This window comes from Mustelus asterias, chromosome 22 (genome assembly GCF_964213995.1).
Source record: "Mustelus asterias chromosome 22, sMusAst1.hap1.1, whole genome shotgun sequence".
In the NCBI taxonomy this organism is placed as follows: domain Eukaryota; kingdom Metazoa; phylum Chordata; class Chondrichthyes; order Carcharhiniformes; family Triakidae; genus Mustelus; species Mustelus asterias.
In genome coordinates this window covers 72,618,334-72,762,512 of record NC_135822.1, presented here as the reverse complement: position 1 = coordinate 72,762,512, position 144,179 = coordinate 72,618,334, and the positions used below count along the sequence as shown (strand labels likewise).

Here is a 144,179-nt window from a genome sequence, read left to right as displayed (position 1 = left end):
ATAAGGAGAGGCTGGATAGACTGGGACTTTTTTCCCTGGAGCGTAGGAGGCTGAGGGGTGATTTTATAGAGGTCTATTAAATAATGAGGGGCACAGATCAGCTAGATAGTCAACATCTTTTCCCAAAGGTAGGAGAGCCTAAAACTAGAGGGCATAGGTTTAAGGTGAGAGGGGAGAGATACAAAAGGGTCCAGAGGGGCAATGTTCTCACACAGAGGGTGGTGAGTATCTGGAACAAGCTGCCAGATGAGGTAGTAGAGGCGGGTACAATTTTGTCTTTTAACAAGCAGTTAGACAGTTACATGGGTACAATGGGTATAGAGGAATATGGGCCAAATGCGGGCAATTGGGACTAGCTTAGTGGTTTAAAAAAAGGGTGGCATGGACAAGTTGGGCCGAAGGGCCTGTTTCCATGCTGTAAACCTCTATGACTCTAATAAGGAAACGAGAGAGTGCAGAATGTAGTGTTACAATCATAGTTAGGGTGTAGAGAAAGATCAACTTAATACAAGGTAAGTCCATTCAAAAGTCTGACAGCAGCAGGGAAGAAGCTGTTCTTGAGTCGATTGGTACGTGACCTCAGACTTTTGTATCTTTTTCCCAAAGGAAGAAGGTGGAAGAGAGAATGTCCGTGGTGCGTGGGGTCCTTAATTATGCTGGCTGCTTTGCCGAGGCAGCGGGAAGTGTAGACAGAGTCAATGGATGGGAGGCTGGTTTGCGTGATGGATTGGGCTACATTCACGACCTTTTGTAGTTCCTTGTGGTCTTGGGCAGAGCAGGAGCCATACCAAGCTGTGATACAACCAGAAAGAATGCTTTCTATGGTGCATCTGTAAAAGTTGGTGAGAGTCGTAGCTGACATGCCAAATTTCCTTCATCTTCTGAGAAAGTAGAGGCGTTGGTGGGCTTTCTTAACTATAGTGTCAGCATGGGGGGACCAGGACAGGTTGTTGGTGATCTGGACACCTAAAAACTTGAAGCTCTTGACCTTTTCTACTTCGTCCCCATTGATGTAGACAGGGGCATGTTCTCCTTTACGCTTCCTGAAGTTTTAGGGGTGATCTTATAGAGGTCTATAAAATAATGAGGGGCACAGATCAGCTAGATAGTCAATATCTTTTTCCCAAAAGTAGGGGAGTCTAATACTAGAGGGCATAGGTTTAAGGTGAGAGGGGAGAGATACAAAAGGGTCCAGAGGGGCAATTTTTTCACACAGAGGGTGGTGAGTGTCTGGAACAAGCTGCCAGAGGTAGTAGTAGAGGTGGGTACAATTTTGTCTTTTAAAAAGCATTTAGATAGTTACATGTGTACGATGGGTATTGAGGGATATGGGCCAAACGTGGGCAATTGGGACTCGCCTTCATTTTGTTGACATTGAGGGAGAGATTATTGTTACTGCACGAGTGATGTGGAGATGCCGGCGTTGGACTGGGGTAGGCACAGTAAGAAGTCTCACAACACCAGCTTAAAGTCCAACAGGTTTATTTGGTAGCAAATACCATAAGCTTTCGGAGCACTGCTCCTTCGTCAGATGGAGTGGATATCTGTTCTCCAACAGTGCACAGACACAGAAATCAAGTTACAGAATACTAATTAGAATGCAAATCTCTACAGCCCGTGCTCCGAAAGCTTATGGTATTTGCTACCAAATAAACCTGTTGGACTTTAACCTGGTGTTGTGAGACTTCTTACTGTGTTCACCCCAGTCCAACGCCGGCATCTCCACATCATGACTACCATCGACGCCGCAAACTGCCGGCTCCAAGTGGAGAGGATCTCCAAGAAGATCGCGCATATCGACACAGACATCAAGTTTCTACAAACATGCAAGAAAGCAGACAAGATACCGAAAGGACTACGGATCACGAACCCACTCAGGTCAACCTATAACACAGACTACGCTGAGAGACTTTGCCGTCGCACCTCTCTCACCCTACACATCTCTTTAACCTGTGTTGAATGCTCCCTCCACCCACATTGTCTGTACCTTTAAGACCTGGCTGGCTGTAGAGATTTGCATTCTAATTAGTATTCTGTAACTTGATTTCTGTGTCTGTGCACTGTTGGAGAACAGAGACCACTCCATCTGACGAAGGGGCAGCGCTCCGAAAGCTTATGGTATTTGCTACCAAATAAACCTGTTGGACTTTAACCTGGTGTTGTGAGACTTCTTACTGTGCACGAGTTCACCAGATTTGATTTGATTTTGATTTGATTTATTATTGTCACATGTATTAACATACAGTGAAAAATATTGTTTCTTGCGCGCTGTACAGACGAAACATACTGTTCATAGAGAAGGAAACCTATACCTACCTTGGTGTCTCAATCGTCAATGCCGTTCACCAGCTAAAATCCATTGGCCAGAATTTAACCGGCACGCCTGCCCCAGAATCGGGGCGGAGGAAGGCTCGCAGAACGGAATGCTCCACTGGCCTCAGGTGGGGTCTTACGAGCCTCGGGCGGTCAAGGCGGTAAAACTCCAGCTTGCAATTCAATTTTTTCAATATCTCTGTCAGGGTCCGTGCGGGGTTGGAGAAGAGAGTTCCAGATTTCCACCACCACTTGTGTGACCCGAGTTCACAGATTGGAGCACTGATCTTGGCTGCATTACCTCCAGACTCGCCAAGAACGAGATAGGCTGGAAGAGAAGCCGCACGCTGGTGTATCTGGAAATCGCGAACCTTAAAAAAAAAAAGAGGGTCACGAGAAATTTGGAGATTTAACTTCAGCGGCAGTTGAGACATATTTCCCAAAGCAATAAGTTATAATTCATCATATTTATACAGAGAGCTTGGAATACCTGCTGGGTTAAAATGATATTGACATTTGTTGGTTTTGATGTCTGCCAAGCTTTTTAGAATTTACAGATTACCATTTATCAAGCTGTGCAGATACTGAGACATAAAAGCCATGTCGTAGGTTAGTGCCAAGATTCTGTGGGAATCAGGGATTCATTACAACAACAGCTGGCATTTGTACAGCAGTCATCTACAGTGAGACATCCCAAGGTGCTACACCGGAGCGTTATCAAACAAAGTTTCATATCAAGCAAAAAAGCAGGATTTTTAAAACAGGCTCCAAAGACCCACATTTTCCTCAAGTCTTCCCCTCCCTCCACACGAGATCCCACAGCATTTTATTTCTCAAAGATTAGTAACTGGGGGTGAGGTCATGATGTGGAGTTGCCGGCGTTGGACTGGGGTGGGCACTGTAAGAAGTCTCGCAACGCCAGGTTAAAGTCCAACAGGTTTATTTGATAGCACAAGCTTTCACTCACCTGATGAAGAAGGGGCAGCGCTCCGAAAGCTCGTGCTACCAAATAAACCTGTTGGACTTTAACCTGGTGTCGTGAGACTACTTGGGGTGAGGTTGGCAATGGAATAGCGAGTTGTCGGCACACCAGGATCCCACAATCGGCAATGAAGCAATGGCCTGATAATCTGTATTCACTGATATTGACTGAGGGATAAATATTGCGCAGGAGATTGGAAGCAACACCATCGTTCTTCCCGTGACAGCCCTGTTGCACCATCGCAAGCAGAGCGTGGAAGATCTGTCACCTAACTCCCAACTTACCCTTGTGACAATGGCAGCATGCTAATGTCACTACCGCAGTAATCCAGAGGCCCCAGGCTCTGGAGACGCAAGTTCAAATACCACCACGGCAGCTGGTGGAATTCAAATTCAATTCATAAAATCTGGAATGACAAGCTAGTCGTAGTAATGGTGACCATAAAAACTCATCGATTGTCGTAAAAATCCCATCTGGTTCACTAATGTCTTTGAGGGAAGGAAATCTGCCGTCCTTACCCGGTCTGGCCTACATGTGACTCCAGAGCCACAGCAATGTGGTTGACTCACAACTGCCCTCTGAGGAAGACACAGTTCAAGGACAGTTAGGGATGGGCAATAAATTTGTGGCTTTGTTGGTGATGCCCACATCCTATGAAAGAATGAAGAAATGGCCTGGAAGAAATGGGCGGCATGGTGGCACAGTGGTGAGCACTGCTGTCTCACAGCTTCAGGGACCTGGGTTCAATTCCAGCCTTGGGTCACTGTGTGTGTGGAGTTTGCACGTTCTCCCCGTGTCTACGTGGGTTTCCTCCGGGTGCTCCGGTTTCCTCCCACAGTCCAAAGATGTGCGGGTTAGGTTGATTGGCCATGCTAAATTGCCCCTTAGTGTCCCGGGATGCATAGGTTAGAGGGATTAGCGGGGTAAATATGTGAGGTTAAGGGGATAGGGCCTGGGTGGGATTGTGGTCGGTGCAGGCTCGATGGGCCAAATGGCCTCCTTCTGTACTGCAGAGATTCTATGATTCTCAATAACAAATACCTTTGGTTGACAAGAATCCACCAAAGTCAGATACAGAATGATCAGTTGCATCAATTTCTGTTTGCGAAAGAAAGTTCCTACCCTTTGTCTATCGAAGCGTCTGCTCTGCAATGTCTGGCTCCAATTTTTGGACAATGGGCCTGATTTTCGCTCTTGAGCTTGGAGTGCAGACTCCCAGAAATTCCCATCCTTGAAATCCCTCGTTCCCCGATGTTCCAATTTTAGTTCCGGGATAACAGGTGCAAACTGGTATCGGGCCCACCCAACCCCCCAGGAAAGAGTTCAGAGGCAGCCACAGGGGCTGTCAGGTTCAGAAGCAAGCTGTGTGAAAGGCGGACCACAGCACTCCTGGAAAAGAAACAGCCCTCTAGCCCTCCCTTATCTCCTCACCCACTTCCCACATGGCCCATCCATCCCAGCTCATGACATGTCAAGCTCCCACACCCACCCATCTCCCATGACCTCTCAAAACCTCCATGCCAGCCTATGTTCCTCCACCCACCCCCCTTGCTCTTCACATCCTATGCCAATTTAGTGCCAGCTCATATCAGTCCATGCCCCTCCACCCATCACCCTTTGCTATGAAACACCCCATACCAACTCACTGAGTATCCACCATGGGCAGACCTCAGGACCCATGCTGGGATTAAATAGTATAAAGTTCAAAGCATCTTTGCAGACTTCACTATTTAAAAATAACTTTAAAATAGTATCCCCACAGTACAGAAGGAATCCAATCACTGCATTTAAACTCCTACAACTACTTAATCCCTAGCCAACCATTTCATCCAAGTAAGTAATCCCCAATTAAAACACATGTTCATATTCATCACATCAAAGACTTTATAACTACTTGGAGCTACTAATTAAGCTGTAAGCTGTCAGACACCCCACTCTGATAATGATAGGTTGTGGAATCAGTTGTGTAGCACCACTCATCTAATGATAGCCTTCAAGCTTATGTCAAAGAGAGGTTGAAAACCAGGACATTTTTTGTAAATTAAAGGAAAGCAGATTTAAATGCCTCAAAAACTTGACAGTTTATCCACTGCTTATACATGTTCGTGTCTGCTCTTTCCAACCCCACAGAACACCTCACCTTCCTCAAAGGACACCTTATCAATCCCATATGCAGCTGCCTCTGTGAATGATAGATGTGAAAACAATCACCTAAAGGACAAAGAACAAAGAGGATTACAGCACAGGAACAGGCCCTTCGGCCCTCCAAGCCTGCACCGACCATGCTGCCCGACTGAACTAAAACCCCCTGCCCTTCCGGGGACCATATCTCTCTATTGCCATCCTATTCACGTATTTGTCCAGACGCCCCTTAAAACCTGTTACCATTATTACCACCCTCCCCCCAATTCTTTACCGACTGAAAATGGTGGGTGCCAGATTCAGGGCAGGGTTTCCGAAATCATGGCTGCAGTGCCATTTTGGCTAAACCGGAGACTTTTTCCGTCTCTGCAGAAACTCAGGCCGGCATGTCCTCATCTTTGACTCAGCAATCAGTCGAAACTGCTTTCCTCCAGCCACTTGGTTGTGACTAATCCCTGAAAAAACTTTGATCAAATCGCCCATTAATCTTGGAAATTCCTGAGAATGCAACCCTACTTTGCCTAAACTCTGCTTGCGAATAAACGCTTGGCGACATCCTGGTGAATCAATGCTCTCTTCCTCCAAAGGCAAATAAAAACATAAGAACTAGGAGCAGGAGTAGGCCATCTGGCCCCTCGAGCCTGCTCCGCCATTCAATAAGATCATGGCTGATCTTTTTGTGGACTCAGCTCCACTTACCCGCCCACTCACCATAACCCTTAATTCCTTTACTGTTCAAAAATTTAACTATCTTTGCCTTAAAAACATTCAATGAGGTAGCCTCAACTGCTTCACTGGGCAGGGAATTCCACACATTCACAACCCTTTGTGTGAAGAAGTTCCTCCTCAACTCAGTCCTAAATCTGCTTCCCCTTATTTTGAGGCTATGCCCCCTAGTTCTAGCTTCACCCGCCAGTGGAAACAACTTCCCTGCTTCTATCTTATCTATCCCCTTCATAATCTTATATGTTTCTATAAGATCTCCCCTCATTCTTCGGAATTCCAATGAGTATAGCCCCAGTCTACTCAGCCTCTCCTCATAAGTCAACCCCCTCAACTCCGGAATCAACCTAGTGAATCTCCTCTGCACCCCCTCCAGTGCCAGTATATCCTTTCTCAAGTAAGGAGACCAAAACTGTACACAGTACTCCAGGTGTGGCCTCACCAGCACCTTATACAGCTGCAACATAACCTCACTGTTTTTAAACTCCATCCCTCTAGCAATGAAGGACAAAATTCCATTTGCCTTCTTAACTACCTGCTGCACCTGCAAACTAACTCCTTGAGATTCCTGCACAAGGACACCCAGGTCCCTCTGCACAGCAGCTTGCTGCAATCTTTTACCATTTAAATAATAGTCCATTTTGCTGTTATTCCGAACAAAATGGATGACCTCACATTTACCAACATTGTACTCCATCTGCCAGACCCTCGCCCACTCACTTAGACTATCTATATCCCTTTGCAGACTTTCAGCATCCTCTGCACGCTTTGCTCTGCCACTCATCTTAGTGTCATCTGCGAATTTTGACACACTACACTTGGTCCCCAAATCCAAATCATCTATGTAAATCGTAAACAATTGCGATCCCAACACTAATCCCTGAGGCACACCACTAGTCACTGATCGCCAACCAAAACAAAACCCCACTCTTTGCTTTCTGTTAGTTAACCAATCCTCTATCCATGCTAATACATTACCCATAGCATCGTGCACCCTTATCCTATGTAGCAGTCTTTGGTGCGGCACCTTGTCAAATGCCTTCTGGAAATCCAGATACACCACATCCACAGGTTCCCCATTGTCCACTGCACATGTAATGTTCTCAAAGAATTCCACCAAATTAGTCAAACATGACCTTCCCTTCATGAACCCATGCTGCGTCTTCCCAATGGGACAATTTATATCCAGATGTCTTGCTATTTCTTCCTTGATGATAGATCCATCCTTCCCAAAGTGTCTGGTGCCCAGGACTGCTGGTTGTAACTCCAGATGTGGTCAAAGCATTCGACTCGCAACATTAACCCTGCGTCACACTCCACAGATGCCCAACCTGCTGAGTATTTCCAGCATTTCCTGATTTATTTCAGACTTCTGGCGTCCTACAGTATTTTGCTTTGATTTTTGGTGGGCTTTGTATCGGGGACTTCCTCCCACCTTTCCCATGAATTCCAGAGGCCAGCATTCCACTCACCTTGCTGAGCATTCCATAACCCTTCGCGTTATCCTAACACTCTGTGCACCGAGACCACCACATCTCTCTGGTCCTCCACTGTCTCTCGCTTAGAGAGGACTATGACCTATCCTTTTAGGTTGCAATTCCGGGTGCCTTTATCAATAATGATAAAGAAATAACAGCACAACAACGATGATGATCGTTCAATGCACTTCAAGCAGTTGATGAGCCACTTAGCAAGAATTAATGTCCTGACATTGCCGTTTGAGAACACTTGGAGTGAAGTTTAATGTGAAATTAGTAAAGAGTTTCCACACAGCAGCTGGATTTAGCAGGTTTTCAGAAGCATTCATTTCACAGAATGGCGTGATTTATTTTGTAGCAGGTTTGCATTCAGAATGAAACCTCTGTGTGCTTGTCCAGCTAGCAGTCTGGACGATGAACTGTACGCAAGCTTTCACCATACATTCTAACCTGCTCCTTCATCCCTCAATTTTTATAATTCTACAGCCTTGCTGTCCATCCACTACCCTGTTCCCAAAATATTCACTGTTGACAGCCAAATGTGGGCGGCACGGTAGCACAGTGGTTAGCACTGCTGCTTCACAGCTCCAGGGACCTGGGTTCGATTCCCGGCTTGGGTCACTGTCTGTGTGGAGTTTGCACATTCTCCTCGTGTCTGCGTGGGTTTCCTCCGGGTGCTCCGGTTTCCTCCCACAGTCCAAAAATGTGCGGGTTAGGTTGATTGGCCAGGTTAAAAATTGCCCCTTAGTGTCCTGGGATGTGTAGATTAGAGGGATTAGCGGGTAGAATATGTAGGGATATGGGGGTAGGGCCTGGGTGGGATAGTGGTCGGTGCAGACTCGATGGGCCGAATGGCCTCTTTCTGTACTGTAGGGTTTCTATGATTCTATGAAATGTCAACAAGAGGCAACATGGGACTGGACTTCACCAGACTCAAGTTGGGACCAAGCCAGTTGAGTCTGAGGAAAATCTTCGCCGTAAAGGATTGCGAGAATATGCAATATACAGATGGAAATTGATACGGAATCAGACAAGGTGATTAGCTTCTGGAAATTACATGGAATCGCTGGCACTGAAGCAGTCCATTCGGCCCATCTGCTCAATGCCGGTGATTCTACTCTACACGAGACTCCCCCACCCCCATCTACATACATGATCCTTGTACTCCTTTCTCCATCATGTTGTTTATCCAGCTTCCCCATAGATACATCTAAACCATTCACTTCAGCCACTCCTTGTCAGGTATAACTCTGTACAGTTCTGGTCACCCTATTATACAAAGGATATTATTAAACTAGAAAGAATGCAGAAGAGATTTACTAGGATGCTACCGGGACTTGATGGTTTGAGTTATAAGGAGAGGCTGGATAGACTGGGACTTTTTTCTCTGGAACGTAGGAGGCTGAGGGGTGATCTTATAGAGGTTTATAAAATAATGAGGGGCGTTGATCAGCTAGATAGTCAATATCTTTTCCCAAAGATAGGGGAGTCTTAAACTAGAGGGCATAGGTTTAAGGTGAGAGGGGAGAGATACAAAAGGGGTAATTTTTTCACACAGAGGGTGGTGAGTGTCTGGAACAAGCTGACAGAGGTAGAATCATAGAATCATAGAAACCCTACAGTGCAGAAGGAGGCCATTCGGCCCATCGAGTCTGCACCGACCACAATCCCACCCAGGCCCTACCCCCACATATTTTATCCGCTAATCCCGCTAACCTACGCATCTCAGGACTCTAAGGGGCAATTTTTTTTTAAGCTGGCCAATCAACCTAACCCACACATCTTTGGACTGTGGGAGGAAACCGGAGCACCCGGAGGAAACCCACGCAGACACGAGGAGAATGTGCAAACTCCACACAGACAGTGACCCGAGCTGAGAATCGAACCCAGGACCCTGGAGCTGTGAAGCAGCAGTGCTAACCACTGTGCTACCGTGCCACCCCACGGCAGAAGTGGAGGCGGATACAATTTTGCCTTTTAAAAAGCGTTTAGACAGTTACATGGGTAAGATGGGTATAGAGGGATATGGGCCAAATGCGGGCAATTGGGATTAGCTTAGGGGTTTAAAAAAAAGGGCGGCATGGACAAGTTGGGCCGAAGGGCCTGTTTCCATGCTGTAAACCTCTATGACTCTATGACTCTATAAGGGTCAGGCATTGGAAGGGCTAACGTGGTTAACAGGGTTAACAGTATTGCCCTCAGTGTGATGTTGAAAAACATGACTTGATTCCAGCCTGTGTGATACAGAACACCAGTGAGCTGTGAAGCTACCTCCCCGCAAGTGTGCGGTGAGAAAAGATTCAAAATTATTCCAAATTCATGTCATTAAACTTTAACTAAAACTAAGCTTTGTCTTCAGCTCTGTGGCTGACATCTCCAAGACCCGATGAATCTTGGGCCTACCACACATGCGCCAGCTGGGAAGGAGCCGCACATGCGTGGTTTCGATGTTTGACATTTCTCAGACCAATGTGCACGACCAAAGGGACTTGGAGCTGGAGACAAAGGTCCCACATGCGCGCGCAGAAGAAGGGAAAACTCAGACAGGTAGCAAAGGGCAGCTGCATGGCAGATGCAGCATAATGTGGATATATGTGAGGTTATCCACTTTGGTAGCAATAATAGGAAAACAGATTATTACTTGAATGGGTTTAAATTGAGAGAGGTGGATACTCAACGAGACCTTGGAGTCCTCGTGCATCAGTCACTGAAAGTAAGCGTGCAGGTACAGCAGGCAGTAAAGAAGGCAAATGGTATGTTGGTCTTCATAGCGAGAGGATTTGAGTATAGGGATAGGGATGTTTTGCTGTAATTGTATTGGGCGTTGGTGAGGCCACAGCTGGAGTATTGTGTGCAGTTTTGGTGCCCTTATCCGAGGAAGAATGTCCTTGCTATAGAGGGAGTACAGCGAAGGTTTACCAGGCTGATTCCTTGGATGGCAGGTCTGTCATATGAGGAGAGACTAAGTTGGTTAGGATTATTTTCACTGGAGTTTAGAAGAGTGAGAGGGGATCTCATAGAAACTTATAAAATTCTAACAGGGTGAGACAGGGTAGATTCAGAAAGAATGTTCTCCATGGTGCGGGGGTCCAGAACTAGGGGGTCAGAGTTTGAGGATAAGGGGTAAACTTTTTAGGACTGAGGTGAGGAGAAATTTCTTGACCCAGAGAGTGGTGAGTGTGTGGATTTCACTCCCACAGAAAGTAGTTGAGGCTAAAATGTTGTGTGATTTCAAGAAGAAATTAGATATAGCTCTTGGGGCTAAAGGGATCAAGGGATATGGGGGGGGAGGGGGGAATCAGGATATTGAATTCGATAATCAGCCATGATCAACCTGCACTCACCTGATGAAAGGGCGGCGCTCCGAAAGCTCGTGCTACCAAATAAACCTGTTGGGCTTTAACCTGGTGTTGTGAGACTACTTACTGTGCCCACCCCAATCCAACGCCGGCAACTCCACATCATGATCAAAATGAAAGGTGGGGCAGGATCGAAGGGCCGAAAGGCCGATTCCTGCTTCTGGTTTTTCTGGTTCTAAAACCCTGGGAGGAGCGAGTTAGAGACAGAGAGAAATTGAAAATAGGCGAGAGGACAGGGAGAAGTTAAAAACAAAGTTCCCCAGTGAAGAAAGAAGACAAAGTAGGAGGTGTGTCGCAACATTTTTTATAGTGTAGAGGTACGATGTGACATAGGCGGCACGGTAGCACAGTGGTTAGCACTGCTGCTTCACAGCTCCAGGGTCCCGGGTTCGATTCCCGGCTTGGGTCACTGTCTGTGTGGAGTTTGCACATTCTCCTCGTGTCTGCGTGGGTTTCCTCCGGGTGCTCCGGTTTCCTCCCACAGTCCAAAGATGTGCGGGTTAGGTTGATTGGCCAGGTTAAAAAATTGCCCCTTAGAGTCCTGAGATGTGTAGGTTAGAGGGATTAGCGGGTAAAATATGTGGGGATAGGGCCTGGGTGGGATTGTGGTCGGTGCAGACTCGATGGGCTGAATGGCCTCCTTCTGCACTATAGGGTTTCTATGATTTCTATGATATAAAAGGTTGGGAACCACTGTTCTAGAGGGCTGGATACAGGAATGTGTAACAGGGAGATAGTTCCTAGCTTAGACCTGAATATGTATTTGTTGGGGGTACCAGTAATGAACAAACCTTTACAGTGGGGATGTCTGCTCGCCGCTACATTGCTGCCCCCTCACTCCCACCCACACCCCGCGGTGTACTTTGTAACAGCAGAGAAGAATCATCAATAGCATTTGCTTTGTGGACTCTGACGAGTGCTGAATGTCATTACACTCAGCTAGAAAAAGAAGCATTCAGTATAATGTTTTGGCGAATGAAGGTTTCATTATTATTTGTATGGTCGTCATTTCGCATTATGGACTGATCACCGACCCGTAACTATTTTTTTTTGGTCAGGATAAAGGCATCCTGTGGCGAGCTGCCTGTCAGTGGCAAAGATAGTCACTCACCTTTTCTCTAACAGTGCAAAGGTTCATCACAATATCTGGGTGGCTGGCCTGGGATCACAAAACAGGGTAAAGATCCCCATCCTGTTAACTTTTCCTGGCTGGTATACCCTCTCAGCGCTGGAAAATCCCAGACCGCTGATATTCAGGAACACGGAGAAATTAATGGGCAAAGCAAGCCTGTTAAAGGCAAATATCTCTTCCTGTCGCTGAGCTGACTGGAGCTGGAAGTTAGACTGAAGCTGATGCACCCGGCATCTTCATCGTCAAGGTCTTGCTTTCAAATGCTGGGGAGACAGATGATCACTATCATTTATGTTTTACACCTAAAACAGGGTGCCATTAGCAGCACTCTGGTGGGATGACGTTATAAGTCCTAATGAAAAGTCTCACAACACCAGGTTAAAGTCCAACAGGTTTATTTGGTAGCACGAGCTTTTGGAGCGCTGCCCCTTCATCAGGTGAGTGCAGGATTTGTTTCACAAACAGGGCAAATATAGACACAAACTCAATTACAAGATAATGGTTGGAATGCGAGTCTTTACAGGCAATCAAGTCTTTACAGGTGCAGACAATGTGAGTGGAGAGAGGGTTAAGCACAGGTTAAAGAGATGTGAATTGTCTCCAGACAGGACAGTTAGTGAGATTTTGCAAGCCCAGGCAAGTCGTGGGGGTTACTGATAGTGTGACATGAACCCAAGATCCCGGTTGAGGCCGTCCTCATATGGGCGGAACTTGACTATCAGTTTCTGCTCAGTGATTCTGCATTGTCGTGTGTCGTGAAGGCCGCCTTGGAGAACGCTTACCTGAAGATCAGAGGTCGAATGCCCGTGACTGCTGAAGTGTTCCCCGACTGGAAGGGAACACTCCTACCTGGTGATTGTCGAGCAGTGTCCATTCATCTGTTGTCGTAGCGTCTGCATGGTCTCCCCAATGTACCATGCCTCGGGACATCCTTTCCTGCAGCGTATCAGGTGGACAATGTTGGCCGAGTCGCAAGAGTATGTACCATGTACCTGGTGGATGGTGTTCTCACGTGAGATGATGGCATCCGTGTCGATGATCTGGCACGTCTTGCAGAGGTTGCTGTGGCAGGGTTGTGTGGTGTCGTGGTCACTGTTCTCCTGAAGGCTGGGTAGTTAACTGCGAATAATGGTCCGTTTGAGGTTGTGCGTTGATGAAGGCAAGAAGTGGGGGTGTGGGGATGGCCTTGGCAAGATGTTCGTCTTCATCGATGACATGTTGAAGGCTCTGGAGAAGATGTTGTAGCTTCTCCATTCCGGGGAAGTACTGGATGACAAAGGGTACTCTGTCCACCGTGTCCTGTTTTTGTCTTGTGAGGAGGTCGGTGCGGGTTTTCGCTGTGGCAGGAGTTGGGTAATGGCAGGAGTTGGGTGAATGGCAGGAGTTGGGTGAATGGCAAGAGTTGGGTGAATGGCAGGAGTTGGGTGTAGGGCAAGAGTTGGGTGAATGGCAGGAGTTGGGTGTAGGGCAGCAGTTGGATGTAGGGCAGGAGTTGGGTGAATGGCAGGAGTTGGGTGTAGGGCAGGAGTTGGGTGAATGGCAGGAGTTGGGTGTAGGGCAGGAGTTGGGTGAATGGCAGGAGTTGGGTGTAGAGCAGGAGTTGGGTGTCGGGCAGGAGTTGGGTGTAGGGCAGGAGTTGGCTAATGGCAGGAGTTGGGTGTAGGGCAGGAGTTGGGTGAATGGCAGGAGTTGGGTGTAGGGCAGGAGTTGGATGTAGGGCAGGAGCTGGGTGAATGGCAGGAGTTGGGTAATGGCAGGAGTTGGGTGTAGGGCAGGAGTTGGATGTAGGGTGGGAGTTGGTTGTAAGGCAGGAGTTGGGTGAATGGCAGGAGTTGCGTGAGTGGCAAGGGTTGGGTGTAGGGCAGGAGTTGGGTGAATGGCAGGTGTTGGGTGTAGGGCAGGAGCTGGGTTTATGGCAGGAGCTGGGTTTATGGCAGGATTTGACCAGGTTTTCATGTCAAATACTTTCTCCTGGAAGGCAAATAAACAATTGTTCCAAATGGAAATTTAAAGCAGTTGGGGGCGGAAGTGGCAACTTGTCCACTCTGTAACAATGGTCACCGCATTTAAAAAGAAGCTGCCAGTATATGAAGTGCTTCGCAGCCTGCCCTGAGAGATGTGATAAGGTGCTGTGTAAATGCAAGTCAGATATTCCTTCCCACAATTTATTCAGCACAACCTCCTTCGGGATCACTGACATGATCTGGAAATTAATTTCCTTTTCCACTTGCTTTTGAAGTGAGGTCAGTTTCGAAACTCTGGCTCTGTCATCAGAGATTCTGATCACAGAGGGAGGGAGGCTGGCCGCAGAGGGACAGAGGCTGGCCACAGAGGGAGAGGGGCTGGCCGCAGAGGGAGTGAGACTGGCCGCAGAGAGACGGAGGCTTGCCGCAGAGGGACAGAGACTGGCTGCAGAGAGAGCTCACTGTCACTTTCCTGCGGCTGAATTCTGGGTTACTTACCAAGTCACTAAACAGAGCAAATGGTGGTGATGTGGGAGCAGTCTCCAGGACGCACTGTGACCTCTGAGGGGCAGAGCTGGCACACCGCACACTGGCCGGACCCCATCATCTCGACGCAGCCCTCTTGACCCCCCAACAACCACCCAACTCACACCATCCCACCACCCCCTCCCCACCATGCAAGCCCCACCCAGCCTCAGTTAAATTCCCCTCGGCGCCTCTCAAGGCCACCTACTAGATTGGAACCAGTCAGTTGGTGCACAGCAAGATCCCACATACAGCAATCTGTCTCAGTGACGTTGGTCGAGGAACAAGTAGGATGTGGGGGGGGAGGGCGAGTCTCGAAATGTGGGTGTCCGTGGCCCAGATAGTTTTTGCAAACGCTTTTCTGCCTCTGGGTCCGTCAAAAATAATTGAGACCCTAATTTATGGTGTGCCTTGTCCCCTCCGAGGCCCGTGGGACTACACAGCCCAAACGCCACCCAGTTCCGGTCTACAATGGCAGTCGGGATCCGATTGTTGTCCATATTTCAGGCAGCTTATCTGCTGAATGAGACACATGGTCTGGACATCTTCCAGGAACCCAGCGCTGGAAATTGGATCCAAATAGTTGGATGGTTTGCCTTTGACTGGCAGAGACACGATGGGCTGAAGGACCTTTTTCTGTGCTGTAGACTTCTATGACTCTATTATCTGAAGAGGAGGGAGTTGCAGTGCTGAAGGAAGACGGTAGCAAAGCAAGCTTTGATCGTCTGCAGAGGGCCAGCAGATACAATGGGCTGAATGGCCCTTTTCAGTGCTGTAACCATTCAATGGTTTATCAGGCTGTTCTGAGTCTCCTCGTAGATAAGCCAGGGTTTCCTCCCCGGAATACCGATGAGGGAATGCTTGGGTGAAGGCGTGGCTCGGAAGGAAGGTGGTTCCTCGGGGAAGGGTGGAATATGGAGCTTGTTACACCAGGAAAGCTGCCTGCACCTCTGTTAAAAAACAAGTAGCTCTTTTATACCCACCTGATTTACACCTCAACCAAAAACACAGCACTTGTGACACTGTAGCACTCCCTCAGTGCTGCTCGGAATCATCAAAGTTCAAAGAACAAAGAAAATTACAGCACAGGAACAGGTCCTTCGGCCCTCCCAAGCCTGCACCGACCATGCTGCCCTAAACTGAACTAAAACCCCCTGCCCTTCCGGGAACCATATCCCTCTATTCCCATCCTATTCATGTATTTGTCAAGACGCCCCTTAAAAGTCACTATCGTATCCGCTTCCACTACCTTCCCCGGCAGCAAGTTCCAGGCACCCACCACCCTCTGTGTAAAAAACCTGCCTCGTACATCTCCTTTAAACCTTGCCCCTCACACCTTAAACCTGTGCCCCCTCGTAATGGACTCTTCCACCCTGGGAAAAAGCTTCTGACTATCCACTCTGTCCATGCCTCTCATAATCTTGTAGACTTCTATCAGGTCGCCCCTCAACCTCCGTCGTTCCAGTGAGAACAAACCAAGTTTTTCCAACCTCCCCTCATAGCTAATGCCCTCCATACCAGGCAACATCCTGGTAAATCTTTTCTGTAACCTCTCCAAAACCTCCACATCCTTCTGGTAGTGTGGCGACCAAAATTGAACACTATATTCCAAGTTCCAATCACTCAAGTCTTGCCTTGCATCTTGAAGGCAGAGGTTTCTGATTCTAAGAGAGGGTTAATGCTGATTCTCAATGTGGGTGAAAAGGTCTCTGCCAGCAAGGGATGGTGGATATATAAAATCCCCAGACCGGAGAGAGTTCCAGTTCTCGGAGACTCAGAGGAGAGAGTTCCAGTTCCCGGAGAGTCAGGCACCTAGCTTCACTCCACATCCATATCCCCTCAGTTCCAGCTCCTGACTAATTCCCTGCCATTCCGATCATCGTACAATCGGCCCAATGGGTTCTGACCGAGTGTCACAACTCATTTCCATCCATGATTCTGTTTGTTCATTCCTCACGCTATCTCTCCAGCCAATTCAAACCGAACATCCTCAGAGATCCGAGCTGGGAATCTCTCCACAGCCTTCAGTAACTCACCAGGGAGCTATTCCATTTTCACCACATCTGTCGATGCAGCACGTCGAAATCGCCACCCACACAACTGCTGTTACTTTTAATATTCTTTCCAAATCCCAACATGGCCCTGCGGCCCACCCCAGCCCCTCTCTCTCTGTAAACCCCTTCAGCCCTCTGACAGATCCACCCTCTTCCCATTCTGGCCTGTTCCCCGATTTCCATCGCCGTGGCTTCAGCTGCCTGGAAGCTAACTTGCGGAATTCCCATCCTCTAATCCCACTGCTTCTCCAACTCGCGCTCCGCTTTTTAAGATGCTCATTTGAACCTTCCTCCTGGACCAAGGCCGGAAGTCTCCGACCTTGCCCATGGGCTGGGATTCTCCAGTCCCGCTGCAGTGAATGGAGATTGGGCTGAGTGCCGAGTTCCCCGTTCTTACTGGCAGGAGGGCGGGGGGGGGGGGGTGACCAAGATCGGAGAATCCCAGCCTAAATCTTTGTGGCCTCCTGAACATACACCCCTTTGTGTTTGATAATGTCTCCTTACATTACAGCTGTTACATGTAAATATAAGTTGAGTTTTATATAAGTGTAAGTCTGAGTTTTTTCTCATCCAAGTAATATTTGCTTCCAGATATTTTCCCACCCCCGGGCTGTCAGGTCAACATAATGACAGGATGTGGGCTCCAACATTCGCTGGAATTTCTGAAGAAATGGATGATAAAGAACGAAAATTTAATTTTAAAAAGAAGAAGCAAAGAGGTTGGACTGCAAGCAAGGCAGATAAAGAAGAGGGAACATCATGCAGCGACAATCAACCAGGTGTGAAGGGATTAAAGGATTAGATTCTAGAGCAGTTGACGTGTGTGGGGTCTAAATCTTACTTAATTGTACCAACCTAGGCACAGCCTGTTTCAACATAGAGACATCTTAAAGCTGTTGGCAGCGCAGCTGACTTACTTACTGAGTCCCAGCAAGATCTCACGCTGTTCCCCAGTCTGTTGCTGATCTGAACTCAAGCTTCTGTTCAAAGAAAGAAGACTTGAATTTAAATTTTGCCCCTCTCGCCCTCCCAGGACGCCTCCATGTGCCTCTCAGAATGTGGAGAAACGGGCAACTCAGCTGGCCACCAGAGAAAGCCCAACATCCCGGTTGAGGCCCTCCTCGTGTGTGCGGAACTTGGCTATCAGTTTCTGCTCAGCGACTCTGCGCTGTCGTGTGTCGTGAAGGCCGCCTTGGAGAACGCTTACCCGAAGATCAGAGGCTGAATGCCCGTGACCGCTGAAGTGCTCCCCCACAGGAAGAGAACAGTCTTGCCCTGTCTTAGTCTCTGTGCCCTGTTTGAGAGCAGATTTCCACTCCATCTGACGAAGGAGCAGCGCTCTGAAAGCTTGTGGTGTTTGCTACCAAATAAACCTGTTGGACTTTAACCTGGTGTTGTTAAACTCCTTACTGTGTCCACCAGAGAAAGGCCAGGGGATGGTGTTAACCCACTCTCTTCCTCTGCAGATAATGAAGCAGGAACTGTCACGTCAGAGTGGGTTTCCTGAACCACTCAGACCACAATCAGTAAGGATAGGCAACAACACCTCCTCCACGATCATCCTCAACACCAGTGCCCCACAAGTCTGTGTTCTCAGCCCCCTACTATACTCCTTATACACCTGTGACTGTGTGGCCAAATTCCCCTCCAATTCGATTTTCAAGTTTGTTGACGACACCACCGTAGTGGGTCGGATCTCAAACAATGACGAGACAGAGTCAGGAATGAGATGGAGAATCTGGTGAACTGGTGTGGCAACAATAATCTCTCCCTCAATGTCAACAAAATAAAGGAGATTGTCATCGACTTCAGGAAGTGTAAAGGAGAACATGCCCCTGTCTACATCACCGGGGACGAAGTAGAAAGGGTCGAGAACTTCAGGTTTTTAGGTGTCCAGGTCACCAATAACCTTTCCTGGTCCCCCCATGCCAACACTATAGTTAAGAAAGCCCACCAACGCCTTTATTTTCTCAGAAGACTAAGGAAATTTGGCATGTCAGCTATGACTCTCACCAACTTTTACAGATGCACCATAGAAAGCATTCTTTCTGGTTGTATCACAGCTTGGTATGGCTCCTGCTCTGCCCAAGACCGCAAGGAACTACAAAAGATCGTGAATGTAGCCCAATCCATCACGCAAACCAGCCTCCCATCCACTGACTCTGTCTACACTTCCCGCTGCCTTGGCAAAGCAGCCAGCATAATTAAGGACCCCACGCACCCCGGACATTCTCTCTTCCACCTTCTTCCTTCGGGAAAAAGCTACAAAAGTCTGAGGTCACGTACCAACCGACTCAAGAACAGCTTCTTCCCTGCTGCTGTCAGGCTTTTGAATGGAGTTACCTTGCATTCAGTTGATCTTTCTCCACACCCTAGCTATGACTGTAACACTACATTCAGCACTCTCTCCTTTCCTTCTCTATGAACAGTATGCTTTGCCTGTATAGTGCGCAAGAAACAATACTTTTCACTGTATGTTAATTCATGTGACAGTAATAAATCAAATCAAATCAATCTCTGGGTATCTGTTCACAATAGTATTGACCTCCACAATGCCAACCAACATCTTAAGAACCTGAACAAGGCTTGGCGGCTAAACTTGCTGAAGACACACGATAGACAGAAAATTATGTTGACAAGATTACTTACAAAGGTTAAGTGAGCAGGGAAAAAATTAGCAGCTGGAATATAACATGGGAAAATGTGAACATGTTCACTTTGGCAGGCAGAATGGAAAAGCAGGATATTATTTAGGCTGCTACTTAAATGGAGAGGGGTTGCAGAACTGTGTGGTCCAGAGGGATCTTGGTGTCCTTGTCCTTTGCTGGTATGCAGATACAGCGAGTGATCAGGAAGACAGATGGAAAATTGGTGTTTATTGCAGGGGCGAATGGAATATAGAAGCGCGGAAGTCTTGTTACAGTTGTACAGGTGATCACATCGTCATTACTGTGGACAGTTTTCATCCCCTGATTTAAAGGGATGTTTTTTACACAGAGGGTGGTGGGGGCCTGGAATGCGCTGCCAAGTAGGGTGGTGGAGGCGGGCACGCTGACATCGTTTAAAACTTACCTGGATAGTCACATGAGCAGCCTGGGAATGGAGGGATACAAACGAATGGTCTAGTTGGACCAATGAGCGACACAGGCTTGGAGGGCCGAAGGGCCTGTTTCCTGTGCTGTACTGTTCTTTGTTCTTTGTTCTATAACGACATTCCAGGAAGGTTCACTCGACTGATTCCTGGGATGAAGGGACTGGTCTTCTGAAGAAAGCTTGGCGTTTAGGACAGTGACAGGTGATCTGACTTATGGTTCTGAGGGGACTTGACAGGGTGGATGCAAGAAGAATGTTTCCCTTGTGACAGAGACTGGGACCAAGGGCTATCATTCAAAAATAAGGGGTCCCCATTTGAGAGAAAGATGAGGAGAATTTATTTCTCACAGAGGGTCATTAGTCTGTGAAATTCTTTCCCCCAGAGAGCAGTGGAGGCTGGGTCACTGAATATATTCAAGGCAGAGTTAGATACATTTCTGATCAACAAGGGCATTCAAGGCAGTGGGGGGCAGACAGGAAGGTGAGTTAAGGGCACAGCCATGATTTTATTGAATGGTAGAGCAGGCTTGAAGGGCCAAAGGGCCTATTCCTGCTCCTATTTGTGTGATCTGGTGTTCTGGGTGGAAGGTTGTCACAGGAGGGGTTTAGCCTGGCCACAATGGAGGGATAGAGTCACAGAGTCATAGAGGTTTACAGCATAGAAACAGGCCCTTTGGCCCAACTTGTCCATGCTGTCCTTTTTTTTAAACACATAAGTGAGTCCCAATTGCCCGCATTTGGCCCACATCCCTCTATACCCATCTTACCCATGTAACTGTCTAAAATCTTATTAAAAGACAAAATTGTACCCGCCTCTACTACTACCTCTGGCAGCTCGTTCCAGACACTCACCACCCTCTGTGTGAAAAAATTGCCCCTCTGGACCCTTTTGTATCTCTCCCCTCTCACCTTAAACCTACGCCCTCTAGTTTTAGACTCCCCTACCTTTGGGAAAAGATATTGACTATCTAGCTGATCTATGCCCCTCATTATTTTATAGACCTCGATAAGATCACCCCTCAGCCTCCTGCGCTCCAGAGAAAAAAGTCTCAGTCTATCCAGCCTCTCCTTATAACTCAAACCATCAAGTCCCGGTAGCATCCTAGTAAATCTCTTCTGCAGTCTTTCTAGTTTAATAATATCCTTTCTATAATAGGGTGACCAGAACTGTGCACAGATGGAGATCAAGGATTCTGAAGAAGGCAGAATGAAAGGAGTGCAGGGATCTGGGAATGGAGGTGATTCCGGAGGTGGAGATGGGCCCTGGCCTTGGGGAAATTTGAAAGCATGGGTGGGAATTGCTTGACTGTCATTCACTCTCGCTCAACAAGGACAGGGGTGATGGGTGAACAGGATTGGGTGTGAGCTGGGGCAGCAGAGTTATGGATAAGTTTACGGGGAGCAGAATGTGGGAGAGCGACTCGGAAACCAGAAGAGCAGTCAAGTGGAGAGGTAGCACAGGCGGACCGAACAAAGGAGGGCTGAGGCAAAGCGGGTTGAGGCAATGTTACCCGGGCAGAAGTGGGCAGGCTGGGTGGTGGGCAATAAACTTGTGGCTACGTTATTCTAAACTCAGCGCAGGGTCAAACACGGGCAATGGTTCAGTCTTCCCAGTGTGCAACTGGAGGAAATCTCTGCTGAATCAGCACTGGGACGTCCAATCACCCCTTGGATCATTTAGGAGGGAGGCGGTACCCCCATTATACATGTGGAGACAAACATTGTTCTCTGGGATAATGTAGATGAGAAGTAGCAGGGGGTGTGGGTCCAAGGGTAAATCCCTGGGGGCACGAGGTGGGAGGGGAGAGAGTGGGGCAGGAAGAAAAGCCATTGCGAATGATTCGATAGACCAGCATGGAATTCGCAGCGAGCGAAAGCCAATGAGGTACCTTCGGAAGTGTAAATGTGTTGTGGTGTGGAGAAGGTGGCCGGCAATTTGTGCACAGCAAGATCCCATAATCAGCACTGCCGTCGTGAGCAGATCACCTGCATTTTTAGGTGAAGTGGTGCACGAGGCTTCAGCTGGCAAGTTCTGCCTGTGTTAGTGTTAACGTCCCAGTTAGATCATCGCACATTAACACCCTTTGATAATTGGATCCCAATCCAGATGGTGCAGTATGAAACTAGATGCTCATCCTTTTCCTGCTAAAATACTCATTTACAGAATGCGGCTTTACATCTCTACTTCCTTCCTGCTGACCAGCACGAGCTGCCGGGAGCCTCCATTGAAACTCTCCTGAAAACAAGGGACAAAGTGTTAAAAACTAATGATTAACTCCCTGGAAAGAGGTGCTCTAACTGTGACTAAAACCCACCACGCAATTGTTACAGCCCATCAGCCAGAACGTTACCGCCCCGCCCGCCAGGGGAATCGGAGCAGGCGAGGAGCGGACAACGGGAAGCTCTGTTGACCTCAGGTGGGATTTTACGGTTTCGGGATGAGTGAGAACAAAGAACAAAGAACAGTACAGCACAGGAAACAGGCCCTTCGGCCCTCCAAGCCTGTGCCGCTCCTTGGTCCAACTAGACCAATCGTTTGTATCCCTCCATTCCCAGGCTGCTCATGTGACTATCCAGGTAAGTCTTAAACGATGTCAGCGTGCCTGCCTCCACCACCCTACTTGGCAGTGCATTCCAGGCCCCCACCACCCTCTGTGTAAAAAACATCCCTCTGATATCCGAGTTATACTTCGCCCCTCTCAGCTTGAGCCCGTGACCCCTCGTGATCGTCACCTCCGTCCTGGGAAAAAGCTTCCCACTGTTCACCCTATCTATACCCTTCATAATCTTGTACACCTCTATTAGATCTCCCCTCATTCTCTGTCTTTCCAAGGAGAACAACCCCAGTCTACCCAATCTCTCCTCATAGCTAAGACCCTCCATACCAGGCAACATCCTGGTAAACCTTCTCTGCACTCTCTCTAACGCCTCCACGTCCTTCTGGTAGTACGGCGACCAGAACTGGACGCAGTACTCCAAATGTGGCCTAACCAGCGTTCTATACATCTGCATCATCAGACTCCAGCTTTTATACTCTATACCCCGTCCTATAAAGGCAAACATACCATATGCCTTCTTCACCACCTTCTCCACCTGCGTTGCCACCTTCAAGGATTTGTGGACTTGCACACCTAGGTCCCTCTGTGTTTCTATACTCCTGATGACTCTGCCATTTATTGTATAACTCCTCCCTACATTATTTCTTCCAAAATGCATAACTTCGCATTTATCCGGATTAAACTCCATCTGCCACCTCTCCGCCCAATTTTCCAGCCTATCTATATCCTGCTGTATTGCCCGACAATGCTCTTCGCTATCCGCAAGTCCAGCCATCTTCGTGTCATCCGCAAACTTGCTGAGGCCGTAAAACCCCGCCCATCATTACTGAGTGCCATTTCCCTGCCTTTTCCCCCCTACCCCTGCACACTCTTTCTATTCAAATAATCACCGGATGTCCGCTGGAATGCCTCAATTGAACCTGCTTCCACCGCACTTCCAGGCAGAACTTTCCAGACTCCAACCGCTCTGCATAATTAAGGACCCCACGCACCCCGGACATTCTCTCTTCCACCTTCTTCCTTCGGGAAAAAGATACAAAAGTCTGAGGTCACGTACCAACCGACTCAAGAACAACTTCTTCCCTGCTGCTGTTGAATGCAGGGAAGACCTACCTCACAATAAGTTGATCTTTCTCTGCACCCTAGCTATGACTGTAACGCTACATTCTGCACCCTCTCCTTACCTTCTCTATGAACGGTATGCTTTGTCTGTATGGCGCGCAAGAAACAATACTTTTCACTGTATGTTAATACATGTGACAATAATAAGTCAAATCAAATCAAATCAAATCAAATCTCCTCCGAGACCTCTTCTCCCCAAGGGCTTAGGTGGGATTGTGGTCGGTGCAAACTCAATGGACCGAATGGCCTCCTTCTGCACTGTAGGGATTCTATGATTCTATGAATTCATTGTATATCTTCAGAATATAATGAACGCACCATTTACACCCTTGCTCAGGTGGTCCGTGCATCGGGTAGGCTTGCGAATCGGCGATTCCTTCTTCAGCTCTTATTAACTGATGGAGATTCCCCAATGTGAAGAACCCCAAGGTGAGAAGGAGAGGGGGAGGGGAGGGTGGTTGGTGATGGGGGGTGGGGAGTGGCGGGGGGGTGGGGGGGTGGTAGATGGTGTGGGAAGTGAGGACTAAGCCGTGACAACCTCCATGGTCAAATAGCCAGCTAAGGAAAACCACCAAGGAGCAGAATATCCGTGGCAGCAGCGCCCAGGTTGGGGTTCTGGAAGAGGAGTGATAATGAGGAGGGAGCAGAGGGGGCAGGAGGCTGTCACCCTCAGTGAGCTGGTTTAACAAGCGGAGGAGGATAGTGTGCTCATTCACATCTCCTGTGACTGACCGGTGTCTCCACTGTGTCTGCTCTGTGTGGCTGTGTCCCTTCTTAACCGCTGATATATAATCTTCGGGAGCTGCCAGAGTTCAGGGTTCAATGCCTTCTGTTGAATAAAATGTGGAGGCGATTTTGCAGAAGTGAAATGATTGTGACGTGCTTTCCTCCATTCATGTTTCAATCACGTCAGAAACAGAATAACAGGCATCAGGGGAAGATGGAAGACTGCAGGACGGCATTGCCCTCTGCTGGTAGTTACACTCAGCACTTTGTTCCCCTGGTGAAGAGACAAGTCCAGTCCCATTCACAATCCCCCTGTCGCCCCAGGGAAGCAAATCTGAGGCTGGCTTCATTTAAGTCACAGGGCACAGAGGCTCCTTCGCCCATAAAACAACAGCCACTTCCTGTTCCCAAAGAGGTGGACACCGTGTTCTCACGGTCCCTTCCTTTGGCCATGATGTGGAGATGCCGGCGTTGGACTGGGGTAAACACAGTAAGAAGTCTAACAACACCAGGTTAAAGTCCAACAGGTTTATTTGGTAGCAAACGCCACTAGCTTTCGGAGCGCTGCTCCTTCGTCAGGTGAGTGGCAAGGCGCCAGTCTTGGCTCAATCGGTAACACCCCCGCTCTGAGTCGGAAAGTTCGCCTTCAAGTCCCACTCCAGGGCTTGAAAATCAAAGCTGGCACTCCCAGTGCGGGACTGAGGGAGTGCTGCACAGTCAGAAGTTGCTCTCTTTCAAGTGACACATCAAACCCCACCTGCCTGCCTCAGTGTATGATAAAGATCCCATGGTTCTATCTCAAAGAACAACACACAAGTTCTCACTGCTGTCCTGGACAATAGTTCTCCCTCAATTAACATCACAAGAACAGATTATTCAGTCATTATCTCATTGCTGTTTGTGGGATCTTGCTGTGCACAGATTGACTGCCACACTTCAAACAAGTACATCATTGGCTGTGAAGCGCTTTGGGGAGTCCAGTGGTCATGAAGGGTGCTATGTAAATGCAAGTCTTTCTTTCTGCGTGTCACATTTGAGTGTTAGTTAAATTAATTTACAGGAGGTGGGTGCTTTTTTTTACTCATTCATGTGTCGCTGGCTAGGCCAGCATTTATTGCCCATCCCTAGTTGCCCCGTGAGAAGGTGGCGGTGAGCTGCCTTCCTGAATCGCTGCATTCCATGTTCTGTGGGTTGAGCCACAATGCCGTTAGGGAGGGAATTCCAGGATTTTGACACAGCGACTGCGAAGGAACGCCGATATATTTGCATGTCAGGGGGTGAGTGGCTTGGAGGGGAACTTGCAGGTTGCGGTGTACCCCAGGTATCTGCTTGTCCTTCTAGATGGAACTGGTTGTGGGTTTGTCACTGACCAGACCAACATTTATTGCCCATCCCTAGTTGCCCCTTGAGAAGGTGATGGTGAGCTGCCTTCCTGAACCGCAGCAGTCCATGTGCTGTAGGTACGCCCACAGTGCTGTAAGGGAGGGAATTTCAGGATTTTATCCCAGGGATGAAGTGCCTTCAGCCATCTCTCCTTCTCGCTGAAACCCTCTCCGCATTTAAAACCTTCTGAGAAACTCTCCTCTTCAGCCACATTTCTTGTTGCGCTTCCCTGGCTATTTTTACTTCCTGTATCTTGCCTTGATATTAGAAGTGTTGGGAGATAAACAGTCTTTTAATATACTCCGTCCGTGACACATTTCTGATTGTGTTTTATTAATGGCCAGTTCAGGAGCTTAAAGTCAATATAACAGCAACAAATTGCATTGATGTGGCACCTTTCAAGGGGAAAGCAATCCCAAGGTGCTGCTTGGGAACGGTTATTGATTGAGGGAATTGTCAGAGCTGGTATCTTGTGAAGAGGGATTGGAGCCAGACTCGGGAAGTCACTGGAAACGAGTTTATCTACACCATGTCCAATATGTACACGGTGAGTTACTGCGTGGCTACTTCTCCTCTGAATGCCGCCTGTCTGATATACAGAGTCTCCAGTACATGACAACTAGCATCCTTCGTGTTCCAACTGCGCAGAGTTTGTAAGTGAAGGGAATCTGGTGAAGGGACACTGGCCTCTGAGGAGTTATTTCAGTGTCACATGTACATCACAATCTTCGGCACTCATTAACATGCCTATTCTATTCACTCTTCACAGTACAATTCTCAGACCAAATGCTATCACTGAAGGGAATGGGGCAGAGAGATCATCTACAAGAGAAGGGAAATCACTGTTGCTTCAGTCATTTGATGATCGCGCAAAGTCTCTGTAAGACTCTTAAACACAGGGTTTCTCACTTCGGCACAGTGGTTAGCACTGCTGCCTCACAGCGCCAGGGACCCGGGTTCGATTCCCGGCTTGGGTCACTGTCTCTGCGGAGTTTGCACGTTCTCCCCGTGTCTGCGTGGGTTTCCTCCGGGTGCTCCGGTTTCCTCACGCACTCCAAAGATGTGCGGGTTAGGTGGATTGGCCGTGGTAAATGTGTGGGGTTACGGGCAGAGGGGAGGGTCTTGGGTGGGACGCTCTTTGAGAGAGTCGGTGCAAACTCAATGGGCTGAAGAGTTTCATTCTATGATTCTCTGATTCTATGGTCCTCTCTCAGGTCAAAAGCCTGCAATAGGTATCACTGACAACAAACAACTTTGGATCTAATTTCCACTGGGTGTGGGAAATATTTCAGCATCCACTGAGTCTATACTTACCCCAGTTGATGAGTGAGAGCTGTGTGCTGGAGTTCATTCCCGTGCGGTCAGTGTGCTGAGTGAATTATTCTGCACTGTGTCTGAGCAGGCCACATTTCCCTGTCTGCAGCAACAATGTCCGATGTACTGTGGCTTCACACCGCCTTCTAACCCTGCTTCCAGTCATTGACTGGTCATCCCCTTGGATTTCAGCGCCTTATCTACCTCGCCATCGCGATGTGGTCATTTCCTGCTGTCAGCGAGGGATATATCCAGGTGCAGGGCAGCAACAGGCACCTGATAGAACAAAGAACAAAGAAAATTACAGCACAGGAACAGGCCCTTCGGCCCTCCAAGCCTGCACCGACCATGCTGCCCGACTGAACTAAAACCCCCTACCCTCCCGGGGATCATATCCCTCTATTCCCGATCTATTCATGTACTTGTCCAGAGGCCCCTTAAAAGTCACTATCGTATCCACTTCCACTACCTCCCCCAACAATGAGTTCCAGGCACCCACTGCTCTCTGTGTACAAAATCTGCCTCGTACATCTCCTTTAAACCTTGCCCCTCGCACCTTAAACCTGTGCCCCCAGTAATTGACTCTTCCACCCTATGGCATGAAGAAAGCCAACTGCACAGAGCCATGGTACCTGAGTACCATTTGTCTGGGCCACCACCTTAATGGCGTGTGTGTGTGTGTCCGACTGTGTGTGTCTGAGTGCGTGTCTGAGTGTGTGAGAGTGTGTGTCGGAGTGTGTGTGTGAGAGCATGTGTGTGTGTATCTGAGTGTGTGTGAGAGTGTGTGTGAGTGTGTGTCTGAGTGTGTGTCTGTGTGAGTCTGTTTGTGAGTGTGTGTCTGAGTGTGTGTGTGAGTGTGTCTGTCTGCTTGTGTGTCTGTGTGAGTATGTGTGTGTGAGTGTGTGATGGATGTATGTGTGTCTGAGTGTATGTCTGTGTGAGTGTGTGTGAGTGTGTGCCTGAGTGTGTGTGAGTATAATAAAAACATAAGAACATAAGAACTAGGAGCAGGAGTTGGCCATCTGGCCCCTCAAGCCTGCTCCACCATTCAATAAGATCATGGCTGATCTTTTTGTGGACTCAGCTCCACTTACCCGCCCGCTCACCATAACCCTTAATTCCTTCACTGTTCAAAAATTTATCTATCCTTGCCTTAAAAACATTCAATGAGGTAGCCTCAACTGCTTCACTGGGCAGGGAATTCCACAGATTCACAACCCTTTGTGTGAAGAAGTTCCTCCTCAACTCAGTCCTAAATTTGCTTCCCCTTATTTTGAGGCTATGCCCCCTAGTTCTAGTTTCACCCGCCAGTGGAAACAACTTCCCTCTATTCCCTTCATAATCTTAAATGTTTCTATAAGATCTCCCCTCATTCTTCTGAATTCCAATGAGTATAGCCTCAGTCTACTCAGTCTCTCCTCATAAGCCAACCCCCTCAACTCCGGAATCAACCTAGTGAATCTCCTCTGCACCCCCTCCAGTGCCAGTATATCCTTTCTCAAGTAAGGAGACGAAAACTGTACACAGCACTCCAGGTGTGGCCTCACCAGCACCTTATACAGCTGCAACATAACCTCACTGTTTTTAAACTCCATCCCCCTAGCAATGAAGGACAAAATTCCATTTGCCTTCTTAATTACCTGCTGCATCTGCAAACCAACTCCTTGAGATTCCTGCACAAGGACACCCAGGTCCCTCTGCACAGCAGCTTGCTGCAATTTTTTACCATTTAAATAATAGTCCATTTTGCTGTTATTCCTACCAAAATGGATGACCTCACATTTACCAACATTATACTCCATCTGCCAGACCCTCGCCCACTCACTTAGACTATCTGTATTCCTTTGCAGACTTTCAGCATCCACTTTGCTCTGCCACTCATCTTAGTGTCATCTGCGAATTTTGACACACTGCACTTGGTCCCCAACTCCAAATCATCTATGTAAATCGTATGTGAGAGTGTGGATGAGTCTGTGTGTGTGTGCATATGTGTGTGTGTAAGTATGTGTGCGTGCGTGAGTGTGTGTGTGTGAGTGTGTGTGAATGTCTGTGTGTGAGTATGTGCGTGTGTGCGCGTGTGAGTGTGTGTGTGAAGGCCGCACCGGTCTCCTCAAAAGACAAACACAGGACACGGCGGAGTACCCTTCGTCGTCCAGTGCTTCCCTGGAGCAGAGAAGTTACAACATCTTCTCTGGAGCCTTCAACATGTCATCGATAAAGATGAACATCTCATCAAGGACATCCCCACACCCCCACTACTTGCCTTCAAACAACCGCCCAACCTCAAACAGACCATTGTCTGCAGCAAACTACCCAGCCTTCAGGAGAACAGTGACCATGACACCACACAACCCTGCCACAGCAACCTCTGCAAGACGTACCGGATCATCGACATGGATGCCATCATCGCACGTGAGAACACCATCCACCAGGTACACGGTACATACTCTTGCAACTCAGCCAACGTTGTCTACCTGTTACGCTGCAGGAAAGGATGTCCCGAGGCATGGCACATTGGGAAAACCATGCAGACGCTACGACAACAGATGAATGAACACCGCTCGACAATCACGAGGCAAGAGTGTTCCCTTCCTGTTAGGGAACACTTCAGCAGTCACGGGCATTCGGCCTCTGATTTTCGAGTAAGCGTTCTCCAAGGCGGCCTTCACAACACACGACAGCGTAGAGTCGCTGAGCAGAAACTGATAGCCAAGTTCCGCACACATGAGGACGGCCTCAACCGGGATCTTGGGTTCATGTCACACTATCTGTAACCCCCACAACTTGCCTGGACTTGCAAAATCTCACTAACTGTCCTGTCCACACATCTCTTTAACCTGTGCTTAACCCTCGCTCCACTCACATTGTCTGTACCTTTAAGACTTGGTTACCTGTAAAGATTCGCATTCCAACCATTATTTTGTAAATTGAGTTTGTGTCTTTATATGCCCTGTTTGTGAACAGAACTCCCACTCACCTGACGAAGGAGCAGCGCTCCGAAAGCGAGTGGATTTTGCTACCAAATAAACCTGTTGAACTTTAACCTGGTGTTGTGAGACTTCTTACTAAGGAGCATCTAACCAATGTCTACCCCACCCTATCCCTGTAGCCCCACACATTTACCCCATTAATCCACTAACCCCGCACATCTTTAGACCGTGGGAGGAAACCAGAGCACCCAAAGGAAACCCACACAGAAGATGCAAACTCCACACAGTCCCCCGAGGCCAGAATCGAACCCTGGTCTCTGGTGCTGTGAGGCAGGTTAAATGGTCAAAAGCACACAGCAGTTTGTCTGAGCATCGGAAAAAGCAGGTTAACATTCTGAGTGCAGCACAATTATAATGCAGGGACCATTAACTCCTTCTTTCATTTTCCAGCTGTGAATTTTTCCAGAATGCAGGCAAGCCTCCTCAATCATCCTGACAGTGGGAAGAGCATGGCTCTCGGAACTTGTCCCGACCTACTGTGAGGCCATTCGACATTGTTACGGGCTCATTAACAGCTCGTTTGCTGAATCCTTTCCACAATTCCCACAGGAGGCCAGCTGTTTAGCTCCCGGGACACTGGGTCAATTCACAGGGAGGCTGGATGAGTTTAAAAAGGTCAGGTGGCCAGGCTTAGTGGTGCTGTCACTGGGCTAGCAATCCAGAGACCCAGGGTAATACTCTGGGGACCCAGGTTCGATTCTCACCACGGCAGGTAGTGAAATTTCAATTCGCTAAAAATCTGGAATTCAATGGTCTAATGGTGACCATGAAACCAATCTGGTGAACTGGTGCGGCAACAATAATCTCTCCCTCAATGTCAACAAAACAAAGGAGATTGTCATCGACTTCAGGAAGTGTAAAGGAGAACATGCCCCTGTCTACATCAACGGGGACAAAGTAGAAAGGGTCGAGAGCTTCACATTTTTAGATGTCCAGATCACCAACAACTAGTCCTGGTACCTCCATGCCGACACTATAGTTAAGAAATCCCACCAATGCCTCTACTTTCTCAGAAGGCTAAGGAAATTTGGCATGTCAGCTACGACTCTCACCACATTTTACAGATGCAACATAGAAAGCATTCTTTCTGTTTGTATCACAGCTTGGTATGGCTCCTGCTCTGCCCAAGACTGCAAGTAACTACAAAAGGTCGTGAATGTAGCCCAATCCATCACGCAAACCAGCCTCCCATTCATTGACTCTGTCTATACTTCCTGCTGCCTCGGCAAAGCAGCCAGCACAATTAAGGACTCCACGTGTCCCGGACATTCTCTCTTCCACCTTCTTCCTTTGGGAAAAAGATACAAAAGTCTGAGGCCATGTACCAACCAACTCAAGAACAACTTCTTCCCTGCTACTGTCAGACTTTTGAATGGGCTTACCTTGCACTAAGTTAATCTTTCTCTCCACCCTAGCTATGACTGTAACACTACATTCTTCACTCTCTCCTTTCCTTCTCTATGAACGGTATGTTTTGTCTGTATAGCGCACAAGAAACAATACTTTTCACTGTATGTTAATACACGTGACAATGATAAACCAAATCAAATCATTGCCGATTGTCGGAAAAACCCATCTGGGTCACTAATATCCTTTAGGGAAGGAAATCTGCCTTCCTTACCTGGTCTGGCCTACATGTGACTCCAGAGTCCCAGCAATGTGTTTGTCTCTGAACTGCCCTCTGAAATGGTTGAGTGAGACACTCAGTTCAAGGGCAATTAGGGACAGGCAATGAATGATGGCCCAGCCAGAGTTGTAAAGAAGTAAAAATGCTTCTTAAAGTTTTCGATGTTCGAATTGCAGCAACCTAGCGCAGGCTAGAGGAATAGCTCGGGTTAAGAGGTTCACCAGATCAGGGACTCACTTTAACGGGCATCAGAGCAATGGGCAAGAGTGACTGGACTCTGCCTGAGCTGCAGAAGTCTGGCAGGGAGTGCCACACCCTCTGAAACTCAAACCGCTGGAAATGGGGAGAGGGAGCCAGCACAGGGAAGGGGCGCGGAGGAGGATCCAGTACCCTGAGCACAGGATCCATGGACAGAGGCGGAGCAGGGAGGCTTGCCAGCACTTCAGGATTGAACTGGAGTCTCCAGGACCCTGCCGTGTTCCCCCCTGGAGAAATAACATCGGGATGTTAAAAAAGATCCGCCTCTTTGTCATCTGCTTGGAATATTTCTCTTTACCGGATAGAAAGACATGGAAAAAGTGGGAAAGAGGCTGTTTATCAATCAGACAAGCATCATGCAATAGGGTAATGGGTCTTTCTGTTTTCCAATCAGCATAGGAAGAAGTACGTTATGAGAATGGATGTGTTAGCCGAATAATGGCTGGAGGGGGAGGGGGGGAGGCTTGGCAAGGGGGCAAGTCATGTGATGAAACCTCCAGGAACATATAGAATAACAGTTGTCAACCGAAGAAGAGATGTGTAGATGGCAGAGTGCAGTAAGACTGTGACTCTCTCGGCAGATGTCCACAACTATCTGTGCCCTGGTCAGTGTGGAACTCAGTGATATCCACAGGCCGTTACACACAGGTGTGTCACCCAGATGCCAGGTATTCCCTTTACCAATGCTGGACAACACATCAAAATCACCTCTGATGGGGCACCATGGGCTCAGAGGGCACTTGGTCCAGTGTCTGGATCAGGCTGGTGGTGCCCTGCAAGGACCTCAGTCATTGTGCTGGTCCAGTCATCACATGGCCCAGCCGAGAGCAGGGTGAGGGCTTGGGAGGGGGCTGGCGAGGTGCAGGAGGTCAGAGAGAAGGAGGAACTGGATGATGTTCCTCGCCTCGGAACGGAAAATCCAGCACCCTTCCCCCTCACTTCCCGGACACCCACATTCGATCAGTCTGCAAGTGTTCTGGGACATCCCAGTGGTGTCAGTCATGTCTCTGTGTCTAACGCCCACAGCTCAGTCAGACAATTGTGAAGCTTGAACTCCACACTCCTGAACACAAACTCCGAGCTGCCACTTGGAATGCAGCACTACAGGAGAGCTACTCTGCCGGAGGTCTCACCAACCCAGGGTGCTTCTTACTCTGGAAGTGTTTAATGGACGATTGATACAAAGAACAAAGAACAAAGAAAATTACAGCACAGGAACAGGCCCTTCGGCCCTCCAAGCCTGCACCGACCATGCTGCCCAACTGAACTAAAACCCCCTACCCTTCCGGGGACCATATCCCTCTATTCCCATCCTGTTCATGTACTTGTCAAGATGCCCTTAAAAGCCACTATCGTATCCGCTTCCACTACCTCCCCGGCAGCGAGTTCCAGGCACCCACCACCCTCTGTGTAAAAATCTTGCCTCATACATCTCCTTTAAACCGTGCCCGTTGCATCTTAAACCTGTGCCCCCTAGTAATTGATTCTTCCACCCTGGGAAAAAGCTTCTGACTATCCACTCTGTCCATGCCCCTCATAATCTTGTAGACTTCTATCAGGTCGCCCCTCAACGTCCGTCGTTCCAGTGAGAACAAACCAAGTTTCTCCAACCTCTCCTCATAGCCAATGCCCTCCTTACCAGGCAACATCCTGGTAAATCTTTTCTGTACCCTCTCTAAAGCCTCCACATCTTTCTGGTTGTGTGGTGACCAGAATTGAACACTATATTCCAAGTGCGGCCTAAGTAACTACAAACTAAACTAACTACCTCCCTTAATCTCTGGGCCCTGGAAGGAGAAGGAGTTCAGACTGACTCTGACTCTGAGCTTTGACAAAAGGACTGCTGTCACAATCCTGAGATTACTACATCCGGATTTTACCATCATTCTAACCAGGGGATATCTGGGATTGGACACAAAGAAGGAATTTGACAGAATTCCTCAGCACCCCTCTCTGAAGGGAAACCAACGTATGGTTATAAATCAATCAATTCACTGAACTGTTCCAGCAATTTGTAAACAGCTTAGTGAGGTGAGGTGGTTTCTCAGTGTTATGTTGTGGTGTTATGATGTCCTCTCTAGATTTCAGTGTCTGTAAAGAACAAAGGGTATTTATTGAGAGGAGTACAGGAGGTTTATGCAGCATGAAGCCTGTCCTTGGGCACAGTTCAGTTCTACAAGTTTACAACGTGCTCCCAGAAGCAAAATGGCTGAGAGAGGACTCGCTCTCTCTCTCTGGTGTGAACACTCACTTTCGGTTCTCATTGGTCACTCAAGCCGGGTAACTCATTTCTGCCGTACACACACCGCATACGCAACACTCAGTATTCGACCTGATGTCACCTCTCCAGGGACTTGAGCCCATAATCCTGGTCAGCACTCTCAATAAGAAGTTTAACAACACCAGGTTAAAGTCCAACAGGTTTATTTGGTAGCAAAAGCCACACAAGCTTTCGAGGCTCTGAGCCCCTTCTTCAGGTGAGTGGGAATTCTGTTCACAAACAGAACTTAAAATGCAGGGCTATGGGAGTGCTGCACTGTCAGAGGAACTGGCTTTCAGGGTGAGATGGTGAAGATTCCATGGTGCCATTCAAAGCAGAGCAGCGGGGTGTTGATTGAGTTTTCTGCGTGACATTCCTGGTTCCCAGTGTCATTGGCACGCATGCTTGTGGGACGCTAACAGTGACTGAACTCTGTAAGGACTGTCAGCTAGTCCCTACGAGGCTTCTGTCATTATGAGCTTGAATCAGGATTCTTACCAAAGAGGAGATCTCACTGGAGGCAATGCTGTTTGATTCAAAATACCTTTATTTACATCACCAATTGCAAAGGGAGAGAATACCAGGACATAGTGAGTGACAACACAACACCACAGCCTTTACGCACATGCTCAGTAACGATCACTGCAGTTACCATCCTCCGAAAAGATTTGATTTGATTTGATTTGATTTATTGTCACATGTATTAACATATAGTGAAAAGTATTGTTTCTTGCGCACTATAGAAAGCATACCGTTCATTGAGAAGGAATGGAGAAAGTACAGAATGTAGTGTTACAGTCGTAGCTAGGGTGTAGAGAAAGATCAACTTAATCATAGAATCATAGAAACCCTACAGTGCAGAAGGAGGCCATTCGGCCCATCGAGTCTGCACCGACCACAATCCCACCCAGGCCCTACCCCCACATATTTTTACCCGCTAATCCCTCTAACCTACACATCCCAGGACTCTAAGGGCAATTTTTAACCTGGCCAATCAACCTAACCCACACATCTTTGGACTGTGGGAGGAAACCGGAGCACCCGGAGGAAACCCACGCAGACACGAGGAGAATGTGCAAACTCCACACAGACAGTGACCCGAGCCGGGAATCGAACCCAGGACCCTGGAGCTGTGAAGCAGCAGTGCTAACCACTGTGCTACCGTGCCGCCAGGTAATGCAAGGTAGGTCCATTCAAAAGTCTGACAGCAGCAGGGAAGAAGCTGTTCTTGAGTCGGTTGGTACGTGACCTCAGACTTTTGTATCTTTTTCCCGAAGGAAGAAGGTGGAAGAGAGAATGTCCGGGGTGCATGGGGTCCTTGATTATGCTGGCTGCTTTTCCAAGGCAGCGGGAAGTGTAGACAGAGTCAGTGGATGGGAGGCTGGTTTGCATGATGGACCATCAGATGCAGGAACAGGATTGGGCCATTCAGCCCATTGAGTCTGCTCCACCATTCAATGAGATCCATGACTGGTCTGATATGATAATCCTCAACTCCAATTTCCTGCCTTACCCCCATAACCCTTGATTCTCTTACTGATTAACAATCTGTTTACCTCAGCTTTGAACACACTTCTGGTTGTATCACAGCTTGGTATGGCTCCTGCTCTGCCCAAGACCGCAAGGAACCACAAAAGGTCGTGAATGTAGCCCAATCCATCACGCAAAAGGCATTTGACAAAGTCCCACATGGCAGATTGGTTAAGAAGGTTAAGGCTCATGGGATACAAGGAGAAGTGGCTAGATGGGTGGAGAACTGGCTTGGCCATAGGAGACAGAGGGTAGTGGTCGAAGGGTCTTTTTCCGGCTGGAGGTCTGTGACCAGTGGTGTTCCGCAGGGCTCTGTACTGGGACCTCTGCTATTTGTGATATATATAAATGATTTGGAAGAAGGTGTAACTGGTGTAATCAGCAAGTTTGCGGATGACACGAAGATGGCTGGACTTGCGGATAGCGAAGAGCATTGTCGGGCAATACAGCAGGATATAGATAGGCTGGAAAATTGGGCGGAGAGGTGGCAGATGGAGTTTAATCCGAATAAATGCGAAGTGATGTATTTTGGAAGAAATAATGTAGGGAGGAGTTATACAATAAATGGCAGAGTCATCAGGAGTGTAGAAACACAGAGGGACCTCGGTGTGCAAGTCCACAAATCCTTGAAGGTGGCAACACAGGTGGAGAAGGTGGTGAAGAAGGCATATGGTATGCTTGCCTTTATAGGACGGGGTATAGAGTATAAAAGCTGGAGTCTGATGATGCAGCTGTATAGAACGCTGGTTAGGCCACATTTGGAGTACTGCGTCCAGTTCTGGTCGCCGCACTACCAGAGGGACGTGGAGGTGTTAGAGAGAGTGCAGAGAAGGTTTCCCAGGATGTTGCCTGGTATGGAGGGTCTTAGCTATGAGGAGAGATTGGGTAAACTGGGGTTGTTCTCCCTGGAAAGACAGAGAATGAGGGGAGATCTAATAGAGGTGTACAAGATTATGAAGGGGATAGATAGGGTGAACGGTGGGAAGCTTTTTTCCAGATCAGAAGTGACGTTCACGAGGGGTCACGGGCTCAAGGTGAGAGGGGCGAAGTATAACTCAGATATTAGAGGGATGTTTTTTACACAGAGGGTGGTGGGGGCCTGGAATGCGCTGCCAAGTAGGGTGGTGGAGACAGGCACGCTGACATCGTTTAAGACTTACCTGGATAGTCACATGAGCAGCCTGGGAATGGAGGGATACAACGATTGGTCTAGTTGGACCAAGGAGCGGCGCAGGCTTGGAGGGCCGAAGGGCCTGTTTCCTGTGCTGTACTGTTCTTTGTTCTATTAAGTTGATCTTTCTCTACACCCTAGCTATGACTGTAACACTACATTCTGCACTCTCTCATTTCCTTCTCTATGAACAGTATGTTTTGTCTGTATTGCGTGCAAGAAACAATACTTTTCACTGTATGTTAATACATGTGACAATAATAAATCAAATCAAATCAAATCAAATTAATGACCCGGCCTCTACAGCCCTCTGTGATAAAGAATTCCATAGATTCACTCCTCTCTGAGAAAAGAAATTCCTTCACGTCTCTGTCTTAAATGCGCAACTCCGAACTCTAAGATGCTGCCCTCTGGTCCTAGACTCTCCCACAAGGAGAAACAACCTCTCAGTATCTACCCTGTCAGACCCCATCAGAATCCTATATGTCTCACTCCTCAAAATTCCAGTGAGTTCAGATCCAACCTACTCAATCTCTCCTCATAAGAAAATCCCTCCATACCCGGGATCAACCTAATGAACTATCTCTGGACTGCCTCCAATGCCAATGTATCCTTCCTTGGATAAAGGGACCCAAACTGTTGACAGTATTCCAGGGTGTCTGCATCTCCCCACACTCCCTGGCCTTGTGTGTATCCTCCTCCAAGGAGACGTTTGGAGTGCTCTGAGGTCATGACATTTACAGACGCAAATATTGCTTTCGTTCTTTACCGGAAAATGACAACTGGATAGATTAAGGCCAGGCATAGCGTTGCATGAGAAACAGAGTTTAATTATTTTTAATATTTAATTAAAATATTTCTAATTAGTCTTCTGGCGCTCTTAGTGTTCCGCACTATGGCCTTTTGAGCTTCTACGAATGGATTGGGGCGCTTCCTGCAGTGTCTAATTATTGCTGCCTGTTTGCTTGCCTTGGAGGCTTCAATTCTCTGGATGGTTCGTACCCAGGGACAGGTTGTGTCAGCAGACTGGAGCATAATTACTTTCGGGCCGCTGAGGGTGAACTTCAATGTACCGTGGCGGCAGCTGAATTAACTGGCTTTATCTGGGGAGACTGCTGTGGAATGATCAGCCCTGCCACGGGGGGTCAGTATGTGCTCCTTCAGCCACGTGGTAACTGGGGCTGCAACGCGTGTGTTCGGTCTAGTTATGGAGAGAGGCAGAGTTGTTTGCCTCAGAGCAGAACAGGCTGAGGGATGACCTGATTGAGGTGTATAAGATTAAGAGCAATATGGATCGGGTAGATAGGAAGAAACATTTCCCCTTCGTAGAGGGATCACTAACAACAGAATTAAGGTAAGGGGCTTTGATCTAATTTGATTTGATTTGATTTATTAACATACAGTGAAAAGTATTGTTTCTTGCGTGCTATACAGACAAAGCATACCGTTCATAGAGAAAGAAAGGAGAGAGTGCGGAATGTAGTGTTACAGTCATAGCTGGGGTGCAGAGAAAAATCAACTTCATGCGAGGTAAGTCCATTCAAAAGTCTGACAGCAGCAGGGAAGAAGCTGTTCTTGACAGGAGATTTAAAGGGGATTTGAGGAAAAACTCTTTCACCCAGGGCGTGGTGGGAATCTGGAACTCACTGCCTGAAAGGGTGGGAAAGGCTGGAACCCTCATAACAATTAAGAAGCATTTAGATGAGCACTTGAAAGACCGTGGCACACAGTGCCACGGACCAAGTGCTGGAAAATGCGATTAGAATAGATAGGCGCTTGATGGGTGGCGCAGGCACGATGGGCTGAAGGGTCTCTTGCTGTGCTGTAGAACTGGATGGCTGGAATTTTCCGGCTATTCTCGCTGGCAGCGAACTCCTGCCCTGCGTTTCCTGGACGTTGGGTCGGGGATCCTGTTGTCTGTGGTAGGACCAATGGCGGGCTGCTGCAAAAAAATTCTCCCTCCCTATCAAGTTTCAAGCTGTGTCAACCGTGTCTCATTCAGTGGCGCACTGACTTCTGAACCATTGGGTTCTGGGTTCATTGGCCAAATTCCCCTCCAAAACGATTTTCAAGTTTGTTGACGACACCACCGTAGTGGGTCGGATCTCAAACAATGATGAGACAGAATACAGGAATGAGATAGAGAATCTGGTGAACTGTTGCGGCAACAATAATCTCTCCCTCAATGTCAACAAAATGAAGGAGATTGTCATCGACTTCAGGAAGCGTAAAGGAGAACATGCCCCTGTCTAAATCGGGTAAGAAGTCTCACAACACCAGGTTATAGTCCAACAGGTTTATTTGGTAGCAAACGCTACTAGCTTTCGGAGCGCTGCTCCTTCGTCAGATGGAGTGGATATCTGTTCGCAAACAGTGCAAACAGACAGAATCCAGTTGCAGAATACTGATTAGAATGCGAATCCTACAGCCAGCCAGGTCTTAAAGGTACAGACAATGTGGGTGGAGGGAACATTAAACACAGGTTAAAGAGATGTGTATTGTCTCCAGACAGGACAGCTAGTGAGATTCTGCAAGCCCAGGGGGCAAGCCGTGGGGGTTACTGATAATGTGACATAAATCCAACATCCCGGTTTAGGCCGTCCTCGTGTGTGCGGAACTTGGCTATCAGTTTCTGAACTATCAGTTCCGCACACACGAGGACGGCCTAAACCGGGATGTTGGATTTATGTCACATTATCAGTAACTCCCACAGCTTGCCTCCTGGACTTGCAGAATCTCACTAGCTGTTCTGTCTGGAGACAATACACATCTCTTTAACCTGTGTTTAATGTTCCCTCCACCCACATTGTCTGTACCTTTAAGACCTGGCTGGCTGTAGGATTCGCATTCTAATCAGTATTCTGCAACTTGATTTTGTCTGTTTGCACTGTTTGAGAGCACATTTCCACTCCATCTGACGAAGGAGCAGTGCTCCAAAAGCTTATGGTATTTGCTACCAAATAAACCTGTTGGACTTTAACCTGGTGTTGTGAGACTTCTTACTGTGTTCACCCCAGTCCAACGCCGGCATCTCCACATCCTGTCTAAATCAACAGGGATGAGGTGGAAATGGTCAAGAGCTTCAAGTTTTTAGGTGTCCAGATCATCAACAACCTATCTTGGTCCCTCCTTGCCGACACTATAGTTAAGAAAGCCCACCAATGCCTCTACTTTCTCAGAAGACTAAGGAAATTTGGCATTTCCACTATGACTCTCACCAACCTATACAGCTGCACCATAGAAAGCATTCTTTCTGGTTGTATCACAGCTTGGTATGGCTCCTGCTCTGCCCAAGACTGCAAGGAACTACAAAAGGTCGTGAATGTAGCCCAATCCATCGCGCAAACCAGCCTCCCATCCATTGACTCTGTCTACACTTGCTGCTGCCTCGGCAAAGCAGCCAGCATAATTAAGAACCCCACGCACCCCGGACATTCTCTCTTCCACCTTCTTCCTTTGGGAAAAAAGATATAAAAGTCTGAGGTCACGTACCAATCGACTCAAGAACAGCTTCTTTCCTGCTGCTGTCAGACTTTTGAATGGACTTACCTTGCACAAAGTTGCACAAAGTTGATCTTTCTCTACACCCTCGCTATGACTGTAACACTACATTCTGCACCCTCTCCTTTCCTTCTCTATGAATGGTATGCTTTGTCTGTATAGCAAGAAACAATATTTTTCACAGTATACTAATACATTTGGGCCGGCATGGTAGCACAGTGGTCAGCACTGCTGCTTCACAGCTCCAGGGACCCGGGTTCGATTCCCGGCTTGGGTCACTGTCTGCATGGAGTTTGCACATTCTCCCCATGTCTGCGTGGGTTTCCTCCGGGTGCTCCGGTTTCCTCCCACAGTCTGAAAGACCTTCTGGTTAGGTGCATTAGCCATGCTAAAATCTCCCTCCGGAGTTGAGGGGGTTGGCTTATGAGGAGAGATTGAGTAGACTGGGGCTATACTCATTGGAATTCAGAAGAATGAGGGGAGATCTTATAGAAACATCTAAGATTATGAAGGAAATAGATAAGATAGAAGCAGGGAAGTTGTTTCCACTGGCAGGTGAAACTAGAACTAGGGGGCATGGCCTCAAAATAAGGGGAAGCAGATTTAGGACTGAGTTGAGGAGGAACTTCTTCACACAAAGGTTTGTGAATCTATGGAATTCCCTGCCCAGTGAAGCAGTTGAGGCTACCTCATTGAATGTTTTTAAGGCAAGTATAGTCCATGAAAAGATCAGCCATGATCTTATTGAATGGCGGAGCAGGCTCGAGGGGCCAGATGGCCTACTCCTGCTCCTAGTTCTTATGTTCTTATGTTCTAAATTTCACCCCCAGTCTTTCAGTCCTTTCCCGCTCTGTTAACAACATGTTTCTGGTATAATCCTTGCATATTTTCCCTGCACCATCTACAGTGCCTCAATATCCTTTTAATAATATGGTGAACAGAACTGGTAAATGTAGTCTACTCAAGGTTCATCACATGTTCAGCATATGACACAGACAGAAGGTATTTGATTCCTTACTGGCTGTAATCAATATGTTTTAACTGGAAAGAGTTTTCTCTTTTCTTATGCTTGGAATGTGTATTCCACTTACATAATTCAGCAGCAAGCTTTTGTGCGTTTAAAATCAAGAAGGTTATTTATTTTCACACACTTCCTTAAATTAACATAGCATTTCACACACACACAAAGATTGTCCAAGTCATAGAGTCATAGAGGCTTACAGCATGGAAATGGGCCCTTCAGCCCAACTTGTCCATGCCACCCTTTTTTCTTAAACTCCTAAGCTAGTCCCAGTTGCCCGCATTTGGCCCACATCCCCCTATACCCATCTTACCCAAATTGTGCTTCTTAAAAGTCAAAATTGTACCCTCTTCTACTACTACCTCTGGCAGCTTGTTCCAGACACCCACCACCCTCTGTGTGAAAAAATTGCCCCTCTGGACAATTGTATCTCTTCTGTATCTCTCCCCTCTCACCTTAAACCTATGCCCTCTAGTTTTAGACTCCCCTATCTTTGGGAAAAGATATTGACTATCTAGCTGATCTATGCCTCTCATTATTTTATAGACCTCTATAAGATCACCCCTCAGCCTTCTACGCTCCAGAGGAAAAAGTCCCAGTCTATCCAGCCTCTCCTTATAACTCAATCCATCAAGTCCTGGTAGCATCCTAGTAAATCTTTTCTACACTCTTTCTAGTTTAATAATATCCTTTGTATAATAGGGTGACCAGAACTGTACAAAGTATTCCAAATGTGGCCTTACCAATGTCTTGTACAACTTCAACAAGACGTCCCAAATCCTGTATTCAATGTTCTGACCAATGAAACCAAGCATGCTTAATGTCTTCTTCACCACTCTGTCCACCTGTGACTCCACTTTCAAGGAGCTATGAACATGTACCCCTAGACTCCACTTTCAAGGTGTTATGAACCTTTACCCGAAATCTCTTTGTTTTATAACTCTCCCCAACGCCCTACCATTAACTGAGTAAGTTCTGCCCTGGTTCGATCTACCAAAATGCATCACCTCGCATTTATCTAAATTAAACCCCGTCTGCCATTCGTCAGCCCACTGGCCCAATTGATCAAGATCCCGTTGCAATCCGAGCTAACCTTCTTCACTATTTACTGGATATAGATAAAGACAGCACCCTTTGACAGATTACTATGAATTCAATCTCTGTGGTTTCTTGAATGGGTTTGGTGATTTTATCGGTGAAGTGAGAGCTTTGCAAAATGAAGGGTTCACAGTAGGTTGGTTCTCATGCGAACTTTGAAACTGGAACAGGTTCAGTACTTTGGCTGCTTGATGATTTGTAGCTAGTTTCAGAGTGTCGTTCTCAGACTGACTGATGATGGATGGTCCTAATGGATCTTTTGGGTCTTGGATCAATAAAGGTCCCAGCATCAATCTCATGACCACTGGAGTAGCACCTCTGAGGCTCACACTGCCTGGTTTGCATTGGGCAGGCCATTGTGATACAATGGGACATTGCGAGTGACCATTGAGTTTCAATCTTCCATTTCATCCAGTATGAAAGCTGGAGACCCTCAGTCTGGAAGCTCCAAGGTCTGGCAGTATTGACCCATCCTTAATTGCCGGTGTTGGACTGGGTAGGCACAGTAAGTAGGCTCACAACACCAGGTTCAAGTCCAACAGATTTATTTGGTAGCACGAGCTTTCGGAGCACTGCCCCTTCATCAGGTGAGTGCGAGTTGTGTTCACAAACAGGCCATATATTGACACAAACTCAATTACAAGATAATGGTTGGAGTGCGAATCTTAACAGATAATCAAGTCTTTACAGGTGCAGACAATGTGAGTGGAGAGAGGGTTAAGCACAGGTTAAAGAGATGTGTATTGTCTCCAGACAGAACAGTTCGTGAGATTTTGCAAGCCCAGGCAAGTCGTGGGGGTTACAGATAGTGTGACATGAACCCAAGATACCGGTTGAGGCCGTCCTCATATGTGCGGAACGTGGCTATTAGCTTCTGCTCAGCGATTCTGTGTTGTTGTGTGTCTTGAAGGCCGCCTTGGAGAACGCTTACCCGAAGATCAGAGGCTGAATGCCCCTGACTGCTGAAGTGTTCTCCAACAGGAAGGGAACACTCCTGCCTGGTGATTGTCGAGCGGTGTTCACTCATCCATTGTTGTAGCGTCTGCATGGTCTCCCCAATGGATCATGCCTCGGGACATCCTTTCCTGCAGCGTATCAGGGAGACAACGTTGGCCGAGTTGCAAGAGTATGTACCGTGTACCTGGTGGATGGTGTTCTCACGTGAGATGATGGCATCTGTGTCAATGATCTGGCACGTCTTGCAGAGGTCTTCCCAACTCTATTGCTCTGGGAATAAGCCCAGTGCTCGCTTTGCCCCATTCCTATGCTGCAATTGTTAGTGTTTGACGGCTCAGATCTCTTTGTTCCTCTGTTTAATGTTTATCATCCATCCATCCCTCACCGGCCCCACCCTGAAGTCCGCACGCGTGGAGCCTGGGGGATTCCCAATGTTTCAGACTGACTCCTGCGGGGCGGAGAGAGAAAATCAAAGCGGGAGAGGAGAGAAACAGGGAAAAGGGGCATTTGTCAAATCAACTCCATGAGAAAGGTTCAAATTGCGAACCCAACCCCCTGAGCTGAACAGTCCGAGCCACAAACATGCGCACACACTCTGGGTGGTTACATAACTTGGCCAATGGTGAAAAGGATGCAACAAACTGGAAGGGAAAGACAAGGAGAGTGGGAGTCCTAGTTGACAAGATTCGTGCTTCTGCACAGCTCTACAAGCTGGAAAGACAAGCTAATATGTGTAATCCATCCCTGCCTTGACGAAGCAGCTCAGTCTGAATCCACTCAAATCCCAGACACATCTGCCGAGCGCACAGAGGGCGAGCTGGGCGGATCTGGAGCTAAGATGTTGCATGGGTACAATGAGATTTTCACAATGGATTGGACTGAGGAAGGCCGCATGTTTCCCCTCCCGTTCCTTAAATTATTGACAGATTTTTTTACAACGTAAAAGCACATCGCAGGTATCTGTGAGGGTCAGAGCAGGCTCCCAGAGCAGCAGTCTGCATTCTCTCCCAGACACAGGCTCTGTGTGGAACCCGCTGACTGCACACTTTGTCCCTGACACCCTCCCTCACGTTGTGCAAATGGAGAGTTGATGTCCACAGGGCAGGGCGTAGACACAGAGACACCATTTCCATGACTCAGTCAGCAAGCGTTAGATCCTGTTCAAATACTTCCATGTGTTTGATTTTTCTCTTTTTTCTCAAATTCTGTGTTCGATTGGAAAAGCACCACCCCTGTTCCAACCCCATCAAGACTTTGATAAGGCCACACTTGGAATACTGTGCACAGTTCTGGTCACCCTATTATACAAAGGATATTATTAAACTAGAAAGACTGCAGAAGAGATTTACTAGGATGCTATGGGGACTTGATGGTTTGAGTTATAAGGAGAGGCTGGATAGACTGGGACTTTTTTCTCTGGAGCGTAGGAGGCTGAGGGGTGATCTTATAGAGGTCTATAAAATAATGAGGGGCACAGATCAGCTAGATAGTCAATATCTTTTCCCAAAGGTAGGGGAGTCTAAAACTAAAGGGCATAGGTTTAAGGTGAGAGGGGAGAGATACAAAAGTGTCCAGAGGGGCAATTTTTACGCACAGAGGGTGGTGAGTGTCTGGAACAAGCTGCCAGAGGTAGTAGTAGAGGCGGGTACAATTTTCTCTTTTAAAAAGCATTTAGACAATTACATGGGTAAGATGGGTATAAGTGGGATATGGGCCAAATGCAGGCAATTGGGACAAGCTTAGGGGTTTAAAAGAAAAGGGTGGCATGGACAAATTGGGCCGAAGGGCTTGTTTCCATGCTGTAAACCCCTATGACTCTATGACTCCAGTGGATTTCCAGTATTACTGGTCTGATAACCAGGACTACTGGTACCTTCTCCTGGAAAACCAGGCCACAACTGCTTTTCGTATTTCTGCTCTGAACTGGATCTAGCTGCTACGGGTCGGGCTGGAACTTCTTTCTGGGAATATGGAAGTGATCTGAAAATCTGTTTTTCAAAGTGTTGATTGAGGGGTAAGTATTGTCCTGCACACGGGGGAAGAACTCCTGTATCTCTCTTTCAAATGGTGTCATGTGGCCTATTGCATTCACTTGAGCAGGCAGACGGAGCCTTGGGTTAATGTCTGCAAGACACAGCACCTCCAACAATGCAGCACTCCGCAGTGTCAACTCTGATCTTTCTGTGCTCAAATTCTTTCATTTGATTTATTATTGTCACATAAAGTTTATTTATTAGTATCACAAGTAAGGCTTACATTCACTTACACGCAATTAACTTTCTGTGAAAATCCCCCAGTCGCCACACTCCGGCGCCTGTTCGGGTACATAAGAACATGAGAACTAAGAGCGGGAGTAGGCCATCTGGCCCCTCGAGCCTGCTCCGCCATTCAATAAGATCATCGCTGATCTTTTTGTGGACTCAGCTCCACTTACCCGCCTGCTCACCATAACCCTTAATTCCTTTACTGTTCAAAAATCTATCTATCCTTGCCTTAAAAACATTCAATGAGGTAGCCTCAACTGCTTCACTGGGCAGGGAATTCCACAGATTCACAACCCTTTGTGAAGAAGTTCCTCCTCAACTCAGTCCTAAATCTGTTTCCCCTTATTTTGAGGCCATGCCCCCTAGTTCTAGTTTCACCCACCAGTGGAAACAACTTCCCTGTTTCTATCTTATCTGTTCCCTTTATAATTTTATATGTTTCTATAAGATCTCCAATACTATAAAAGTTCGTGAATGCAGCCCAATCCATCACGCAAACCAGCCTCCCATCCATTGACTCTGTCTACACTTCCCGCTGCCTCAGAAAAGCAGCCAGCATAATTAAGGACCCCACGCACCCCGGACATTCTCTCTTCCACCTTCTCCCTTCGGGAAAAAGATACAAAAGTCTGAGGTCACGTACCAACCGGCTCAAGAACAGCTTCTTCCCTGCTGCTGTCAGACTTTTGAATGGACTTACCTTGCATTAAGTTGATCTTTCTCTACACCCTAGCTATGACTGTAACACTACATTCTGCACTCTCTCATTTCCTTCTCTATGAACGGTATGCTTTGTCTGTATAGCGCGCAAGAAACAATACTTTTCACTGTATGTTAATACACGTGACAATAATAAATCAAATCAAATCAATAACAAATAACAAAACCAATGTCACAAAGTAAATCCAAAGTAAAGGTTTGAAGATCCTTCATTACACAAACACTTAGGCCATGCCCGGGGCCACAAATGTTTCCCCCAATCCCCATCTGCTTCCCGTGTCTTACTGGGTCAGCTGACCACCACAGCATGTAGCCATTGGTTAACAAATTCTATCATGAGGGTACAGGGAGGGCATATTTTATTTAAGTACTGAGAGGATTATTATAAAGAGATTCCACTGGGACCCAGTGGTCAGCAGGTAGAGAGCAGACTCTGTGAGTAAATCCACCATGAAGATTAGGGTTTCGTGTCATCCCTCACCAATAGGCTTGGAATCAGAGTAACCCCCAAAGGGATTAATGGAGGGAATCATAATGGGCAGATGGAGACGAGATACAAATTAGCCTTGCTCTAAAAGGTAAAGTCATCATTGTCCCAGAATTACCCTTTCGAAAGGGAGGGCTGACTGGTGGTGATTTAACCTGAGGATCGCCACACCTCAGGCGAGGGGCAAGGTTGAGAAGGCGGGGACTTCATGAATGACCTTGATCTGATTGAATGGAGGAATGGGACTGAGGTGCAGAATGGCCTCCCTACATCCCTCTAAGTTCCCTCACCTTGAGATGGCGAAGTAACAAGGTTCCATGTGAGCCTATTGGTAGACGGATGAGGTTAAAGGCTAGAATTCCGATTCCTCTCACTGAGTATTGTGCAACTTCCCGGAATGCGGGCGAGGTCAGGTTACTGTCCAGGTAAAAACGGAACAGGGTCAACACAGAGGTAGATACGTTCACTGATCTCGATGCACCAGCAGATAGTCCCTTTGGAAATGTCACAGCAGCCTTCGGGAAAGCTGGAGAAGAATTCAGTAAAAAGGAGGAAATGAAAGGCAGGAAAATGGTGTCCTCATTGGGAAGGAAAGGGTGTCAGAATCTGGATTTGCCTGCATGCTTCTGCCACCTTGCATTGATGTCTTTGGTTGTTGTGGCAAAGTGTCAGTAAGGTTGTATCAATACCATGCTATCTTACCTAACCCTGAGGAGGCTCTGCTTCTCTTTACAATGGCCTGAAACAGTCAGAAAGGTTTAACCTCAAACCTTCTGGAACAACCTATTTACAGAAGACCTCAGGGTAAGCGCATGGCTTCCTCCCCAGCTCTCTCTGGGCCTCTCGGACACCTGATTACAGATGTCACACTTATATCACTGATATCATCATAGACTCATGAACCCATGAGTGTACAGAATCTACACTGCCGCTCACATACTGTGGAACAAGCACGCAATCATTCCACATCTCACTGTCATATTGTCCTTTTCTGATTCCGCAACACGTCCTGCGCTGAGACTCTCAGCTGCTATCTCTATGTTGGCAGCAACACTGAGGAAAGGTTCTTTGTAAGCTTGGGAACTGGGCATTTGAGTGCACCTAACGAGAAACTCTTACACCCTGCAGGCCTTTATATTCCAGGCACTGGGATTCGGGAGTGACTGGGTTAGGACTGAGTATGATCATTGCACTCTCTACATTCGACGCTCAGGTATGGGGACAGGCGGCGGTGGGGAGGTGGGAGGTGGATGTGAGGGCATGGATGTCCCAAAGGGCTGGAGATGACCGGTTTCAGTCATGCCAACAAAAATGACTCCCCTGATCCTTTCGAGACGGAGTCACAGCGTTAGCGAAGGGACAAACCTTGGAAGGGCTAAGGGGAAGAGAAGAATGTGAAATTGGATGTGTTAGCCAATGAGAGTGCAGATGGTTCAGAGGACAGGAGTGATGAGGGTGTGCTGGGACTTGGGGCAGGTTGGACTACAGCTAGCTGTGTCTTGACTGAGCTATTGCTTACAGAGTGTGGAAGAACAAAGAACAAAGAAAATTACAGCACAGGAACAGGCCCTTTGGCCCTCCAAGCCTGCACTGACCATGCTGCCCGACTTAACTAAAACCCCCTACCCTTCCGGGGACCATATCCCTCTATTCCCATCCTATTCATGTATTTGTCCAGACGCCCCTTAAAACTCACAATCGTATCCGCTTCCACTGCCTTCCCCAGCAGCGAGTTCCAGGCACCCACCACCCTCTCTGTAAAAAACTTGCCTCGTACATCTCCTTTAGACCTATGCCCCCTAGTAATTGACTCTTCCACCCTGGGAAAAAGCTTCTAACTATCCACTCTGTCCATGCCCCTCATAATCTTGTAGACAAGATTATGAGGGGCGTGATGGCGAGTGACCAGGTAAGCACTGGTGGTGAGTGTCTGGAACGAGCTGCCAGAGGTAGTAGTAGAGGAGGGTACAATTTTGTCTTTTAAAAAGCGTTTGGACAGTTACATGGGTAAGATGGGTATAGAGGGATATGGGCCAAATGCGGGCAATTAGGACTATCTTAGTGTTGAACAAAAAAAGGGCGGCATGGACAAGTTGGGCCAAAGGGCCTGTTTCCATGCTGTAAATCTCTAAGACTCTATGGCTCCATGACTATGACACTGCTGTGGTTGAGTTTGATCCACACAATGGATCTGGACGCCCCTGGTTTCACTCGATATTTCAGTTGCAGATTTAATATAAATAGAGAGAATTTGAGGGATGATGTTGGAGCCAGAGGTGGTGTGAGCGAAGAGGGAAGTGATGATACCAACAACACAATTATGGAGCAGAATAATGAGCTCATACCATAGAGTGATAATGATGAATTATACCTCAATGTTTTAAAGCTGTTTCATATTACCTTGTCACCATCCAATATCTTTAGTCGGAAGCCACTGATATTCGTTAATTGGTATTTTTCTCTGCTAATGATTCATTTCTACAAGTTGGGTACAAGGTACCCTAAGCAGAGATGGACAATGGATTCAAAACATTAACTCAGCTTTCCCTCTCTCTCTCCTTCCAGATGCTGCCAGATGTGCTGAGTTTTTCCAGCATCCTCTATTCTTGTTGTGGACAATGAGAGGGCGTGACCATGCTAACGTGGTGAGGCTTGCTGTAGGATGCACAGTGTGTCGTACAGTCTGATGGGTGTGACCATCAAGTCGATTTTGAGCAGTTGTTATTTCATAGGATCATAGAATCCCTGCAGTGCAGGAGGAGGCCATTCGGCCCATCGAGCCTGCACCGACCACCATCCCACCCAAGCCCGATTCCCATAACCCCACACATTTACCCTGCTCATCCCCCTGACACTAGGGTCAATTTAGCCTGGCCAATCAACCCAACCAGCACATCTTTGGACTTTGTTGCAGCAAACTTTTGTCTTGAGGTGTGATGGATGAAATTGCCACGTGAAAATGTAACAACACCTTCTGGAATTACTGCAGTAGCCACAGCTTGCATTTCTGTACTGCCTTTGAAACCATCCCAGTGTTCCACTGCAGTGATCCATTGGCAACATGTGACTCCAAATGTAACTGGCTTTCTGCATCTTTACACCGAGGATCAAACTGTCTCAGAAGGGCCACGAGTGGATTGCTGCCATCAATATGGGGTGGAAGCAACCCAACACAAACTGGAGGAACAACACCTCATCTTTCCATCGGGCTCTTTACAGCCTTCCAGCCTGAACATTGAGTTCAACAACTTCAGAGCGCGAACTCTCCCCTCCACCTTCACCCCATTTCCATTTATTTGATTTCATTTTGTTTCTTCTTTTCATCTCATTCATCCATTTTCATCATCTTCTTTCTCACTTTCAGTTTTCCACGTCTCCATTCCTGCTCTCTATCTTGCCCTCCTTCCGCACTTCCCCCACCCCACTTCAGAACAGCTACCATATTCCTCAGGCAGTCTCTTTACCCGCCGTTCTGCCATTCACACATTCTGATCACTTACTGGACATTTTTAGCACCTTTCTCAACTTCCTTCATCATCATTTACATTCCCTTTGTCCAATTTTTTTTATTCATTCGTGGGACATGGGCGTCGCTGGTTGGCCAGCATTTATTGTCCATCCCTAGTTGCCCGAGGGCAGTTGAGAGTCAGCCACATTGCTGTGGCTCTGGAGTCACATGTAGGCCAGACCAGGTAAGGACGGCAGATTTCCTTCTCTAAAGAACATTAGTGAACCAGATGGGTTTTTCCGACAATCGACAATGGTTTCATGGTCATCAGTAGATTCTTAATTCCAGATATTTTTTATTGAATTCAAATTCCACCATCTGCCGTGGCGGGAATCGAACCCAGGTCCCCAGAACATTAGCTGAGTTTCTGGATTAATAGTGATAATACCACGAGGCCACCACCTCCCCTCCCCCCTCATAGTACAAATCTTTTCTGATTTTTTTTGCTCTTAGCTCTGACGAAGGATCACCGAGACTCGAAACGTTGGCTCTATTGTCTCCCCACAGATGCTGTCAGACCTGCTGAGATTTTCCAGCATTTTCTGTTTTTGTTTACTGGCGATAATGTCAGTTCTCAAATATTCCAGCTGGTGCTCCATCCATAAGACCATGAGATCATTAGACATAAGAGCAGGAGTAGGCCATTTGGCCCATCGAGCCTACTCTGCCTTTCAATGAGATCTGACGCGATAATTTTCAACTCCACTTTCCCACCTTATCCTCATAACCCTTGATTCCCTTACTGATTAACAATCTGTCTACCTCAGCCTTGAACATAGCTAACGCCCCAGCCTCTACAGCCCTCTGCAGGAAAAAATTCCAAGAATCACTACCCTCTGCAAGAATTCCTCCCATTCTGTCTTAAATGAGTGCAGTAAGAAGTCTCACAGCACCAGGTTAAAGTACTATAGGTTTATTTGATAACATGAGCTTTCGGAGCGCTGCCCCTTCATCTGGTGAGTCACTCACCTGATGAAGGGGCAGCGCTCCGAAAGCTCGTGCTACCAAATAAACCTGTTGGACTTTAACCTGGTGTTGTGAGACTTCTTACTGTGCCCACCCCAGTCCAACGCCGGCATCTCCACATCTTAAATGAGTGCCACCTTACTCTGAGACTCTGCCCTCTGGTCCTAGACTCTCACATAAGGGGAAACAATCTCTCAGCATCTACCCTATCAAGTTCCCTGAGAATTCTATATGTCTCAATAAGGTCACCTCTCATTCTTCTGAATTCCAACTTGCTCGATCTCTCCTCATAAGAAAGTCCCTTCATTACATCCAAAATTAAATGATGTGTGTATTTTGTTCTTAATAAATGCCCTGCGATGTTTTAGGGTGCTGAGATTCGAAGGAAAGGCAGAATCTTTGCTAGGATCTGATTCAGAAATTCAGATTTATTCAGGGTTTGAAGGACATCCCAGCAATGGCTGAGATGATGGAACTGGAAAGAGTCACAAGTAGCCATGGAAAATGAAAAGGTGGAGAAGGAGGTCAGCGGTGTGGATCTGATATTTGTCTCAGAGGGATTGGAAATGCAACGCTGGACACCAATTCCAGAGAGTAAAGTCTGGCTTTGGGGCAACTCGGAATTGGCTGATCTTTATTCAGGGGCTGGACATTGTCAGGAAAGACAGGTACAAGAATTGTAGAGTAGTTATATTGGGGACTTTAATTATCTTAATAAGGCTGGTTCTGAGGCAGTGAGAGATGGCGGGGGGGGGGGGGGGGGGGGGGGCGGGGGGGCGGATGGGGGGAGCGCGAGAAATTGAATGGATGGGATTCCCACCCATCCAAACTCAGATGCAATTTCATGCTTGGGCAGGCAGGGCCTCAGAGGGGAAGACCACCCTTTCACCTATATTTAGGCTGGTGGGAGTGGGTGCAGGTAGGGTGGGAAACCTTTTCTCCATCTGGGGCTGGAAGGAGCAGCGGGTGCCCCAGTCTGAAGGCACCTTCAATTTAATTTGATTTGGTTTATTATTGTCACATGCATTAACATACAGTGAAAAATATTGTTTCTTGCGCACTATACAGACAAAGCATACCGTTCATAGAGAAAGAAAGGAAAGAGTGCAGAATGTAGTGTTACAGTGATAGCTAGGGTGTAGAGAAAGATCAACTTAATGCAAGGTAGGTCCATTCAAAAGTCTGACAGCAGCAGGGAAGAAGCTGTTCTTGAGTCGGTTGGTACGTGACCTCAGACTTCTGTATCTTTTTCCCAATGGAAGAAGGTGGACGAGAGAATGTTCGGGGTGCTTGGGGTCCTTAATTGTGCTGGCTGCTTTGCCGAGGCAGCGAGAAGTGTAGACAGAGTCTACAGTGTTGGTGCCCACCCCTCCTGGATTTTGGAGCTCGGGGCCTCCCTCCCCCCAATAGCCGAACCTCGACATTATCCACTCCCCCACGACTCTGCGATCGTCCTCCCTGCCAATCTTCCCCACCCCAGGGGGTCCCTCCCGTCCCCAGTTAGTTAAGGAAAGGCAGAATGGATTTGTTTAGGGCAAATGATGTTTAACTCACGGCACGGTAGCACAGTGGTTAGCACTGCTGCTTCACAGCTCCAGGGTCCCGGGTTCGATTCCCGGCTCGGGTCACTGTCTGTGTGGAGTTTGCACATTCTCCTCGTGTCTGCGTGGGTTTCCTCCGGGTGCTCCGGTTTCCTCCCACAGTCCAAAGATGTGCGGGTTAGGTTGATTGGCCAGGTTAAAAATTGTCCCTTAGAGTCCTGGGATGCGTAGGTTAGAGGGATTAGCGGGTAAAATATGTGGGGGTAGGGCCTGGGTGGGATTGTGGTCGGTGCAGACTCGATGGGCCGAATGGCCTCCTTCTGCACTGTAGGGTTTCTATGTTTCTATGTAACTCACTTTCTGGCATTTTTTGAGGAGGGAACAGAGAGGGTTGATACAGGCGATGCTGTTGATGTGGTGTACCAAAAGGCTTTTGATAAAGTTCAGAGCAAAGCGAAAGCTCATGGGATGAAAGGACTAGCAACAACTTGGATACAAAATTGGCTGAGTGACAGGAAAGAGAGAGTTGACAGGTTTTATTCTGGGCTGGAGCAAGGTTTGTATTGGAGTTCCCCAGGCTTTTCCTGATATATACTAATGATCCAGACTGGGCACAATTCCAAAATTTGTGGACAAAACAAAACTTGGAAGTATTGTGAACTGTGAAGAGGATTGTCGAATTTCAGAAGGATTTAGACATTGGTGGAGTGGGAGGATAAGTGACAGGTGAAGTTAAATGTGAAGAAGGGTGAAGGGATTGATTTTGGTCGGAAGAACATGGAGAGACAGTTTAAGATAAGGGGTAGAATACTAAAGGAGGTGCAGGAGCAGATGGAACTGTGTGTATCTGTGCACACACACACTGAAGGTGGCAGTACAGGTTGAGAAAGTGGTTAATCAAGTTGACCGTATCCTTAGCTTTATTTATAGGGACACAGAGTGCAAAGGCAAGGAGGATGTTCTGTTAAATTTTCCAGAACCCGGGTTTGGCCTCAGCTGGAGTATTGTGTCCAATTTTGGGCTCTACACTTTGGGAAGGATGTGAAGGCACTGGAGGGAGAGGGCAGAAAAGATCCACAAGGATGGTTCCAGGGATGAGGAACTTGAGTTTCTTGGAGAGTTTGGAGAGGCTGGGATGGTTCTCTTTGGAGAAAAGAACCAATTGGCAAGAGGTTTCTCTTTCTGCTTCTTATCTAAAGGGGGGAGGAGGGGAAAATGGGGGAATGGAAGCCCAGAAATAATGGCATGAGTGCGTAGGAGTGTAATGGCATCTTCTCGTCCTTGGTGTCTAACATGGCGGATTGTCTGACCTCTGCGCGCTGTTTCTTGCACCGGGAGGTTGCGCGATGTTGGCCAGCGACAGGATCTTCTGGTCCCGCCACTGTCAATGCAATTTCCCACGTTGCTGGGAAACCCATGGTGGGGGTACACCGTGGGCGGGACCAGAAGACCTCGCTGATGTGAACAGCTGGAATGATCTGGCCAATATTACAGAACATAATGTCAATATTCAAGTGCAGCAAGACCTGGACAATACCCTGGCTCGGGCTGACAAGTGGCAACTAACATTCATGCCACACAAATACCAGGCAATGACCAACAAGAGAGGATCTAACCTTCACCCCTTCAGCTTCAATGGCATTATCGTCATTGAATGTCCCAGTATTAACATCCTGGGGGTTACCATTGACCAGAAACTGAACTGGACCCAACCATATAAATACTGTGGCTCCAAGAGGAGGTCAGAGGCTGGGAATCCTGCGGTGAGCAACTCACCTCCTGACTCCCCAAAGCCTGTCCACCATCTACAAGGCACAAGTCAGGAGTGTGATGGAATCCTCCCCACTTGCCTGGATGGGTGCAGCTCCAACAACACTCAAGAAGCTCGACACCATCCAGGACAAAGCAACCCGCTTGATTGGTACTCCATCCACAAACATTCAATCCCTCGACCACTGACTCAAAATGGCAGCCATGTGTAGCATGTACAAGATGCACTGCAGGAACTCACCAAGGTTTCTTAGGCAGCACCTTCCAAATCCATGACCACTGCCATCCAGAAGGACGAGGGCAGCCGATTCATGGGAACAAGTTCCCCTCCAAGGCACTCACCATCCTGACTTGGAAATGTATCACCAATCAGCATGGCTTTGTGAAGGGGAGGTCATGCCTCACTAACTTGATCAAGTTTTTCGAGGAAGTGGCGAAGATGATAGATGAGGGAAAGGCAGTGGATGTTGTATACATGGACTTCAGTAAAGCATTTGACAAGGTACCTCATGGTAGACTGGTACGAAAGGTGAAGTCACACGGGATCAGAGGAGATGGACACAGAACTGGCTTGGCCACAGAAGACAGAGGGTAGCAGTAGAGGGGTGATTTTCTGAATGGAAGGTTGTGACCAGCGGTGTTCCACACGGATCAGTTCTGGGACGTTTGTTGTTCATAGTATATATAAATTATTTGGAGGAAAATGTAGCTGGTCTGATTAATAAGTTTGCAGATGACACAAAATAGTGAAAAGGATTGTCAGAGGATACAGCAAGATATAGACCGGATGTGGGCAGATGGAGTTTAATCCAGGCAAGTGTGAGATAATGCATTTTGGAAGGTACAATGCATGTAAGAATCATACAGTAAATGGTAGAACCCTTAGGAGTATTGACAGGCAGAGAGATCTGGGCCTACAAATCCACCGATCACTGAACATGGCAACGCAGGTGGATAAGATAGTCCAGAAGGCATACGGCATGCTTGCCTTCATTGTTCGGGGCATTGAGTGTAAAAATTGGCAGCTCATGTTGCAGCTTTATAGAACCCTAGTTAGACTTCATCTCAAATATTGTGAACAATTCTGGTCGGCACACTACCAGAAGGATGTGGATGCTTTGGAGCGGGTACAGAAGAGGGTAACCAGGATGTTGCCTGGTCTGGAGGGTAGTAGCTATGAGGAGAGGTTGGATGAACTCGGTTTGTTCTCACTGGAACGACAGAGGGTGAGGGGTGATCTGATAGAGGTTTACAAGATTATGAGTGGCATGGACAGAGTGGATAGTCAGATGCTCTTTCCGAGGGTAGAGAAGTCAAGTACTAGGGGACGTAGGTTTAAGGTGCGTGGGGAAAAGTTTAGAGAAGATGTACGAGGTAAGTTTTTTTACACAGAGGGTGGTGAATGTCTGGAACGCGCTGCCCGGGGAGGGGGTGGGAGTAGGTACGATAGCGGCATTTAAGGGGCAACTCAACGAATACCTGAATAGGATGGGAATGGAAGGATACGGACTCTGTAAGTGCATACGGTTTTAGTTTAGACAGGCATCATGATCGGCACAGGCTTGGAGGGCCGAAGGGCCTGTTCCTGTGCTGTACTGTTCTTTGTTCTTTGTTGTATGATCCTTCACTGTTGCTGGGTCAAAATCCTGGAACTTCCTCCCGAACAGCACTGTGGGTGTACCTACACCACACAGAGTGCAGCGATTCAAGAAGGTAGCTCACCACCACCTTCTCAAGGGGCAGTTAGGGCTGGGCTAGCCAACAGAGTCCACATCCCTTGAATGAATAAAAAGATGATGATTCTGGTCACCTGTGTTAGGTATTCACCGGATGTAATATTTTTGTCCAGAGTAACTCTCATCTGAGCTGAAAGCAAGTTAAAGTTAACAAGTAACTTGTCCCAGTGGTGTAACCAGGCACAGGTAAAGAGAGGTAGCTGATGGAGCAGGAGATGGTCACTGAACTGAGGTCAGGTATTTACATTTAACACGTTTACCAGTCTCAGAGCAGAAATCTCATACTGGCTTGAGGGGCCTGGGGCAAGGCAGAGACTGTGGTGTCCAAGTTCACCGCAATACAAACCAGGGAGTGTAAATGGGGATAGCATGGGGCATGCACGGTGAGTGGGGATCCTCACTCAGTCAGAGTATATCACACTGTGCAGACTCAGAGGGTTTTGACTGAAGTGTACAAAATTATCAGAGGAAATGACAGGGTGGACAGGATAAAATTGTTTCCCTCGGCAGAGAGTTCTAGAACCAGGGGACATAGATTCAAGATAAGTGGCCGAAGGTGTGGAAGGGACATGAAGAAGAATCTATTACGCAGAGGGTAGTTGGGTGTCTGGAATTCGCTGCTTGAGTTGGTGGTGGAGGCAGAGACCCTAAACTCTTTAAAAAGTTCCTGGATCCGCACCTTAAGTGCTGTAAGCTACAGGGCCATGGGTCAGGTAAAGGAAGGTGGGATTAGAAAGAGCAACTAGGTGTCCTTGGACTGGCATGGACAACATAGGCCGAATGGCCTCCTTCTGTGCTGTAACTTTTCTATGGCTCTATAGTTGTTGTTGTTCTTAGCCTGGTGATTAAATTCACTTTGCAAGCTGTAGTGTAAGTTCTCAAAGTCTGTTCCATGCTATCCCTATTTATAGTGGGAAGTAGACATCAGGTTCAATTCAGCTGCCTGATATTCTATCTCTGCCTATCTCATACCCTTCTTCATTTGGAGAACTCCTCTGCTACTTTGCCTGACAGAGCATTCGGAAAGATTTATCTCTCTCAGGAAATAAATTCTTCCTAATTAGTTGCTTTCAAATCTCATTGACACAATTTTTCCATCAATGTGTAATATATTACATTTTTCAAAGTTACATTTAACATTTAGTAAGTTTGCAGAAGACACCAAGATTGGTGGCATAGTCACAGAGTCATAGAGGTTTACAGCATGGAAACAGGCTCTTCGGCCCAACTTGTCCATACCGCCCTTTTTTTAAACCTCTAAGCCAGTCCCAATTGCCCGCATTTGGCCCATATCCCTCCATATCCATCTTACCCATGTAACTGTCAAAATGCTTTTTAAAAGACAAAATTGCATCCGCCTCTACTACTATCTCTGGCAGCTTGTTCCAGACACTCACCACCCTCTGTGTGAAAAAATTGCCCCTCTGGACCCTTTTGTATCTCTTCCCTCTCACCTTAAATTTATGCCCTCTAGTTTTAGACTCCCCTAACTTTAGGAAAAGATATTGACTACATAACTGGTCTATGCCCCTCATTATTTTATAGACCTCTACAAGATCACCCCTCAGCCCTATACGCTCCAGAGAAAAAAGTCCCAGTCTATCCAGCCTCTCCTGATAACTCAAACCATCAAGTCCCGGTAGCATCCTAGTAAATCTCTTCTGCACTCTTTCTAGTTTAATAATATCCTTTCTATAATAGGGTGACCACAGCTGCAGACAGTATTCCAAGTGTGGCCTGACCAATGTCTTGTACAACTTCAACAAGACGTCCCAACTCCTGTATTCAATGTTCTGACCAATGAAACCAAGCATGCTGAATGCCTTCTACAGGGACAGTGAAGTAGGTTATCTCGGATTGCAATGGATCTTGATTAATTTCACAGTAACTTCATTGCAGTGTTAATGTAAGCCCACTTGTGACTAATAAATAAACTTTAACTTTAACTTTAATTGGGCCAATGAGCTGACAGATGGAGCTTAATTTAGATAAATGCAAGGTGATGCATTTTGGTCGAGGGCAGGACTTACTCAGTTAATGATAGGGCGTTGGGGAGAGTTACAGAACAAAGAGATCTAGGGGTACAGGTTCATAGCTCATTGAAAGTGGAGTCACAGGTGGACAGTGTGATAAAGAAGGCATTCGGCATGCTTCGTTTCATTGGTCAGAATATTGAAATGAGGAGTTGGGACGTCTTGTTGGAGTTGTACAAGACATTGGTAAGACCACACTTGGAATACTGCGTACAGTTCAGGTCACCCTATTATAGAAAGGATATTGTTAAACTAGAAAAGTGCAGAGGAGATTTACTAGGATGCTACTGGGACTTGATGGTTTGAGTTATAAGGAGAGGCTGGATAGACTGGGACTTTTTTCTCTGGAGAATAGGAGGCTGAGGGGTGACCTTATAGAGGTCTATAAAATAATGAGGGGCACAGATCAGCTAGATAGTCAATATCTTTTCCAAAGATAAGGGAGTCTAAAACTAGAGGGCATAGGTTTAAGGTGAGAGGGGAGAGATACAAAAGTATCCAGAGGGGCAATTTTTTCACACAGAGGATGGTGAGTGTCTGGAACAAGCTACCAGATGCAAAGTTTAAAGTTTATTTATTAGTGTCACAAGTACGGCTTACACTAACACTGCAATGAAGTTACTGTGAAAATCCTCCAGTCACCACACTCCGGCGCCTGTTCGGGTACACTGAGGGAGAATTTAGCATGGCCAATGCACCCTAACCAGCATGTCTTTCGAAATGTGGGAGGAAACCGAAGCACCCGGAGGAAATCCACGCAGACACAGGGAGAACGTGCAAACTCCGCACAGACAGTGGTCCAAGCCGAGAATCGAACCCGGGTCCCTGGTGCTGTGAGGCAGCTGTGCTAACCACTGTGCCACCGTGCCGTCAATGCAGTGGTAGAGGTGGGTACAATTTTGTCTTTTAAAAAGGATTTAGACAATTACATGGGTAAGATGGGTATAGAGGGATATGGGCCAAACACGGGCAATTGGGACTAGCTCAGTGGTTAAAAAAAACAGGGTGGCATGGACAAGTTGGGCCAAACCACTATGACTCTACATTTAGCTCGCAGTCTACCTGGCTGGTGTTTGTCTTCAAATCATTCACTGTCTCCTCTCCCTCCAGTCACCTTTTCATTACTATTGTTCGGTAATCTGATGATTTCCCAGTTACTTCTGGTGTTATTCACCACTGTACATGTGAAACAACACAAGTCAACTCCAACCTCTCTTGCCAGTGCTCCCTCAAACTATCCCCCAATATTTACATCTTTTTCCTGTATGGCTTGGGTCACTGTCTGTGCGGAGTCTGCACGTTCTCCCCGTGTCTGCGTGGGTTTCCTCCGAGTGCTCCGGTTTCCTCCCACAGTCCAAAAGACGTGCTGGTTAGGTGAATTGGCCATGCTAAATTCTCCCTCTGTGTACCCGAACAGGCGCCAGAGTGTGGCGACACAGGGATTTTCACAGTAACTTCATTGCAGTTTTAATGTAAGCCTACTTGTGACTAATAAAGGAATTTTATTCTCAAACCCCATTTTATTTCCTTCTTCTGGTCACCTCTGTCCACCTACTGAATGAAATGTTGACCCACTCCTCTGACAACGCGAGTTATTGCTCTGTGATGAGGTTCTGGGATTATCCCCGTAAGGCAGAAGAAGTATTTGAAGATGTAACAGTAGATGGAGCTCACAGCCGTTATACACTGTTCCCCACCCACTCGATTTCCATCATGACCATTCTGTCTGAGATAGTTTTCCCTCTGTCATGCCATTGGAAGTCTATTGGTGGATTGGGGAATACCGTGGGAGGGTGATATTCTGTAGACACTGGGTGTGACCAGGTAGAATGATCCAGTCCTCTCCATCTGATGTGAGGTTAGAGAGCTGACGTAGTGTCAGAGCAGCTCGAGGCTGACACAATCTATCCTGTTTCACTCCAATAACTGAATCTTTAATTCCTGCTGGCTATGCAACCATTTGCAGGGTTGGAAACTCTTTCAAGACTTGTACAAATCCACCAATCCAGTGTTTATTCATCCAGCTAGCCACATAAACAGCCAACTGATCCCAAAACTGTTGCCAAATGTGGAAGAATACCTCAGTGAGAATTCCAACTTTGTTTGGACTTATTCCAAGACATTTTCATGATACAAAATTTCCCCCAGTTAAATATTGGGAATACTGAAGTCATTGTTTTTGGTCCCTGCTCCAAATACTGTCCCCCAACCACTGACTCTATCCTGTGTTTACCCCAGTCCAACGCCGGCATCTTCACATCCTGGAACTCTCTACAGCTGAACCGGATACTTTGCAATCCCGGTGTCACATCTGACCCAGGGTGAGCTTCCCAACTTGAATCACTGCAATTACTGAGATCTGATTTCTACCTCCAAAACATAGCCCTGTTTCATCCCGATCTCAGCTCAGCTGCTGCTGAAACACTCATTCTTTCTTCTTGTTCTTCCCTGAGATGTGGGCGTCGCTGGCTGGGTCAGCATTTATTGGCCATCAGTAACTGCCCTCGAGAAGGTCGTGGTGAGCCAACTTCTTGAACTGCTGCAGTCCCTGTGGGAGTTTAACGAGGGAGTTCCAGATTGTTGACCCAGCGATACTGAAGGAATGGCGATATATTTCCAAGTCAGGATGGTGTGTGACTTTTCGGGGAATTTCCAGGTGAACTGTTAATGCTTTCACTACCTCAAGACTGAACGATTACCGTGCAACCCTCCATAAACAAGATTCATCTATGTCTTAATTTGCAGCAAGACCTATTCTCCAATCACCCTCGTGCTCACTTGTCTACACTGGCACCCAGTCTAACAACAGCTTGATTTTAAAATTCTCATCCTGGTTTTCAAAGCCCCCCATTACCTTTCCCTTCCCAAGCCTGCAATCTCCTCCAACTGCACAACCATTTGAGATAGAATTCTGGCCTCTTGAGTATTTCTAACTTCTAAATATTAACATGGTAGCTACCAGAGCAGGTCAGAGGTTAGAAATCCTGCAGTGAGTAACTCACCACCTGACCCCCCCCCCCCCCGCCCCCCCCCCCCCCCAAAGCCTGTCCACCATCTGCAAGGCACAAGTCAGGAGTGTGATGGAATACTCCCCACTTGCCTGGATGGGTGCAGCTCCAACAACACTCAAGAAGCTCGACACCATCCAGGACAAAGCAGCCCCGCTTGATTGACAACCCATCCACCACCTTCAACATTCACTTCCTCTGCCACTGACACACAGTGGCAGCCATGTGTACCATGGGCAGCACGGTGGCACAGTGGTAAGCGCTGCTGCCTCACAGCACCAGGGTCCCAGGTTCAATTCCGGCCTTGGGTCACTGTCTGTGTGGGAGCCTGCACGTTCTCCCTGTTTCTGCGTGGGTTTCCTCCGGGTGCTCCAGTTTCCTCCCACAGTCCAAAGACGTTTTGGTTAGGTTGAAGGGCCTTTACTGCACTCTCGACCTCTCTGAAAGGTACTACTAGGTAGATACAAGAATTATAAAGTGACTCTTTCCAATGGGAGGGAAAGCTTTTTTTCTCTGTGGAGGCAGCCTCTGGGTTTACAGTTAATCCTGTCTGATTCCCCCTCCCACAGCACCCCCCCCCCCATTGAGTGCTCAGGGATTAAGAGTAATCTCCTGACACTGTCCAGGGATCTTGGCTCTGCTCCAAACTCTACCTCCTGACACACAGAGAAAAAAGCTTCCCCTCCCATTGGAAAGAGTCACTTTATAATTCTTTTAGAGAGGTCGAGAGTGCAGTAAAGGCCCTTTGGCCCATCACTTCTGTGTCAGTTCATGTGGATAATGATTTGATTTATTATTGTCACAAGTATTAACATAGAGTGAAAAGTATTGTTTCTTGCGCGCTATGCAGACAAAGCATACCGTTCACAGAGAAGGAAAGAAGAGTGCAGAATGTAGTGTTACAGTCAGAGCCAAGCTCCCTGGATAGTGCATCCCTTTTCTCAGCTCCCGTGCTTTGATGTGTGAGGAATGCAAGCGTTGGGAAAACTGTGTTTTTAAGAGCCTGCTATTTGCTTGGGTGACCTTGTAATATTTCCTCCCAAGGCTTCTGTGGCGTCAGATTACTCTTAATCCCTGAGCATTCAATGGGGGGGCGTGTGGGAGGGGGAATCAAACAGGATCGCCTGGAAACCCAGAGGTTGCCTCCTGACACACAGAGAGAAAAGCTTCCCCTCCCATCGGAAAGAGTCACTTTATAATTCACACCCTCTTTGATTTGATTTATTATTGTCACATGATTTATTATTGTCCTAAATGAATATTTCTCATCAGTATTTACTGTTGAGAAAAGCATGGATGTTAGGGAACTTGGGGAATTAAATATTGATGTCTTGAGGAGTGTACATATCACAGAGAAGGAGATGCGCATCAAGGTAGATAAATCCCCGGGACCTGATGAAGTATATCCCAGGACATTGTGGGAGGCTAGGGAGGAAATTGCGGGTCCCCTAGCCGAGATATTTGAATCATCGATAGTCAGGGGTGAGGTGCCTGAAGATTGGAGAGTGGCAAATGTTGTGCCTTTGTTTAAAAAGGGCTGCAGGGAAAAGCCTGGGAACTACAGGCCAGTGAGCCTCACATCTGTGGTGGGTAAGTTGTTGGAAGGTATTTTGAGAGAAAGGATATACAGGCATTTAGAGACACAAGGACTGATTAGGGACAGTCAGCATGGCTTTGTGAGTGGAAAATCATGTCTCACAAATTTGATTGAGTTTTTTGAAGGGGTAACCAAGAAGGTAGATGAGGGCAGTGCAGTTGATGTTGTCTACATGGACTTTAGCAAGGCCTTTGACAAGGTACCGCATGGTAGGTTGTTGCATAAAGTTAAATCTCACGGGATCCAGGGTGAGGTATCTAAATGGATACAAAATTGGCTTCTTGACAGAAGCCAGAGGGTAGTTGTAGAGAGTTGTTTTTCAAACTGGGGGTCAGTGACCAGCGGTGTGCCTCAGGGATCAGTGCTGGGTCCACTGTTATTTGTCATTTATATTAATGATTTGGGTGAGAATATAGGAGGCATGGTTAGTAAGTTTGCAGATGACACCAAGATTGGTGGCATAGTGGACAGTGGGGAAGGTTATCTCCAATTGCAGCGGGACCTTGATCAATTGGGCCAGTGGGCTGACGAATGGCAGATGGAGTTTAATTTAGATAAATGCGAGGTGATGCATTTTGGTAGATTGAACCAGGGCAGGACTTACTCAGTTAATGGTAGGGCGTTGGGGAGAGTTACAGAACAAAGAAATCTAGAGGTACATGTTCATAGCTCCTTGAAAGTGGAGTCACAGGTGGACAGAGTGGTGAAGAAGGCATTTGGCATGCTTGGTTTCATCGGTCAGAACATTGAATACAGGAGTTGGGACGTCTTGTTGAAGTTGTACAAGACATTGGTAAGGCCACACTTGGAATACTGCGTGCAATTCTGGTCACCCTATTATAGAAAGAATATTATTAAACTAGAAAGAGTGCAGAAAAGATTTACTAGGATGCTACCGGGACTTGATGGATTGAGTTATGAGGAGAGGCTGAATAGACTGGGACTTTTTCTCTGGAGCGTAGGAGGCTGAGGGGTGACCTTATAGAGGTCTATAAAATAATGAGGGGCATAGACAAGGTAGATAGTCAATATCTTTTCTCAAAGGTAGGGGAGTCTAAAACTAGAGGGCATAGGTTTAAGGTGAGAGGGGAGAGATGCAGAAGTGTCCAGAGGGGCAATTTTTTCACACAGAGGGTGGTGAGTGTCTGGAACAAGCTGCCAGAGGTAGTAGTAGAGGCGGGTACAATTTTATCTTTTTAAAAGCATTTAGATAGTTACATGGGTATGATGGGTATAGAGGGATATGGGCCAAATGCGGGCAATTGAGATTAGCTTAGCGGTTTAAAAAAAAATAAGGGCGGCATGGACAAGTTGGGCCGAAGGGCCTGTTTCCATGCTGTAGACCTCTATCACTCTATGTATTAGCATACAGTGAAAAGTATTGTTTTTTGCGTGCTATACAGACAAAGCATACTGTTCATAGAGAAGGCACTGCTACCTCACAGCGCCAGCGACCCCAGTTCGATTCCCGGCTTGGGTCACTGTTTGCATGGAGTCTGCACGTTCTCCCCGTGTCTGCGTGAGTTTCCTCCGGGTGTTCCAGTTTCCTCCCACAGTCCAAAGATGTGCGGGTTAGGTGGATTGGCCATGCTAAATTGCCCTTTAGTGCCAAGGGACTAGCTAGGGTGAATGTATGGGGTTATGGGGATAGGGTCTGGGTGGGATTGTGGTCAGTGCAGACTCGATGGACTGAATGGCCTCCTTCTGCACTGTAGGATTCTACGATTCTCAGTAGAGAGTGCAGAATGTAGTGTTACAGTCAAGATCAACTTAATATAGTGCTACCAAATAAACCTGTTCGACTTTAACCTGGTGTTGTGAGAATACTCACTGAGCTTAATGCAAGGTAAGTCCATTCAAAAGTCCGACAGCAGCAGAGAAGAAGCTGTCCTTGAGTTGGTTAGTGTGTGACCTCAGACTTTAGTATCTTTTTCCCAATATTATTTCTGCAGTTTATAAGTGTGGCTGCAGCTTATTCAGTGTGGGATAATGTGTGTGGATTGACACTGAGAGGTCTGAAGCTCCCAAAATTGTCAAGTGCCCTGCTTTAAACTGCAGCTGATGTTTCCTTTCCGCCAGCAGCAGTGAATGAGTGAACCCAGTGCAACATGTGAGAAAGCAGCCGAGCCAAGCCAAGCCCAGCCCTGTGACTCTTCAAGCAGGGGAGGTCCCGCCCTCTCATTTAAGAGAGCAGCCATCTTCACTGGAGCAGCAATTACTAGGAATATCCCACACCGGCTGGAAGACTTCACTCTCTCGCCACCATCCAAAGTTTCAGGTAAGTTTGCGGGACAAGCCTCAGAGAGGGAACGAGACACGCACACAAACAGCAGGGCTCTCTGCCCCTGACAGTGGCTGCAAGTTTCTCAGTCACTTGCCTCTGTCCCAATGTCTGTATTAGTGTGTGTTTGTTCCCAGTCAGAGAGTGGAAATGACACTCACTTTTCCCTCTGCCTCTCACCTTTCCTTTGGCTTTGGAGTTATTTTTGAACAGACGAGGGGAAAGGTCTCTTTTTGTGAAGTTCCTTCCTCTCTGTCCCCGAGTTTGTTGGAGTTGAAGTTGAAGTGTAAACTGAAGCCGGATACAACAGGTCCGTCCTGCCCATTCGGGACAAAAACAAGTGTACCCCGCCCAAGCTTTGTAGAGCATTTATCAGCACCCCCTCCCATGGAGAACACCGTGTTTCATGTAAGATTATCTCTTTCCCCCCCCCCACTCCAGTTCTTGTCATTAGTGTTGTAAGTTGCCTGGGGTACACCTGCCGGGCCAGGTAAAGAGCTGTGACTCCTCTATCTGCCCTACTTTCATTTTCCAAGGGCAGCTTTGACATTCAGAGCATTTCCACTTTAGGTTGAAATGAAATGAAATGCTGAACTCCCTCCCCCTGTCATTGTGAATTCTAATAGATCGTGGATCTGAAATGTTCACCTCTTTGCATCCCCTCCACCTTCAGACACTCAGTATTATCATTTATTTTATTTATTAGTCACAATTACATTAACACTGCAATGAAGTTGCAGTGAAATTCCCCTAGTCGCCACACTCCGGTGCTTGTTTGGGTCAATGTGGCGGCACGGTAGCACAGTGGTTAGCACTGCTGCTTCACAGCTCCAGGGTCCCGGGTTCGATTCCCGGCTCGGGTCACTGTCTGTGTGGAGTTTGCACATTCTCCTCGTGTCTGCGTGGGTTTCCTCCGGGTGCTCCGGTTTCCTCCCACAGTCCAAAGATGTGCGGGTTAGGTTGATTGGCCAGGTTAAAAATTGCCCCTGAGAGTCCTGGGATGCGTAGGTTAGAGGGATTAGCGGGTAAAATATGTGGGGGTAGGTCCTGGGTGGGATTGTGGTCGGTGCAGACTCGATGGGCCGAATGGCCTCCTTCTGCACTGTAGGGTTTCTATGATTTCTAATGCACCCTAACCTGCACATCTTTCGGACTGTGGGAGGAAACCGGAGTGCCCGGAGGAAACCCACGCAGACACGGGGAGAAGGTGCAGACTCCGCACAGACAGTGACCCAAGCCGGGAATCGAACCCGGGTCCCTGGCGCTGTGAGGCAGCAGTGCTAACCCACCGTGCCGCCCCAGTTCTAACGTTTACTGTTTGATTTTTCAATTCTTGCTCTAAGAGGTCATGACTTGTTCCTTAATTCATTTGAATCTTAATCGTGTTCGGGGCAGGAATGACAGAAGAACTTGCATTCCTACTGTCCCTGTCTCAACCTCCGAACATCTCAAAGCAACTTCCGGTCAGCGGAGTCTGGTCACTGTGTGTAATGTTGGAAAGGCAGGAGTTAGTTTGTACACAGCAAGCTCCCACAAACAGCTCAGTGATAACTGCTGGCTAATCTACTCTGGTAATGTTGGCTGCAGAATCTTTATGAAATATGCTCCCTCACTTCGAGTGACACCTCCTTGCTGTCCTATGTCAGCTGCATCTGCTGTGCCCGCTGGGTCTTGGACTGTCACTGTAGAAACTCATTGAATCATGCAGGAGGCCATTAAGCCCATCGGGTTTCCACAGGGTCTTTGGAAGCACTATGTCTGATTTGATTTATTGTCACATGTATTAACATACAGTGAAAAGTATTGTTTCTTGCGCGCTATACAGACAAAGCATACTGTTCATAGAGAAGGAAAGGAGCGGGTGCAGAATGTAGTGTTACAGTCATAGCTAGGGTGTAGAGAAAGATCGAGGTAGGTCCATTTTAAAAGTCTGATGGCAGCAGGGAAGAAGCTATTCTTGAGTCGTTTGATACAAAAGTCTGAGATCACGTACCATTTTTCCGATGGGAGAGAGAATGTCCGGGGTGCGTGGGGTCCTTAATTATGCTGGCTGCTTTGCCGAGGCAGCGGGAAGTGTAGACGGAGTCAATGGATGGGAGGCTGGTTTGCGTGATGGATTGGGCTACATTCACGACTTTCTGTAGTTCCTTGCGGTCTTGGGCAGAGCAGGAGCCCATACCAAGCTGTGATACAACCAGAAAGAATGCTTTCTATGGTGCATCTGTAAAAGTTGGTGAGAGTCGTAGCTGACATGCCAAATTTCCTTAGCCTCCTGAGAAAGTAAAGATGTTGGTGGGGCTTTCTTAACTATAGTGTCGGCATGGGGGGGACCAGGACAAGTTGTTGGTGATCTGGACACCTAAAAACTTGAAGCTCTCAATGTTAGAAATGCAGGGTCCCTTTAACTGTAAACCAGGTCATGTTTCAGAGTGAGACGAATTCTCATTGAAGCCTGGATTGAAGAGCTGGGGTTTTTCCCCAGTTGTAGGAGAAACCTCTGGACAGGGAGAGGATCCAGAAGGGAAGAGTGCGAACTGGTATTTGTACCGAGCTGCAGTATCACCGTAAAACAGTTGTGAATTGTCAGAATGCCTCCTGCTGAATTTGGGGAAATAGATATTCACCTGTTTAACAAGCTGTTCATTTAGTCCCCATTGGCAGTGAGTCTGCGTTCGATTGCACTCACTCTGTGTGCATTGTGTCAATCTGTCCCATACCTTTCCAGTCCTTGTGTACAAGGTTTGCAGCTTCCGTATGGTGTTGCATTGGGACACAGCTGTGGTGTTGAGAGAGGGGTTTCTTGTACCTGTGGATATGACAGTTTAATCTTTCACCTCACTGCTTACACACAACTTTGACAGTTCCAGGGTTTATGTTGGCCGGCCTGCAGTCATTCTCGATGACCTTGCTAAAACAATGAATTGTAAAAAGTCAAGCTATGTCTTGAAGCCAGCAAAAGCTGCAATCACACGATGGGTCAATCAGCAATTGGAGAACGTTTTTGGCATAAGACATTGGAGCAGAATGAGGCCACTCGGCCCATCGAGTCTGCAACGCCATTCAATCATGGCTGATATTTCCCCCCCCCCCTCCCCCTCCCCCATAACCCCTGATCCCCTTATTAATCAAGAACCTATCTATCTCTGTCTTAAAGACACTCAATGACCCGGCCTCCACAGCCTTCTGCGGCAAAGAGTTCCACAGATTCACCTCTCTCTGGCTGAAGAAATTCCTCCTCACCTCTGTTTTAAAGGATCGTCCCTTTAGCCTGAGGTTGTGCCCTCTGGTTCTAGCTTTTCCTATGGCATGGACTCTTCCATCAACTCTGGAGGAGGTGTGTTAATCTAACGTGCCAGAATTGATGAACTTGTCTTTCTCTGTTCACTGACCTTCTGCACGTTGCCATGTTTTCCCCTCTGTGCCTTTGTCTGTCTGTCTGTCTCTTTTGTTTATTGCTTGATTAGACTGCGACTCGTATACCAGTTCAATAAGGAAGTTATCTTCTGATCTGGAAGGTGTCGTATGCACTTCAATCAATCAGACTGAGATGCTGTGACATCACCAGAAATAGCTGGTGTATTTTGTCTCGAAATATCTTCAAAACCTCACTGTGTTCTGCAGACTACCCTCCACAATTTGGTCCTGTGCAGCCTGACCTGCTCTTTCAGACAATGCATTGTTTGGAATCTAATTCTTTTCAGCTGACTGTTGTTAGACTCGAGAATTCAATTGGTGTCCAACTCGAGAATTCAGTTGGTGTCAGATCGTGCGATGTGGATAAATGGGAGACAAAGGCTCCTGTGTGAATCCGAGTTCCATCACCTTAAATAATCCCCATAAAACTCAGCACCGTCTGAACATTTCATAATCGCGTCTTGTGATTATTGATAACTCTGATCAATGAGTACTCTCTTCCTGTTCCTGGTGGGCACTGGAGAATGAATTTTATACAGGGTCTGAGCAGGACATGCATCTCTCTGCATTGCCAGGCTGCTAGATGTACTCTCCTTTGGAGAGAAAATTGTTCTGGATATATCTGTGTGCCCCTGTCTCCCAACACTTAGTCATGTCAATGTTTACCAAGTGCAGAAAGGGGGAGAACTCTTATTCTCCTTGATAGTTTAGAATTAAAATTACCTCGGTAACAGTCACCTGGGCCCTAGGCATTTATAATTCTTTTACCCCTCCTGCGGGGAGAAACCTCAGTTGGAAACAAATTAAAACATGCTACCGTGCAAAGGGACCTGGGGGTCCTTGTGCATGAGACGCAAAAGCCCAGTCTGCAGGTACAACAGGTGATCAAGAAGGCAAATGGGATGTTGGCCTATATCGCGAGGGGGATAGAATATAAAAGCAGGGATGTCTTGATGCACCTGTACAGGGCATTGGTGAGGCCGCAGCTGGAATACTGTGTGCAGTATTGGTCCCCTTATATGAGGAAGGATATATTGGCATTGGAGGGAGTGCAGAGAAGGTTCACCAGGTTGATACTGGAGATGAGGGGTTTGGATTATGAGGAGAGGCTGAGGAGATTGGGTTTGTACTCGTTGGAGTTTAGAAGGATGAGGGGGGATCTTATGGAGACTTATAAGATAATGCGGGGGCTGGATAGGGTGGAGGCGGAGAGATTCTTTCCACTTAGTAAGGAAGTTAAAACTAGAGGACACAGCCTCAAAATAAAGGGGGGTCGGTTTAAGACAGAGTTGAGGAGGAACTTCTTCTCCCAGAGGGTGGTGAATCTCTGGAATTCTCTGCCCACTGAGGTGGTGGAGGCTACCTCGCTGAATATGTTTAAAGCGCGGATGGATGGATTCCTGATCGGTAAGGGAATTAAGGGTTATGGGGATCGGGCGGGTAAGTGGTACTGATCCACGTCAGATCAGCCATGATCTTATTGAATGGTGGGGCAGGCTCGAGGGGCTAGATGGCCTACTCCTGCTCCTATTTCTTATGTTCTTATGTTCTTATGTTCTTATGAGTCGGGGAGTAGAGAGTGTAGTCGTGTCTTTAGTTCTGTCTGACCATTGTTTGTATATGCATACTTATGTAAAGTTTATTTATTAATGTCACAAGTAGGCTTACATTAACACTGCAATGAAGTGAAAATCCTCTAGCCATGCTGCCTGTCCGGGTACACTGAGGGAGAATTTAGCACGGCCAATGCACCCGAACCAGCATATCTTTCAGACTGTGGGAGGAGACCGGAGCACCCGGAGGAAACTCATGCAGACGCGGGGAGAACATGCAAACTCCACACAGTGACCCCAAGCTGGGAATCGAACCCAGGTCCATGGTGCTGCTAGAAACTATCATTATCACGAAAGAGGTAGTGTTGGGCAAGTTAATGGGGCTAAAAGTAACAAGTCTCCTGGTCCTGATGGAATGCATCCCAGGATACTAAAAGAGATGGCGGGAGAAATAGCAGATGCACTAGTGGTAATTTACCAAAATTTGCTGGACTCTGGGGTGGTTCCCGCAGATTGAAAAACAGCAAATGTGACGCCACTGTTTTAAAAAGGAGATAGACAAAAGGCAGGTAACTATAGGCCGGTTAGCTTAACTTCTGTAATAGGGAAAATGCTTGAATCTATCATCAAGGAAGAAATAGCGAGACATCTGGATATAAATTGTCCCATTGGTAAGACGCAGCATGGGTTCATGAAGGGAAGGTCATATTTGACTAATTTGGTGGAATTCTTTGAGAACATTACATGTGCAGTGGACAATGGGGAACCTGTGGATGTGGTGTATCTGGATTTCCAGAAGGCATTTGACAAGGTGCCGCACCAAAGACTGCTGCATAAGATAAAGGTGCACGGTGTTACAGGTAATGTATTAGCATGGATAGAGGATTGGTTAACTAACAAAAAGCAAAGAGTGGGGGTAAATGGGTGTTTTTCTGGTTGGCGATCAGTGACTAGTGGTGTGCCTCAGGGATCAGTGTTGGGACCGCAATTGTTTACGATTTACATAGATGATTTGGAGTTGGGGACCAAGTGTAGTGTGTCAAAATTCGCAGAAGACACTAAGATAGGTGGCAGAGCAGAGTGTGCAGAGGATGCTGAAAGTCTGCAAAGGGATACAGATAGTCTAAGTGAGTGGGCGAGGGTCTGGCAGATGGAGTACAATGTTGGTAAATGTGAGGTCATCCATTTTGGTAGGAATAACAGCAAAATTGACTATTATTTACGTGGTAAAAAATTGCAGCACGCTGCTGTGCAGAGGGACCTGGGTGTCCTTGTGCAGGAATCTCAAGGAGTTGGTTTGCAGGTGCAGCAGGTAATTAAGAAGGCAAATGGAATTTTGTCCTTCATTGCTAGAGGGATGGAGTTTAAAAATAGCGAGATTATGTTGCAGCTGTATAAGGTGCTGGTGAGGCCACACCTGGAGTACTGTGTACAGTCTTGGTCTCCTTACTTGAGAAAGGATATACTGGCACTGGAGGGGTTGCAGAGGAGATTCACTAGATTGATTCCGGAGTTGAGAGAGTTGGCTTATGAGGAGAGACTGAGTAGACTGGGGCTACACTCATTGGAATTCCGAAGAATGAGGGGAGATCTTATAGAAACATATAAGATTATGAAGGGAATAGATAAGATAGAAGCAGGGAGGTTGTTTCCACTGGCGGGTGAAACTAGAACTAAGGGGCGTAGCCTCAATAAGGGGAAGCAGATTTAGGACTGAGTTGAGGAGGAACGTTTTCACCCAAAGGGTGTGGAATTCCCTGCCCAGTGAAGCAGTTGAGGCTACCTCATTGAATGTTTTTAAGGCAAGGATAGATAGATATTTTGAACAGTGAAGGAATTAAGGGTTATGGTGAGCGGGCGGGTAAGTGGAGCTGAGTCCATGAAAAGATCAGCCATGATCTTATTGAATGGCGGAGCAGGCTCAAGGGGCCAGATGGCCTACTCCTGCTCCTAGTCCTTATGTGAGGCAGCAGTGCTAGCCACTGTGCCGCCCCTTAACCCTTCTTGTAAGTCACAGAGTCGCCCTCAAGTTATTACAGCTCTGATGAAACACATTGAGATCGGTGCTGTACAAAACCTGAAATCTTGTACATTGTAGAAAATGATATTGGGACGACCAACGCCTTGTATTCAGTCCCTGCTCCAGATTTAATTCCTTCATCCACCCCTCTGTCCTGTACTCGAACCAAACTATGGTGAACTTTCATCCGGAGGTGACCATACACTCGCAACATCCCTTCAGACTGCTTCTCTGCACCTCTGCCATTGCCTGTCTCAGCTGATCGGCTGCTGAAACCCTCACTCATGCCATTGTTTCCTCTGGCCTCGACCATTCCGTCCCACTGCTGGCTGCCCTCCCACATTCCTACCCTCTGGATTCAAACCTAAAGATGATGAACGGGCTGGACAGCATAGGAACTGAGAGGCTCGTTGGGGGATTGGAAGCTCAGGGGGCCAATTTTAGAATAAGGGGCCTCCAATTTAAGCAGCAGAAAAGGAATTATTTTTCCCACAGTGTTGTAAATGTTTGGAATTATTTCCTGGATGTTTTGGTCACAGAAGGAGTGTTAATGATGTGGTACAACAGGATGATAAGCAGCCCAGTAATCCTTCTACTATTCCCCAAGGGGAAAGAGATGTGTAAAGATGTAGTCAAAAGGTGGAACCACCTTGTACTGGAGCTCAGTTTGACACTTGACTCCCTTGGGATTGAAGACAATGTTATGAGGAATAAGCAAGAAAATTGAAGTAAGATGTAATCGGATTGGCTGTGATCTTATTGAGTGGTGGAGCAGACTTAGACCATAAGACATAGGAGCAGAATTAGGCCACCTGGCCCATCGAGTCTGCTCTGCCATTCAATCATGGCTGATATTTTTCTCATCCCCATTCTCCTGCCTTTTCCCCATAACCCCTGATCCCCTTATTAATCAAGAACCTATCTATCTCTGTCTTCAAGACACTCAGTGACCTGGCCTCCACAGCCTTCTGCGGCAAAGAGTTCCACAGATTCACCACTCTCTGGCTGAAGAAATTCCTCCTCATCTCTGTTTTAAAGGATCGTCCCTTTAGCCTGAGGTTGTGCTCTCTGGTTCTAGTTTTTCCTACTAGTGGAAACACCCTCTCCACGTCCACTCTATTCAGGCCTCGCAGTATCCTGTAAGTTTCAATAAGATCCCCCCTCATCCTTCTAAACACCAACGAGTACAGACCCAGAGTCCTCCACCGTTCCTCATACGACAAGCTCTTCATTCCAGGGATCATTCTTGTGAACCTCCTCTGGACCCTTTCCAAGGCCGGCACATCCTTCCTTAGATATGGGGCCCAAAACTGCTCACAATACTCCAACTTGAGAGGCAGAATGGCCTCCTATTTCTCCATTTTAGAGCGTTCCTATGTAGAGGTCCTCCAAACTCTGCCCCCAGGCCCTGTTCCCCCATCACCCCTGTGCTCGCTGACCCCAAATCATTCTCGGTCAAGCAAGCTCTTGATTTTGTTTGAAATACTCACCCTTCTTGTACCTTTTCCGATCCCGTCTTGTCCTCACCTTCTCCCCCCGCCCTCCCCCACTCCCCCTTCTAAACTCCTCCAGCCCCACAACCCACCGACATCGCTGCACTCCTCTAATGCTAGCCCATTCCCAATTCTGATCACTCTACCATTGGCAGCTGTGCCTTTAGTTGCCTGGGCCCCAAGCCCTGGAATTTCTTCCCGAAACAACACCACCTTGCTTTCCTGCTCGAGACACTTCTTAAATTCCTCCTCTTTGACTTCGCTTTTGGTCTTTGGAAATCCAAATCGGAGACGATTACTGATCTCCACACGCAGTGCAGTGTCGCACTGGAAGAGGGTATGGCTCTACTCCAGCTCCTGACTGCTTCACTATTTCATTCTGGCTTAACTCTGGATTCACGTTGCCTGTCCAGCAGGGACTGAGTCGTCTTACTCCGATATCTGGAGTCTAACTCCAACGATTTTGGAGAGGGTACAGAAAAGATTTACCAGGGTGTTGCCTGGCATGGAGGGCATCAGCTATGAGGAGAGGTTGGAGAAACTTGGTTTGTTCTCACTGGAACGATGGAGGTTGAGGGGCAACCTGATAAAAGTCTGCAAGATTGAGCGGCATGGACAGAGTGGATAGTCAGAAGCTTTTTCCCAGGGTGGAAGAGTCAATTACTAGGGGGCATAGGTTTGAGGGGCGAGGTTTAAAGGAGATGTACGAGGCAAGTTTTTTTTTTAACACTGAGGGTGGTGGGTGCCTGGAACTCGCTGCTGGGGGAGGCAGTGGAAGCAGATGCGATAGTGAGTTTCAAGGGGTGTCTTGACAAATACATGAATAGGATGGGAATAGAGGGATATGGTCCCCGGAAGGGTAGGGGGTTTTCGATAAGACGGGCAGCATGGTCAGTGCAGGCCTGGAGGGCCGAAGGGCCTGTTCCTGTGCTGTAATTTTCTTTGTTCTTTGATTAGCAGGACTGGACAGCAGTAATGGGAAGGGATGAGCTCCAACTGCAGGAGCCCACCTTCCCGAGTCTGTCCAATAATTGAATCAAAGAAAATTATAGCCCAGGAAGAGGCCCTTTGGCCCTCCAAGCCTGCACTGACCGGAGGAATCAGGAACTATCTGTTCAGGAGTGCCTTCTTGAGGTTGCTTCACAAAACCCTCTTCTGGTCTTTGTCTGTGTTCGATTATCTCAAATACATTCAGTGTGCCAAAAATCTAGTTGTGTTTTAACTTTAACCCTCCCCACCTCCTCGTTCGGCCAATTAGCTTTGCTACCTTGAAGGTTTCTGATCCCTGCTCAGGGGTACTTCCAGACGGAGTCTTCACTCTGTCTCACACTAACAATAACTTTGATTTAGATCGCACCTTTTAACATAATGACATTTCTCAAGATAACTCCACACTGGGAATTGTTAAACCAAATCTATGATATTGAAACGCAACAGTCCAATGACCAAAAGCTTGGGCAAAAAGTTAGCCAAGAAGTATTCTTAAAAATCCTTTTGTAAAGGATGTAAGCATTGGTGGCTAGGTCCTTGAGAAGGTGCTGGTGAGCTGCAAAAGAAAGTAAAAGTTACGGTCTTTTGAGCTAAGGTTCCATTGTGGGATCTTCCCATCCAGTTATAACAGGAGTTGGGATGTCTTGTTGAATTTATACAAGATGTTGGTAATACTGTGTACAGTTCTGGTCACCCTATTTTTAGAATCATAGAATCCCTACAGTGCAGAAGGAGGCCATTTGGCCCATCGAGTCTGCACCGACCACAATCCCACCCAGGCCCTACCCCCACACACTTGCCCCATTAATCCCTCTAACCTACACATCCCAGGACACTAAGGGGCAATTTAGCATGGCCAATCCACCTAACCCACACATCTTTGGACTGTGGGAGGAAACCGGAGCACCCAGAGGAAACCCACACAGACACGGGGAGGCTGTGCAAACTCCACGCAGACAGTGACCCAAGCTGGGAATCGAACCCAGGTCTCTGGAGCTGTGAGGCAGCAGTGCTAACCACCGTGCTACCGTGCTGCCCCATTATTATAGAAAGGATATTATTAAACTAGAAAGAGTGCAGAAGAGATTTACTAGGATGCTACCGGGACTTGATGGATTGAGTTATAAGGAGAGGCTGGATAGACTGGGACTTTTTTCTCTGGAGCGTAGGAGGCTGAGGGGTGATCCTATAGAGGTCTATAAAATAATGAGGGGCACAGATCAGCTAGATAGTCAATATCTTTTCTCAAAGGTAGGGGAGTCTAAAACTAGAGGGCATAGGTTTAAGGGGAGAGATACAAAAGTGTCCAGAGGGGCAATTGTTTCATTCAGAGGGTGGTGAGTGTCTGGAACAAGCTGCCAGAGGTAGTAGTAGAGGCGGGTATAATGTTATCTTTTAAAAAGCATTTAGATAGTTACATGGGTAAGATGGGTCTAGAGGGATATGAGCCAAATGCAGGCAATTGGGACTAGCTTAAGGGTTTTTTTTAAAAAAAAGGTGGCAGGGACAAGTTGGGCCAAAGGGCCTGTTTCCGTGCTGTAAACCTCTGATTCTGTAACATCAATGGGGATGGTAACAGGAATAATTTAACTGCGGGAGCAGACCTTCCCGCGCGCACTCATTCACACACACACACACACACACAGCAAGGGTGTGTCTCGCTAGCTATATCTTTACGTATGTAAGCTGCAGAGCTGGGATTATAGTCAGCATGGGGAGAGGATTGTATCTTTTGGTATTCCTTCCCATTAGTCATGGGGCTGAGTCCAATTGCAGTGGCTCTGACAGTATGCTGATTTCAGTAATTGGCCTGGGATCTTGCTGGTCTTTGAGCAGTAACGAGATAAGCTGTTGCTGTAGAGGGAGGAGGTAGCGGCTGGTCTGCGGGTGGGGGGTAAGGTGTTTTCTTTCGATTGTTGAATTAGGACTCGATGGGAAGTATCGACGATGATGCTGCTGAAGCCGTTAGGAAAACTGCTCCTGTGGCTCCGCTGGATTGTTAATTACCCATTCTGTCCTATCGATTCGAGGGAAACATCTTCAATGTACATACTCTGGTCTGGTGCATGGACACAACAGGAGGATTGGTAGTGTAGTGCTTATAGAACAAAGAAAATTACAGCACAGGAACAGGCCCTTCGGCCCTCCAAGCCTGCACCGACCATGCTGCCCGACTGAACTAAAGCCCCCTACCCTTCCGGGGACCATATCCCCCTATTCCCATCCTATTCATGTATTTGTCAAGACGCCCCTTAAAACTCACTACCATATCCGCTTCCACTACCTCCCCCAGCAACGAGTTCCAGGCACCCACCACCCTCTATGTAAAAAAAAAAATCTGCCTCGTACATCTCCTTTAAACCTTGCCCCTCGCACCTTAAACCTGTGCCCCCCTAGTAATTGACCAATTATGTTACAGGACTAGTTATTCTGAGGGCTAGGTTCATCAGGTGGATATGAGTTGAAAATCCAAGCACCACAAATTGAAATTAACAGAATTTCAATAAATCTGGAAGGAAACGATTACTCTCAGTAATGACTGTGAGACTGTTGTGGTTTAGGTTGATTGGCCGTGCTAAATTGACCCAATCCCCAGTGTCAGGGGAATTAGCAGGGTAAACGTGTGGGGTTACGGGAATAGGGCCTGGGTGGGATTGTGGTCATAGAATCAGAGAACCTTATAGTGCAGAAGGAGACCATTCAGCCCATCGACTCTGCACCGACCGCAATCCCACCCAGACCCTATCCCCATAACCCCATGCATTTCATAGAATCATAGAAACCCTACAGTACAGAAAGAGGCCATTCGGCCCATCGAGTCTGCACCGACCACAATCCCACCCAGGCCCTACCCCCATATCCCTACATATTTTACCCGCTAATCCCTCTATTCTACGCATCCCAGGACACTAAGGGGCAATTTTAGCATGGCCAATCAACCTAACCCACACATCTTTGGACTGTGGGAGGAAACCGGAGCACCCGGAGGAAACCCACGCAGACACGAGGAGAATGTGCAAACTCCACACAGACAGTGATCCAAGCCGGGAATCGAACCCAGGTCCCTGGAGCTGTGAAGCAGCAGTGCTAACCACTGTGCTACCGTGCCGCATTTACCCTAGCTAGTCCCCCTGACACTAAGAGGCAATTTATCATGGCCAATCCACCTAACCCACACATCTTTCAGACTGGGACGAAACCAGAGCACCCAGAGGAAACCCACGCAGACATGGGGAGAACGTGCAGACTCCACACAGACAGTGACCCAAGCTGGGAATCGAACGCGGTTCCCTGGTGCTGTGAGGCAGCAGTGCTAACCACTGTGCCGCCCTGGTCGGTACAGACTCGATGGGCCGAATGGCCTCCTTCTGTACTGTAGGGGTTCTATGAACCCCGCTGCTTCACTAATGCCCATTTAGGGAAGGAATTCTGCCATCCTAACCTGGTCTGGCCTACATGTGACTCCAGACCAGTGACCCCTAGAGTGAACTAGTGGAAATTCACGGCACGTTGCGTAGCCCCAGATTTTTAAAAAAGGGAGGTTCCTTCCATAGAGAAGACCGGCTGAAGGTTCAAGGTGAGTTCAGAAGGTCACCGATTCGATGTAGTGAATCGGGAAGTGGTGGTTAGTGAAGTTGAATTGGAATGGCAGGGGATTTGACAGAGTTTCCTGTGGTGCTAGTTTCTGTTGAAACATCAGATTGTAAAAAGGGGATCTGTATCCCTCTCCTGACCTTCGACTGATGTTGTTTCCCCCTCTTTTGTTTAAAAAATAAGACCAGTCATACAGTCTGCAGTACAAAACATCCCCTCAAGCTGGCCCATGTGAGATTTACTCAATGGAAGAAGTTGCTGCCTTTTATTTATCACCTTGCCCATCCTGAGTACACGGCTGTTAATTTTGGAAATCTCGTCACTGCAAGAAAGGAAAATTTGTAACAATGAACATTAGTGAAGCAGCTGAATTCATAGATGCTCCTGTCGTGTCCAGGAAAATTGTAACAAGCAATGAATGAATTGGCACAGGTCAAGCAAGGGCCATAAGACATAGGAGCAGAATTAGGCCACTCGGCCCATCGAGTCTGCTCCGCCATTCAATCATGGCTGATATTTTTCTCATGCCTTTTCCCCATAACCCCTGACCCCCTTATTAATCAAGAACCTATCTATCTCTGTCTTAAAGACACGCAATGACCCGGCCTCCACAGCCTTCTGTGGCAAGGAGTTCCACAGTGTGGTGGACCTCAGTTGTGCCTTGGTCCTATATGGACCACCGTTGTGTGTGCTTGTCATACCTGGACACATCCCCTCCCAGTTTGGTTCCTCCCCTCGGCACCTAGTATAAAGGTGGCTGTCTCCTCCCCCTTGTTCAGTCCAGGTTGGTTATTTGTTGGGATCTGCTCCTGATTCTGTTGTGAATAAAAGCCTACACTTGTATTGGCACACCGGTAGTCTTTCGCCTTATTGATAGCACATCTCACAGATTCACCACTCTCCTGGCTGAAGAAATTCCTCCTCATCTCTGTTTTAAAGGATCGTCCCTTTAGGACAACGTGAACATTGCCGGATGGGTGGGGAGGGAAAAGAAACTTTTTGGAGGGCGGGGGGGGGGAAGGAAGGGGGTGGTTCTAACCACATGGGACCCTATCCTGATCCCCAGCAGCACTCCCGGTCACTTTGTCCTTGGGGTCAGGGAGAAGTAAACCAAGATGAACTGTCGGAGCCCAGATGGTATGAAGTGGGGATCAGCTGTCTGGCAGAGGTGGGAGCTGGGGCCTTGCTGATTGTGTCTGAGCGAGGTAGAGGGATTGAGCTCCAGGGGTAGTTGGAGCCTGTACCACTTCACATTCTGAGCTAGCTATTTGGCCTTGATTCAAGTCCAGCACCTCCTGTCAAGTGACCACAAAGTATTGAGTCAGGAGAAAGACTGGAGGTTCAGTCCTTCATGTCAGTAATTTACAGGGTGTTGGGAAAATACATTGGATAGCTCTTTGAAAGAGCTGGCATGGGTGACAGGGGCTGAGTGGCCTCCTTCGTACTCTTTTTCCATGAATTCTAGTGGCACGTAACAAGTTGTGATTGCTGACCGGTGTGTGATGTGTTTAACCTGATGTTGGGTACATGTCAGGTCCAGATGTGCTTTTTCCAAGCTGTGTTTGTGATAGTAAGGTCCACATTTTTATGAAATTGGCTTGGCTCATTCTCACAGTGGGCTCCAGGATGCTGAGATTTTTTTTTGTAGGTTTTCACCCTTGGCTTTGCTTTGGCCTTGATGCTTTTTGTTCAGCCAGGCGAGGTGACTGCCCCTTCCTTTGGCAGCACTGTTTGAACGTACTGTCAGCTGTTTGAGGCTCTTGTAGAATGAATCCTGCATGGATGAATATGCTGCTAAGATGAACATTGATTATCTGCTTAAGGCAGGTCTGGATCTTCAAGCCATTGATGTGGACGATGACGGACGTGGGCCTGAGGTGGGGGGTAATGTGGAAGGCACCCGATGCATTGGGATTGCAAAGCACAAAATGGCAAATAGCCACAATACAATATATTTGGGGCTTCTCTAAATCCAGCCTGTTACAATGACCAAGAAGGCCACGGGGGATCATCAATAGATCTCCCTGTGGGATCCATGGAGTATGACCTGCTTTATTGAGTGAGCAGAGGTTTACCCGATGGGAAGCAGCCAATGGGGGTTTCTAAGCCCGTAGCTTTGCCCGGTGTTGTAGGTCCCTTCGGCCCAACTTGTCCATGCTGCCCTTTTTTTTAAAACCCCTAAACTAGTCCCAATTGCCCACCTTTGGCCCATATCCCTCTATATCCATGTTACTGTCTAAACGCTTTTTAAAAGACAAAATTGTACCCGCCTCTACTACTACCTCTGGCAGCTCGTTCCAGACACTCACCACCCTCTGTGTGGAAAATATTGCCCCTCTGGATGCTTTTGTATCTCTCCCCTCTCACCTTAAACCTATGCCCTCTAGTTTTAGACTCCCCTACCTTTGGGAAAAGATATTGACTATCTCGCTGATCCATGCCCCTCATTATTTTATAGACCTCTACAAGATCACCCCTCAGCCTTCTACGCTCCAGAGAAAAAAGTCCCAGTCTATCCAGCCTCTCCTTATAACTCAATCCATCAAGTCCCGGTAGTATCCTCGTAAATCTCTTCTGCACTCTTTCTAGCTTAATGACATCCTTTCTATAATAGGGTGACCAGAACTGTACACAGTATTCCAAGTGTGGCCTTACCAATGTCTTGTACAACTTCAACAAGACATCCCAACTCCTGTATTCGGTGTTCTGACCAATGAAACCAAGCATGCTGAATGCCTTTTTCACCACTCTGTCTACCTGTGACTCCATTTTCAAGGGGATATGAACCTGTACCCCTAGATCTTTGTTCTGTAACTCTCCCCAGCGCTCTACCATTAACTGAGTAAGTCCTACCCTGCTTCAGTCTACCAAAATGCATCACATCACATTTGTCTAAATTAAACTCCATCTGCCATTCATCAGCCCACTGGCCCAATTGGTCAAGATCCTGTTGCAATCGGAGATAACCTTCTTCACTGTCCACTATGCCACCAATCTTGGTGTCATCTGCAAACTTACTAACCATGCCTCCTAAATTCTCACCCAAATCATTAATGTAAATGACAAAGTGGACAGTGGACCCAGCACCGATCCCTGAGGCACACCGTTGGTCACAGGCCTCCAGTTTGAAAAACAACCCTCTACAACCACCCTCTGGCTTCTGTCAAGAAGCCAATTTTGTATCCATTTAGATACTTCACTCTGGATCCCGTGAGATTTAACCTTATGCAACAACCTACCATGCGGTACCTTGTCAAAGGCCTTGCTAAAGTCCATGTAGACAACATCAACTGCACTGCCCTCATCTACCTTCTTGGTTACCCCTTCAAAAAACTCAATCAAATTTGTGAGACATGATTTTCCACTCACAAAGCCATGCTGACTGTCCCTAATCAGTCCTTGCATCTCTGAATGCCTGTATATCCTGTCTCTCAAAATACCTTCCAACGACTTGCCCACCACAGATGTGAGGCTCACCGGCCTGTCGTTCCCAAGCTTTTCCCTGCAGTCCTTTTTAAACAAAGGCACAACATTTGCCACCCTCCAATCTTCAGGCACCTCGCCTGTGACTATCGATGAATCAAATATCTCTGCTAGGGGACCTGCAATTTCCTCCCTAGCCTCCCACAATGTCCTGGGATTCACTTCATCAGGTCCCGGGGATTTATCTACCTTGATGCGCTTTAAGACCTCCTCTCTGTAATATGTACACTCCTCAAGACATCACTATTTATGTCCCCTAACATCCATGCTTTTCTCAACAGTCAATACTAATGAGAAATAGGATCTCGCCCATCTCTTGTGGGTCACCCATCCACACATAGATGACCTTGTTGATCCTTAAGAGGCCTTACTCTCTCCCTAATCACTCTTTTGGCTTTTATGTATGTGTTGGTGAAGGGAAACTGGCCTTGGCTGAATGACTACACAGCCCATCTTTTGATTCGTTCATGGGATGTGGATATCACCAACTGGGCAAGTATCCCTAATTATCCTTCAACCATCCATTACAAAGGCCACTGAGAACTGATATTTCAGAGGGCAGTTAAGAGACAACCACATTGCTGTGGATCTGGAGTCATATGTAGGCCAAACCCAGGTAAGGAGGGCAGATTTCCTTCCCTAAAGGACATAGAGTCATGGAGGTTTACAGCATGGAAACAGGCCCTTCGGCCCAACTTGTCAATGCCGACATCTGTCAACTATAGCTCAGACCTCTGTCTCTGAATGTTGTGGGTTCAAATCTCTCTGCAGAAAACAAATCCAGGCTGACATTCCCAGTACCAGTACTGAGTGTGTGTTGCACTGTCAGAGGTGCTGTCGTTTTAACAAGGGTTTCCTTCTGCCTTCTGACCTGGATGTTGAACATCTCACGGCACCATTCAAGTGAAATCAAGGCAGTTTTTCTGGTGTTCATCTTTCTAATATTCACAAAAGACAGACCCACTGGTTTGGTCATAGATCTCGTTGTGGGAGTTTGCTGTGTGCAAATTAGCTGTCATCTTTCTGTCCTTCTAATCGTCACCACTTATTTTTAATTTGGATGTGAGGTGGAAGGTTGTGCAAGGTGCTATAAGAATGTAAATTTTTCAATAATTATGCCTTGTTGATTGGGGCTTTTGAATGATATCGACTGCCTGCCCCAGCTGTGATGGGACAACTTGACTTTGTCATTTTCCTTATTATTTTCATGAGATGTGGGTGTCACTGGCTAGGCCAGCATTTATTGCCCCTTGCTCAGGTGGTGGTGAGCTGCCTTCTTGAACCACTGCAGTCTGTGGTGCAGGTATACCCACGGTGCTGTTCGGGAGGGAGTTCCAGGATTTTGACCCAGCGACAGTGAAGGAACTGAGATTCCCAAAATACACTATCCGGCTTGGTTCGACAACAAATCGATTCAACTCCAGATGTTTAATCAACCTCTTTATTTCATTTTAGTTCATTATGTCGGGTCAGTCTTCCATAATGATGCAGGCTAACAAAGCTTGCAGTCCTCAGGGGAGACTGAACACACTTCTTTGTTTTGGTACAATACAAATACTTTTTTTTCTAACGCATGCAAGCGACCTGATAGCCTACCAGCTATAGCCCCAATATACCCGTTACCAATCGGAGGATAATCATGCTTCGTGCACTCCTCATGCTGACCTTCACTGGCCAGTTGTCTGCAGAGCAAGGCCATACCATCACATGACCTCACCCAGGAGCCAGGCAATAGTTTATGCTCACTTATACTATAATACTGTAAGCATTAGATTATTAATAGTTTCTACAATCAAGGAAGAGATCACTATCCAAGCATCACTACACATGTATCCACATCCACAGAATGGCCAATATATTTCCAAGTCAGGACAGTGAGTGAGTGTATCTGCTGCCGTTGTCCATCCAGATGTTAGCAGTAATGGGTTTGGAAGGTGCTGTCGAAGGAACTTTGGTAAGTTGCTGCAGTGCATCTTGTAGATGGTACACACTGCTGCTACTGAGCGTCGGTGATGGAGGGAGTGGGTGTTTGTGGCTGTGGTGCCAATCAAGCGGGCTGCTTTGTCCTGGATGGTGTCGAGCTTCTTGTTGGAGCTGCACCCATCCAGGCAAGTGGGGAGTATTCCATCACACTCCTGACTTGTGCCTTGTAGATGGTGGATAGGCTTTGGGGAGTCAGGAGGTGAGTTACTCACTGCAGTATTCCCAGCCTCTGACCTGCTCTTGTAGCCACTGTGTGTTTATGTGATGAGTCCAGTTGAGTTTCTGGTCAATGGTAACCCCAAGGATTATGAATAGTTTGTAGTTATTGCCAAGGCTGACTATATTTCCAATGACAATACAAATGTAATTACCCGTGAAAGACCGAATTTGCCTCAAAGATGCACAGCAAGAGCCCAGTTTGTCCTAGTCTCTCGGTTTCAGAGGAGATGTTAAACCAAGGCCTCAGCTCACTGTAAAAGATCCCATGGCAGTGTTCCATCCTGCCCAGGTCAAATATTCACTCCCCAACCCACATCACTAAAAAACACATCATCTGGTCACTGCCACACTGCCATTTATAAGAACATAAGAACTAGGAGCAGGAGTAGGCCATCTGGCCCCTCGAGCCTGCTCCGCCATTCAATAAGATCATGGCTGATCTTTTTGTGAACTCGGCTCCACTTACCCGCCCGCTCACCATAACCCTTAATTCCTTTACTGTTCAAAAATTTGACTATCCTTGCCTTAAAAACATTCAATGAGGCAGCCTCAACTGGTTCACTGGGCAGAGAATTCCACAGATTCACAACCCTTTGTGTGAAGAAGTTCCTCCTCAACTCAGTCCTAAATCTGCTTCCCCTTATTTTGAGGCTATGCCCCCTAGTTCTAGTTTCACCCACCAGTGGACGCAACTTCCCTGCTTCTATCTTATCTATTCCCTTCATAATCTTATATGTTTCTATAAGATCTCCCCTCATTCTTCTGAATTCCAATGAGTATAGCCCCAGTCTACTCAGTCTCTCCTCATAAGCCAACCCTCTCAACTCCGGAATCAACCTCGTGAATCTCCTTTGCACCCCCAGAGCTTGCTGTGCATAAAATGAGGGCTGTGCCTTCCTTTATTCCTGCATGTGATTGGCTGTAATGCACTTGTAATGGCTGATCATCCCTAATTGGTGGCAGGGAGGAGGTGGTGCTGGATCTGGGGGACTCACTGTGGATGTAAGCTTGCCTCAGCTGTAAGAAGCATTCCCTGAACGTGACAGTACTGGCTGATCCACACGCAACTTCTCAGAGGTGGAAGAAACCCTCTTGTAAAAGAAAAAGTGATTCAGAAGAAGAAAGAAGTGTTCTGGGTCGGGAGTGACACTGCAATGTATCACTCATTCCGAATCTGCCCAAAAACTAGAGGTGGCATCACCAGAAAGGGATTGGCTGTTCAATGCAGTGACATTAAAAGAAAACCCAAGATCGGGAGACTGAGGGGATGTTCAAAATGATGAAGGGGTTTGATGATTTAAGACGGAGATCAGGGGAAAATTTCTCCGAGGATCAAGAGTCGCTACAACACTCTCTCTTCCTGGAAAGGCAGTGGAAGCAGAATCTGAGTATTTCAAAGGCAGAAGTGGATAGATTCTAGATTAACAAGAGGGTGAAAAGTTATTGGGAGATGAGAATGGATTGTAACTTCATTCCACAATCAGCTGTGATCTTATTGAATGGCAGAGCAGGCTTGAGGGGCTGAATGGCCTACTCCTCCTAGCTTGTCAGAACAAATTGGGAGAAACTGTTTCCACTGGTCTCGGGGCGAGTCACCTGAGGACCTGGATAAGAACCAGAGGAAGAGCTCAAGGTACTTGAGCATCAAGTTAAACGAGTTAAAGTTATCCAGAACTATTATCATTCCATGACCACACCCAAAGTGATGCATGGGTGATATTGCAGGCTAAACACCTTTTCTATTGGAACCCAACTGGGTGAAGTGACTGACTTGGATTGAATTGTGTTTCTAGGCTGTTGGTGGAGCCAGGTCTGCCTGGGGTGACCAAGCTGAGGCATTTGAGGGTAATAAGATCTAGAAAACCTGTCGGGAAATCACAAGTGGAGACTTGCATTTGTGTAGTGCCTTTCACAAGCCCAGGGATGTCCAATCTTGGGATGTGCAAAGGTTCTGGGAGGGACCAGGCAGCAGAGTGGATTCAAGGCCATGTTGGATCAGCCTTTATTGGATGGTATTACAGCCAATGACGTGGTTTTGGAGTGTGGAAAGTATGGAAGCACAGCTCCAATTTTATGCACAGCAAGCTGCCACAAGTGGCAGTGACCAGATCATATGTTTTTTAGTGATGTGGGTTGTAGAATGAATATTGGACCTGGGCAGGATGATACGCTGTCATGGGATCTTTTACAGTGAACTAGGACCTTGGTTTAACATCTGCTCTGGAAGACAATGACTCGGACAAATTGGGCTCTTGCTGTGCATCTTTGAGGCTGTCATGGTCTTTGGGGCATTATATCCTCATATAGAATCAGAGAAGTCCTACGACATGGAAGACGCATCTTACCCAGGCCCTCTTTCCCCCGCCCTATCCCTGTAACCCCGTACATTTACCCAGAGGAAACCCATGCAGACACGGGGAGAACGTGCAAACTCCACACAGTGACCCAAGACGGGAATCAAACCCGGGTCCCTGGCACTGAGGCAGCAGTGCTAACCACTGTGCCACTCTGCCACTTCATCAAAGATCGTTAAGGCTGGAATTGAACCCGGGTCCCTGGCAGAGGCTGTAGCGCTAACTAACCACTGCGCCACTCTGCCACCTCATCATCCTGATCCCGTAACATCATCCAAAATTGTTAGCCTTGACAATAACTACGAGCCAGGAACTACAAAACGTTGCGAATGTAGCCCAGCCTCCCATCCATTGACTCTGTCTACACTTCCCGCTGACTCGGCAAAGCAGCCGGCATAATTAAGGACCCCACGCACCCCGGACATTCTCTCTTCCACCACCTTCCGTCGGGAGAAAGATACAAAAGTCTGAGGTCATGTACCAGTCGACTCAAGAACAGCTTCTTCCCTGCTGCTGTCAGACTTTTGAATGGACTTAGCTAGGGTGTAGAGAAAGATCAACTTAATGCAAGCTATGAGTGTAACACATTCTGCACTCTCTCCTTCTCTATGAACGGTATGCTTTGTCTGTATAGCGCACAAGAAACAATACTTTTCACTGTTAATACATGTGTCACAATAATTTGAATCAAATCAAAACTCCAAACTCTTAAAGATTTGGTAAAGTTAACTGTTGTTCCTATTTAATATTTGCTGAAATACCTTAGATTCAAATTTGGGCTGTGTAATAATCTTGACCAGTTTTTGTAATCTCTCTCTCTCTCTCTCCCTCACAAACCAGGCACCAGCTCGCCGAGGACAAGTTTTCAATCATTCTGTTACCATGGCAGCCGTAAGTACTGAGATGCTTGACCCCTTCCGTCTCTCCAGGTCCCCTGCCTGCTTCTGAATTAACAAGTTGAGATTTAGAGGAAGTGACTGGGATCGATAGCAATGTCAAAGGTTTCATTGACTTGATTTCTTCCCTGTTAAACTGTAATCACTTGCTTGGCACAGTGTAAAGTGTTTTCAGTGGAAAGATCCACTGTTCGAGCACAGTGTCAACTGGTGAGCAGCTCCTGTGATAACAGCTGCTGTTGGCTTTATTAACCAAGCCTCCTTGTGAACCTTTTGCATCGGTGTATCTCGCTGTGTGTGCAGAGTGCGGCACTGAAGTTTGCATGTTGGGAAATTAAAGTTTAACCACCCCTTTTTTATAGGTGGGATTATTGCAATGAGTTTTAAACCCTTCAGGTTTTCACATTTTTAACAAATCTTCTATATTTCAATGCAATCACTACGAGTTCTTCGAATCTCCAGAGAATGTGGACCCAACTTACTCAGCCTCTCATCAGGGGACAGCCTTCTCGTCCCAGGAAGCAATATCATTCCCCCTTATGTAGAGTCATAGAGGTTTACAGCATGGAAACAGGCCCTTCAGCCCAACTTGTCCATGCTGCCCCCTTTTTTTTTAAAACCCCGAAGCTAGTCCCATTTGGCCCAGATCCCTCTAAACCCATGTAACTGTCTAAATGCTTTTTAAAAGACAAAATTGTACCCACCACTACTACTACCTCTGGCAGCACGTCCCAGACACTTGCCACCCTCTGTGTGAAAAAATTGCCCCTCTGGACCCTTTTGTATCTCTCACCTTAAACCTATGCCCTCTAGTTTTAGACTCCCCTACCTTTGGGAAAATATATTGACTATCTAGCTGATCTATGCCCCTCATTATTTTATAGGCCTCTATAAGATCACCCCTCAGCCTCCTACGCTCCAGAGAAAAAAGTCCCAGTCTATCCAGCCTCTCCTTATAACTCAAACCATCAAGTCCTGGTAGCATCCTAGTAAATCTTTCCTGCACTCTTTCTAGTTTAATAATATCCTTTCTATAATAGGGTTACCAGAACTGCACACAGTATTCCAAGTGTGGCCTTACCAATGTCTTGTACAACTTCAACAAGACGTCCCAACTCCTGTATTCAATGTTCTTACCCCCCCTCCCCCTCTTTATCTTGTGTGTTGACCTTTTTGTGGGACACCCTATCGAATGCCTTTTGGAAATTTAAGTTTTCCACTTCTACAGGTTCCCCTTGACGCACTCGTTACATCCTCAAAAAACCTCTTGCATACATTTGTCTGACATAACCGTTGATCCCATTCGCAACAAGTCATGGGGGGGAAAGCAGGATGAGGCTATTGAGTTGGACGATTAGCGACAATCGGGATGAATGGCGGAGCAGGCTCGAAGGGCCGAATGACCTCCCTCTGCTCTTACAAAGAAAATTACAGCACAGGAACAGGCCCTTCGGCCCTCCAAGCCTGCACCGACCATGCTGCCCGACTGAACTAAAACCCCCTACCCTTCTGGGGACCATATCCTTCTATTCCCATCCTATTCATGTATTTGTCAAGACGCCCCTTAAAAGTCACTATCGTATCTGCTTCCACTACCTCCCCCGGCAGCGAGTTCCAGGCACCCACCACCCTCTGTGTTTTAAAAAAAAAAAATCTGCCTCGTACATCTCCTTTAAACCTTGCCCCTCGCACCTTAAACCTATGCCCCCTAGTAATTGACTCTTCCACCCTGGGAAAAAGCTTCTGACTATCCACTCTGTCCATGCCCCTCATAATCTTGTAGACTTCTATCAGGTCGCCCCTCAACCTCTGTCGTTCCAGTGAGAACAAACCAAGTTTCTCCAACCTCTCCTCATAGCTAATGCCCTCCATACCAGGCAACATTCTGGTAAATCTTTTCTGTACCCTCTCCAAAGCCTCCACATCCTTCTGGTAGTGTGGCGACCAGAATTGAACACTATATTCCAAGTGCAGCCTAACTAAGGTTCTATAAAGCTGCCACATGACCTGCCAATTTTTAAACTCAATGCCCGGCTGGTGAAAGCAAGCATGCCGTATGCCTTCTTGACTACCTTCTCCACCTGCATTGCCACTTTCAGTGACCTGTACACCCAGATCCCTTTGCCTATCAATACTCCTCAGGGTTCTGCCATTTACTGTATATTTCCTATCTGTATTAGACCTTCCAAATGCATTGCCTCACGTTTGTCCAGAACTATCTATGTCTCTATGATTTCTCCTTTCATAAAACTACGTCAACTTAGTCTGATGCTACAATGATTTTCTGATCGCGTTTTTAAGTCTCCCTTGCCGAAAGATTGTAGCATTTTTGCGATGACTGATGTCAGGTGTTGTGTTTTGTTTTTGCAGTCATTCCTGTAGCAAGGCAGGAGATTTTGGACAAATTGCCATTTGTGAATGTGCATGAAGTTGGATTAGTGCCGCACGTGCGTTCACACATGCACGCGCACACACACACAGTGTTGTGTCACACCTGGTGTACAAAATACTTCCTGGGGTAGGGTTTTGTTTATGTGGGCACTGTACTGCAGTCACAGTTCAGGGAAAAAATCAATTTGAGGGGATAGAAATGTCTATTGGTCGCTGGTTAAATATTGAATATACCTGCTCATGAGTAAATTTGGTCTGGATTGAATTTAGAATGACTCGCTCAATATCCGGACGTGATTTGATTACAGTCACCGATTCATGCTCAGACGTGAAGCTGGGTTTTCTGAATGTTGTCCAAGTGTGTCGATACCCTGGCTGCATGTGTGGCCTGCTGTTTAACCCTGTGGGGCATCACAAAATCTGACTCTGACCACGCATATGATTCCAGAGGTGGGGAGTTGGAGTTGGTGTTGAAGGATATAATCGGGAGTTCCCTGGCCCATTTTGCCCATTGGCAGGCCAGCTGTTCCTCTGTCCTGTTGACCCTGGACAGTGCTGCTGACTGTTTCCTGGGCTGCTTGGCAGTGTCTTCACTTGTCTTCGCCAGGCAAAGGGAGGAGGGAGGTGATGGAGCTTGACACAATGAAGGGAGGTGAGGATTGAGAGTCTTGTCAACATTGTTTTTATTTCAAAAATATACTTTATTCATACTCTGCAATAAACCATCACAGAAACAACATTTCCAATCGTTACAAACAGTCATTTACAATTTCCTTAACTTCAAAATTTTACGGTGCTCAGTTCCAAGAGATTACAGTTCAGTTCTTCAAACTATGTACACTCAAAGAACAATACAGCACAGGAACAGGCTCTTCGGCCCTCCAAGCCCTGGTCCAAACTAGACCATTCTTTTGTATCCCTCCATTCCCACTCCGTTCATATGGCTATCTAGATAAGTCTTAAACGTTCCCAAAGTGTCCGCCTCCACCACCTTGCCTGGCAGCGCATTCCAGGCCCCCACCACCCTCTGTGTAAAATATGTCCTTCTGATATCTGTGTTAAACCTCCTCCCCCCCCCCCCCCCCACCTTCAGCTTGAACCTATGACCCCTCGTGAACGTCACCACCGACCTGGGGAAAAGCTTCCCACCGTTCACCCTATCTATGCCTTTCATAATTTTATACACCTCTATTAAGTCTCCCCTCATCCTCCGTCTTTCCAAGGAGAACAACCCCAGTTTCCCCAATCTCTCCTCGTAACCAAGCCCCTCCATACCAGGCAACATCCTGGTAAACCTCCTCTGTACTCTCTCCAAAGCCTCCACGTCCTTCTGGTAGTGTGGCGACCAGAACTGGACGCAGTATTCCTCACATTTCACTCTGTGCTGTTTTTACAGAGTTGCACACCGTTACACAGTCCGAGGGTTTTTTTTACAGTTACTGGCCCCCTTGGTCTGCCTTGGTTGAAAGGCTTTAAATGGTGGCCCTTCCCCATTGTGCCTTGGCTGCCCCAAGCTTGAGCGTGTCCCTCAGCACGTAGGCCTAGACCATGGAATGTGCCAGTCTGCAACACTCGGTCGAGGACCAATCTTTGCGCTGGAAGATCAGCAAGTTTCGGGCGGACCAAAGAGCGTCTTTCACCGAGTTGATGACCCTCCAGCAGCAGTTGATATTTGTCTCGGTGTGCGTCCCCGGAAACAGCCCACAGAGCACAGAGTCCTGCGTCACCGAGCTGCTCGGGACGAACCTTGACAAATACCACTGCATCTCACTCCACATCACCTTTTGCAAAGGCACATTCTGCAAGGAGGTGTGCAACCGTCTCATCACCCCCGCTTGCGGTTGTGTTGAGACCTCGAGCGTGCATGAAGGATCTGAAGGGAAGTGTCCTTTTCACCAGGTCTTTTTGTAAGTTCTGATGATGAGGCATTCTGCCAGATGACACTGACAGTCTGCTCAGGGAACCATCCGAACGGATCCACTATCCCTTTTTCCTGTCAACATTGTCTTTGAGATGTGAGAGAAGATTGTGTGTGGACAGCTGAGACTGAGATGCTCTGTCTCATAGTTTAGGCAATCACTTCTTGCTGCATGTGAGCTGTACTTTGCACACCTATCCAGGAGTCCGAGAAATGATTCTCATTAGATGATTAAATCACACATGGTTTGTATCTGCCTCCGCATTAGAGATAACAAGATTGCAGTCCAGCCTCTGACCTGCTGTTTAATGCTTGCGTGCTTCCTGAGTGCAAAGTGGTGTTAATTTTGTTGTTACTTGTTGTGTACAAGAATAAATTTGTCACAGAACTGAAAAGCTGAAAGTTTCCAGCAGTGAGAGCAGCTTGTTACAGAGCAGGGGGCTGATAACATGCCTCAATTTGGAAGCCTTGCTGTGATGAACGAGGCATTATTGGCTGAACTGTTCTAGAAGCTGTGAAGTTAGTTGAGTGGCCCTTATTCAGCTTATCTGCTGAAGGAATAGGTTGCTCCTGAAGCCTTTAGGGATAGAATTGCGGGAACTTCGCTGTGCAGGAGGAGGCCATTTGACCTGTCGTTTTGATACTGGATCTTTGCTGGGGAAAGATGCCTCCAGGGGAAGGTGATGGCCGAGTGTTGTTATCGCTAGACTATTAATCCACAAACTCAGCTAACGTTCTGGGGACCCGGGTTCGAATCCCGCCACAGCAGATGGTGGAATTTGAATTCAATTTTTTTTAAAATCTGGAATTAAGAATCTACTGATCATGAAACCATTGTCGGAAAAACCCATCTGGTTCACTCATGTCCTTTTTAGGGAAGGAAATCTGCCGTCCTTACCCGGTCTGGCCTACATGTGACTCACAGCAATGTGGTTGGCTCTCAACTGCCCTCTGGCAAGTCGGGATGGGCAATAAATGTTGGCCCAGCCAGCGACGCCCATGTCCCACGGATATTTTTTTAAAAAGCAACCCAAAATAAACAGCCAATGAAGTAGTTTGCAGGGACGGGGCAGAGCAGAGTGGCACTAACTGGGGAGCTTGCACAGTTGATAATTGTTCACAGGTTAATTTGGGAAACGCACCTTATACGGAAATCTCGTCTTGCAGAATTGGGAAAGTTCTGATGGACCAACGCCTACCTCTGTTGCTGACATTGTACTTGTGAAATTCCTTCCTATCTTAGTATCCAGTCTGTTAAAGAAACAAATAATCAATGTTTTTTTTTTATCTTGAGAAATGTTTCTCAAGGAAACTCTGCATTTTTAAAGCAATTCTCACAATCTTTAGGCAGAACCATTTAGATCCCGACAGTGCAGAAAGAGGTCTTTCGGCCTCCCCCCCACAACTTGAGCTTACTGGGGATAATTTTAAATCCCTGTGCTCCGAGTCACCTGTCAGTGCAAACCTTTACTCCTCACCGATCAAATCTTTTTTGTTCTAAGAGAGACAGCTGCCTGCTTCTCTGCTCTCCCCAGTCCTGCTGCAGAGTGGAGTAGAAACTTCATGATCAATGTAATAACCCTAGCTCACTTGGCAGCAGGTGTTAGGAAGTTCTAAGTTCACTTTCCAAGCCCTCAGCACAGCCTATTCGGGCTAATTGGTGGTGTCCAGTGCAGTGTTCGCTAGTCAGCCAGCTAGCTTTCCAGATGACGTGTGTAGCCAAGCTCCTGCTGTGTGTTCCAGGGAATGCTGAACATTCTCATGGCACAAGAGTAGGGAGTTCCCTCGTTGCTATCCTCAACCAGCATTCCTCTCGACCCACAGTCCCAAAAATAGACGGGGTGAGTGGATTAGCTCACTGCCTGGCTGGCTTATGCAACAACCAGGCTGTGGGGAGCCCTTGCAATTCATGCTGGGCAGGTGATGGGAAGGTGCCAGGACTCGGGAGCAGGAAGATGCCTGCTCTGCCCACCATTCAATGTCACGGCTGATGCTGCTGGGGTCTGGACTCCAATTCCCTGCCTGCCTCCCATACCCCTTGTTACTCTTGTCCATCAAAATCAGTCCAAGTCAGCACTGAAAGCATTCAGTGACCCAACCTCCACTGCTCTCTGGGAGAAGAGAACTGCTCAGACACAGAAACAATTTCAGACCATAAGACATAGGAGCAGAATCTGGCCACTCGGCCCATCGAGTCTGCTCTGCCATTCAATCATGGCTGATATTCTTCTCATCCCCATTCTCCTGCCTTTTCCCCATAACCCCTGACCCCCCTTATTAATCAAGAACCTATCTATCTCTGTCTTAAAGACACTCAATGACCCAGCCTCCACAGCCTTCTGCGGCAAAGAGTTCCACAGATTCACCACTCTCTGGCTGAAGAAATTCCTCCTCATCTCTGTTTTAAAGGATCGTCCCTTCAGCCTGAGGTTGTGCCTCCGGTTCTAGTTTTACCTACTAGTGGAAACATCCTCTCCACGTCCACTCTATCCAGGCCTCGCAGTATCCTGTAAGTTTCAATAAGATCCTCCACTCATCCTTCTAAACTCCAGTGAGTACAGACCTAGAGTCCTCAACTGTTCCTCATACGACAAGCTCTTCATTCCAGGGATCATTCTTGTGAACCTCCTCTGGACCCTTTCCAAGGCCAGCACACCCTTCCTTAGATATGAGGCCCAAAAACTGCTCACAATACTCCAAATGGGGTCTGACCAGAGCCTTATACAGCCTCAGAAGTACATCCCTGCTCTTGTATTTTAGCCCTCTCGACATGAATGCTAACATTGCATTTGCCTTCCTAACTGCCGACTGAACCTGCACGTTAACCTTAAGAGAATCTCCTCATCTCTGTCTGAATGGGAGGCCCCTTATCCTATACTGTGTCACCCTCCTCCTAGTCCCCCTCAGCCCTGTTCTCTGGGTATCTATCCTGTTACATCCCCTCGGGATCTTGTATGTTTCAAATAAGATCACCTCAACTCCATTGGGTGTCGGCCCAATCTGTTCAAACCTTCCTTGTAAGATCAGCCCCTCTCCCCAGGGATGAATGGAGTAAAACCCTCTCTGCGCTCGGTGATATCAACACTGGTGTGTCATTGTTTAGGTGGTCACCGAATAGGCAAATAATACGCCACAAAAAACAGGAAAAGCTGAAAAATCTCGGGTCAGGCAGCATCTGTGGAGACAGAATAGAGTTAACATTTTGAGTCTGGATGACCCTAATTACCATCACGTCAGTTACTTGTTAACTGCAGGTTCTTTGCAAATGCAATGTTAGCATTCATGTCAAGAGGGCTAGAATACAAGAGGAGGGATGTACTTCTGAGGCTGTATAAGGCTCTGGTCAGACCCCATTTGGAGTATTGTGAGCAGTTTTGGGCCCCATATCTAAGGAAAGATATGCTGGCCTTGGAAAGGGTCCAGAGGAGGTTCACAAGAATGATCCCTGGAATGTAGAGCTTGTCGTGTGAGGAATGGTTGAGGACTCTGGGTCTGTACTCATTGGAGTTTAGAAGGATGAGGGGGGGATCTTATTGAAACTTGCAGGATACGGCGAGGCCTGGATAGAGTGGACGTGGAGAGGATGTTTCCACTAGTAGAAAAAACTAGAACCAGAGGGCACAACCTCAGGCTGAAGGGACGATCCTTTAAAACAGAGATGAGGAGGAATTTCTTCAGCCAGAGAGTGGTGAATCTGTGGAACTCTTTGCCGCAGAAGGCTGTGGAGGCCGGGTCATTGAGTGTCTTTAAGACAGAGATAGGTTCTTGACTAATAAGGGGATCGGGGGTTATGGGGGTGAGAAAAATATCAGCCATGATTGAATGGCGGAGCAGACTCGATGGGCCGAGTGGTCTAATTCTGCTCCTATGTCTTATGGTTCCACATTCCTTGGGAATTTTTATAAAGCATCTCAGCTTGGTTTATACTTGGGACTGAGGGCCAAGGAGGGAAAGCCTCAGCGTTCCACTGATTGATAACTGCCTTTCATTTCAAAAAAATAATGCGATGTCTCCCGAGATATCTCCGGTGTAATAAATTTCCTGCACTCGCTGACCTTACTCTCGACCTAACAATGTTAAGTGCTGAGCAATCCTCCCACTCGCCTCCTCTGCTTTTGTTCAAACACTGTGCAAATCATCCTGGGCTGCAGTGAAAATGAGCATCAGAGAAAGGCTGCCCATCAGCTGAGCTCGAGAGTGTGTCAGACTGTACAAACATTGCAAAATACTCGTGTGTGCGTGGGCCCTCAAACACAGGAACCCTGTCGCAAGCTCAGTGCGAGATACCAACTCGCCAAAAGTCAACTGGAAATTTTTTTTAAAAAAAGCAACTTCCGTTTATCAGTGCGTGCTATCAAATATCTCAAACTGCAGGAGCATTCACAATATCGGATTCCCAAACATTTAAAATAGATTATCCGTTCTCATTGATCGGAGTCAACTGTATGTAAATTGGCTGGGGCTCCCTGCACGAAAGCAGTAACTGCAATTAAAACTACTCCATTGGCTGGTTATCTTGGGCTGCTTTTTAAAAAAAATATTCGTGGGACATGGGCGTCGCTGGTTAACCAGCATTTATTGCCCATCCCTAGTTGCCTGAGGGCAGTTGAGTCAACCACATTGCTGTGGCTCTGGAGTCACATGTAGGCCAGATCGGGTAAGGACGGCAGATTTCCTTCCCTAAAGGACATGAGTGAACCAGGTAGGTTTTTCCGACAATGGTTTCATGATCAGTAGATTCTTAATTCCAGATTTTTTTTTTCATTGAATTCAAATTCCACCATCGGCTGTGGCGGGATTCGAACCCGGGTCCCCAGAACGTTAGCTGAGTTTGTGGATTAATAGTCTAGCGATAATAATACTCGGCCGTCACTTTCCCCTGGAGGCATCTTTCTCCAGCAAAGAGGGAGGTCATGCTTCCTTATGCAGGGCTTTGGTGAGACAACATGTGGACTATGTGTACAGTACTGGTCTCCTTATTTTAAGGAAAGATGTAAATGAGTTGGAAGCACTTCAGAGAAGTACCAGCCAATGGACAGGTTAGTTCATGAGGGGCAATTTACCATAGCTGACGCACCTAAGGGGTAATTAACCATAGCCAATCCACCTAACGTACACACCTAAGGGGCAGTTTAGCATAGCCAATCCACCTAATCTACACATCTTGGAGTGTGGGAGGAAACCGAAGTACAATTTTGTCTTTTTAAAAAGCATTTAGACAGTTGCATGGGTATAGAAGGATATAGGCCAAATGTGGGCAATTGGGACTAGCTTTGGGGTTTTTAAAAACAAAAAGGGGGGCATGCCTTATGAGGATAGGTTGAGGGAGCTTGGTCTCTTCTCCCTGGAGAGACGAAGGATGAGAGGTGACCTGATAGAGGTTTACAAGATGTTGAGAGGTCTGGATAGGGTAGACTCTCAGAGGCTATTTCCAAGGGCTGAAATGGTTGCTACGAGAGGACACAGGTTTAAGGTGCTGGGGGGTAGGTACAGAGGAGATGTCAGGGGTAAGTTTTTCACTCAGAGGGTGGTGGGTGAGTGGAATCGGCTGACGTCGGTGGTGGTGGAGGCAAACTCGTTGGGGTCTTTTAAGAGACTTCTGGATGAGTACATGGGATTTAATGGGATTGAGGGCTATAGATAGGCCTAGAGGTGGGGATGTGATCGGCGCAACTTGTGGGCCGAAGGGCCTGTTTGTGCTGTGGCTTTCTATGTTCTATGTTCTATGGACAAGTTGGGTCGAAGGGCCTGTTTCCATGCTGTAGACCTCTATGACTCTGACACCTGGAGAAAACCCACACAGACACGGGGAATGTACAAACTCCACGCAGACAGTGACCCAAGGCTGGAATTGAACCTGGGTTCCTGGCGTTGAGGCCACAGTGCTAACCACTGTGCCACCGTGTTCTCCTCCACTGCTCGAGGGGAAAAGGGAGCCAATCACCTGATGACCGTCACACAAACCTTAGCTGAAGATTTTTAAGGTTTACTGATATTGAATAATTCAGTGTTGCCCCTTGGCAAGGTGTGAACAAAAGTAGCAGAGAGCACCAGTTTATGTTGCAGAGCAGTTACAGGTTGTTTGGAAGGAAGAAATGTTTTTGAATAACAGTGATGGGATATTTCTCTTGCCACAGGTTGGACAACGTGGCACGGTCCGAGAATTCTCCAGATTCAATCCCCAGGAAGATGCAGCCAAGCTGAGAAAGGCAATGAAAGGCTTAGGTATGTGGAACTTTGTAAATGTGTGTGTTACTGAAGTTGTATAGCTGACTTTGCATCAAAGTTGACTCTGAAATCCATTCACACCCCATCCGTCTACAGCACGAGCTGCTGACACCTCTAGTCTCACCAACACTGATTTCTAAATGCATTGCAGCAGGTACACAGGACCAGGCATTGTTCCACTGTTCAGATACATGATGGGTGATGTGCATTGTTATGGACTGTTATAGTTCTATAATAATTCTAGTAAGGAGCTTCCTATTGGAACGTATACGAGAACCAGAGGGCACAACCTCAGGCTAAAGGGACAATCCTTTAAAATAGAGATGAGGAGGAATTTCTTCAGCCAGAGAGTGGTGAATCTGTGGAACTCTTTGCCGCAAAAGACTGTGAAGGCCAGGCCATGGAGTGTCTTTAAGACAGATAGATAGGTTCTTGATTGATAAGGGGATCAGGGGTTATGGGGATGAGAAAAATATCAGCCATGGTTGAATGGCGGAGCAGACTCGATGGGCCGAGTGGCCTAATTCTGCTCCTACGTCTTATGGCCTTCTATACTGATGTCTTCAGTGGGTGTCAGCGTGCGTGAGTGACATTGTCGGTCACGTGGGCTTTTGCGGATGTGGTCTTGCCATGAGGGAGCTGTGTAACGACTTCTCTCCATTCTGAATCCATGCTGTACTGTATTTCAATATTTTTATAAGAAGATAGAATGTCTCAACCTATTCAGCTCCCTTTTGTGTGACCAAGTTACCTCGTGCATCCAAGTCCACGTAGTCTGTTCTGAAACGTTTTGATGCTCTTAGCCAACAAATCCCCACCAATCTCCATTCTGAATCATTCCCCCCCCCCCCCCCCCCCCCCCCCCCCCGCAAAGCCTCAGCAGAGTTTTGGGGGAAAGAGTTCTTGATCCCCCTTGTGTAAAGAAGTTGGTCCTCGCATCAGGCGAGGAATTGTACCGTCCCACCCGCCACAGGATTCGGAGCGGGCGAAGAGTGGACAATGGAAAGGTCTGTTGACCTTGGGCGGGATTTTCCGGTTTCGGGACGAGCGAGGCTGGAAACTTCCGCCCCGTGAATGAATGGCCTGACTGTAATTTTAAGGTTTTCTTCTTGTTCTGGACTCCCCCCTTCTCCCCATCTGGAAGAATTGGGGATGTTGTCTCTTCCCAATCCTTTGGCCATCTTTTTCAGTCATCTCACCAAGAAATATTCTCTTTCCAATTGTTATGGTTCAGGATAGAAACTCAAGTGTTCTGTGGAGTCCGCCTGGATCACTAATTTTGCACCTTGAATTTGGCTCTGATAGACATGAGATGTTTCGCCTGAGGTATGAATCCAATGACCCACTAGGGAGCTTTTCTCAAACCGAGTTTATTTAAGAGTATGGTTAACATGCATAGGAAGAAAACCAGCAACAATTTTTATCAATTACAAACCGAAACAAAACGCCCACAATCATATAAAACCCCTTAACAAATATCTCTAAGATGTTCCAATCAAAACCAAGCTTCCTTTAGACAAAACCCTTTGAACAGATTCAACACAGCAAGGATACATGATATTAGTATCACATGATGCTGGAAATTAAGTCCTTTGGTTGGAGAATTGAAAGCTCTGTCTTGCTACGCTCAACAGGTTGAAGTCAGAATATCAGGGACTTTAGGTAAACTACTAAGAGCAGATTCTTCCCTTCAGGAAGGCAAAACCTTGCTTTAAGATCACCAGCAGAATTTCCAAATAAAACAGGGGGAGAGAGAGAGACTGCTATCCCTGTTGAAACCCAACGACAGTTCAGAACTGAAAATGAAACCTGAAACTCACTGGGGGGAAAAGAAAACCTGTCCAAAAAAGACTCCTCCTAACAATGCAGGATTGTAAAACTTAATCCCAGAGTAAATACAAACAACCCCATTGAACCACTTTAAGTAGCAATAACAGGGACTCACCACAGTCAGCCCGGGAACAGAATGATATCAGCTAAGGCTGTGAGCTGAGAAACGCTGACTGAGAGCTGCAGAGATCATGATTTTTTTTTTTTTAATTCTTAAAGGTGCACTAATGTCACACCAAGGGAATCCAAGCCTAGTTCATGCAGCCAATCCTATTCAGGCCTGATAGCTGTGAGGTATTCACCGGAAATTTGAACAGAAAGAAAAGCAATGAGGCGCCACAGTCATAGAGTCATAGAGGTTTACAGCATGGAAACAGGCCCTTTGGCCCAACTTGTCCATGCTGCCCTTTTTTAAACCCCAAAGCTTATCTCAATTGCCTGCATTTGGCCCATATCCCTCTGTACCCATGTAACTGTCTAAATGCTTTTTAAAAGACCAAATTGTACCTGCCTCTACTACTACCTCTGGCAGCTTGTTCCAGACACTCACCACCTGTGTGTGAAAAAAGTGCCCCTCTGGACACTTTTGTATCTCTCCCCTCTCACCTTAAACCTATGCCCTCTAGTTTTAGACTCCCCTACCTTTAGGAAAAGATATTGACTATCTAGCTGATCTATGCCCCTCATTATTTTATAGACCTCCATAAGATCACCCCTCAGTCTTCTACGCTCCAGAGAAAAAAGTCCCAGTCTATCCAGCCTCTCCTTATAACTCAAACCATCAAGTCCTGGTAGCATCCCAGTAAATCTTTTCTACACTCTTTCTAGTTTAATAACATCCTTTCTGTAATAGGGTGACCAGTCAGGGGTTAAAGTCAAAAACACGATGCAGGTTTATGAAGGAGGTGTTGCTTGTTCAAGATGGAAGAGCCCCAAAATCCCATGAACCTCTCTGCTTGCGTCACTACCAGTCACGTGACATTCAACCAGTGAAGATGCAACTGTATCAAATACATAACCATCTCATTGTGAAATAGCTGAGAAGAAGCTCAGATAAATCCAGTGACAAGCTTTGAACAGAAGTAGTAAATGTGACCTTGCCAACGTCATCTACACATCAGGATCAGGAGGAGGCGGGCACTAAAAATGGTAACATTAAATAAGGTAGAATTTAGCTGGAACTGTATTCCTGCCTTCAGCTCCTGTCTGCTAAAAGCTTCACGTCGTGACTGCTGTCGCGTCGATAACATAACAAAGGCGATTGCTACTCAGTCCTTGGTCACCTTGGTGTTTGCCAATAAAATTCCCTGAATTTGAACCCACAAATTAGCCTTGCTGTCTCCGAGCTGTGTACATTAGATGAGAGGAGATGCGATCCCCACCTGGCCAGTTTACAGTTTTGCATTGGAATGGAATTTTGAATAGGAGCTGTGTCAGTGGATTTAACTTGAAGCCATGGGGATAAGTCAATCCGAGTGCTTCATCTCTGCTTGCTATTGGTTTCAGGTGGGCCATTTTGGCTATCCACCCGGACACCTGCTGTCTCTGGATACTGCCTTCCTGAGACTAACGGCTTAGTATTTGTTAGTGACGTGTTCTGGTAAATGGTGACAAGAGGTTGGAGTGGCACAAACCAAGGTCTGGTCACAATGCTGAGGCAGTCCTGAGGGGAGCTTGGGTTCAATTGATAAACTTCCTTTCAGCCTGTCCTTGTGCATGAGACGCAAAGACCTTGGGGGTCCTTGTGCGTGAGACGCAAAAACCCAGCCTGCAGGTGCAACAGGTGATCAAGAAGGCAAATGGGATGTTGGCCTATATTGCAAGGGGGATAGAATATAAAAGCAGAGATGTCTTGCTGCATCTGTACAGGGCATTGGTGAGGCCACAGCTGGAATACTGTGTGCAGTATTGGTCCCCTTATTTGCGGAAGGATATATTGGCCTTGGAGGGAGTGCAGAGAAGGTTCACCAGGTTGATACCAGAGATGAGGGGTGTTGATTATGAGGCGAGACTGAGCAGATTGGGTTTGTACTCATTGGAAATTAGAAGGCTGAGGGGGGATCTTATAGAGACCTATAAGATAATGAAGGGGCTGGATAGGGTAGAGGTGGAGAGATCCTTTCCACTTAGAAAGGGAACTAGAACTGGAGGGCACAGCCTCAAAATAAAGGAGGGTCAGTTTAGGACAGAGTTGAGGAGGAACTTCTTCTCTCAGAGGGTGGTGAATCTCTGGAATTCTCTGCCCACTGAAGTGGTGGAGGCTACCTCGTTGAATATGTTTAAATCACCGGATTCCTGATCGGTAAGGGAATTGGGGGTTATAGGGATCAGGCGGGTAAGTGGAACTGATCCACTTCAGATCAGCCATGATCTTATTGAATGGCGGGGCAGGCTCGAGGGGCTAGATGGCCTACTCCTGCTCCTATTTCTTATCTTCTTCTGTTCTGTCACCTTCGATGTTTAAATACCTGAAACTGAGCTTCATCTAACAAGGCGCGAGGATCAAGGCTGTGGCTCTTCCCAGATGTGAATTTTCCCCGACTGCGGCTGCCCCCATTCTCCAGCACATGTTTAACTTCCCCCTAAAGGTCTTCCTTTACATAACCCACCAGTAGCTGCAGTGCTCTAACCCCTCGCTGCAGTGGTTGGTGCACCAGCTAACAGCAATGTAGTGTCAGCAAGTTATTGTCCTGGAGGAGCTTGGAGCAGCTCCCAAATCATGTAACACCCACCCACCCATAGGCTGGCTGGCTGGCTCGCTCACTCACACGCACATGGGCGCACACACACACACACACACACAATCCCTATCCTGGCGTCTTGAGGCTACCCAGGCTGATGTGGACAAGTTTGGGGAACATGTGTGAAACTAAAGGGAAGCTAGGTGGGTGAAAGGAATGGCCGGTTATGCTGAGAGGTGGGAGGAGGTTGTGTGGAGCAGAACCACCGGTATGGACTAGCCAGGTTGTAAAGTGGTCATGAAACCGAGGTTCTGTCACATATCGACATCAGGAAGCTTTGCAGATTAACCCTCCCAGGATTTAGTTTTCTGTTTTTCAGACTGGAAAATTTGCAAGTTGCCTTTTGAGCTCTTTTTTGTTGTTGTTGTTGTGCAGGCACCGACGAGGACGCCATCATCGAAGTGTTGACCCAGAGGACGATTGCCCAGAGGCAGCAGATTAAACTGGACTACAAGACTGCGTTTGGAAGGGTATGGGTTTTCCTCAGCACTGCTTTGAAAAGTTTACTGCGGGGCATGATCTGAGCTGATGTTAATGTCAAAATTTCTAATCCACTTCTGGCCTCCAGCTAATAAATAGCTGCTTGATGAGAGACTGGTTAGCTGGATTTCCTGAACTTCAGTCTTGCTATGACTGATAGTCAGGAAGTGTAAGAGGATATTTTGATTTAATACGCCTGCTTTCACCTCTCGGGTGCTAATCGAAACGTCTCCCATTGTCTCCAATTTAACACCATTGGAGAGAGGGTGAACTAAGCACTTGGGTCCGTTAGTGCTGTCCCTGTGTTCTGCCCCAGGGGATTCCGTGTTGTAGCCTTTTGAATCCTTTGGTTCCCCCCCCTCATTCTCTTCTCCGAGTGATAATGAACCGCGGTTGCTATTTGTTTCCTCTTGCTTGCTCCAGCAGTTGAGTTTCCAGCACAGACTGTTCAATCCTGGGGGACACCCAGAACTGAACTGAATATAGAGTTCAGAGCAGCTGCATTGCTCTGGGAGATATCCGTCACTGCCCTTTCTCCTGCCTCACGGGGGAATGGGCTGTGATCGTTGAACGCAGTGTTTCTGGCAGAGGAAGCTCTTGTGTTTGTTGTGGCCTCGGCTTCCTATTGTAACAACTAACTGAGGCTTCAGGGGATCCCAAAGAGATGGAACTGAAACTCCAAACAGAGAAATATTGCATTAATTAGAGGCCGGTTGTGGAGAAAAGACATAAGGCCATCTGGAACGTGGGTTACCTGTGTGGCTGACATTGTGGTATGGTTAACCTCCATCCCCCCTCTCTCCTCACGTACGCAATGATAATGTGCCTTGCTCACAAATCCTGTTCAATCGGTATTTAGTTGTTAGCCGCCTTTGTACTTGACTGATTTAAGTCTGTGCAGCCTCTCTTGAGCTAATAGTAAATAGAAGTTTCCAGAGAAGGAACTAAAAGCCAAAGCTCTGAATATGTGTGGAGAGATCTTGTAATCATTTTAAAAGTCTTTGGCAGGGTTATTTACAGTGCCCTACCTTGCATTGCCCCGAGGTAAATCAGATTTATTTAAAATAGAGTACAGGCTGGAAAAGGCATAGCCCACAGCAATAGCTGATCAAAGCATTGCGCCATCTAGCTTGAACTCAAAACTCTTCACCTCTTAGCCAATCATTTCCTGCTGTGGCGGCCCTTGGATATGACCTTGCTGCTGCCCAGGGTCATGGGTCGTCACCTTTCACCCACATCCCCCAATTTAAAGCGGGTCAGTGCTTCTGTTCCTCAAACAATTCCTTGCCAGTGTTTTAATCTGGGAGGTGATATGTGCCACTCATATATAACTAAATCCCAAAGGGAAACCTGGGTTTTAATGTGTATTTTACTATGAGTAGATACGTCTGCTGAAGTCAGAAATTCCAAAGCGCCTTTTTGGGAGTTTGTAAGCCATAAATTAAAGTATTTGATTAACAAATTGAAAAGAGAATTTAAAATTAGTCTGAATGATTTCCATTTGGTTGGATTCACCAATAAATACCCCTTTTTTAAGAAAGATTAAACAGGTTGGGTCTGTACTGCTGGGAGTTCGGAATGTTTAAAACATGCAAGACTCTTCGGGGGTTAGGCAGGTTAATGCTGAGAGGATGTTTCGGCTCATGGGAGTGTGGAGAAGCAGGGAGCGTAGTCACAGAATAAGGGGGTGCTCATTGAAGATGGATTTGAGGAAGAATTTCTTCTCCTGAGAGCAGTGAATCTTTGGAATTCTTCACCCCAGGAAGCTGTGGAGACCGGGTTCTTGAGCATTTTCCAGGCTAAGATCGCAAGCTTTTTAATCAGTTAGGCAATGAAGGGTTGCAGAGAGAAGGCAGTAAAGTGGATGTGGTGACTGTAGAATGAGCTATGATCTTATTAAATAGTGGGGCAGACTCGAATAACTGAATGGCCTCTGTTCCTATTTCTTGCGGTGTTATGGTCCTTTCGGCAACAGTCCCTACAGATATTTAATCTATAAAGATTCCAGTAATATTACCAACAGGCACCCACTGTTGCTATAGGGGAGATGTATCACAGGGCTTCTCTCTCTGACTGTCATTCCAGTGTGGAGAATTCCAAAAGCTTTAGCACAAGTCCCTGTTTTCTGTAAACCACCAGTTGAGTGGCTGAAGACTGCTTCCCTTTGCTTCTTCCCACAGCCCTGTCCAAACACAGTTTTCTCTTCAGGATCTTACCTGGCCACCTCCTATCGTAACCTTCAACCTCTGTTATTTCCTCTGTCATCTTTTCCCATTTGTTCTTACCCTTCTTTGAAATGTATCTTTCCCAGAATTATCTTCTCTTTGTGGTCACTACTTTAGGGTGAAATAAAATTGAGTAACTTTCCTTATTTATTCTGACTTTATGTTAAGCCTTCTTGCCTCCCTTTGAAATTCAACAGCTAAAAATCCCAATCCTCACTTAGCTCCCAATGCAAATTTCAATCCATGTTGTGTTTACTTGTGCAACATCCAGCTTGACCCTATTTGCTTCAAGTGCCCTTTTGATGGTCTCAATTCTGTAGACATTCGGTCTTGAGCTTAAATAAATTGGATTCTCTCAGCCCCCACAATCCTACTTCACAGAATACCACAGAAATATAATAAACATTTATAATCAACTGTGTTATCCCCCTCAGCCACTCCATGTGGGGCATCTGTTCCACCACTCTGTGTAACCATGTATCTCCTGAATTTCCCATTGCATTTATCAGTGATCATCTTGTATCGACAGCCTTTGGTTTTGAATTTCATGTCCACATTTTTGTGTCAAGTTCTTCCTTATTTAAAGGTGCCTCGGGTCACACCTTAGCCTTTCTCAGTGAAGTGCCCTGGCCAGTTCAATCTTTGCTGACAATATCTCCCTCTTTGCCCCATCTCCAAGGATTGCACCTTTTTCACGATGACATGGGAGTCCAGGTCTCTCTCTGACCAGACTACCTTCCTGCTGAGTCTGGTGGAGATCCAGGATACAGCTGCGCTCTCGGCCCAGAGGGTACATCAGTCTTTGTGAAGTTGTACCCTGGGAATTGGGGAATTTGAGTTAGTGGGCTTCTCAAAACTTCTATTCATCACTCAGTACAGTAGAGGGCTTAGAAGCATTTTTTAATCTGCAGATCCTTGCTCCTCTGGGTACAGATTAGCATCTGAGGGGAATCAGATTTCCATAATTGTTGAATGTTAACAGGTGTACGCAAAGTCAATATTGATGGCAACATTTCCTTTTTGGTATTAAGAACGGGGCTCCAGGGAGCGAAATAATATTTACAGGTGACTCACTGACAAAAGTTCAAAAGCAATGTGTTTGAGATACAAGTGTGTGTGTGTGTATATCTTATCTGTCTTTCAGGGAAAGTTGCACGGTGAAATAAGTGAAGCCTTATCTGACCCAAGATAGCTTATTGTTGTCACACTGTTAATTCTCGGTTGGAGTGTTCTTTCTGCTTTGCACCAACTTCTTGGGAAATAAAACAGAAAATGCTTGAAAAATTCAGCAAAATAGAGTTCACATTTCAAGTCCGTATGACTCCTCTTCTTCAGAGCTCTGGGCGATGGTGGCCTAGTGGCACTGTCACTGGACTCATAATTCAGAGACCCAGTCTAATTCTCTGGGGGTTCAAATCCCACCATGGTGCTGGTGGAATTAAATTCTGCTAATAAATCTGGAATATTAGTTAGTCTCAGTAATGATGACCATAAAAACCATCATCAATTGTTGCCATCCGATTCACTAATGTCCTTTTAGGGAAGGAAATCTGTCGTCCTTACCTGGTCTAGTCTACATGTGACTCCAGGGCCGCAGCAATGTGGTTGATTATCAACTGCCCTCTGAAATGGTCAAGCAAGACCAGGGCAATTGGGGAAGGGCAACACATGTTGGCCTTGCCGCTGACGTCAAGATCCCTTGAAAGAGGGCCCCGCAGAGTTCTTCCAGCATGTTCTGTTTCATTTCCGATATACAGCATGGTGTTTTGCCTTTATTGAAACTTCCCAGGATTGTTTCAAACCATTCTGGTTGAGTTGTGTCATCTGAAAAGTCACTCCGTTCAAGGACAGTTGGGGATGGTCAATAAATGCTGGCCCAGTCAGCAGCGTCCTGTAAATGAATTTTTAAAACTTCCTTATCTGTTTGATGTTGTGATTAAATAATTGGGAACAGATTGCTTCATCTCGATGTATAGTCCTTTTAACTGATGGCCATCTCTTTTTAAGAAAGAAATAACCTCTTCCTCACCCTTCACCTCTTCACCTCAGGACCTGATCGGTGACTTGAAGTCTGAGATATCTGGCAACTTTGAACAGGTTGTCCTTGGGCTGATGATGACTCCTGTCATGTACGACATTCACGAATTGAAAAAATCCATCAAGGTGTGTGAACTGGTGTGCTCTTTGTCTGGGTTAATATTTGAACATCTTGGGAGGCAGGTTGCTGGAGGGGCTGGGTGGCTACAGACAAAGGATGCAGTGTAACAGGGTGTTCTCATTAGTCCCTTTGGCAAGCTGATGTGTTCCTGTTCGGTAAAGGAACTTTATCGATCCAACATTATCAGGCTCCTTTTTAATATGTTAATGTTTACCAGCTATCAGAAATTAATCGGACGTGGCAGTTGGGAAGGTGGATTCAGCTCTTGTTTCTGGGGGAAATGAAACCCAGGTCGATGGTCCAGAACAATGTTTGAGGTAATTGAGCTGTTCCACCTACAGCTTTAGGTCTGTGCTGCCACTCGAAGCCCCAATCCTCCCTTCAGCAAGTCCTCGGTCACACGTCTCATTGATCCTTGTGGGATCTCGCTGTGTGCAAAACGTTGGCCTGATCAGAACAGTCATTCCACCATGAATTGAAGCATCGTCCTTCCAATTCTTTGAGAGTTAACCGAGCAAAACTCTTGTTTAATTTGCGACAGGTTAGGTCGGGAAACTATTTATTTGCTGGTTGCTCTGATTTCTAGAAGAAATTAGATATAACTCTTGGGGCTAAAGGGATCGAGGGATATGGGGAGGAAGGATATTGAATTGGATGATCAGCCATGATCAAAATGAATGGCGGAGCAGGCTCGAAGGGCCGAATGGCCTCCTCCTGCTTCTAGTTTCTATGTTTGCAGAGTCAAGGATGTGGGTCTGGCTTTAATTTTCAAACACTTTGAGGGAGGAAAGTAGCGCAATCCTTGATTTTTTTAAAAGCGGAGGTACAAGTTTCAAGTTCTCCATGTTTGACCCATTGTTAATTATTGATTATTTGTTAACTGGTGGCACAGTGGTTAGCACTGCTGCCTCACAGCACCAGGGACCAAGGTTCGATTCCCAGCTTGGGTCACTGTGTGGAGTTTGCATGTTCTCCCCGTGTCTGCGTGGGTTTCCTCCGGGTGCTCCGGTTTCCTCCCACACTCCAAAGATGTGCGGGTTAGGTGCATTGGCCATGCTAAAATTGCCTGTTACTGTCAGGGGGAGTGGCGGGGATCGGGCCTGGTCGGTGCAGACTCGATGGGCTGAATGGCCTCCTTCTGCATTGTAGGGAGCCTATGAACTGTAAGGGTTATGGGACAAAGGTGAGTCTCCGATCACTTGCGCAATGTTCAAGGCTGAGACAGACAGATTTTTAATCAGTAAGGGAATCGAGGGTTATGGGGATAAGGCGGGAAAGTGGAGTTGAGGATTATCAGATCAGTCATCACCTCATTGAATGATGGAGCAGACTCAATGGGCCGAATGGCCTTCATCTGCTCCTACGTCTTATAGTCTGAATCAGCTCGAGGGGTATTCCACTACCTCCCCCGGCAGCGAGTGCCAGGCACCCTTTGTTTTTAAAAAAAGAACCTGCCTCGAACATCTCCTTTAAACCTTGCCCCTTAAACCTATGCCCCCAACTGATTAAACTGAACACGGCCCCTGTGTTCAGTGTGCTTTGGTTTTCGGGGCTGCTGTCGCCTGCCTGAATTCGCCGTAACCAATTTATTGTTGGTCAAATGGCTTTTCTGAAGGCCAAGATAGTGGCAGTAATTGCAAAGTGATATGACCATGGTGTCGCGTGTAATTTACGGCCATGGGAGGTAAAAGAGATGAATCCTGGAGGGACAATGATGTTTTAAAATAAAATGCACACTTGCTAAAGGTGCCCCCCCCCCCCCCCCCCCCCCCACACACACACACACACACACACACACACACTGAGGCAAGCTGTCAACTTGTGTTGCAGAGCAGCTGATAACTTGACACTGACTTGGTTCCCGTCCACGTTTTGTCCCATTTGGAAAACATACTTGCACAAAAGAAAATTCAAATATTAACACTGTTGCTTGGCTGCTTTCCCCTGCTCTCATTCCATCCTCGCTGCTGCTCATACACATGTTATATAGTGTCATTAGAGAAAGCCATCTGGGTCTGCAACCATGCCATCGATAATGTGGATCATCACTACTTTCAATTCCAAGTCCTTCCCTTCTAATGCCCTTGACCGTCATTTGAATTTTCCCAGTCCATCTGGGCGAATCCTTCCTGGATTCCTTTCAGCTCTGCTTTCCCCCTCAGTGGAAGAGTGGCTGATTTCCATGCAGAAGTGAATTGGGCCACTGACTATCCCTATAATGGGTTATTTCCCAAACTAACTGCATGGGATTGAAACCACTTGACCTTCCCAGAGTGAAGGCTGCTTTGGCGTCGGGCTGCACAGAACAAAGGTGGCACCGGTTACTGCCTGGAAACGCTGGAACTCCTCCACCTAACAGCACTGTGGGTGTACCCACACTGCGTGGACTGCAGTGGTTCAAGAAGGCAGCTCACCACCACCTTCTCAATGAAGAATGGGCACCTGACACTGGCCCAGCCAGTGACGTCCGCATCCCATGGAAGAATTTTGGCCGTCAGAAAATTCATTCGACAACAATAAGAATTTTTTTAAGTGGAGAGTGAGGCAGCCACAATGGAAGTGATCAGAACACAAGATATGAAATGTCCAAATCCCATGAGACAGCTGCTGAGTAAAGTCCTCGAGTGTGGTATATTCCTTCATTGCCCAGTTTCTACAATGTACATACAATGTGTTCGCCCATTCCATAGAATAGAATCCCTACGGTATAGAAAGAGGCCATTTGGCCCATCAAGTCTACCGACCACAATCCCACCCAGCCCCTATTCCTGCAACCCCATACATTTACTCTGCTAATCCCCCTGACACTAGGGTCAATTTAGCATGGTCAATCAACCTAACCCCCACATCTTTGGACTGTGGGAGAAAACCCACGCAGACATGGAGAGAATGTGCAAACTCCACACCGATGGTGACCCAAGGCTGGAATTGAACCTGGGGCCCTGGCGCTGTGAGGCAGCAGTACTAACCACTGCACCACCATGATTGGTAGACAACACAGCCTTGAATGACATTTTGATTTTGTATTCCACTGCAAACATACGCCAGGATGTTACAGCCCCTCCTCTCCGCTGGGATATTACAACCCTACCCCCACCCCTCTCCCTTGCCTCCATGGCAAGTTCCCTGGCGCCAGCGAGCAGCGCAAATGGCCATTGACTTGAGCGGGACCAGAAGATCCCTCCAGCAGCCAATAGCGAGCCATTTCCACCTGTGAATCCTGCAAAGGGGCTGGGAAATTCCAGCCTGGAAACTATAAACTGCATTGGACAAAGTCTATCGAAGTCAACATGGATTTGAGGGAAATCATGTTTGACAAACCTATTGGAGTTTTTTTCAGGATGTAACTTGTGGAATAGATGAGGGAGAACCAGTGGATGTGATGTATTTGGATTTTCAGAAAGCTTTTGATGATATCCCACATTAGTGTCCAAAATTAACACACCCGGGATTGTGTTTAATATTTTTAGCATGGATGTAGAATGGGTTAGCAGACAGGAAACAGAGGAGGAATAAATGGGTCCTGCAGTGATCAGCTCAAATAGTGACAATGTACATGGATGAGGGAACCAAAAGTAATATTTCCAAATCTACTGACAACACAAAAAGCTTGGGGAGTAGATGAGCGATGAGGGTGATGTTAAGAGGCTTTAAGGTAATTTGAATAAGTTGAGTGAGTGAATAAATACATGTTAGATGCAGAATTACAAATAAATAGGAAGTTATCCACTGCGGACAGCAAAGTAGAATAGCTGGGTATTATTTAAATGGTGATAGATTGGGAAATGTTGATGTACAGGAACTGGGTGTCCTGGTACACCAGTCACCTGAAATAAAGCATGCAGGTACAGCAAACTGTGAGGAAGGCAAATAGTATGTTGGCCTTCGTTGTAAGAGGATTTGAGTACTGGAACAGGGATGTCTTACAGCAGTTATATCGGGTAAGACCACGCCAGGAATGTTGTGGACAGTTTTGGTCTCCTTATCTAAACAAGGATATATTCACCATTGAGTGAATGCAGTGAAGGTTCACCAGACTGATTTCTGGGATGGCAGGATTGTCGTGTGGGGAGAGATTGGGTCGACTGGGCTGTATTCACTGGAATTTAGAAGAATGAGGGGATCTCATTGTCAGGGCTGGACAGACTGGATGCAGAGATGTTGTTTCCTCTGGCTGTGGGGGGTGGTGGGGATTGTCTAGAACAAGGGCTCACAGTCTTGGGGTACAAGATAGGCCATTTAGGACTGAGAAGAGGAGAAATTTCTTCGCTCACTAGACAGGGTGGTGAACCTGTAGAACTCTCTATCACAGAAGGCTGTGGAGAGTAAGCCACTGAACATATTTAAGATGGAAATGTATCTCTAGAGGGGTATGGGGAGAGAGCAGGAATATGGTGAGGCAGAGGATCAGCAATGATCTCTTAAAAAGCATTTGGACAGTTACATGGGTATAGAGGGATATGGGCCAAATGTGGTAAATTGGGACTAACTTGGGGGCTTTAAAAAAAAAAGGTGGCATGGACAAGTTGGGCTGAAGGGCCTGTTTCCATGCTGTAAACCTCCATCTTATTGAATGGCGGAACTATTTTGCTGCGGCCGAATGGCCTACTGCTGCTTTTATGTGTCTAGATGCCTTTTGCCCTTGGATCGTCCTTCTCTCAGACTCATTAATCCAGCTGCCAGTACAATTGAATTGATTTCCTTCTCTGGGAGTTTGTTTCACATGGTTGCTGGGCTGTGGAAAGTTTCTTTCATCTGGTATAGGCTTACGAAATCGTTCAAATCTCCATATTATCTTCACTTATTTTAACAAAAGCCTAAAGATGTGTCGAGTTGGTTCTGTTTTTATTTGAGTCCGTGTTGACTCATGTAAATCTCCAGAGTTGGCGCCTGTCTCCCTACCACGTCAGTACCAGGTACAGGAGCCTCTGGCATGTGACTGACACACCGCACGTTGACCTCGAGTTCAATGCCATCGTCAAAAAGGACAATCGATATTTGAAGATAAGATGTTGGTGACACAGAAATCATTTTGCTGCCCGTGTACTGTGAGGCTATCCCTGACAGGAGCATTGATCAAACACCTCTCGGGGTGGGATGTTGGACTGTCAGCTATCGGTGCCTGGTGTGATGGCCTTAAAAATCTGACTGTGATATGAGAAATGGCACACCGTTAATGGCAAGTCATTGTTCCACTCCTGCATCTCTTGTCTTCACCTGTACCGGCTCATCGAAAATGGAGAACATGAGTGAGGCAGCGCCAAAACAAAACCACTCGGTCCACCCAGTCCAAGTTAGCATTTACCCTCCATATTTACAATGAGACCCCATTTCCCTCCCCCCCCCCCCCCCCCCCCCCACTAACCCACAGCAAGGTCTATAAAATAATGAGGGGCATAGATCAGCTAGATAGTATCTTTTCCCAAAGGGAGGGAAGTCTAAAACTAGAGGGCATAGGTTTAAGGGGAGAAATACAAAAGGGTCCAGAGGGTGGTGAGTGTCTGGAACGAGCTGCCAGAGGTAGTAGTAGAGGCGGGTACCATTTTGTCTTTTAAAAATCGTTTAGACAGTTCCATGGGTATAGAGGGATATGGGCCAAATGCGGACAATTGGGATTAGCTTCGGGGTTTTTAAAAAAAAAAAGGCGGCATGGACAAGTTGGGCCGAAGGGCCTATTTCCATGCTGTAAACCTCGATGACTCTAAGTCAGCTCCACAGCCTATCACTCCTCTTGAACCTCGTCCTTCCTCAGCTCCTCCAAAAGAGCGATCGATACGTCTCATTGATCCTTCGCATCATTGTCCTCTTGAACGTGGTTGGTTGGAGGCCGCTGCCGCAGTGGTCTAAGTGACGGCCGCTGTGTTCCGAGTGATTAATTACACCGAGTGTGTGCTTTCAAACACATCTGGAATAATTTCCAGCCTAAATCTGGGGGCACTGGAGAGCCTCACCATTTTAACCCAACCTCCTTTTTATGTGTGTTTGTTTTTGTAGCCATGGAGACGGGGTGTGAGGGTGCAGAAACTCTTGGGCTGTGTTAATTTTAATTCATCGCTGTGCCGTCAGGGATATATTCCCTTTCAATCTGCCGGCTAACAGTTAATTTATCATAAATGCAGTATGCTGCAATGAAATCTCAAAGGAAGGTGAAACTAATTGTGTTTCTCTCTAGGGTGCTGGCACTGACGAAGGTTGTTTAATTGAAATTTTGGCTTCACGGAACAATCGAGAAGTCCAGCAAATTGTTGCTAGTTACAAGAAAGGTACTTTTGTCGTCCTCTTTCCGCCCCCCCCCCCCCCCCCCCCGCTCCATGTAAACATGCCCCCCCCCCTCCTCCAGCCTCCCAGTTAAAGCCTTCCTGTGATAAAGTTTGAACAATGCTGATCTATCACCGACAACCAATGTTTATTTGCAATGTTTAATGCAGTGAGAAGAAGTCTCTCAGTAATGAAATCCGACAACTTGGGGCGGCACGGTGGCACAGTGGTTAGCACTGTTGCCTCACAATGCCTGGGACCCGGGCTTGATTCCCGGCTTTGGGTCACTATCTTTGTGGAGTCTGCACGTTCTCCCCGTGTCTGCGTGGGTTTCCTCCAGGTGCTCCGGTTTCCTCCCACAATCCAAAGATGTGTGGGTTAGGTGGATTGGCCATGCTAAATTGCCCCTTAGTGTCAGGTGGACTAGCTAGGGTAAATGCATGGGATTATGGGGATAGGGTGGGATTGTGGTTGGTGCAGACTCAACAGCCTCCTCCTGCACTGTAGGATTCTATGATTCTAACTGTCGGGTTGGCGACCCTAAAGCATGTTCGAAGAGAGATTATTTTCAGGGGAATCTTATAGGAGGAGCCATGATGCTGGCGTTGGACTGGGGCGGGCACAGTAAGAAGTCTCAACACCAGGTTAAAGTCCAACAGGTTCATTTGGAATCACGAGCTTTCGGAGTGCTGCTCCTTCCTCAGGTGAGTGGCACCTCCGTGGCTCCGCTCCGAAAGCTTGTGATTCCAAAGCTGGAAATGCTGGAACTCCTTCACCTAACAGCACTGTAGGTGTACCTACACCACATGGACTGCAGTGGCTCAAGAACGCAGCGCTCCGAAAGCTCGTGATTCCAAATAAACCTGTTGGACTTTTAACCTGATGCTGTGAGACTTCTTATAGGAGGAGGAGAGGGAAAGGCAGAGGTTCAGGGAGGGAGTTACAACACTTGGGGTCCCGACTGCTACTGAGTGAAGCAACTCGAGTTGGGAGATTGGAGGAGCAGCGAGAGGTTTGGAGGCTAGAGGAGGAGAGGGGAATCGAGGGACTTGAACATGAGGTTGCCCATCTTCAAACTGAAGCGTTAGAATGTTGTTTCTGTGATAAACACGACCAACTATAACCGGGGTGTGAAGTCCAGAATTCTGCTTGTAATCTCGGGATACTGGAATGATGTGGCTTTTTGTTTCCATGTTCCTTCTGCCTGTCCCATGACGGGAATTTTTCTTTTTCTTCCAGAGTTTGGCCAGAGTCTGGAAGATGACATTGCAGGGGACACTTCCCATATGTTTCAGAGAGTTCTGGTGTCGCTGGCAACGGTAAGGAACAGATCTTATCCTGCCTTCCCGTCAGAAGAGTAAGAAGTCTCACAACACCAGGTTAAAGTCCAACAGGTTTATTTGGTAGCACGAGCTTTCGGAGCGTTGCTCCTTCAGGTGAGTGAGGAGTTCTGTTTACAAACAGGGCAAATATAGACACATATTGTCTGCATGACAACGTTCCGATGAGACAGGGGGGTGTTGGTAGGGTACGGGAACCGTGGTGCACGAAGGTTGTGATGAACCTGGTGAATAAGAAAAGAGAGGCGTACAGAAGGTTCAGAGAGCTAGGAGGTGTTAAGGATTTAGAGGAGTATACGGGATGTAGGAAGGAGCTTAAGAAGGAAATTAGGAGAGCGAGAAGGGGTCATGAGAAGGCCTTGGCGGGTAAGATTAAGGAGAATCCCAAGGCTTTCTACAAATATGTCAAGAGTAAAAGGATGAGATGTGAAGGCATAGGACCCTTAAAAGGTGAAGGGGGAAAAGTTTGTGCGGAACCGTTAGAAATGGCGGAGGTGCTTAATGAATACTTTACCTCGGTATTCACGGTGGAAAGGGATCTGGGTGGTTGTACTGCTCGTTTGCGGTGGACAGAAAGGATCGAGCATGTGGACATAAAGAAAGAGGATGTGTTGGAACTATTGAATGGCATCAAGGTTGGTAAGTCGCCGGGACCGGATGGGATGTACCCCAGGTTACTGTGGGAGGCGAGGGAGGAGATTGCGGAGCCTTTGGCGATGATCTTTGCATCGTCGATGGAGACGGGAGAGGTTCCGGAGGATTGGAGGATTGCAGATGTGGTCCCTATATTCAAGAAAGGGAACAGGGACAGCCCGGGAAATTACCGACCGGTGAGTCTAACCTCAGTGGTTGGTAAGTTGATGGAGAGGATCCTGAGAGACAGGATTTATGATCATCTAGAGAAGTTTAGTATGATCAAAAGTAGTCAGCACGGCTTTGTCAAGGGCAGGTCATGCCTTACGAGCCTGGTTGAGTTCTTTGAAAATGTGACCAAACACATTGACGAAGGAAGAGCGGTGGATGTGGTCTATATGGACTTCAGCAAGGCGTTCGATAAGGTCCCCCATGCAAGACTTCTTGAGAAAGTGAGAGGGCATGGGATCCAAGGGGCTGTTGCCTTGTGGATCCAGAACTGGCTTGCCTGCAGAAGGCAGAGAGTGGCTGTGGAGGGGTCTTTCTCTGCATGGAGGTCAGTGACCAGTGGAGTGCCCCAGGGATCTGTTCTGGGACCCTTGCTGTTTGTCATTTTCATAAATGACCTGGATGAGGAAGTGGAGGGATGGGTTGGTAAGTTTGCTGACGACACCAAGGTAGGTGGTGTTGTGGATAGTTTGGAGGGATGTCAGAAGTTGCAGCGAGACATAGATAGAATGCAAGACTGGGCGGAGAAGTGGCAGATGGACTTCAACCCGGATAAGTGTGTGGTGATCCATTTTGGCAGATCCAATGGGATGAAGCAGCAGTATAATATGAAGGGTACCATTCTTAGCAGTGTAGAGGATCAGAAGGACCTTGGGGTCCGGGTCCATAGGACTCTTAAATCGGCCTCGCAGGTGGAGGATGCGGTCAAGAAGGCGTACGGCGTACTGGCCTTCATTAATCGAGGGATTGAGTTTAGGAGTCGGGAGATAATGCTGCAGCTTTATAGGACCCTGGTTAGACCCCACTTGGAGTACTGCGCGCAGTTCTGGTCACCTCATTACAGGAAAGATGTTGAAGCCATTGAAAGGGTGCAGAGGAGATTTACAAGGATGTTGCCTGGATTGGGGGGCATGCCTTATGAGGATAGGTTGAGGGAGCTTGGTCTCTTCTCCCTGGAGAGACGAAGGATGAGAGGTGACCTGATAGAGGTTTACAAGATGTTGAGAGGTCTGGATAGGGTAGACTCTCAGAGGCTATTTCCAAGGGCTGAAATGGTTGCTACGAGAGGACACCGGTTTGAGGTGCTGGGGGGTAGGTACAGAGGAGATGTCAGGGGTAAGTTTTTCACTCAGAGGGTGGTGGGTGAGTGGAATCGGCTGACGTCGGTGGTGGTGGAGGCAAACTCGTTGGGGTCTTTTAAGAGACTTCTGGATGAGTACATGGGATTTAATGGGATTGAGGGCTATAGATAGGCCTAGAGGTGGGGATGTGATCGGCGCAACTTGTGGGCCGAAGGGCCTGTTTGTGCTGTGGCTTTCTATGTTCTATGTTCAAACTCAATTTACAAAATAATGGTTGGAATGCGAGTCTTCACAAGTAATCAAGTCTTAAAGGTACAGACAATGTGAGTGGAGAGAGGGTTAAACACAGGTTAAAGAGATGTGTATTGTCTCCAGGCAGGACAGTTAGTGAGATTTTGCAAGCCCAGGCAAATCGTGGGGGTTACAGATAGTGCGACATGAACCCAAGATCGCGGTTGAGGCCGTCCTCATGTGTGCGGAACTTGGCTATCAGTCTCTGCTCAGCGATTCTGCATTGTCGTGTGTCGTGAAATAAACCTGTTGGACTTTAACCTGTTGCTGTGAGACTTCTTACTGTGCTTACCCCAGTCCAACGCTGGTATCTCCACATCATGGTTCCCATCAGGATGCAGAGGTCTCAGACCAGGCAACTTTTCCCTGTCTTTGACTGCAGCCTCTGTGAACACACTGTCCCTGCTGGAAGGACAGAGATCCTTCTATCCTTGCAAATGGTTCCAATTGGCATTTGGGAAATGTGGATGGTGGTATAGGGGCAGCAGTGGAAGCAGTGCTGATTCCTGTGCATATTTACAATGGGTGATTGTTCCTTGAATGTTATGGGGGGTATTTGATGGAGGGGCTATTCAGACACTCTGTTGGCCCATTAAACATCCCCTTGCCCTCACTCTCCTTCCCCCACTATGCCCCTGACGCTGGTCTACCTGCAGTTTTGTCTTGCTGTGCTAGATCCTGAGTGGTGGGCTGTGTCCCTTTGTCTGGCTTGTGCAGTGTACACACCTTCAGGATCATCTCATAATACTCACCTAGCCCTCTCTGTTCTCCAAGGCCATACCTGTCTGATACTGTCCAATGGGTGATCTTGTGGTTCAGCAGTGGGTAGAGTCCCTGTCTCTGAGCCAGAAGCTTTGGATTCGAATCCCACTCCAGGACTTTGATGGTTGAGGAAGTTGCCCCCAGAACGTGGCCAAACAGAGGGCAGCACAGTGGCACTGTGGTTAGCACTGCTGCCTCACAGCTCCAGGACCTGGGTTCAATTCCCGGCTTGGGTCACTGTCTGTGTGGAGTTTGCACATTCTCCCTGTGTCTGCTTGGGTTTCCTCTGGGTTCTCCGGTTTCCTCTCGCAGTCCAAAGATGTGCGGGTCAGGTGGATTGACCCTTGGTGCCAGTGGGACTAACAAGGGTAAATGCATAGGGGTTATGGGCATATGGCCTGGGTGGGATTGTGTTCGGTGCAGACTTGGGCCGAATGGCCTCCTTCTGCACTGATCTATCAAATTGTAAACTTTCCAATGTGCCTATAGCAGCTGGGCAGAGTGTGCCAGTCTGCTGGGTTAACCATACTCTGTGGGGAGTGGTGACCCTCCAGCTGTAGTGTCTCTGGCGAGTGAGCTGTCCCAGGGACAACTAGTTCTGGAAATGAGCATGTTTCATCTGCCTCGTGTACCTGTGTACGGAGGAGAGCTTCCATCTAAACGTGCTGAACTTGGAGAGTGAAACCACAAGGAATAAAGGACTGGTTTTGCAACCATTCACATCACAGTCCTGACGCATAGCTTTAAAAAAACAATTCCCTTTTCCTTTCGGAGGGAATCACAAAGCTGTGTTGTTCCAGTTTAATGTGTGAACTGATACTGTCGAGACTTGCAGTGAGGATAGTTTGGGTACAGTCAGATGCGTTGAGGAACTGGATTCTGTACTCCGAGCACTGTTGTTCCTCTCCACTGCTGTGCACTTCCTCCTCTTGATGAACTGTGTGTACTCAACACAGACAATGTTTGTTTCCTTGCAGGGAAACCGAGATGAGGGAAACAATGTGAATGATGAACAAGCCAGAACGGATGCAAAGGTTGGTCGTGGTATTACACATCTGGGAACAAGTGTGAAAAATGTAATCCAAGTGAATGGTTTAATCTTAGACCAATACACCGGCCCTAAACAGAGTAAATGATTCTTCATTTGGACTGTATTGTCAGGGGTATTAGAGTGATTCCTTGCTATTTATTTATTGAATTCTGCTTGGTTACAGCATTAAAGTTTATTTGTTAGTGACAAGTAAGGATTACATTAACACCGCAATGAAGTTACTGTGACATTTTAGTCGCCACACTCCGGCGCCTGTTCGGGTCAATGCACCTAACCAGCACGTCTTTCCGAATGTGGGAGGAAACCGGAGCACCCGGAGGAAACCCACGCAGACACGGGGAGAACGTGCAAACTCCACTCAGTGATCCAAGCCGGGAATCGAACCCGGGTCCCTGGCGCTGTGAGGCAGCGGTGCTAACCACCGTGCCACCATGCCGCCCTTCTTTATCAAGCTCTCCATTCTGCTCACACTCGATCCACTTTTCTTTGACCGTTATTGTGTTTGATTGGGTTTATTGTTGTCACATGTATTAACATACAGTGAAAAGTATTGTTTCTTGTGTCTATACAGACAAAGCATACTGTTCATAGAGTAGGAAAGGAGAGGGTGCAGAATATAGTGTTACAGTCATAGCTAGGGTGTGGAGAAAGATCAACTTAATGCGAGGTAAGTCCATTCAAAAGTCTGACAGCAGCAGGGAAGAAGCTGTTCTTGAGTTGGTTGATACGTGACCTCAGACTTTTGTATCTTTTTCCCGATGGAAGAAGGTGGAAGAGAGAATGTCCGGGGTGCGTGGGGTCCTTAATTATGCTGGCTGCTTTGCCGAGGCAGCGGGAAGTGTAGACAAAGTCAATGGATGGGAGGCTGGTTTGAGTGATGGATTGGGCTACATTCACGACCTTTTGTATTTCCTTGCGGTCTTGGGCAGAGCAGGAGCCATCCCAAGTTGTGATACAACCATGCGATAGCAGCAACACTTTTTTTCTGACAGTTCCCTTTCTTTTCCTTTACTCTTGCTTCCCGCGTGTTCTTTGTGACCCAGTTTTACAGAATTTTTCTTCTTGCCGTGAGGGTGGCTCACTCCAGATGCAGCGCCCTCTGATGGCACCTGGTCCAGTTCCCTGTAGACTGCCCCCTGAGCCTCTCGCCCTCTGCATGCTTGCAGATTGTCGTGGAGTCTGTCTCTTTGCAGCTTAATCATAGCACGTACTGTTTCAGACAGTGACTCTCCTACTGCTTTTGGGCCCCCAGAAGCAGCTGCTCCATGTATATTTAACAATGAAACAAGATTGGAGTGTGTAAAATAGATGAAGCTGGGTATTGGAGGAGCCTGCTGGGGGTTGGTGTGTGGCAATGATTTTAATCTAATGGATTAGTGCTGCCAATCCGTGCACAGCTCTTGTTTCGCCTCTTGTTGGAGCTTGTGGAAAAGGGAGATAACTGGGCATTCTGCCTCCTCACTTGAATGTACTCGAGTGAGCACACAGCTTTATGCATCCTCTGTTCAGTCAGCTTTCACCTCGTGGTTAATAATAGCTCAAAGTCGCTAAAAATAAATCTCCTCGTAACATCCGATGACAATGACGACTGCTTCTTGCCTTGTCAACTGTGTTCCCTCCCCCCTCTCCGCGCAGCGACCTACAAAAACCTCCTCCTGATTAGAGTTTGACGTTTCTTGGGCCATCCTGAAACGCAAATCATATCAGTGCTGTTTCACCAGAAGTAACTCTTCAAATGCAGACGACAAAAATAGAACAAAACTTACTCCAACTTATAATTCAAAGAAAGGGTTTAATAAAGAAACATCATTACTCCAAACTTGGGGCCTCGCCCTGGGCCAATCCAAGCTCCACGCAATTCCACACCGGTTCTTATTTGTAGTGAGTCAGCTGACTATTACATCATTCTTCCGCTGCCCCTTTTCTACATTCTACCTCTGTCCCATTTCTCTCTTTTCCCTCCCCCAACATCTCCATCTGCCACAGTTTCTCTGCCGTTTGGCCATTCACACCTTCCATTCTCTCTATGGGCTGCCATTAGCAGCCTCTTCCCTTGGTTTCTGTGGCTATGACTCATCTTTCATTCCCTCCCCCTGCAGTATAAATATCTCCCACTTTCTCTGCCTTTTAACTTTGACAAAGGGTCGTCTGGACTCGAAACGTCAGCTCTTTTCTCTCCTGACAGACACTGCCAGACCTGCTGAGATTTTCCAGCACTTTCTCTTTTGGTTTCAGATTCCAGCATCCGCAGTAATTTTGCTTTTATTACATCACTCTGTAATTGGTTCCATGGTTTATTGGATCAGCTGACAGCTTGTTACCATTGGTCACATTACATCCAATACAAAGTTGTCACTGGTTCCATTCTAGTAAGTGCCGCTACATTCGCAGTCCACCAGTAGTTTGCCATTGGGGCTGACTGCAGACTAGAATAGCAGTTCTGTCAGAACCACTGGCTGGCAGAGTTCCTCAAACTGACTATGTTTAATGCTGCCTGAAAATACATTTTTAATGTTTCTCTCCAGAGCCTTCACGTTTGTTCTCTGAAGCATTTCCTGCCACTGATTCCCCATAGCGTGTCCTGCCCCAAAGGCTTGAGTTTAGCTCCAAGCATCCTGGGAGGATTGACAGCACAGGAATCCCTAGACTTTACCTTGTTACGCTGCACAATCCTTCCCTTCCTGCAACAACACCCCCGTGCTACTCCCGCCAAGAATCGCTGCCTCGACAGAAGAATCCAGAAGAAATTGATGACCAACTGCTTTTGTAAAAATACGACAAAGTAATAGCCCCAACTCCGATTCCAGCGGGTCACCATTGACGACTGATTTCCCCATATCCAACAACTTTGTGCCTGTGATCTTCAAACTGGGTGGCACAGTGGTTAGCACTGTTGCCTCACAGTGCCAGGGACCCGGGTTCAATTCCAGCCTCGGGTCACTCTTTGGAGTGTCTTCCCCCACTGGCACACCATTCCAGTTCTGGATATTAGGCCTACTGTTTCCTGGGTGGCACGGTGCCACAGTGGTTAGCACTGCTGCCTCACAGTGCCAGGGACCCGGGTTCGATCCCTGGCTTGGGTCACTGTCTGTGCGGAGTCTGCACGTTCTCCCCGTGTCTGCGTGGGTTTCCTCCGGGTGCTCCGGTTTCCTCCCACAATCCGAAAGACGTGCTGGTTAGGGTGCATTGGCCGTGCTAAATTCTCCCTCAGTGTAACCCGAACAGATTGTGGCGACTGGGGGGATTTTCACAGAAACTTCATTGCAGCGTTAATGTAAGCATGCTTGTGACACTAATAAATAAATAAACTTGTGACGTGTGAGCAAGATGGATAGTATCAGCAGCTGAAGGTTTATGGTTCTGAAGGGAATGGGAGGCGGCAGTGTGCGCACACTTTCTCTCTGTATCTCAGTCGTGCCACCAAGCGCCTTCCTGTGTTTTATTGTGTGGTTTGAAACAATACATGGGCCCTGGGTATGTGATTCCCCTCTCCGAGTGAGACATGATCTGTCTTTGATGCACGCACGCACACCCAAAGAACTCTCATTCAATCCAGCATAGAGTTAGAATGTCCTTTTTAAAAATCTCTCATCCTTTTGAAATCCGTTCTATTTTTTGAATCAGAGATGATGTCTCTCGATGATCATGGAATGTGGGTGTCGCTGGCTAGACCAGCATCGATTGCCCTTGCCTGATTGCCCTTTTGAGAAGGTGGTGGTGGTGAGCTGCCTTCTTGAACCCGCTGCAGTCCCTGTGGTGTAGGTTCATCCCCCAGTGCTGCTGGGGAGGGAGTTCCAGGATTTTGACCCAGCGACAGTGAAGGAACGGCCGATACATTTCCAAGTCCGGCTGGTGAGGCCTGTTTTCGTGAATGTGGCTTCTGTGAAGGCCATGTTTTAGTGAGCAGGTCCTTTGGCAGTCTTGCCTAGGCGTGTGGGGGCGGGGAATGTTTCTGCAGGAAGGCCGATGTATATCACTACAGCTTGTTCTGTTCTTGTGTTGTAAACCAGGCGCTGTATGAAGCTGGCGAAAAGCAGTGGGGGACGGATGAAGTTGCCTTTTTAAGTATCCTCTGCATCAGGAACCCAACCCATTTAAGAAGAGGTGAGACTTTAATTGCTTCAAGCGCAGGCTTCTTAACAGTTTGACAAACCACTCCAATCTTCCCCAGGTGCAAGAGCAAATTACTAAATTTTCAATCCACTTGCTTCTCTCTGCATTTTGTTAAAAAACAAAGCTGCTATCCCTCCGAGAGGATTGTGAGATTCACATCGACTCCAGTCTCTTGACCATGGACTAGCTGTTCCAGTGCAGTACAGAGGGTTGCACTGTTTGTCAAAGCAGGGGCACCTGAGGTGATGACTCAACATGGGGACAAGGGAGTTCTCCCAATATCCTGGCCAATGCCTCACTCAACCCAAAATAGACCATCGGATTATTTATTCAATGCCTGTGTGCAAATTGGCTGCTGTGTTTGTACAGTGAATACATTTGGAAGATGAGTCAAGTGGCTGAGATTGTGAAATATGCTTTTATAAATCTACCATTGTGTACTGAGAGTCAGTCACCTCTGCACTGAACATCCAGGTTTCCAAGATGACAGATTGCTTCCCCCGCCGCACCCCCCCCCCCCTCTCTCTCCCCCCTCATTATAGACTCCTTACAGTGCTGAGGAGGCCATTTGGCCCATCAAGTCTGCACTGACACTCGCTCACTCTCTCTCTGACAGAGCGTCTTACCCAGGCCCCCTCCCCCAGCACTATTTCCATAATGGCATGGCCAATCTACCCGCACATCTTTGGAGCGTGGGAGGAAACCCACGCTGATACAAGGAGAATGTGCAGAGTTTGCCCAGACAGTGACCCGAGCTGGGAACCGAACACAATGCTAAACATTGTGCCGCTCTCCCACCCCCCTCCCCCCCCCCCCCCCACTTCTTTCCTGCCCCCCCCCCTCTTCCTCTCTTTTTTTCCCCCCCCACCCCTCTCTCTCTCTCCTGCCCCCCCTCCCTCCCTCCCCTGTTTTCCCCCCCCCACCCCTTCTCTCTCTCTCCTGCCCCCTCCCTCTCGTTGAAGTATTTTCCAGACAGTGATGTATCCAAGCATGTTTCCCTTTCTGGACCACAGTGCTGCCTTGCAACCAGTGATGGTTTCAATGTTCTGAACTGCCATTGGCCCTCCTGTTGCTTCCTGACGACAGACGTTGGCAGCAGAGTTGTGTTTTTTAAGGATAGGAAAATGTTGATCCATTCAGCATTCTGGGAAAACCGGCTGTTTTCCTAGAGGGAGAATTCCATCCTGTTTACAGAAACAAAATGTCAATGTAAAAATTGTGATGCTGCCTTCCTCTCAAATCTGATAAGCTCCCCAATCCTTCCCGGCTGCTCTCCATTCTGATCCCACGTGGGAATTTAGAAGCAAAGTATGTGTGAGTGCATCAAGAGGAAGCCTTTGTATAAAAAGAAAGACTTCTATTTGTCTGGTGTGTCTCACAACCTCAGCATGTCCCACAACACTTCCCAAACGAGGGTGTCCTTTTGATTTGAAGTTTAATACTGTAATATTGGGCAACAGAAGTTAATTTGCACTCCGCGGGTGATGACGATGGAAAAATTTGTTCAGGCGACTTCTCTTTTTGAGAGGGATAAATGTTTAAAAGTTTATTGATTAGTCACACGATATTAACACTGCAATGAAGTTGCTGTGAAAATCCCCTGGTCGCCACACTCTGGCGCCTGTTCGGGTACACTGAGGGAGAATTTAGTATGGCCAATGCACTTAACCTGCATGGCTTTCGAACTGTGGGAGGAAACCCACGCAGACATGGGGAGAACTTATAATCTCCACACAGACAGTGACCCAAGCTGGGAATCGAACCCGGGTCCATTGGCCAGGACACTAATGCAAACTCCCCTTCTGTTCCGCATTAGTAGCACAAGATCTTTTGTTTGCCCTTTGGGAAGGTGACAGTGTTTAACATAGACAGATGGCACCTCTGACAGCGCAACACTCCCCGTCAGTCCTGACCCTCTGGCAGGACTGCCATCCCTCAGTATTGCACTGGCAGTGTCAGCCTGGGATCCTGGTCCTCCAGCCTTCTGACCCAAAGCCATCACAAAGTTTTGCATACAAGCCACAGTTGCTAACACAGTCTCTCTCCCGCTTCAGCTTTCCTGTGGCACTTTCCCCTGAGAATACCTCTGCAGATCTGTCAACATCTGCCAATACACTGCAACGCTGTGTACAGCCGTAACCCTTTGAATTCCAAACAGAGAAGGCAAAGATCTCCTTGGTTTGGAGATGGCATTGTGCCAATGAGGTGCAGCCAATTCTTCTGTTAGAAGATTGTCTGAAGAACAGGCATTCTGCCAACTTCCAAATGTGGCAAAACTTTGCATCTAATGCCTCGAGGCAGTTCCATCTTAGCCTGCAAATCATTTCTAACGTAATGATGTGCAGTTGTATAAAATAAAATGCCTACGTATTGCCCGTGGATAGAAGTGAGAGTCTCCCACAGTGCAATTCAAAGTAAACGATATGATATTTCTGGATGTACAGGGCCTTCACTGCTCAGTGGAACAGTGTCTCAGATTGGAGAGAAATTATACCCTCATTGATACAAAAATCATCTCATCTCAGCTTCCCAAAACTGGCAGCATCAGTAAGGCCAACTGGAATCCTTTGCAATGCATTTGTTTTTCAGAATGGACAAATTCACCCCTTCCTTCGAGTTTCTTTCAGCTTCTGGCTTGTGTGACCAAGACTGGTTGAAGTGACTGTGTTTTATCAGATTTCTGTGCTGCAGTGCTTCCTGAGGCAGGAGTGTGGAGGGAGGAAATGGCCAGGGAAAGTACCGTGCCTTGTTTGTGTGCAGTAAATGAATTTGGGTCAATGACGATGTTCACACTCCGTGCCAGCCTCCTTCCTGTCCTCCAGGATGGCCGTGATTCCTGCTGAAGGTTCTAGAATCCCTGCAGAAATTTGGGAAGCGGTTAATTAAACCTGGTACGAGTTGAGTAGTTTTCGACCATTGAGTTCATATTCCGCTCAACATGCCCTTAGATTCCCCTCGCTAACCCTCCCTGATGAATGATTAAATGGGAAGAAAATCTTGAATATTGGACGGTTCATGACGCAATGAAATGGCAGGAGCAGAATGAATTCCTGAAGGAGGATGCATAAGTGGTCAAAAGACCAAATTTGTGAAGGGGACAGGGAATTGGAGGATAGTTCTTCTCCTGATGGGCTGAATGGCAGCCTCTTCTGCTTTAGCATGAACCAGGACAACTGTCAGTCAGAAATTTGCCTTTAATCTAGCATTTCCAACTGAACTGATGGGAGGTGGTCCGGGAGAGAGGGTCCCTTGCTGATCCAGTTTCCTTTAACCCCGCTTCCCCCTCTAACAAGTACCAAGACGGCATGTGGCGTCTGCTCTTCAGACTTTAACTGGTGCTGGTCCAGACATCCGAGAGACTGGCATGGCTTCATTGTGCTGCTGCTGTACGAGGCCCCAAGATCCTGTGTCACTCTGACACTACGAGTGAGTGCAGTCAGCAGCAGCAGAGTTCTTTACACAGGGCTATGAGCAAAGGGGCTTGCGGGTGGGAGTGATGGATTACTGTGAAAGCACCGGCCCAAAGGGCCGAATGGCCACCTCTACTATATTAACTGTCGTCTAATTGCCAATGTTTCTGAGCAGTGTTCGAGGTGTACAAGCAGATTGCGAACAAAGATATTGAGAACAGCATTAAGGGCGAGATGTCCGGCAGTCTGGAAGGCGCTTTATTAGCAATTGGTGAGTTGTCCAATTCCGTTTCCCGTCTTCCCAAATAATGTTCCTTTCCCTGTGGCCTGGAGTAATTGTCTCTGAATCTCTCTCTCTCTCTCTCTCTCTCGGTCCTAGTTAAAAACATGAAGAACCAACCTGCCTACTTTGCAGAGAGGCTGTACAAGTCGATGAAGGTAAGTGAATTCCCAAACTTGGCGCTAACTCTTGTTCATTCCCGTTGTGGAGCTTTTGCACACGTTACGCAGATAAGTCGGACAACAGGACGTGTTTCGTGGCCCGTGTGCAGTTACCGCCCTCGCTAACATCTCAGTCCAGTTACTGAGGTCAAGAAACACTTTTTTTTGTGAAGTCGGAACAGGATTTGTGTGGGCTCGTGGGAAATGGGTGCACTGGAATGGAACACCAATCACTTAAGATGCAGCAAACGTGATATTACAGGGAGATCAGTGCTGCACCTGCTTTTTCTTTCTGCGTCCCTTCAGTGATCTGAGAAATGTGTGTGTGTGAAGACTGTGTGCACTGATGTGTTGTGCCTGGATCAGGGGTTGTGTATAATGAGATTTGAATGGAGAAACCCATCTGGACCACAGCAGCTACAAGCTGAGTTCCAAGCACCAATTGCTTCTCACTGCTGCTTGTAAGGTTTCTCCCTTTTTTCTCCTCCAAAGCTGTGCTTCCCTCGCTCAAAGACCATTTAAACTGGCCATTCAAACAACGGCTGCAAGTCTATCAGTATGTTATTGAAACTGCCCGCAGAGGATTTCTCTGTTAGAGTGCCTCTTGTGTCCCAGTCCCTGTGATAGGATCTTGAGTGACTTGTGTTCAGATGTAGAGTTTGCACTGCACGAAATGGCTGCAGTTTGGAACTAGCTGGGGACTGTGCGTACGGGATTGCTGCACTGCGTGTTTGTCACGTTCTGCTCAGTGGATAACACTCTCTCTTCTGAGTCAGAAGATCTCATCTTCGAATCTCACTCCAGAGCACGCCTTCGATAATCCGTGCAGGAGGTTCTCAGCTGTGTCTTTCTGGCTCGGTCTCCAGGTTATGGGATTTGGTTAGTCAGACTCCAGTGTCCGTTTGACACTCCTTAATTAGGATAACATCTAGACGGGTTAGAGAGTAGGAACTTTGCCCCCAGGCATGATGCCAACTTCCCTGTATAACGCATGACTGACGGGGGTGGGTGATGCATTATCCAGGTAATGTATCAGCATATCCATCTTGTTAACTCTCTACACTACAGTGCTGAGGAATGCAGCACTGTGTTGGAGGGGCAGTGCTGAGGCTAATGCATCCTGAGGAAGGACATATTGCCTTGGAGGGAATGCAGTGTAGGTTTACAAGAATGATACCTGGACTTCAGGGGTTAGGTTATACCTAAGGAGAGATTATTCTCTGGAATTTCGAAGGTTAAGGGGTGATCTGATTGAAGTCTTCAAGATCCTAACGGAAAGATGGGGAGATAAAGAAAAATGATTTCCACTGGTTGGAGATTCTAGATGTGGAGATGCCGGCGTTGGACTGGGGTGAACACAGTAAGAAGTCTCACAACACCAGGTTAAAGTCCAACAGGTTTATTTGGTAGCAAGTACCATAAGCTTTCGGAGCAATGCTCCTTCGTCAGATGGAGTGGTCTCTGCACCCTGAGCACAATAACTGAGCACATTACCACAATGGTGGCTTCATTGAATCTGCCCAATTCCACCTTGTTAAAAAGCTCTTGCTTTCTGAAAGGACCATATTGCCACTCTTAAGAACAGAATAAAAGGAGATTCTAGAACCAGAGGACATAGTCTAAAAATCAGGGTCAGGCTGTTCAGGAGAGATGTTTGGCACACAAAGGGTAGTAGACGTTTGAAACTCTCCTTCACAAACTGCAGTTGGTGCGAGACCAGTTAATTTTTAAATTTTGAGGTAGATAGATGTTTGGTTATGGGCCAAAGGAAGGGGGTTTGGCTGCAGATCAGCCGTGATCTCATTGAATGACGGGACAGACTCGGGGCTGATGACCTGCTGCTGTACCTATCAGTGCAGCACTGTGGGAGAAACACAAACAGCAATGAGGGAAGGAACAGAGAAGGCATTTGAAATGTTGACTGAAGGATGAATGTTGGCCAGGACAGCAAAGAGAACGCCCCTGTTCTTCTTTTGAAATAGTGTCTGAGGATCGTTCACACCCATGTGAAAACATGAACAGGGCCTTGGTTCAACAGCCCATGTGAGAGTCCGCTCTCCTGACAGTGTAACACTCCCTCAGTGCTGGCCAGGAAAATGGGCTTGAGAGACACTTGAACACCTAGCTGAGAGTACTGACCCACGGTTGAGATTCCAAGACATTTACTCAAGGATTTTGATGAGCTTTTTCTCCAGTCACCTGAGGCAGTCTAACTTGGTGCTCTCTCAATTCTAGGGTGCTGGTACGAATGACAACACCTTGATTCGAGTCATGGTGTCTCGCTGTGAAATAGACATGCTGGACATTAGACAGGAGTTCCAGAAGATTTACGGCAAATCCTTGTATTCCTTTATCAAGGTGAGTGTGGGAGGGCCGCTGTCAGGACGGGTTTGTATTGCTAATTATTTAGAGTTGTACTGCAGGTCTACCGGAGGAATCATGTATTATATACACGTGGAACTGGAACAACTAACTGAGCACATTACCGCAATGGTGGCTTCATTGAATCTGCCCAATTCCACCTGGTTAAAAAGCTCTTGCTTTCTGAAAGGACCATATTGCCACTCTTAAGAACAGAATAAGAGCAGCATAGGCCATTTGGCCCCTCAGCCTGCTCTTCTATTCGACACGGTCATGACTAACCTTGGGCTTCGACTCCTTTTCCGACCACTCCCCAAATCCCTTCATTCTGTGAAAGAACCACCATCTATCTGTCCTTCAGCCTTGAGTGTATTCCAGGATGGAGCCCCACATCCCTGTGGGGTGGAGAATTCCAAAGATTCACAACCCTTTGGTGTGAAGTAATTCTTCCTCAACTCATCTCTGTCCTAAATGATCGATCGGCCCCTTATCCTGAGACTCTGCCCCCCCTGTTCATGGAATCATAGAATCCCTACAGCGTGGGAGGAGGCCATTCGGCCCATCGAGTCTGCACCAACCACCCAGGGCCTATTTCCGTAACCCGACACACTTACCCTGCTAACCTCCCCCGACAGACACTAAGGGACAATTTAGCATGGCCAGTTAACCTAACCCGCACATCTTTTGGATTGTGGGAGGAAATCGGAGCACCCGGAGAAAACCCACGCAGACACGGGGAGAATGTACAAACTCCGCACAGACAGTGACCCGAGGCCAGAATTGAACCCTGGCGCTGTGAGGCGACAGTCCTAACCACTGTGCCACCATGCCGCCCCAGAACCATGTTCCAGATTCTGTGGTTTTCGATGATGCAGAGTCGACCAGAAAGTGGAAATCTCCACGTTCTTATTGAAACTATGGAGAAATAAAAAGTATCCACACCAAAATATACAGTGTAGTCATTGATAACTCTGTCTTTTTGGGGGGAAAAGCTTGTCTGGCCCAACTCTTAATAACAAGCCAAGGCTAACAGTTGTAACTTAAGCTACATCTTTTGTGAGAGCAAAGTTTTATAGGTCTGGGAAGAAGATTTTTTTTTAGCTGGTGGGGAGGAGAAGAGTGAGATTGCGGGATTAAATTCTGATGGGATATCAGCCAGCCAGTTAAAAGAAAATCACTGCGGATGCTGGAAAATCTCAGCAGGTCTGGCAGCATCTGGAAGGAGAGAAAAGAGCTGACGTTTCGAGTCCAGATGACCCTTTGTCAAAGCTGAAAGGCAGAGAAAGTGGGAGATATTTATACTGCAGGGGGAGGGAATGAAAGATGAGTCATAGCCACAGAAACCAGGGGAAAGGCTGCTAATGGCAGCCCATAGTGAGAATGGAAGGTGTGAATGGCCAAACGGCAGAGAAACTGAAATCGGAGGGTAAACTGTGACTGATGAAGATGTATTTGGGGGGGGGGGGGGGAGAAAGAGATGGGTGGGAGAGAGGTAAAATTGAGAAAAGGGGATTAAATAGGGGGAAAAGTCGGGGGGGGGGGGGGGAGAAAAATGAAGAAAGACAATAAAGAAATAAAAGGTAGTTTAAAAATTAAATGAAGTGAAAACAAAAGGGGTGGAGGTGGGATCGAGGTAATCATCTGAAGTTGTTGAATTCAATATTGAGACCAGAAGGCTGTAAAGTGCTTAGCTGGAAGATTTGATTTGATTTATTATTGTCACATGTATTGACATACAGTGAAAAGTATTGTTTCTTGCGTGCTATACAGACAAAGCATACCGTTCATAGAGAAGGAAAGGAGAGGGTGCAGAATGTAGTGTTACAGTCATCGCTAGGGTGTAGAGAAAGATCAACTTAATGCAAGGTAGGTCCATTCAAAAGTCTGACAGCAGCAGGGAAGAAGCTGTTCTTGAGTCGGTTGGTACGTGACCCCAGACATTTGTATCTTTTTCCCGACGGAAGAAGGTGGAAGAGAGAATTTCCGGGGTGCGTGGAGTCCTTAATTATGCTGGCTACTTTGCTGAGGCAACGGGAAGTGTAAACAGAGTCAATGGATGGGAGGCTGGTTTGCGTGATGGATTGGGCTTCATTCATAACTTTTGTAGTTCCTTGCGGTCTTGGGCAGAGCAGGAGCCCATACCAAGCTGTGATACAACCAGAAAGAATGCTTTCTATGGTGCATCTGTAAAAGTTGGTGAGAGTCGTAGCTGACATGCCAATTTTCCTAGTCTTCTGAGAAAGTAGTGGCGTCGGTGAGCTTTCTTAACTATAGTGTCAGCATGGGGGGAACAGGACAGGTAGTTGGTGATCTGGACACCTAAAAACATGAAGCTCTCGACCCTTTCTACTTTGTCCCCGTTGATGTAGACAGAGGCATGTTCTCCTTTACGCTTCCTGAAGTCGATGACAATCTCCTTTGTTTTGTTGACATTGAGGGAGAGATTATTGTTGCCGCACCAGTTCACCAGATTCTCTATCTCATTCCTGTTGTTTGAGATCCGACCTACTACGGTGATGTCGTCAGCAAACTTGAAATTGGAAGGGAATTTGGCCACACAGTCACAGGTGTAATAAGGAGTATAGTAGGGGGCTGTGAACACAGCCTTGTGGGGCACCAGTGTGTGCTGTTTCCCCCAGTTTGCGTTGAGCTTCACTGGAACATTGCAGCAGGCCAAAGACAGACATGTGGGCACGGGAGCAGGATCGTGTGTCAAAGTGGCAAGCAACGGGAAGGTCAGGGTCCTGCAGACAGTCGATGCTCTTGAATGGCAGTGAGTTTGCAGGGCCTTCCATGCCCTGCTGCAGAGATGGACGCTGGCAGTTTGCAATACAGTGGGTCTGACCACAGCCGTCACCTGCTCCGTGGGGAGGCGGGGCATCCAGTTGCAAAGGGTTTACTATTCCCAGGAAGTAACCTGAACAACCAGTCTTTATTTTAACAAGGTGTGCCCGCTGAAACAACTATTCGGCCAGTTAGAGGGAGGAAGCGCACATGTTTGAGAGATGAACAGTATCGATTTAAATTTGTGAGCGGGGAGAAGAGAATCATAGTTCATAATTACAAATCGACCAGACACTGGCGTGTGAAGCAGAAATAGTTTACTGGAGCATCTTTTGAGACTGAAACGTGAAATTAATTGAATTATAACAGCCTGTTCTCTTTGGTTCATTTTCTGTTGGAATACTGCAGTTCTGACTACGAGCCTGTCTTTGAGGTTTTATTGTCTCTGCTGATTGTTGCATCGCGCCACTGTTGGGCATTAAGAATTGGTCAATATTTAATTAATTTTTGATTAATTTAGCCTCCGCTTTGAAAGACAAGCCCTACCCGTGCGTCCCAGTAATAGACTCCTAATATATTGTGTAGGCGATGTTCCTGAGAGTTTGATTATCAGCTTGCTCAGGAGTCCGTACTGTTTGTGTGATATATATAGAAGCTGCTGGAATAGCAGTGGGTACCCGTGAGACTGAAGCCTGGGCACCTCGGCACCATAGATGTACCTCATGCTGAAACCGAGTGACAGGCACCACCCACCCAAAGCAACTTCTGGTTTTCTCATCAAATGCCCCCCAGATGCTTGTCACGCTTTCAGCCAACTGGTCTCACTGGAACTATGACCTCATTCGTTCATAAGATATCGGAGCAGAATTAGGCCATTCGACCCGTCGAGTCCGCTCCCCCATTCAATCATGGCTGGTAGGCTCCTCTTCCCCATTTTCCTGCCTTCCACGCCCCCCCCCCCCCAAAACCATGCTGACTCTGATGGATAGTGTTTTGACTTTCAAAACATCCTGATAGAGATAGAGAATGTGGTGAACTGGTGCGGCAACAATTGTCATCGACTGCAGGAAGTGTAAAGGAGAACATGCTCCTGTCTACATCAACGGGGACGAAGTAGAAAGAGTCAAGAGCTTAAAGTTTTTAGGTGCCCAGATCACCAACAACCTGTCCTGCTCCCCCCCCCCCCATGCCGACATTATAGTGAAGAAAACCCACCAACGCCTCTACTTTCCCGGGACACAAAGGAAACTTGGCATGTCAGCTACGACTCTCTCCAACTTTTACAGATGCACCATAGAAAGCATTCTTTCTGGTTGTATCACAGCTTGGTATGGCTCCTGCTCTGCCCAAGACTGCAAGGAACTACAGAAGGCCGTGAATGTAGCCCAATCCATCACGCAAACCAGTCCTCATCCATTGACGCTCTCTACACTTCCTGCTGCCTCGGCAAAGCAGCCAGCATAATTAAGGACCCCACGCACCCCGGACAGTCTCTCTTCTACCTTCTTCCTTCAGGAAAAAGATACAAAAGTCTGAGGTCATGTAGAAGAACAGCTTCTTCCCTGCTGCTGTCAGACTTTTGAATGGACTTGCCTTGCATTAAGTTGATCTTTCTCTACACCCTAGTTGTGACTGTAACACTACATTCTGCACACTCTCATTTCCTTTATGAACAGTGTTTTGCCTATATAGCGTGCAAGAAACAATACTTTTCACTATTAATACATGTGACAAATCAAATATTGCTTCCTTGATGAATGATTCTAACACTTAGAATCATAGAATCCTACAGTGCAGAAGGAGGCCACTTGGCCCATCGAGTCCGCACCAGCCACAATCCCACCCAGGCCCCACCACCCTGCACAACTCCATGTATCCACTCTAGCCAGTCCCTGGACACCAAGTGGCAATCCAGCGTGGCCAATCTACCTAACCCGCACGTCTTTCCCAACAACAGATGAGTGTTCCCAAAAAACATACTTGGAAATCTGCTCCCCAATAAGGCTTTCTCTCAAATCCCTTCACCAAGGATCCACATCCAGGATTTCAACCTCTCCTTTAAGCATCCCACTGTCTGGGATTGCCATGTGCATTCCACACAATCGCTCAGGGACCCAGCCACGCCAACAGAACGCCACTGCTTCACAGGTATTAAAGTGTCACCAAATTTAGGATTGCTTCATGCTTGGCTTCTCGCTAGCTGGTTTCACAAGGTCCATGCCTTTCAGCAAGTCTGACAGCATCTGTGGGGAGAGAATAGAGCCAACGTTGTGATTCTAGATTCCAGCATCCACAGTATTTTGCTTTTACCTATACCTTTTTAGCTCTGTCTTAACTGGGAGCCTCTCTCTACCCCTTTTCTGGAACTTCAATGAACAGTGACTGGAATTATCCAATCTTGCACACCGCGCCACCGCGGCCAGCAAAACAGGGAATTTGGCGCTCAGCCAAATCTTCATTCACAGCAGTAGGAACCCAGCTGCGGATGAGGTCGGAGAATCCCAGCCAGTATCTTGTTCTGGTTCTTTGTCCCTTTGACTTCAGTCTTCCTGGGACTTCTCTTTTCATTCCCTGGTTTCTAGAACTATCTGCTCTTCAGCTTCTGGGACTTGCCCTCTGCCCCTTACTCGATTGTCCTGCCTCTGTGTTGGCAGTTTCTTTGAGATCTGCTTTCTCAGATACCTGGTTTAAATGAGCAACAAGTGCTTACTTTTCAGTGTGGGCCTCTGGCTGTTAAGCAACAGATTTGTTTATTTTTATAAAGCCTGTAAATGCTTTGTTATAAAACCTTAGTTACAATGCAGGCAAAGTTTAAAGTGAAATTAAACTATAGACCTGCAGGCACCTCTGTCTAATGTGAAGCCAAACTGAAGTTTTAACCCTTTATTAGCACACAAATACAGAAAGACAAAGTTAGTTGAAACTTGTACCCTACTACCATCACATAATACCAACAAAAACTATTTTAATTCTATCTATTTTAAGCTGCTTTGGGAGTGGGGAAACAAACTAGGCCTTTCAATCCTGCTCGTTCCTAAAGGCGCATAGAATCAGAGAATCCCAACAGTACAGAAGGAGGCCATTCGGCCCATCAAGTCTGTACCGACAACAATCCCACCCAAGCCCTATTCCTGTAACCCCACATATTTACCCTGCTAATCCCCCTGACATTATGGCCATGCTAAATTGGTCAATCAACCTAACCCGCACATCTTTGGACTGCTGGGGGAAATCCGGAGGAAACCCACACAGACACTGGGAGAATGTGCAAACTCCACACAGACAAGTGTCCCGAGGCTGGAATTGAACCCGGGTCCCTGGCGCTGTGACGCAGCGGTGCTAACCACTGTGCCACCGCGCAGCCCCATGTCCCGGGAGAAAATGGACGAGGGGGATGCCCTTGCAGTTGACCATCAAGCCAAGTATGCAACACCAATGGAAACCCCATTGGTTTGAAATTGTTGGGGAATCTCCGGTGAGCAGTCTTGGTTGCAACCCGAGGGATGATTAGTTGGGAACTATGCAGGAGGGTGATTGGCCCGGTAATGAGCAGTGTTTGAAAGAGAAGCTAAAAGGGGAAACGAACAGCAAATGCAGAGAGGAATAAGTTGATGCTTCATTTTATCTGCTTTCTGGTGGATCTCTGTGGTTGGGATCGTTCGCACAATTGTGATGGGCTGTTTAGAAACGATAATACTGTTTGGCTTTGACCTGCTTGATGTTAGACACCGTTTTCAAGGTGGAATGGAGAATTTGATTTGATATTTTTTTGCTTCAAGGGGGATTGTTCCGGAGATTACAAGAAGGTTCTGCTCCAACTGTGTGGTGGCGAATAATCAAAACAGCAGTTGGTATCATCCTCAAAAGTGGAAACAACTGGAGTGACGCCAAATATTTACAACTGCATGTGTCCCTGTATCATTGCTCGATATTAATCATTTATAACAACAGATTTTTTATTACCTTTTTGAAGAATACTTATTTGTGATCATTGTATTTCTCTTTGTACATCGGCTGTTTATCTTTAATTCGATTCAGGAGCAAAATGCCTAAATCAGCTGCGGCTCCTTCAGGTAGAGCTAGCCTGTGCGGAGAACAGCTGGTAGGTTGCTCCCCTGCAAGGCTGGTGCTGGTTTGAAATCTGATAGAAGTCTCACAACACCAGGTTAAAGTCCGACAGGTTTATTTGGTAGCATGAGCTTTCAGAGCGTTGCCCCTTCTTCATCAGGTGAGTGAAGGATTTGTTTCACAAACAGGGCACATATAGACACAAACTCAATTACAAGATAATGGTTGGAATGTGAGTCTTAACAGGTAATCAAGTCTTTACAGGTGCAGACAATGTGAGTGGAGAGAGGGTGAAGCACAGGTTAAAGAGATGTGAATTATCTCCAGCCAGGACAGTTGGTGAGATTTTGCAAGCCCTGTGCTTAACCCCCCCCTCCACTCAATTGTCTGCATCTGTAAAGACTTGGTTACCTGTTAAGACTCTCATTCCAACCATTATCTTGTAATTGAGTTTGTGTCGATATGTGCCCTGTTTGTGAACCAAATCCTGCACTCACCTGATGAAGGGGCAGCGCTCCGAAAGCTCGTGCTACCAAATAAACCTGTTGGACTTTAACCTGGTGTTGTGAGACTTCTTACTGTGCCCACCCCAGTCCAACGCCAGCAACTCCACATCGTAACACTGTCCAGTTTGATGTCTCGTTCAACATCCCCTTCTTACATACCCATCACGATTTGGATAGAGATGCAGTGAGGTTAGTCCTGCTGATGACCCTGGTTAATGGTCACCATTGCGGATAGTTTTTGGCTCGATTTGCGTGCGGGGTCTGTGTGTGTTCTGCAGCAAGAAGGCACTGCGAAAGAAATGTCTCCCACTTAACCAAGGTCGTGTAGCTCTGCTTAACCAGTCTGACGTTGGAAATTCCTTCAACTGTGAACGTGGCGCTGAAGATTATTGAAGCAAAGGATGTAAACAATTTATTGTCTGAATGTATGATTAAATAATGAAGGTACTCAGTGCATGTGTAACCACGTCGGTCTGTTCTGAGCAGATGGTTAGGAGACAAATCACGGTATTGTTTTGAATGAGCCGCTGTGCTTGTATAATTCATCAGGGACTCGCTGCTCCTGTAAATGTTTAAACTTTGCATGCTAGATTGTGTTCTACTTTGTAGATGGTAACCTGCTGACAGCCTTTGCGGTAATCTACCTGTTGTGATTCAGAGCTCTGTTCAATGTAGATGACACATTCCATTAAAAATAACTGGTGTGTGAAGGCCCAGATGCTGTGTAATCCAATTTCAACATAAACATTTCTATTAACGCAACAGCAAGGCTTTTTGTTTTTAATGTTTCCGTGAAATGTGGTGCCGGTGTCCGAGTGTGATGGGGGTCTCATAGCTGCTGAGACCAGATGTGCAGCGTCAAGATGTTCGAAATGAGTGGCTGAAGCTGGTGGGAATGTGTAAGAAGTGGAAGTCCATAAGACACAGGAGCAGAATGAGGCCACTCGGCCCATCGAGTCTGCTCCGCCATTCAATCATGGCTGATATTTTTCTCATCCCCATTCTCCTGCCTTTTCCCCATAACCTCTGACCCCCTTGTTAATCAAGAACCTATCTATCCCTGTCTTAAAGACACTCAATGACCTGGCCTCCTCAGCCTTCTGCGGCAAAGAGTTCCACAGATTCACCACTCTCTGGCTGAAGAAATTCCTCCTCATCTCTGTTTTAAAGGATCGTCCCTTTAGCCTGAGGTTGTGCCCTCTGGTTCTAGTTTTTCCTACTAGTGGGAACATCCTCTCCACGTCCACTCTATCCAAGCCTCGCAGTATCCTGTAAGTTTCCATAAGATCCCACCCTCATCCTTCTAAACTTCAACGAGTACAGACCCAGAGTCCTCCACTGTTCCTCATACGACAAGCTCTTCATTCCAGGGATCATTCTTGTGAACCTCCTCTGGACCCTTTCCGAGGCCAGCACATCCATCCTTGGATACGGGGCCCAAAACTGCTCACAATGCTCCAAATGGGGTCTGACCAGAGCCTTATACAGCCTCAGAAGTACATCCCTGCTCTTGTATTCTAGCCCTCTCGACATGAATGCTAACATTGCATTTGCCTTCCTAACTGCCAACTGAACCTGCACGTTAACCTTAAGAGAATCTTGAACAATGACTCCCAAGTCCCTTTGTGTTTCTGATTTCCTAAGCATTTTCCAATTTACAAAATAGCCTATGCCTCCATTCCTCCTTCCAAAGTGCATAACCTCACACTTTTCCACATTGTATCCCATCTGCCACTGCTTTGCCCACTCTCCGAACCTGTCCAAGTCCTTCTGCAGCCCCCCACCCTGCTTCCTTAATACTACCTGTCCCTCTACATATCTTTGTATCAGAAGAGCAGCTCCCTGCTCACTTCAATCGCTGTCGCCAAGGTAAACTACACCCTGGCTGTTGTCCTTGTAGGTGACACTGTTACTCACTGCTCAGGATCATCAGTGTTGATCCGTTTGAGGGAATCCGGGACAGCACAACCCGAATGGAGGCATTGTACGCAACCAAAGATGTGCGGGTTAGGTTGATTGGCCATGCTAAATTGAACCTAGTCTCAAGGGGATTAGTGGGGTAAATGTGTGTGACTATGGGAAAAGGGCCTGGGTGGGATTGTGGTTGGTACAGACTTGAGGGACTGAATGGCCTCCTTCTGAACTGTAAGGATTCTAACCACGTACAGGTCAATGTTTATTGGTTACATGAGCCATTGTCTAATTCCATGCGCCGCCTCTTTTGCCATCTAGCAATCTCAGATCACCTTCAACATTTCATCAAACATACAGGCAGAAAGAGGAAAGGCAAGTTAAGCTGTGAAGAGCAGGTGAGGAAATCTGCAAAGGGATTTAGCTGGGTTAAACAATTGGGTAAAAACATGGCAGATGGAGTATAATGTGTGGAAAACATGAAGTCCATTTGGGTAGGAAGGATTAAAAAAAAACAGCACGTTACTGAAATGGAGAGAGATGGGAATACTCTTGTGGCTTTTGGGGATGGCAGAGTCGTTAACACTGCTGCGTCGCAACTCCAGGGATCCGGGTTCATTTCTAGCCTCGGCTGATTGTCTGTGGGGAACCCCTGGAGCTTCCGGGAGACGAATCAGGAACAGTGAGTTTGCAGTTACGGCAAGTGATTCGGAAGGCAAAAGGAATGTTAGTGTCTGTTGTGAGGGGAATGGAATATAGGAATGTTTTACTACAGTTATGATGTGGAGATGCCGGCGTTGGACTGGGGTAAACACAGTAAGAAGTTTAACAACACCAGGTTAAAGTCCAACAGGTTTATTTGGTAGCAAAAGCCACACAAGCTTTCGAGGCTCTGAGCCCCTTCTTCAGGTGAGTGGGAATTCTGTTCACAAACAGAACTTATAAGACACAGACTCAATTTACATGAATAATGGTTGGAATGCGAATACTTACAACTAATCTACCTGATACGCTGCAAGAAAGGATGTCCCGAGGCATGGTACATTGGGGAGACCATGCAGACGCTGCGACAACGGATGAATGAACACCGCTCGACAATCACCAGGCAAGACTGTTCTCTTCCTGTTGGGGAGCACTTCAGCGGTCACGGGCATTCGGCCTCTGATATTCGGGTAAGCGTTCTCCAAGGCGGCCTTCGCGACACACGACAGCGCAGAGTCGCGGAGCAGAAACTGATAGCCAGGTTCCGCACACACAAGGACGGCCTCAACCGGGATATTGGGTTTATGTCACACTATTTCACATAAATATTTCTGCTTTTTTCCTCCTGAGTCTTTATCATGCGATCCTAGAATCAGAATTTATGTCACACTATTTGTAACTCCCACAGTTGCGTGGACCTGCAGAGTTTCACTGGCTGTCTTGTCTGGAGACAATACACATCTTTTTAGCCTGTCTTGATGCTCTCTCCACTCCCATTGTTTTGTTTCTTAAAGACTGGATTAGTTGTAAGTATTCGCATTCCAACCATTATTCATGTAAATTGAGTCTGTGTCTTATAAGTTCTGTTTGTGAACAGAATTCCCACTCACCTGAAGAAGGGGCTCAGAGCCTCGAAAGCTTGTGTGGCTTTTGCTACCAAATAAACCTGTTGGACTTTAACCTGGTGTTGTTAAACTTCTTACTACAGTTATACAGGGCGTTAGTGAGACCATTTTGAGAGTGTTGGGTTCACCAAGAAAAGACTTACTAGGATGCTACCGGGACTTGATGGTTTGAGTTATAAGGAGAGGCTGGATAGACTGGGACGTTTTTCTCTGGGGTGTAGAAGGCTGAGGGGTGATCTTATAGAGGTCCATAAAATAATGACCTAGAACAGGGCTCTCCAAACGTTTCAGTATGAGGGCCACATCGTGTATTTTACACATTTTCGGGGGCCAAAGAAAAAAAATTAGTTTTATAAATGAACTGGCGATGATTAAGTCCGTGAGATCGAATGAAATTCACTGTTGAAACAACAGGTTTCAGAACGCAAGACATATCCACATATTTTCCGCACAATGCTTGTTGATGGATAATGCAATGCAGAAACATGGGCTTTGAGAATCCACCAACCTCACCAGCTTTTGTGATTTGTCCAACCAAACCTTTCTTCACCCCAGACATGTTCTTTCCTCCATCAATTGTCACGCATTGCAGTTTATTCCACTCCAGGTTATATTCTAACACAGTTTTTTGCAATTCTTTGATGATGTCTTCTCCAGTTACTGTGCTGCGCATGCTATGCACTGATGCTAATTCTTGTGTCACATTAAATTCACTGTCGACGCCACGGATGAATGCTAGGAGTTGTGATGTGTCACACACATCAGTCGATTCATCAAGTGCGAGAGAATACAACTGAAAATTTCTTGCTTTGTCTGCAATTCGATTAAATATATTGCTTCCTACATCCTCAATTCTACGAGCAACAGTATTTGGCGCAAGACTGATGATTTTGAACAGATTTGCTTTTTCTGGGCATAACTCTTCCACTGCTTCCATTATACACTCTTTGATGAGATCTCCATCGGTGAATGGCTTTCCTCTTTTAGCCAACACATAAGCTAGTTTGTAACTGGCCCTGGTTAAAGCTTCATTTTCAGTTATCATCTGCGTAAAAAAAGCTTGTTGGGAAAGCAACCTGCGTTGCATTGATTCAAATTTTTCCCAACGCTGTGTTCCTGTGAATTGGGAATAACTTGGTTCATGTTTGGTCTCATATTGCCGACGGACATTGTACTCCTTCAAAACTGCAACAGTTTTGTTGCATATGACACACAAGGCTTTATCACCTGCTCGTACAAAGAAGTACTTTACACCCCATTCTTCATTAAACAGGCGGCACTCACTGTCCACTTTTCGTTTTCCCTTCCATCACTGAATTGGTCTGAATTTCCGCCATCATTGTCATTGTTCTCGCTCGTTTCAGACAGATGGAGCTCACGGATTGGATAAAGCAGCTGTCACTCAGTCAATGCAGGGCGGCAATTGGATAACAGATGTCTCAATTGCTGATTCGTTTAATGAACTGTCAGTCACAGGACGGCAGCTCTGATTGGACAATAGGCCAGTAAAGAGGGCGGGGATTCTCATGGGTCCATCAGACACCGCGCGGAGCGGCAGCAAATGTCCGCCCTGTGGCTTCCGTCCCCGCGTCCGGATCCTGAGTCAGCGGCAGGATTCTGGACGCGGGTGTGTTTTCGGCAGCGGGGAATCCCGTCCTGCCCCACTGGCTGCGGGCCGGATGTGGCCCGCGGGCCGTAGTTTGGAGACCCCTGATCTATAAAATAGATCAGCGAGATAGTCAATGTCTTTTCCCAAAGGTAGGGGAGTCTAAAACTAGAGGGCAAAGGTTTAAGGTGAGAGATACAAAAGGGTCCAGAGGGGCATTTTTTTCACACACAGGGTGGTGAGTGTCTGGAACGAGCTGCCAGAGGTAGTAGTAGAGGCGGGTACAATTTTGTCTTTTAAAAAGCATTTCGACAGTTACATGGGTAAGATGGGTATAGAGGGATATGGGCCAAATGTGGGCAATTGGGATTAGCTTAGGGGTTTAAAAAAAAGGGTGGCATGGACTAGTTGGATCAAAGGGCCTGTTTGCATGCTGTAAACCTCTATGACTCTGACTATGACCTGATGCTGTGGACAAAGCCACTCAAACCCTTGAATTATTGTACAACAAATCTCCTTTATTGGACTGTACGAAGTTACGAAAAAACTACACCAGGCATCAAACTATGTTGTACGTAAAGTATTTAACCTCTGACTGACTTTGTTAGTATTCAAAACATATCAAAACTTCTCAAAATATCCAAATTCACAAGTTAGACTTCGAGATACTACCCGTGGCGAGAACTGCTGATGGGTTTTGATCTAAGGTCTCCGAGTCCCAGACTTGGGGTGTTGTTTCTACAGTTGTTAATCCCGGGTTACTGCTGGCGGTGTCTCTTTGTCTCTCTCTCTCCTTATAGAGATCCTGTTGGTACTGAACTGGCTTGCTCAAAGGAGGCAGAGAGTGGGTATAGATGGGTCTTTTTCTAAATGGAGGTCGGTCACCAGTGGAGTGCCCCAGGGATCTGTTCTGGGACCCTTGCTGTTTGTTATTTTCATAAATGACCTGGATGAGGAAGCGGAGGGATGGGTTGGTAAGTTTGCCGACGACACGAAGGTTGGTGGGGTTGTGAATAGTCTGGAGGTATGTCAGAAGTTACAGAGGGACATAGATAGGATGCAAGACTGGGCGGACAAGTGGCAGATGGACTTCAACCCAGATAAATGCGTCGTGGTCCATTTTGGTAGGTCAAATGGGATGAAGGAGTACAATATAAAGGGAAAGACTCTTAGTACTGTAGAGGATCAGAAGGACCTTGGGGTCCGGGTCCATAGGACTCTAAAATTGGCCCCGCAGGTGGAGGAGGTGGTTAAGAAGGCGTATGGTGTGCTGGCCTTTATCAATCGAGGGATTGAGTTTAGGAGTCCGGGGATAATGATGCAGCTATATAAGACCCTCGTCAGACCCCACTTGGAGTACTGTGCTCAGTTCTGGTCGCCTCACTATAGGAAGGATGTGGAAAAGACTGAAAGGGTGCAAAGGAGATTTACAAGGATGTTGCCTAGATTGAGTGGCATGCCTTATGAGGATAGGCTGAGGGAGCTCGGTCTTTTCTCCTTGGAGAGACGAAGGATGAGAGGAGACCTAATAGAAGTGTATAAGATGTTGAGAGGCATAGATCGGGTGGACTCTGAGGCTTTTTCCCAGGGTGGAAATGTCTGCTACGAGAGGACACAGGTTTAGGGTGCTGGGGGGTAGGTACAGGGGAGATGTTAGGGGTAAGTTTTTCACACAGAGGGTGGTGGGCGAGTGGAATCGGCTGCTGTCAGTGGTGGTGGAGGCGAACTCAATAGGGTCTTTTAAGAGACAACTGGATGAGTACATGGAGCTTAATAGGATGGAGGGTTATAGGTAGGTCTAGAAGGTAGGGATGTGTTCGGCACAGCTTGTGGGCCGAAGGGCCTGTTTGTGCTGTAGTTTTTCGATGTTTCTATGATTATGCTTCCAGTCACGTACTCACAGGAGAGGCACTAACCAATCGCTGTCTCTTTTGGTCACGAATGCTGACAGTCGTGCCTCTGTCAGAGGGTCATAATTCTCTCAACATGATAGAGATGTATGTTCAACCACTGCAAAAGCATAGCAACAGTTACTGTACATAGCTGCACATCCTGTTCTTTGCTGCTCCCACAGTCCTTACCCTAATATAGAGTTAGCCTTTTAACCATCCGGCTTTGCAGCTGTCTTTATGAATACCCATTGGGTGACTGAATGTTTCCCCACATGGTAGAGAATAGAACGAGGGAACAGAGTTCAAAAATAAGTGGTCTCCCCCATTTAAGACAGAGATGAGGAAAAAAATCTTTTGAGAGTTGTTAGTCTGTGGAGGTCTCTTCCCTAGAGGTGTGTAGATGCCAGCGTTGGACTCGGGCGGTCTGGGGTCTCTTCCCCAGAGAGCAGTTGGATAGATTGTCTCCCTTGTCAATCTGGAATCCAAGGCGACAATGGGGGTGGGCAGGAAAGTAGAGTTGAGGCCTCTTGTGTATTGATGGAGCAGGATTGAAGGGCTGAATGGCCTATGACTGCTCCTGTATGTTTGTACTAGCGCTATGTGCTGTTGGGAGTATGGTTTGTCCGCCTATTCTTGGGATCAATGCAAAGGAAATGCGGAGCTGCGTAGCAGA

The 144,179-nt window shown here is 47.1% G+C and overlaps 1 protein-coding gene across 1 annotated transcript; it reads left to right on the top strand.

Moving 5' to 3' along the window:
* Positions 1–65,007: 65,007 nt before the first annotated feature.
* Positions 65,008–137,252, top strand: LOC144510196 (annexin A4-like). Its single transcript, XM_078239676.1, has 13 exons — positions 65,008–65,189; positions 87,136–87,186; positions 97,638–97,725; positions 102,675–102,769; positions 107,054–107,167; positions 113,335–113,425; positions 114,660–114,739; positions 118,734–118,790; positions 122,818–122,911; positions 126,506–126,601; positions 126,710–126,768; positions 129,007–129,129; positions 135,696–137,252. Exons 2-13 carry the CDS (start codon positions 87,178–87,180, stop codon positions 135,750–135,752), a joined length of 963 nt encoding a protein of 320 aa, XP_078095802.1. The 5' UTR covers positions 65,008–65,189; positions 87,136–87,177; the 3' UTR covers positions 135,753–137,252.
* The last annotated feature ends 6,927 nt before the right edge of the window (positions 137,253–144,179 follow it).

Excerpts from the sequence above, each read along its gene's own strand:
- LOC144510196 (XM_078239676.1), top strand. Across the intron at positions 107,168-113,334 it reads AATTGAAAAAATCCATCAAG|GGTGCTGGCACTGACGAAGG; the intron begins GTGTGTGAACTG and ends GTTTCTCTCTAG. Across the intron at positions 118,791-122,817 it reads AAGCCAGAACGGATGCAAAG|GCGCTGTATGAAGCTGGCGA; the intron begins GTTGGTCGTGGT and ends GTTGTAAACCAG.